Source organism: Lichenostomus cassidix, chromosome 28 (genome assembly GCF_008360975.1).
Source record: "Lichenostomus cassidix isolate B80296 chromosome 28, HeHo_3.0, whole genome shotgun sequence".
Lineage (NCBI taxonomy): Eukaryota > Metazoa > Chordata > Aves > Passeriformes > Meliphagidae > Lichenostomus > Lichenostomus cassidix.
The window spans coordinates 1,355,600-1,496,632 of NC_139508.1; the positions used below are offsets into that span (position 1 = coordinate 1,355,600).

A 141,033-nucleotide genomic window follows, 5' to 3' on the forward strand; every position below is an offset into this window, starting at 1 on the left:
ACAAGTGACAAGGGACAGGCAGGTGACAACAGCGGCAGGTGACAACAGGAAGACCCCAGGATGTGATAAAAGCCCAGGTGGTCCTTTTGAGCGTTGAAGTTTCACGATAAGGCAGGACCCTGTTCCCAACTCCCTCCTCATTATGGGGGGATTGTTAATTGTTAATTACTCCTGGCTCTCGATGGAGCAGCACCACGACCCTGGGATGCTCTGCTTCACACCCAGGTGACAGTGCAAAGTGTCCCTGCCATGGCAGGATGAGCTTTAAGCTCCTTCCATCCCAAACCATTCCACGATCCTGGGATGCTCTGCTTCACATCCAGGTGCAATTCCAGCTCCTGCCCAGCCCATCCTCAGCACAGATGTTCACCTGCCAGTCCAAAGCCCCATTTTGCTGCTGAAGGGATTAAAAAGCCATCAGTGGAGGCGAGCAGGAGAACTCAGGGTTGGCTGTTTGCAGCTCCAGGTGATTTCACACGAACTGCTGCTGGGCAGAGTGAGGCACCTCCTGAGTTTGTGTCACTTCAGTGAGGTGGGAGCAGCGCTGAGGTGGATTTCTCAGCAGGACAATGAGCAGCCACTGCAGAGGGACAGGGACAGGGATGGGGACAGAGAGGGGAATAGGGACGAGGGACAGAGATGAGGATGGGACTGGGGACAGGGACAGGGATTGGGGACAGGGACACGGGACAGGGACACAGACAGGGACAGAGACAGGGATGTAAGACCGGGATCGGGACCAGGACAGAGACAGGGATGGAGGACCGGGATGGGAACAGGGATGGGGATGAGGGACAGGGATGGGGACAGGGATGAGGGACAGGGATGAGGACAGGAACAGGGACAGTGACCAGGATCGGGACAGGGACACAGACAGGGATGAGGACAGGAACAGGAACAGGTACAAGGACCAGGATCGGGACAGGAACAGGGATAGGGATGGGACAGGGACAGGGGTGGGGACAGGGATGGGAACGGGGACAGCAATCGGAATCGGGACACAGACAGGGATGGCGGACAGGAACAGGGATGGGGATAGGGACAGGGATGGCACAGGGACAGGGATGGCACAGGGACAGGGACCGGAATCGGGACACAGACAGGTATGGGGACAAGAACAGGGACGGGGATGGGGACAGGGATCGGAATCGGGACAGGGACACAGACAGGGATGGGGACAGTGACCGGGATGGGGCTGGGGACAGGGACAATGACCAGGATCGGGACAGGCACACGGACAGTGCCCGTGCCCATCACCATCGCGCCCCATGCGCGCTCCCGCCCCGGGGCAGCCCCAGCCCAGCCCGCGCACGCGCACGCGCGCTCCCCTCCCTCCCTCCCCGCGCCTCCCGCGCGCTCCCGCCCCGCGCATGCGCACCCTCCGCCCCCTCACCGCCCCCTCCCGCCCCGCCGCCGCCGCCGCGCACGCGCCCTGCCGCCTCCCCCCCTCCCTGCGCCGGCGCATGCGCGCCGCCCCCCCTCGGCCGCGGGGAGGGGGATGCGGACGGGGGAAGATGGCGGCCTCGAACAACCCGCGGAAATTCAGCGAGAAGATCGCGCTGCACAACCAGAAGCAGGCGGAGGAGACGGCGGCCTTCGAGGAGGTCATGAAGGACCTGAGCCTGACCCGCGCGCACCGGGTGAGCCTGGGCGCCGCCGCCCCCGGCCGAGGCGGGCGGGGGGTGTGAGGGGCGGCGCCCCCCCCGCGGAGCCCCTCGGGCCGGGGGCAGCGGCGGCGCGCGGCGGGCGGGGCGGGCAGCGCCCCCTGGCGGGGGCGGGCGGCTCTCCTCAGCCCCCCTCACGGCCCCCGTTCCCCCCCACGCCCGGTTCCGCCGCGCCGGGCCCGGCCCGCGCCGCCCACCGGGGCCCACCGGGGCCCACCGGGCCCGCGGCATCCTCCGGAGACCGACACCTGCCGCGGGGGGCGGCCCCGGGGCAGCGGGCCCGGCGGGGAGGGGGCTGCGCCGGGCTGGGCTGCGGCGGGGGGGACCAGAGGAGGGTCCCGGCTCGTCACACCGGGACAGGCCCCGGGGCGGACGGGGATCCCGGATGCTGTGCCGGTGTGCGAGGGGCGATCCCGGGTGCATCACGGCGGGACAGGCCCGGCTCTGAGGGGGGATCCCGCTCCATCACCTCCGGACAGGCCCGGCTCTGGAGGATTTCATTCCTTCAGCGGGATCTGAGGAGATGCTGGCTGTATCCCCGATCCGAGCAGGGCCCTGCTCCCCATCCCGGCACGGTCCCGGCTCTGGGCAATCCCGGATCCTTCAGCCTGGCCGGGAGGATTCCCAGCTCTTTATCCCGGGACACTCCGGGCTCTGGGCAATCCCGGATCCTTCACCCTCCTGGGGAGGATTCCCAGCTCTTTATCCCGGGACAGTCCCGGCTCTGGGCAATCTCTGATTCTCCAGCCTGGCCGGGAGGATTCCCAGCTCTTTATCCCGGGACAATCCCGGCTCTGAGCAATCCCGGATCCTTTACCCTCCTGGGGAGGATTCCCAGCTCTTTATCCCGGGACAGGCCGGGGCTGAGCTTGGCTCGCAGCTCCCAGCAGGTGTGTGGTTGTTCCCTCCTCGCCGTGTTTCCCCAGCCCGGGGCAGAGCCCGCTGGGGTCCGCAGAGCCCCCCGGAGCATCCCCGATTCACCCACGGCTGGAGCTGCTCTCCTGGCCGCTGTTGTTCCCGTTCCTCTCCAGCTGCCCTCGGTGCAAATCGCTGCACTTCCAAAGCCTTCCCTTGGCTGCTGATGTCTCTGCAAAGCCCAGCAGCAGAAATTCCCGGCAGAACCAATGTGCTTTCCGGGCACGAGATGCTTTTTCTGGTCCGGATTCAGGGATGTCAGAGCTGTTCTGTTCTCGTCTCACCTGCTCGTGTCAGTGTTTTGTTTTTAACTGTTTCGAGAAAATTTACGAGCTTGTTTGCGACCGGAGCTTTGCGGGAAGGAGGGAACACTCAGTTGGGTTTGCAGTGAAACGTTTCCTTTTATTCCCCCGTGTCAGGAGAGGGTAAATATTTGTTTTGAATCGGTGGTGCTGCTGGTTGGATGTGAAGGAAAGGTGTGAGGCTGGAGCTCCTCTCATGCTCACCTGCATGTTGGATGCTCTTGGAGTTCCTGCTGGAGTTGCTTGGCACCACAGTGAGGATAATTTGGAGGTGTTTTAGTCGCTGGAATCGAGTTGTTTTTCCCACCTGTGTGGCTCAATATCCCGGGATTTTGGTGGTCAGAGCTGGGTGTTCCTGAGGGAATTCTCGGAATCTGCAATTACAGGTTGGCCTTCAATTAACTCACACATTCAAAACTCACCTTCTGCGAGAGAAGTGGGAATCCAAATTCATTTCTCCTCAGTCCCATTGCAGTTCCTCCCAAATCCGAGTGCTCCCAGCCCAGGTTTTGCACTTGGAAACCCATCACACTTTCAAGAACCTGGTTTTGAGGAAAGAACCCAAGATGAATAACTTTTCTGAGCATTCTGGGTACTGAAGTGATGGAAACACTGACCGGAGAGCTGAGTAAAATGTCTCCTTTGTGGACTTTTTCTTTCAAATTCCATGATTTCATCTGGATTTAAAATGCAGCATGAAAGCAAAAAGGGGTTAAGCACAACTTTGCTGTTTGCTCTCATTTTCATTTGGCAAGCAGCACGTTGCTGTCAGTTTGAAAACGCCTTGCTCAGTTGGTGGAAGCAGCCCAACATTTCTGTTGCCTTTTCATTATTAGTAATTGTCTTTTTTGCAATGTTTACCATCTTGTCTGCTTTATTGTTGGTTACTGGTCAGAGCAGAGGCAGAAATTCACTGCTCCTCCTCTGAGCTTCCTTTCTCTCTTGGTCATCTTCCACCTATTTATGCTGTTTGGGTTTTAAAATTCTGATGCATCTCTCTCACCAGAATGTGATACCAACCCCTCCTTCATTACCCCCACCAAAAAAAACCCCAAAAATTCCTTTGAGCACGAAACAACTTTGTTTCCCAGAGGGTTTCCCCGTTGCGTGGAGCAGCCCAGTCCTGTTTTTCAGCTGGCAGAGTGGATTTTTTGGCATTTCAGCTCTGCTGGGAGGCGCAGACCTTGCGCAGAGCGGAGGTGGGTGGTCGATGGAAGCTCTGGAGCTGCTTAATTGTCTTGTGAGTGGGACCTTGGTGTTTATAATCCAGAGCTTTCTGCCAGTCCCATAGTAACAAAGTGGGTGAGGAGAGGAGAGGGGGAGTTATTTTTTTTTTTTTTCTCGGTGACATTGACTCCTGTTTTTTGTTTGTGGCTCTGCTCCTTTTTTCTTCCCTTTTTTTTTTTTTTTCTGTGAGGCTTGGAATTGCAGGGCTGCACTGATTTCTGGGGTTGTTTACCAAGACTTCTCTCAATTCCTGGTGTAACTCAGCCCAGGGATGCTTTGATGCATCTATTTACTCATCCAAGGCTGATGCTGCCCTTTCAAATTGTAATTAACGAAAAATTAGTGTGCAGCTAACGCAGGTAGTGCTGAGCTCTTCAAGATGTGACTCTTGAAATGCTAAAAAAACATAAGATTTTTAAAGACAATTTGGGACCTGCATTTTAAGGGTGGTTCTTGTTCACTTGGAGATTTTTCTCAGGTTTCCAGGATTGCTGATTTTTAATATCCATAGTTAAAATCACTTAATTTTGAGGGCTTTCAGCCCAAGCTCTGTTTGAGCTCCCTCTGATGGGCCTTGCAGTCTCACCTGGCTAAAAAAAGGTAAAAAACCTCCAAAAACCTCCCAGTGGGTGCTGTTTCCCTGCCCCACCTGCCCTGGAGCAAACCCAGGGAATTAAACTCAGGTTCATGGTGATGTTTGAAAACATTGTGCAAAATCTCATCACCCTTTGCCTGTGTGTTTTCAGGTGTTGTCCACAGTCCTGTGTGGCTTTTGTGAGTTCCCAAAACACACGTGAAATGAAAAATCAGTGTTGATACTTTAATTTTAATACAAAATCCTGTTGTAGTTCAATTTTGTCAAGTGAAATGTGTTCTACTGGCGTAGATGACCACTTGATTGAAGCAAAATTAAATAAAAATAAAGTCAAGCCCTCTAGTTTGTAACTGTGTGTGTGTGTAAAACCCACACACGTCCCCCTGCCACGAAATTTGTACTTTAAATATGAGACACTCAGTGGTTTTCTAGTTCCTGTTGGCTGTGGAAGAGATCAAAATGTCTCTTTGCACATCCCCAGCTCAGCGCTGGATGTAGATAATATGCAAAACAGTATTTAAAAGCTTAGTTCAATCAGAAATGCTAATCTGCTTTTAAAAACGAGAAACACTAATGATGATGATGATGGTGATACAGAGCTGCAGTGGTTCCTGATGTCTTCAGCAGGTTTTTATTAAATAATGTGATACAAAAGAAATTCCTGATGACATCAGGGTGGTTTTGAATGTCTGAGAGATATTAAAGAAATGCATCAAAATCAGGACTGAGCCCTCCTAGCACGGAGATTGATATTTCAGCTGGCAGCTCGAGTTAAAAGTCAGTTTCTCTCCAAACACAAATGTGAATTTTTCAAGCTCTGGAGAGTATTTTTTTCTTCATTAACGTTCCCAGATACAAAGTTTGCACCCCTGAATTTGCACATTGCCAGACCAAGAAATAGGTGATTTAGGCTTCATCACTGATGTCTGTGATGAATTCAGGATCACTGAGGTTGGAAAAGCTCTGCAAACCCATCGAGTCCAACCTGTCACTGCCCACCTTGTCCCAAACCCAGAGCACTCAGTGCCACATCCTGGGACACCTGCAGGGTTGGGGACACCAAACCCCCCTGGGCAGCTCCTGCCCACCTTTCCATGGAGGAATTCCTGCTGATGTCCATCCTGGAAAGCCTGAGGTTGTCTCCTCTTGTCTGTGAGCTTTGCTGCCACCCTGAAATGAGACCCAAACCAGCCCAGGGGGTTTGGGAACCCCAGAGATGCTCCAGGTGCCACCAGCTCTGGCTGTGACATCTCAGCCTTCACAGGGCAGCGCCCGGAATTCTTTGAAAGAACGTTTGCAAACCAGCAGGGTGAGAGGCAGAGGTGAGCTGCCAGGGCACAAAGAATCTCTGTTCTTGTGCAACCCTTGGCTCTCCCCAGGCTGCCTGAGCTGTCCAAGGTAAACACCCAGCGAGCTCCCATGTGCCATCCTGGGAAACTGCAGGGCAAGGCTTCTTCTGGCAAACCCAGCCGGCTTTTGTCGGGTTGATTTATTTTTTTTTCAAGGAGACAATGACTTTTTTACTGATTGTCCCATCACTCCCACACAGCACAGCTGCTGCTGGACACAGTCTAGCTGTGGCCAAATTCCCTGGGTGAGGATGATGTAGCAGAGCTGGGAAGGATCTGGGAGCACGTGAGGCTGGATTGTACAACTGCTGCATTTTGGGTGCTCGCTGGTTGTAATTCGCAGGGTGAACATGTGGGACTCAGCTCCGGCTGCTGCTGCCTTTGGGTTTTATTTAGCAGCAGCGCTGGGTGGTGATTTGCATTTGTAGAAGGTGCTCGTTCAGCAGGAGGATTTGTTCTCAAGGTGAGGTGCAGTCAGTTCTCCCCATCCTTTTGGGGTTGATTTGGGGTTTTCCCCTTAAAAACAAGCTGTGAAGGTGATGGTGCAGGGGGGAGCTGGGCCTGTGGTTACACTGAACGGTGTTGATACTGATTTTCTCGGTTTTCTAGTAAAAAATGAAAATTTGTAGCGCTGTCTTTGAGTTCCAGCTGTGCCTGTGGGAGGTGCAGAGGTGACAAAACCCTCAGGGGACAGGAGGGGTTGGTGTTGTTTCATCTGAGTTCTGTGCTGGACAGAGGTGAAGGAGGATCTCTGCGTGGGTAAAACTTCACCCCACCAAACAGATCCACTCAGAGGAGTTCTCAAGAATATTTGAGAAAAATGATTTTTGATTTTTTTTTGAAAAATGATTTTTGCTGCAATGTGCCCTGAGGGCAAACTATCTTCAGGATCTGTGAGATGGAACGGAAAAAAAAAAAAATGTTCTTCCCAGCACAGAGGAAAAGGAGGGGGAAACCCCAGGGTTTGGAAAGCCCAGAAGATGGTTGTGGTTTTTTGAGGACGTGGGCTTGGAAACCATTTTTACCTTCTCGATCAGATTAGCTCTTATCGAATTTTTGAATCGCGTAAACGACATTTTTATTTTTCTAACAATCTCGGGTTACCTGCTCTGCTTTGGAAACAACGTTTGTTTGAATCTGCCATCCATCAACCCCCTGCTCCTCTCACTAACACTTTGTTCTCAATTTTATAATCAATTGATCGATGCCATTGATTTTGGTTAGGAAGCACTTGGTGCACTTTAGGAATATCAAAGGGGCTGTGCTGAGGCAGCAGCTCTGGGCAGGTTTCAGTGGGAGATTTCACTCCTGTGTTCAGTCCACGTTTAATTTTAAAAAGTCCTGATTTAATTTAATCAGGCTAAATTAAAAAATGCCCATGGCAGGGGTGGAAGTTGATGATTTTAAGGTCCCTTCCAGCCTGAACCAATCTGGGATTCTGTGAAATTATCGAGTGTTATTGAGCACTTCCATTGCAGTGATAATCACACACTAATTTGTCAAAAAAACAGGCATCCTCTCCAAAATGATCAACAGGGATCTAACCAAAACGCCTTAAATTCTAAATATTTATCCCTGTTCTCCATGATCCACCTGTAAGTGCAAAGGAACATTTCCCTGAGCAGGGGAAGGGCAGTTTGGCCTCGACAGCATCGATCTCTCCTAATGCTCTGCTCCACACCAGCATCGATATTTCTGTGCCTAATGCAGCAGCTGAAACTCAAGTAGACTTCAGGGCACTTTGCAGCAAATGTAAGGCTGTATTTAAAAAAAAAAAAGCAAAGAAAATAAGATTTTTTTGGTTTAAATCACCGTTGCTGGTGTGATGGCTGCAATTCCAGCCTGGTGTGTTTGTAGCTGTGCTGGAGGGGTTGGGATGAGGGAGTGAAAAGCAGCAAATTCCCACTCAGGTGGGTTTTTTGGGAACAAAGTTCATTCAGTGACACTGACCGGCTGTGACCTCAGTGCTGCTGCTTCTCTGTTTTCCTTTCTGTCTCAACTCCTCACATTTTGTTAAACAAATGAGTTCCCAAAGGCTTTGCTTTCCCATCCCTGGAAGTGTCCCAGGCCAGGTTGGATGGGGGAAATGTCCCTTCCACCCCCAACCACTCTGGGATTCCTCATTAACTCATTCTCTCTCAGCTCATTAGCTCAGATCAGCATCTCTGACCGAGCCTGGAGTGAATATTTAAAATGCTGCTTTGATTTGTGTGAAATGATTTCCCCTTCGTGCTGTTGGTGATATCCAGGAGTATCACCGACATGAAATCCATGAGGATTTCTCTCCCTCAGTGCTTGTGGAGCCAAGTGAACATTGCCAAAGCCCCTCCTGATCACCTTTTTGGGACTTCATAAATCACAAACTTGTAACCAAGCGCTGATAACAACCTCGTTTTGCAAATTTATTTCTCGGGAGCTGCGAATTCCTCCCCGTGCTACCAGAACAATCCTTTGCAATCAAACAACAACACCACACACCCACCAAAACCAGCTCTTAAATAATGAAGTGGAGGAGGCTGAAGTGCTGCAGCTCCAGGCTGCAGCAATAATTCCACAGCCTTGTCTGAAAGCTTTACAGGCAGATCTCCTCCAAGTGTCTTTTCCTCCCTTTGCCTGGTCTATCACTTTTCCTGATGATTTGGGAAAATCTCCTCTGTGCTCTCCCTGCTGGGCTGCACTCCGGGTTTTTACTACACTTACTTATCACTCCACACCAGTAAGATGTGTTAACTGCACACTGCAGCTCTGCTAGATGAATTTTCAATTAATTCTGATACCCAGCTATTACTATTTATGTGGATATTATTTTCCTTGGACGGCCGAGGTCTCGGAGGGGAGGGAATTGGAGTTGATATCCCGAAATATATGAATTTCCAGGCAGCTGGTGATAGCTCCCACCTCAGACAGAGGAGCAGTTGTTGGTGACAGGATGGGGCCTCTTCAGACCTCAGGCTGCAGGAGATTTTTTTCCAGCTCTGCAGCCTCCAAAGTGATATTTCAACATCTGTAAGGTGGATTAAAGGAATAAAACACCTCCGTGGGAAAAGGGAAGGCAGGGATTGTTCCGTTCGTTGAATTCTCACCTTTTTATTCCTTGCAGAGTCTCGGTGTAGATTGTATTCCCGAGGGATACAGAATATCTTATTTAATATTTATTTCACACCGTAAATATTGCACGAGTTTCCAGCGGCCAGCTCAGATTCAAACTGAGGTCTGATTGACCTTCTCCTTGTAATTAGATTTTCCTCTGGAGCAGGGAGATGCTTGTGCTGAATGAGCCTTTTGCACTCGAAGAATTTGGGCTCCCGTGGTGGTTTGGGTATTTCTGATACCTGGAGGGTTGTCTGATGCCACATTTTTCAATCTCCAAACAAATTTCTGCGGATTTTAGCCACTCTCAGGTCAGCCTGAGCTGCTCCTGAACCCCAAAGAGTGCAAACATGCCCTGCTTGGCTCCTAATTTACCAACCTTGTAGGGTTACATAACTGCATTTTCATTCTTTAGCTAAAAATAAAAAATGGAACATAAAAGCTATTTTTATCTTACTTAATGAGGGCATCTCTGCTTTTATTTCAGCTTTTCTGAGGCGTTTCAATAGGAGGAATAGGGATGGTTTAGGAACTTTTTTTTGACCTGGCCGGTTGCTTCCTGACCTTCTCCATCAAAAATATCCATCAAAAATTCTCAGAAGGAGTAGTTTCTTTAGGAGCACCTTGTCAGCTAATAATGATGAGAAAAAGAAAGGTTTTGATCAGCTAATAATGATGACAAAAATAATAACGACAAAAATTAAGTGTTGAGCTACAGTGAAGTACAGCTTAGAGAGAATTATTAACTTTCTGGCTATCAAATAATAAATTATATTAATTATTTGAGGTCTCTGCTCTGCTTTCCACTGAATTCTCCCCACCTCCCTGTCCCTGCAGACCTGGCAGGGAAGGCAGGAGGGTGGCACTGAGCTGGGCTTTGTTTTCAGAGCTGCAATCAGGTTTTTGCTGTTGTAGCTTTGCTTGGCTCCCTGCCCGGCGATAGAGCACAACTCGGAAGAATAGTCACTATTTTAAGGCTCCAGTTTGCTGTATCCTGTTTTTGCTGCTCAGTTGTGACTGTGAAGTTTGGAACAGTAAACCTTTGTTCACCAGAAATAGCAGAGTGGTTTTCAACACGGACTCACAGCTCTGTGTGTTGAGTTTTATTTTTTATTATTGTGGATTTGTTTATTTATTCGCCTTCTGCAAGGTGTGTTCTTAGTGGTTCTTTACCCTCAACCCTCACATGGTTCATATTAATTCATTTCGGGGAGAAAAGGGAAGTTTGGGTGTGAAGAGGTGGCACTGTTCAGAGCTTAGAAAATCAATCATATCGAAATAAAATCAATAATATAGAAATAAAAAATAACAGCAGCATTAAATGCTGTTCAGAGCTTAGAAAATAAATAATATAGAATTAAAGAATAAAAAACAATGGCAGCATTAAACACTGTTCAGAGTCTAAAAAATAAATAATATAGAATTAAAGAATAAAAAAACAATGGCAGCATTAAATGCTGTTCAGAGTTTAAAAATAAATAATATAGAAATAAGGAATAAAAAACAACGGCAGCATTAAACGCTGTTCAGAGCTTAGAAAATAAAGAATACAGAAATAAAGAATAAAAAAACAATGGCAGCATTAAATGCTGTTCAGAGTTTAAAAAATAAATAATATAGAAATAAATAATAAAAAACAGTGGCAACATTAAATGATGTTCAGAGTTTAAAAAGTAAATAATATAGGATTAAAGAATAAAAAAACAACAGCAGCATTAAATGCTGTTCAGAGTTTAAAAAACAAATAATACAGAATTAAAGACTAAAAAACTGGCAGATTAAATGCTGTAACCTCCTCTCTCCAGTTTGTTTCCTTTAGATTCACAAGAAAAAAAGGATCTGAGTTGATCTTTTCACGAGCAAAAAGGATCTGAGTTGATCTTTTCACTAGACACAAAAAAAACCACAAAAAAACAACCAAAAAAACACCAAAAAAAACAAGAAAAAATGATCTGAGTTGATCTTTTCACGAGCAAAAAGGATCTGAGTTGATCTTTTCACAAGAAAAAAGGATCTGAGTTGATCTTTTCACAAGCAAAAAGGATCTGAGTTGATCTTTTCACTAGAAAAAAGGATCTGAGTTGATCTTTTCACTAGAAAAAAGGATCTGAGTTGATCTTTTCACTAGAAAAAAGGATCTGAGTTGATCTTTTCACTAGAAAAAAGGATCTGAGTTGATCTTTTCACTAGAAAAAAGGATCGGTGGGTTTGGGCAGGGCTGTAAATAGGTTTGGGGTGGGAGATCTTCCCCCTTTTCCCACTTTTTCCCACTTTTCCCACTTCCCCAGGAGCTGCAGAGGCAGCTGGGGGGAGAGAGGTCCTGGCTGGGGTAATTGTGAATTTTTACAGCTCCGTTTCCTCCCAGTTTTACGGCTCAGGAGAGCTGGGGAGTTAGCTGCAGCTCCTGCAGGAGAACCTAACGGGGCCTTGGAATTTGGAGATGACTCACAACAGGACAAAACAATCCAGTTAAGCGATTTGAGGCCTTAAATAATCTCTTCAACAGGAAGGCGAAGAAAACATGAACTCATGAGTAATAATTGGCTCTCCTGGAGTGCTAAAAGTGCAGCTCTGGGCTTGGCTGAGGCTCAGATGGTTCCTGCTCAGCTCTGCTGATCAATACGAGCTCAGCTCGGGTGAAGGAGGTTGATTTGACTGGACTGGAATGCTTTTTAGCAAAGGATTAGTTGGATTGCAGCGGGGAGTTGGGATTTTTGGGGTGTCCTGTGCAGGGCCAGGAGCTGGGCTGGAGGATGCTGATGAGCCCTTTAAACTCTGCCTAGTCTGGGATAAATCAGTTTGGGTTAAGCCTTCTAACTCAGCTGTTCTGGGATAAATTCATTTTTGGTTAACCCTTCTAACTCAGCTGTTCTGGGATAAATTCATTTTTGGTTAACCCTTCTAACTCAGCTATCCTGGGATAAATTCATTTTAGGTTAACCCCTTTAACTCAGCTGTGATAAATTCATTTTAGGTTCGTCCTGATGGATCTCTTCTAACTCAGCTGTTCTGGGATAAATTCATTTTTGGCTGATCCTGATAGGATCTTTTAAACTCAGCTATTCTGGGATAAATTCATTTTAGGTTCATCTTGGTGGATCACTTCTAACTCAGCTGTTCTGGGATAAATTCATTTTAGGTTAACCCCTTTAACTTAGCTGTGATAAATTCATTTTAGGTTCATCCTGATGGATCTCTTCTAACTCAGCTGTTCTGTGATAAATTCATTTTTGGCTGATCCTGATGGGATCTGTTTAACTCAGCTGTTCTGTGATAAATTCATTTTAGGTTAACACTTTTAACTCAGCTATTCTGGGATAAATTCATTTTGGGTTTGTCCTGATGGATCTCTTCTAACTCAGCTGTTCTGGGATAAATTCATTTTTGGCTGATCCTGACGGGATCTGTTTAACTCAGCCTGTTCTGGGATAAATTCATTTTAGATTCATCTTGGTGGATCCCTTCTAACTCAGCCTGTTCTGTGATAAATTCATTTTAGGTTGATCCTGATGGGATCCTTTTAACTCAGTATAATCTGTGATAAATTCATTTTAGGTTCATCCTTATGGGATCCCTTCTAACTCAGCTAATCTGTGATAAATTGATTTTCGGTTGTTTTATAGTGAGTGCTGTGTTGCACCTCAGATGCTGGGGTAGAGCTGTGTCTCTCCTTTTTGGGGTTTGTTCTTAGGGTTGTTTTTAGGGTTGTTTCTGGGTTTGTTTTTAGGGTCGTTTTTGGGGGTTGTTTTTGGAGTTGTTTTTAGGTTTGTTTTTGGGGTTGTTTTTGGGATTTGTTTTTAGGTTTGTTCTTAGGTTTGTTTTTGGGGTTGTTCTTAGGTTTGTTTTTGGGGTTTGTTTTTGGGGTTTGTTTTTGGGATTTGTTTTTAGGGTTGTTCTTAGGGTTGTTTTTAGGGTTGCTTTTCCCCCTGTTCCCTGCTCCACGACTCACCCAAGTGACCAAAGTTTGATGCCAACAAACCAAAAGTGCTCCTCTCCTCCCAATTCTCACAGACATCCAGCCTTCCCAAATTTCATGATTTCACCCCAAATCCCAAGGGTGGAAATTACCCTCTAATCCTCTGCTTATCCCAGACTGGAGACAAGATCTCCATCACCTCCTTCCTCTTTGCCAGAGCGCAGAATTTGCAGTTCTGCCTTAATTTTGGGGAAGTTTTCCAGCAGCTGCTGAGCTTCCTGCAGGTGTTGCAGGATTTTGGAATTCAGGATTTTCCTGGTCAACCACTGGAAGTGCAGGATGGGAGCAAAGCTATCAGATAACCTCAAAAATAATCAGATTTATAAGGTCTGAAGTCAGCTGCCTCCCTGGGACTGGCGGTTTTCATTGTTCTGATGATGAAAAAACCAGATTTTTTTGAATCCCAGTTTGGTTTTTCATGGCATTTGGAGAGCTCCTGTTTCATCCCCTGAGGTGGAAAAGGAGAATTTTGCTTCCCCAGTGCTGAACTGGTGTGAGGTGGGAAACTCTGCTCTGCTCCCTAAATGTGTCACCTCCAGATTTGTAGGTAATTCCTGACATTTTGGAGAAAATCCGAGTGTTTTAGCACATTGGAAAATGACAAAACCAAAAAAAAATTGTGATTTTGAGAATCCAAATCCCCGAAAATCAAGGCTGATTTGTGTTCTGAGCGAGGAGCTGCTTGGGAAATATCTCAGTGTGGCAGAAACAATTCCAACAGCTTCCTTCCCTTTAAAAAAAAAACCAAAAATGCCAAAAATTTGTGATTTTGAGAATCCAAACCCCCGAAAATCAAGGCTGATTTGTGTTCTGAGCGAGGAGTTAATTGGGAAATATCTCAGTGTGGCAGAAACAATCCCAACATCTTACAACAGCTTCCTTCCCTTAAAAAAAACCAACAAAAATGCCAAAAATTTGTGATTTTGAGAATCCAAACCCCCGAAAATCAAGGCTGATTTGTGTTCTGAGCAAGGAGTTAATTGGGAAATATCTCAGTGTGGCAGAAACAATTCCAACAGCTTCCTTCCCTTTAAAAAAAACCCAAAAACCACAACAAAAATGCCAAAAATCTGTGATTTTGAGAATCCAAACCCCCGAAAATCAAGGCTGATTTGTGTTCTGAGCGAGGAGTTAATTGGGAAATATCTCAGTGTGGCAGAAACAATTCCAACACCTTCCTTCCCTTTAAAAAAAAACCCAAAAACCACACCAAAAATGCCAAAAATTTGGGATTTTGAGAATCCAAACCCCTGAAAATCAAGGCTGATTTGTGTTCTGAGTGAGGAGTAATTTGGGAAATATCTCAGTGTGGCAGAAACAATCCAACACTCAACAAAAATGCCAAAAATTTGTGATTTTGAGAATCCAAACGCCCAAAAATCAAAGTTGATTTGTGTTCTGAGCGAGGAGCTGCTTGGGAAATATCTCAGTGTGGCAGAAACAATCCCAACAGCATCCTTCCCTTTAAAAAAACCCCCAAAAACCACACCAAAAATGCCTTTTTTTTGGCTTTTTCCTGATTTTTTGTCCTTGCTGGCCGTGCTGGGCTGGCCTGAGAGCTGCCAGGGCGATGGGCTAATGGAACAAAAGGGAACAAATCCTCAGCAGTGCCAGTTGTGGTGATGAGGAGTAAATAATGATAAACAATTCTGCCAGCCTGGGGTCACATCCAGGTCACTCCACACCTCTGCAGCTTCTTGGGGTCATCTGCACCTCGTTCCCCAAAAAAAAAGTCTGTGAAAAGTTGGTTATTCCCAAAAAAGTGGTTGTGAAAAGTTGGTTATTCCCCAAAAAAGTGGCTGTGAAAAGTTGATTATTCTCCCATGAAAAGTTGATTATGCCCCCAAAAATGGCAGTGAAAAGTTGATTATTCCCCAAAAAGTGGCAGTGAAAAGTTGGTTATTCCCCAAAAAGTGGCAGTGAAAAGTTGATTATTCCCCAAAAAGTGGCTGTGAAAAGTTGATTATTCCCAAAAAGTGGCAGTGAAAAGTTGATTATTCCCCAAAAAGTGGCTGTGAAAAGTTGATTATTCCCCAAAAAGTGGCTGTGAAAAGTTGATTATTCCCCAAAAATGGCAGTGAAAAGTTGATTATTCCCCAAAAAGTGGCTGTGAAAAGTTGATTATTCCCCAAAAAAGTGGCAGTGAAAAGTTGATTATTTCCCCAAAAAGTGGGTGTGAAAAGTTGATTATTCCCCAAAAAGTGGCTGTGAAAAGTTGGTTATTCCCCCATGAAAAGTTGATTATGCCCCCAAAAATGGCTGTGAAAAGTTGATTATTCCCCAAAAAGTGGCTGTGAAAAGTCGATTATTCCCCAAAAAATGGCTGTGAAAAGTTCCTAGCAGACTTTTGCCTCCCTGATTTGGCAAAATCCATCACTCCACCACACCAACATCCTTGGCATGTTGAATGAGACAAACCTCCTGGCTTTATCCTCCCTCCATCCACAGCCAGCCTTCAAACCTCCCCGCCGAAAACACACCGAAAATCCCAAAATCCTTGCAAAAAAACCCCATTTTGTTCCAAGCTGCTGCTGGAAGCTCAGCGATCCCCAGCGGGGCAGGCAGAGCAGCTGCTCTCGCTGCGGATTTATCCTTTTCCTCCCAACTTCAGCCTTCATTTCCTTTCCTGCTCTTGCTGGGAGGAACAGCTGTGCCTTCGGAGCTTTGGCTGCTCTCGGAGCGCAGGAAAGAGGTGGCTTTGGGGAAGTTTGTCTTCTTCCTGAGCGGGACAGCCGAGAAATGGAAAGGTTTCTGTCCTCTTTGGCTCTGATAAATGAGGCTGGGAGGGTGAAGGAGCTGCCTGTGCTCTCTGCATTGCGTTCCTTGAAAAGGTGATTATTCCCAAAAATAGTGGCAGGGAAAAGTTGATTATTCCCAAAAAAAGTGGCAGGGAAAAGTTGGTTATTCACAAAAAAAGTGGCTGTGAAAAGTTGATTATTCCCAAAAAGTGGCTGTGAAAAGTTGATTATTCCCAAAAAGTGGCTGTGAAAAGTTGGTTATTCCCCCATGAAAAGTTGATTATTCCCCAAAAAAAGTGGCAGTGAAAAGTTAAATATTCCCAAAAAAAACTGGCAGTGAAAAGTTGGTTATTCACAAAAAAAGTGGCTGGGAAAAGTTGACTGTTCCCAAAAATGTGGCCATGAAAAGTTGATTATTCCCCAAAAAAAGTTTCTCTCCTCTTTAGCTCTGGTAAATGAGGCTGGGAGGGTGAAGGAGCTGCCTGTGCTCTCTGCATTGCCGTTCCTTGAAAAGGTGATTATTCCTTAAAAAAGTGGCTGTGAAAAGTTGGTTATTCCCCCATGAGAAGTTGATTATTCCCCAAAAAAGTGGCTGGGAAAAGTTAAATGTTCCTGAAAAAACTGGCAGTGAAAAGTTGATTATTCCCCAAAAAAACTGGCAGTGAAAAGTTGATTACTCAAAAAAAGTGGCTGTGAAAAGTTGATTATTCTCCCAAAAAAGTGTCTGTGAGAAGTTGATTATTCCCCCAAAAAACTGGCAGTGAAAAGTTGATTACTCAAAAAACAGTGGCAATGAAAAGTTGATTATTTCCCAAAAAAAGTGGCTGTGAAAAGTTGATTATTCCCCCCAAAAAGTGGCAATGAAAAGTTGATTGTTCCCAAAAAAATTTCGTCTTCTCTTTGGCTCTGATAAATGAGGCTGGGAGGGTGAAGGAGCTGCCTGTGCTTTCTGCTTTCCCATTCTGTGAAAAGGAGATTTTTCCCCAAAAAAAGTGGCTGTGAAAAGTTGATTATTCCCAAAAATAGTGGCAGTGAAAAGTTAAATATTCCCAAAAAAACTGGCAGTGAAAAGTTGATTATTCCCCCCAAAAAAGTGGCCATGAGAAGTTGGTTATTCCCCAAAAAAGTGGCAGTGAAAAGTTAAATATTCCCAAAAAAACCTGGCAGTGAATAGTTGGTTATTCCCCCAAAAATTGTCAGTGAAAAGTTGATTATTCTCCCAAAAAAGTGGCAGTGAAAAGTTGGTTATTCCCCAAAAAAGTGGCAATGAAAAGTCGATTATTCCCCCCCAAAAAATGGCAGTGAAAAGTTGATCATTTCGAAAAAAAGTGGCCATGAAAAGTTGGTTATTCCCCCAAAAAACTGGCAGTGAAAAGTTAAATATTCCCAAAAAAACTGGCAGTGAAAAGTTGATTATTCCCCAAAAAAAGTGGCAGTGAAAAGTTGATTATCCCCAAAAAGTGGCAATGAAAAGTTTATTATTCTTCCCCAAAAAAAGTGGCAGTGAAAAGTTGATCATTTCCAAAAAAAGTGGCCATGAAAAGTTGGTTATTCCCCCGTGAAAAGTTGATTATTCTCCCAAAAAAACAGCTGTGAAAAGTTGATTATTCCCTCCCAAAAAAGTGGCAGTGAGAAGTTGATTATTCCCAAAAATAGTGGCAATGAAAAGTTAAATATTCCCAAAAAACTGGCAGTGAAAAGTTGAGTTTTCCCCAAACAAACTGGCAGTGAAAAGTCAATTATTCCCCAAAAACTGGCAGTGAAAAGTTGATCATCCCCTAAAAAGTGGCCATGAAAAGTTTATTATTCTTCCCAAAAAAAGTGGCAGTGAAAAGTGGATTATTCTGATTTATCACAGAACTGGAGCTGCGGTTTGCTGTTATCACACCTTTTTTTCTTTCTAGGATTTACTCTGAAAAACAATTTCAACCACGTGGGTTTGCCCCAGAAAGTTTATTTCTCTCATTTATTGAAGATAAATCTGATTATTTCCATATTGCAGGTGCCTGCTGGGGTGAAAGGATTGGTGGTGTTAGGTTTCAAAACGTTTATTTTTAATTAAAATAAAAAATTAAAATTAAAATTAAAATTAAAATAAAAGCTAAACTTGCAAATCCACCTCTTCAGCCACCTATATTATATATTTATATATTTATGTATTTATACATTTATATATTTATATATTTATATATTTATGTATTTATATATTTATATATAAATATATTTATATATTTATATATTTATATATTTATATATTTATATATAAATATATTTATATATTTATATGTAAATATATTTATATATTTATATATTTATATGTTTATATGTTTATATGTTTATATATATTTATATATTCATATATATTGATATATTGATATATATTTATGTATTTATATGTTTATATATTTATATATTTACATTTTATATTTTTATATTTTTATATTTTTATTTTTTATATGTTTATATTTTTATATTTTATATTTTTATATTTTATATTTTTATTTATTTATATTTTTATTTATTTATATATTTATAATGAGCTATAAATGAATGAAATCGTAGCCAACACAGAAATTTCCTTTTCCTTGGCTTAGCAGGATTTTCTCTTACAGCGAAAATTTCCATTAAAGAAATAATTTCATTCATTACAGAAATCCCAGACACCTTTCAGGCAGGATGGTTTAATAAATCAGTGATTATTATTAATTTTAGCAATTATTTAAGCAGCGCTGAGTTTGAAAATCCAAATTTTAATGCGAATTTCAGATTATTAACAGGAAAGGAGCCAAACTGGGTGATCAGAGCTGATTGCTGGAGAGTTTTTATCACTAAAAAAAAGAATTTTTCACCATCTGAAGGGTTAAAGAGGTGATTTGTAACTCCTGGCAGCAAAATCCAAACTCAGATTATTAAATCACTTTTCAAATCTCTCTTTTTATTTGCTTTCCTTACCCTCAGCAGGATTGTGAATGGAGAGAATTATTTTCTCCTTTTGAAGAAAACAATTCCCTTGGGATCTCTGAGTTTGTTTGATTTGCAGAAAAAATCCAGAGCAGCATTTCTGAGCTTCTCCTGCTTCCTCTCTGCCTGGCCTGGCAAACTTCTCCCAAAAAAAAATTCAATTTTTGGCACAATTCTGAATCCTGGCTGCTCCAGGTGGAAATTCCTGGCCTGGGAAATCTCTCCCCAAAAAAAAATAAAATTTAAATTTTTGACACAATTCTGAATCCCTCCAGGTGAAAATTCCTGGCCTGGGAAATCTCTCCCAAAAAAAAAAAAAAATTTAAATTTTTGACACAATTCTGAATCCTGGCTGCTCCAGGTGAAAATTCCTGGCCTGGGAAACTTCTCCTAAAAAAAAAATTCAATTTTGGACACAATTCTGAATCCTGGCTGCTCCAGGTGAAAATTCCTGGCCTGGGAAATCTCTCCCAAAAAATAAAATTCAATTTTTGACACAATTCTGAATCCCTCCAGGTGAAAATTCCTGGGAAATTCTGGTTGTTTTCTGAGCAAACTTGGAGCTGCTCGGTTGGGATTTACCAATTAAAATTCCCCCTTAATCCTGCTAGAAGAATTTAATTCCCAATTAAGCTTTAATTACGCTTTTCTAATTCTAATCTGCGCCGGTTTTGGCGATTATTAGGCGCTGAAGAGAAATGGGATTTTTTCAAAGGGAAGAAATAAATGAAATTATGAGGAGGTTTGGTGTGGAAACTGCGAGGTGGGGGAGAAATGTTATCAGAAAATCTTTATTTCCTGCAGTCGTCAGATATCTCAGGATTTTATCAAACGGACACTCCACCCTTTGATTGTGGTTGTAATCCAAATTTCATGTGGCAGACGTGAAGATTTTGCCTTAAATGCCTTAAAAATGAAGATTTTAAGTTAAAATTACTTAAAAAATGAAGATTTTAAGTTAAAATGCCTTCAAAAAATGAAGATTTTAAGTTAAAATGCCTTAAAAAATGAAGATTTTAAGTTAAAATACCTTAAAAAATGAAGATTTTAAGTTAAAATGCCTTTAAAAATGAAGATTTTGTTAAAATACCTTTAAAAATGAAGATTTTAAGTTAAAATGCCTTAAAAATATGAAGATTTTGCCTTAAAATGCCTTTAAAAAAAGAAGATTTTAAGTTAAAATACCTTCAAAAAATGAAGATTTTAAGTTAAAATGCCTTAAAAATGAAGATTTTAAGTTAAAATGCCTTTAAAAAGTGAAGATTTTAAGTTAAAATGCCTTTAAAAAATGAAGATTTTAAGTTAAAGTGCCTTAAAAAATGAAGATTTTAAGTTAAAATGCCTTAAAAAGTGAAGATTTTACGTTAAAATACCTTCAAAAAATGAAGATTTTAAGTTAAAATTACTTAAAAAATGAAGATTTTGCCTTAAAATGCCTTAAAAAATGAAGATTTTAAGTTAAAATGCCTTAAAAAATGAAGATTTTAAGTTAAAATACCTTCAAAAAATGAAGATTTTAAGTTAAAATGCCTTCAAAAAATGAAGATTTTAAGTTAAAATTACTTAAAAAATGGACATTTTAAGTTAAAATGCCTTCAAAAAATGAAGATTTTAAGTTAAAATGCCTTTAAAAATGAAGATTTTAAGTTAAAATGCCTTAAAAAGTGAAGATTTTACATTAAAATACCTTCAAAAAATGAAGATTTTAAGTTAAAATGCCTTTAAAAAGTGAAGATTTTACGTTAAAATACCTTCAAAAAATGAAGATTTTAAGTTAAAATGCCTTCAAAAATGAAGATTTTGTTAAAATGCCTTAAAAAATGAAGATTTTGCCTTAAATGCCTTAAAAAATGAAGATTTTAAGTTAAAATGCCTTAAAAAGTGAAGATTTTAAGTTAAAATGCCTTAAAAAATGAAGATTTTAAGTTAAAATGCCTTCAAAAAATGAAGATTTTAAGTTAAAAATACCTTCAAAAAATGAAGATTTTAAGTTAAAAATACCTTCAAAAAATGAAGATTTTAAGTTAAAATGCCTTAAAAAGTGAAGATTTTACGTTGAAATACCTTCAAAAAATGACGATTTTAAGTTAAAATGCCTTAAAAATGAAGATTTTAAGTTAAAATGCCTTCAAAAAATGAAGATTTTAAGTTAAAATGCCTTAAAAAATGAAGATTTAAAATAATATTTAAGAATTCCTTTTAAACAATAACATTGGAGCCACCTGGGCTAGTGGGAGGTGTGGGGTGAATTAAATAATTGTTATTTAAAATAGTATTTAAAATTATATTTAAAATAGTAATTAAGGTCCAAGGCCAGGCAGGAGCAACCTGGGCTAGTGGGAGGTGTGGGGTGAATGAAATAATATTCAAAATATTTAAAATAGTATTTAAAATTATATTTAAAATAAGATTTTAAATAAGATTTAAGGTCCAAAGCCAAGTTGGAGCAACCTGGGATAGTGTGAGGTGTGGAGTGAATGAAATAATTAATATTTAAAATAGTATTTATAATGGTATTTAAAATAATATTTAAGGTCCAAGTCCAGGTTGGAGCAAACTGGAATAGTGTGAGGTGAATTAAATAATTAATATTTAAAATAGGATTTAAAATAAGATTTTAAATAAGATTTTAAATAAGATTTTAAATAATATTTAAGGTCCAAGGCCAGGTTGGAGCAACCTGGGATAGTGGGAGGTGTGGGATGAATTAAGTAATTAATGTGTAAAATAGTATTTAAAATAAGATCTAAAATAAGATTTAAAATTATATTTAAAATAAGATTTAAAGTAATATTTAAATAATATTTTAAATAATATTTTAAATAATATTTTAAATAATATTTAAGCTCCTTTCCCACCCAGATTCTTATTCTAGATTTCAGTGCTGCTCTCCTTTACCCACTCCTGAGCCACCTCACATCACAACAGAAAAATCCAATTTTTCCCCCTTTTTTTCTAAAAACCAGATCCCATTAAACTCCTGATTTCCTGTTAAATTTTCCCTGGTTTTTCCCACCCTGAATTCTCCCCCTTGATCTTTTCAGATCACAAATGACAACTGAGAGCAGCAAACTGCAACACCCTTTTTATTTCCTGAAATTATCACTTTTTAACCACAGAAATTCATCATTCAGCCAGGAAATCTCACAGGCTGAGCTCCCCCAGCTCATGGCTTTTCTCATTTTTATGTCCACTGAGATAAATCACCCCGAGGTGGGTAAATCCTACAAAAAAAAAACCCCCAAATATCCCAAAAAAATTTATTTTTGGGATAACCCCGAGCCACCCCTCCTCCCCATGCCTTTGGAGAGGAAACCAACACCTGTTGGAATAATTATTTCAACGTTTGGCTGAAATCCCAAACCAGGAGGGTTTTTTTTTTTAACAACAAAAACATGTGCAGGGTTTGGGGGAAAAGCACAGCGAGTTCTGGTGGTGTGATTTTTGTGTTCTGCAGCTCCACACGGGAGGGTTTTGGGTTCATTGAGTGATGCCAACATGGGAAATTTGCTTTAATTTTAGATATTTTGGGGTTGGAATTGTGTGGCAAAAGTGAATTTCTACCAAGGTGATGCTTTGGCTCATTCAGTGATACCAACACGTGAAATTTTCTTTAATTTCGGGTTTTTTTGGGTTGGAATTGTGTGGCAAAAGGGAATTTCTACCGAAGTGATGCTTTGGCTCATTAAGTGATGCCAGCACAGGTTTGCTCTAATTTGAAATATTTTTGGGTTGGAATGTTGTGGCAAAAGGGAATTATGTACCAAAGTGATGCTTTGGCTCAATAAGTGATACCAACACATGAAATTTTCTCTAATTTGATGTCTTTTTGGGTTGAAATTGTGTGGAAAAAAGGAATTGTGTACCAAAGTGATGCTTTGGCTCAATAAGTGATACCAACACATGAAATTTTCTTTAATTTCTTGTCTTTTTGGGTAGGAATTGTGTGGCAAAAGGGAATTTCTACCAAAGTGATGCTTTGGCTCATTCAGTGATACCAACACGGGAAATTTTCTCTAATTTCATGTCTTTTTGGGTTGAAATTGTGTGGAAAAAAGGAATTGTGTACCAAAGTGATGCTTTGGCTCATTCAGTGATACCAACATGTGAAATTTTCTCTAATTTTACATATTTTTGGGTTGGAATTGTGTGGCAAAAGGGAATTTCTACCAAGGTGTTGCTTTGGCTCAATAAGTGATACCAACACGTGAAATTTTCTTTAATTTCTTGTCTTTTTGGGTTGGAATTGTGTGGAAAAAAGGAATTGTGTACCAAGGTGATGCTTTGGCTCATTCAGTGATGCCAACACGTGAAATTTGCTCTAATTTTTTATATTTTTTGGGTTGGAATTGTGTGGCAAAAGGGAATTTCTACCAAGGTGATGCTTTGGCTCAATAAGTGATGCCAACATGTGAAATTTTCTGTAATTTTATATATTTTTGGGTTGGAATTGTGTGGAAAAAAGGAATTTCTACCAAGGTGATGCTTTGGCTCATTTAGTGATACCAACAAATATGAAATTTTCTCTAATTTTATGTCTTTTTGGGGTTGGAATTGTGTGGAAAAAATGCACAAGAAAATCAGGAGAACCTTTCCTGTTCCTCAGATGGAACCTTTCTGATCTATTTGCTAGAAAACACTGAGAATATTTTATAAATCCTCTGTTTTAGGGGATTATCTCCCCTTTTGGTGAGAATAAAAACCCTTCAGCCACTTTGTGAGTGATGTTGTCCCAATATTTGATGTTTTGGGAATGATACCAACACGTGAAATTTGCTCTAATTTTATATATTTTTGGGTTGGAATTGTGTGACAAAAGGGAATTTCTACCAAAGTGATGCTTTGGCTCAATAAGTGATGCCAACATGTGAAATTTGCTCTAATTTTATATATTTTTGGGTTGGAATTGTGTGGCAAAAGAGAATTGTGTACCAAAGTGATGCTTTGGCTCAATAAGTGACACCAACACGTGAAATTTTCTCTAATTTCATGTATTTTTGGGTTGGAATTGTGTGGCAAAAATGCACAAGAAAATCAGCAGAACCTTTCCTGCTCCTCAGATGGAATCTTTCTAAGCCATTTGCTAGAAAACACTGAGAATATTTTATAAATCCTCTGTTTTAGGGGATTATCTCCCCTTTTGGTGAGAAAATAAAACCCTTCAGCCACTTTGTGAGTGATGTCTTGTCCCAATATTTGATATTTTGGGAGCATTCTGTCCAAAGCTGGACATGATAATTTTGGAAGTGTTTTTCCCTAAATAATCCTGAGGTTCTGTGCTCCATGGAGAGGTTTTACATCCACAAAAATCAGGGATTAATTTGGTCCCTCAGCTCCAGCACAGAGATTTTTTAAACTGTGCAGCTGGAAATTGGTTCCTTCCAGGGAAAATTCCCTGAATAAAAGGTGTTTGAGTTTTCTAGGAATTGTTTGAACAGCAGGAAAATGCTGTTGTGCTCAGGGTGAGCTTGAATTCAGGGGCTGTTTGAGTATAAAATTCAATGGAATATAAAATTCAAATTAATATAAAATTCAAATTAATATAAAATTCAAATTAATATAAAATTCAAGTGAATATAAAATTCAAATGAATATAAAATTCAAATTAATATAAAATTCAATGGAATATAAAATTCAAATTAATACAAAATTCAATTGAATATAAAATTCAAATTAATATAAAATTCAAATTAATATAAAATTCAATTGAATACAAAATTCAAATTAATATAAAATTCAAATTAATATAAAATTCAATTGAATATAAAATTCAAATTAATACAAAATTCAATGGAATATAAAATTCAAATTAATACAAAATTCAAGTGAATATAAAATTCAAATTAATATAAAATTCAATTGAATATAAAATTCAATTGAATCTAAAATCCAAATTTTATTTAAACTGGGAGGATTTCCTCCCTGGAGTGGAATTCCCAGAGAAGCTCTTTGCCCCAGAGTCCCATTCAGGTGATTTGTAAATCAGGACTTTGGTGTTAAATGAAATCACTGAGGAATCATTGAAATATCAATGCTGCTGACCTAAAAGATGCAGAAAGATCACTCAAAAGAATAATCAAAAATCACACTTTTACTAATTAAACCACTACAGATTTCTGGAAGAAGTGACAGTGGAAGTGAGTTGGTGTTTGGGTAGAAAAAACCCAATTTTCTCTCTTGTACATCTCTTTTTGCACCAGAAATGTCTCCAATTATGGGCAAACAATGGGATATTTTAGGATATTTTACTGGAAATTCCAGGGATGTGCTGGAATATTTTATTGGGGAGTTGTCATTTGGAACTGGAGTAATAAAATAAAAATTCCATCCAGCTCTGCAGACCTTCACCTTCATTTCCACCTTCACCTGTCCAGCTGGGAATTCTTGGTTCTGTTGGAATTCTTAGTGATTTGTTTATTCTTTGGCTGAAGGGATTTTCTGTGAAAAAACCAGAAAAAAACCTCTGTCCTTTCTTTGCAAACCTGACTCTTCCTTTTCCTTGGAAATCTCTCCCTTCCCTTCTCTCCAGTGCTTTTCCTGCTGCAAGAAACTCGCGGAGAAATAAAAAATCCCGAAAATTTCCATTCCTAAAAATCCCCATTCATCCCTTTTTAACGCTTTCCATCCTCAGCCATCGCGGCATCAAATTATATTGCTCAAAACACTGAAAATTACATTTTTCTCCTAATTTTTTTTCAGCTACAGCTGCAGAAAACCCAATATTTGCAGCTGGGGCAGAGCCGTGGGCAGTACTACGGGGGATCACTGCCAAATGTGAACCAGATTGGGAACAGTGCCATGGATCTCCCCTTCCAGGTGAGCTTTCCCCTTGGATTTATGGATTAATTAGTGATTGATTTGTTAATTTGGATGGTGCTTTGTCCTCCCAGGAGCTCCTGAGGCGCAAAACTCAGCCGGTTTAAAAAGCTTTAGAATGGGGTTGGGATTTAAAATGGGATTTTTTTATTGGGGTTGGGTTGGATTTTAGCTCTCCTGCCCCTGGTTTTGGTGATTTGGGGTCAGGAATAATCTGAGAGGTGAAATTCCTGATAAAATCTGGGAAGATTTTGTAAATTCAAGGCGAAATGGGAGGAAATAAGGAGATTTTGGGAGCTGGGGGATGGAAAAAGTGATGGGAATGTTCTGTGGGAGTAATTTTGGGAGAGGAGAAAGGGATTGGGGCACAGAATATTATCAGAATAATCACTTTTTTTTGGGATGACTGAAAAGGAAACATAGGGATGTCCTGGTTGGGTTTTGTGCCTCCAGAGGTGATGCAGCATGAGCAGAAAATCAGAATTTCAGGGGAATATTTTGCAGTTTGAAGCATGTTTGGACACAAGATTTTCCCCATGGACAGAATTAATTTGTAGATCCTTTCTGAACTCCTAATTTCCACATTCAGCTGATCTAAAGTGCTCAAAATAATGAACATTTCTGCACCAGTTTTCCTTTTTTTTTTGAGCAGCAGCAGTTACAGTTTAGCTCACAAGGATGTGGTAAGGAGGAAATGTTGCCGTTTGTGGTTTTCTGCTGAAGAAAATTTATTCTGCTGAATAAATGTGGAGAAACTCTTGCTGACCTCCTCTGGCTGCCTCTCCAAATAGGTGCAGAGAGCTGGAATTTGGGCAGGTGAAAAACCTGAATTTTCTGCAAAAAGTCTGTTTAAATCTTGAATTCTTTGGGGAAAACAGAGCAGAGGTTTGTGGTGGATTGAAGTGTTACTCCACAATCTGATCTGCTCAAGTTTTTGGGTTTTTTTTTGTTAAGGAGGTTCAGAATTCCTTTTAAATAATAACATTTATTCCTTTTAAATAATAATATTTCAGTATTTCTCTGCCTGATGGTGATTTTTACCTGAACTGTTCAAATCCTGGAACTAGCACAGTGCTGGAAAATGCAAATATTCAAAAATTTATGAACGACAGGAGGAGAAAACACAAACAAACTCCTTAAACTCCACAATTTCCTTTATTTTTCACACACACACACAAAAAAAAAACCTCAAATCCATATTATTACCCATAAAAAATTAGGTTTTTTGTTAAGGAGTTTCAGAATTCCTTTTAAATAATAACATTTATTCCTTTTAAATAGTAATATTTCAATATTTCTGTGCCTGATGGTGATTTTTACCTGAACTGTTCAAATCCTGGAACAAACACAATGCTGGAAAAAGCAAATATTCCAAAATTTATGAATGACAGGAGGAGAAAACACAAACAAACTCCTTAAACTCCACGATTTTCTTTATTTTTTCACACACACACACTAAAAAAAAACCCCAAATCCATATTATTACCCATAAAAAAATCAGTTTTTTTGTTAAGGAGGTTCAGAATTCCTTTTAAATAATAACATTTATTCCTTTTAAATAATAACATTTATTCCTTTTAAATAGTAATATTTCAATATTTCTGTGCTTGATGGCGATTTTTACCTGAACTGTTCAAATCCTGGATCAAACACAATGCTGGAAAAAGCAAATATTCCAAAATTCATGGAAGACCAGAGGAGAAAACACAAACAAACTCTCCTTAAACTCCACAATTTCCTTCATTTTTTCACACACACACACTAAAAAAACCCCCAAATCCACATTATTACCCACAATTTTTTATTAATAAATTTTAACACAATTAATAAATTTTTTTATCAATAACCAGAGGAGAAGACACAAACAAACTCCTTAAACTCCACGATTTCCTTCATTTTTCCCACACACACACCCTAAAAAAAACCCCCAAATCCATATTATTACCCATAAAAAATTAGTTTTTTTGTTGAGGAGGTTCAGAATTCCTTTTAAATAACAACATTTATTCCTTTTAAATAATAATATTTATTCTTTTTAAGTAGTAATATTTCAGTATTTCTGTGCCTGATGGCGATTTTTACCCGAACTATTTTAATCCTGGATCAAACACAATGCTGGAAAAAGCAAATATTCCAAAATTCATGGAAGACCAGAGGAGAAAACACAAGCAAACTCCTCAAACTCCACGATTTCCTTCATTTTTTCACACACACACACCAAAAAAAACCCCCAAATCCACATTATTACCCACAATTTTTTATTAATAAATTTTAACACAATTAATAAATTTTTTTATCAATAACCAGAGGAGAAGACACAAACAAACTCCTCAAACTCCACGATTTCCTTCATTTTTTCACACACACACCCTAAAAAAAACCCCCAAATCCATATTATTACCCATAAAAAATTAGTTTTTTTGTTGAGGAGGTTCAGAATTCCTTTTAAATAACAACATTTATTCCTTTTAAATAATAATATTTATTTTTTTTAAGTAGTAATATTTCAGTATTTCTGTGCCTGATGGCGATTTTTACCCAAACTATTTTAATCCTGGATCTAACACAATGCTGGAAAAAGCAAATACTCAAAAATTCATGGAAGACCAGAGGAGAAGACACAAACAAAGTCCTTAAACTCCATGATTTCCTTCATTTTTTCACACACACACCCTAAAAAAACCCCCCAAATCCACATTATTACCCACAATAAAACTCTCACAACCACCAAACCCTCCCATCTTCCCCCAATTTTCACCCCAAACCACCTCTGGGGCGCCGAGGCAGAGGCTGGGTCGGTGTCTGAGCATCTCTGCTTCTTTGATTTGCAGCACAACGGAGCTCTGGCTGAAGCCTTTGGAGCAGTTCCTGTCTCTTTGGTAAACAAGCATTTAGGTTTGTGCAAATACGTATTTAGGACTGGTCCTGTTTGCCCAGGTTGGATACGTATTTCGGCACAGGATTTATTTGGTTTCACCTCCCCAAGCTCCCCCCTGCAGGATTGCCACACACATCCAGGTTGTTGCCATGCATCCCAGTCGGGAAAATTGCAAATAATTCCTGTGCAGACCTCCCTGGACTTGCTGTGCTGTGATGAGCGATGGTTTGGGGTTTTTTTGGGGTTGATTCTTCGGGGTTTTTGGGTGCAGAAAGGGTGTTTTTGGGTCTTGGCCTGTGGTTTTCAGCCGTTTCTGAGCATGTGCACTGCATGTTTGAATTCGTGGGGAAGAATGAATTCCCAAATCAGAATGAAATCTCAAATCAGAATGAATTCCCAAATCAGAGTGAAATCCCAAATGAGAATGAATTCCCAAATGAGAATGAAGTCCCAAATCAGAATGAATTCCCAAATCAGAAAGAAATCTCAAATCAGAATGAATTCCCAAATCAGAGTGAAATCCCAAATCAGAATGAATTCCCAAATCAGAGTGAAATCCCAAATCAGAATGAAATCCCAAATCAGAATGAATTCCCAAATCAGAGTGAAATCCCAAATCAGAATGAATTCCCAAATCAGAATGAATTCCCAAATCAGAATGAAATCCCAAATCAGAATGAAATCCCAAATCAGAATGAATTCCCAAATCAGAATGAATTCCCAAATCAGAATGAAATCCCAAATCAGAATGAATTCCCAAATCAGAATAAATTCCCAAATCAGAGTGAATTCCCAAATCAGAATGAATGAAATCCCAAATCAGAATGAATGAATTCCCAAATCAGAATGAAATCCCAAATCAGAATGAATTCCCAAATCAGAATGAAATCCCAAATCAGAATGAATGAATTCCCAAATCAGAATGAAATCCCAAATCAGAATGAATGAATTCCCAAATCAGAATGAAATCCCAAATCAGAATGAATTCCCAAATCAGAATGAATTCCCAAATCAGAATGAAATCCCAAATCAGAATGAAATCCCAAATCAGAATGAATTCCCAAATCAATCAGAATGAAATCCCAAATCAGAATGAAATCCCAAATCAGAATGAATTCCCAAATCAGAATGAATGAATTCCCAAATCAGAATGAAATCCCAAATCAGAATGAATGAATTCCCAAATCAGAATGAATGAATTCCCAAATCAGAATGAAATCCCAAATCAGAATGAAATCCCAAATCAGAATGAAATCCCAAATCAGAATGAATGAAATCCCAAATCAGAATGAAATCCCAAATCAGAATGAATTCCCAAATCAGAATGAAATCCCAAATCAGAATGAATGAATTCCCAAATCAGAATGAATTCCCAAATCAGAATGAATTCCCAAATCAGAATGAATGAATTCCCAAATCAGAATGAATTCCCAAATCAGAATGAATGAAATCCCAAATCAGAATGAAATCCCAAATCAGAATGAATTCCCAAATCAGAATGAAATCCCAAATCAGAATGAATTCCCAAATCAGAATGAAATCTCAAATCAGAATGAATTCCCAAATCAGAGTGAATTCCCAAATCAGAATGAAATCCCAAATCAGAATGAATTCCCAAATCAGAATGAAATGCCAAATCAGAATGAATGAAATCCCAAATCAGAATGAATTCCCAAATCAGAATGAATGAATTCCCAAATCAGAGTGAAATCCCAAATCAGAATGAAATCCCAAATCAGAATGAAATCCCAAATCGGAATGAATTCCCAAATCAGAATGAAATCCCAAATCAGAATGAATGAAATCCCAAATCAGAATGAAATCCCAAATCAGAGTGAATTCCCAAATCAGAATGAAATCTCAAATCAGAATGAATGAATTCCCAAATCAGAATGAATGAATTCCCAAATCAGAATAAATTCCCAAATCAGAATGAAATCCCAAACCCTGCTTGGCACCAGGAGGCACCAAAATCCCAACTGGCAGTAGGAATCACTGCTCCTTCCTTCCCCCTCATCCACCTCACTGGGTTTGTTCCTTGAGAAATCCTAAAAGGACACTTGGAGAGCACTGAGCTTTTTCCTTCCTGTCTGTATTGAGCTGCTTTTTGAGTGTTTTCATGGGAGGTTTGGGTTTGGTGTGAAATCCTTGAATTTGCCAAGAATTCTGTCTCAAATCCTTAATTTGACCAAGAATTCTGGTCTAAATCCTTAATTTGACCAAAATTCTGTCTCAAATCCTTAACCAAAACCCAAACCAACAAAACCCAAACCTTAATTTACCAAGAATTCTGTCTCAAATCCTTCAATTTGACCAAGAATTCTGTCTCAAATCCTTGAATTTGACCAAGAATTCTGCTCTCAAATCCTTCAATTTGACCAAGAATTCTGCTCTCAAATCCTTGAATTTTGCCAAGAATTCTGATCTCAAATCCTTGAATTTGACCAAGAATTCTGATCTCAAATCCTTGAATTTGGCCAAGAATTCTGGTCTCAAATCCTTGAATTTTGCGAAGAATTCTGATCTCAAATCCTTGAATTTGGCCAAGAATTCTGATCTCAAATCCTTTAATTTGGCCAAGAATTCTGATCTCAAATCCTTGAATTTGACCAAGAATTCTGGTCTCAAATCCTTGAATTTGACCAAGAATTCTGGTCTCAAATCCTTCAATTTGACCAAAAATTCTGATCTCAGAATCCTTGAATCTGATTTTTCAGGGAGTAAAAACCCTCTTAGTTCCTCATTTTCCCAAATAAAATCGATGCTCGGGTGTATTAATCCTTTTAATCCATTTTTTCCCCTATATTTAAGATTTCCTGCAGTTAAAAATACACCATGCAGGGATGGGGAGTTTTAATCCAGGCCACGTTATCCTGCTGTTTGGCCTTAAATAAATTTTACAGGAGGATTCCTGAGGGAAGCCAGACCTGTAGGAGGTAATATCCTTTTCCTCAGGTGTTTTTTTTTTCCCAAAATTCAGGATTCTTCTGGGATCTTCCTTCCTGGAAAGCCAGGGAACAGCATTGCCCCAAAATCCCTTTTTTTATGTTAACTGTGCCACTGCTGCACTCAAAGGACATTTTTTGTTGAGTTTTTAACAAGGAAGTCATGCCAAAAAAAAAGGGAAAACCTGAGAAAAAGCTGTTTTTACATCCAATTTTTAGTCTTTATAGTTTTTTTTAGCCTTGAGATTCCAGGTGAGCTCTGCACTCCCAGTGCTCCAGGCTGGCTGCTCCTTTTTTTAGCACCACTGACATAGGAAATTGCTTTTCCTGTTGACCTTCCAAGCACATCTTTGCAAATGGTGCTGCATTTTGGGCTTGAACAGCATTTTGGGTTTTTTGCTAACTTTGGAATGATGAATATTCCCAGTTCTCTGTGAGGATTTTCACTCAGTGTTTGCAGCAGAGATTAAAGCACCACCTTGGAATTTCCAACCCTCAAAATTGGGATTTCTATCTGAGATTTCTCAGCCTTCAAACCAAAACACAAACCCCACGATGTGAAGGGCTGAGAGTGCAGTCAGCAGTCAGCTCTGCTCCTTTCTGCTCGCCTGCTGCCCGAAATATTCTGCTGCACCTAAAAATGTTGGCCCTGAAATGAGAAAATAAACACCACAAGCCCCTCTGGGTGTGCAGAGAGGGTGAGGAGCCCAATATTTGCCGAAGGGAAGAGAGTTTAAAATAGTCGAAAGGCTCTTTAAAAAGTTATTACAAACAAAGCTTTTCAAAATAAATGCGAAGCTCGAAGAGAAATAATCTTTTCGACAGCCAAAGCTGACACTTGGAAGAAAAGAAAAACAAACAACCCACAAAAAAAAAAAAAAAAAAAAAAGGAAAAAAGGGATGAATGTGGAAGCCAGATGGTTTCATGGCTTGGCAGACAGGACAGTGCATTTGCCACGTGCAGCACCTGAATGGAGGAGGAAATTTTGGATTTCCAAACAGATGGTGTTGAGGGACTCAGCAAAGCTGTTCGCCTTGGCAGGGAGAGCAGGGCTGGGGAGGTTTGTTCTCCCTGGAGAGCCATCAATTGCTGGTGGAGCAGGAGCAGAGATTGACCCCTCAGCACTTCCTCTGTCCCCCCCGGGTTTGGGACAGGGAAGGGCTTTGGAAAAACGGGGAAGTTTTCCAGTTCAGCCTGGGAATTCATCTTGCCTGTCCTTTCCCTGCCACGCTGGTGCTCTGAGATCATCTGCTGACAGGAACCCTGCAGGATGTCAGTGCTGATAAGAGCCCAGGTGGGCTCATCCCGCCGAAAACCCCTCCAAAAACCATCACTTTTTCTAGACAGAGGAGGAAGGAAACTGCTTTTCCTTTTCATTTCGTTCTCTCAGTGTCCCCTTAAGCTGATCCTGCCGAGAGGAGGGGTGAGAGGAAACCCTGAGAGAAGGGAATGCTGAGCTCAGCGTGCATCTCCTGCCCTCGGCATGTTCCTCCTGGATGCATCCTGCATGCTGCACCAAGGGCATGTGGGCAGCAGCTCAGGGGGCTCAGGGATGCCAGGCTGGGACCAGGGCAGCGCCGAACCTTCCCAAAAATTCGGTGGAGTTAAAAAAAACCAGCAAACACACCATCCACATCGTTTCTTGGAGCGATTCCTTAGAGCGAAACGGCCTGGCTCAGCTGTGAGGAGCTGTGGGCAGCTTGTGGGGTGTTCTCCCCGTGGGTAATCCCTGTGGATAACTCGTGTGTCTCTCCCAGACTCCCTTCCAGTCGTCGGCACTGGACACCAGCAGGACCACGCGGCACCACGGCCTGGTGGACAGAGTGTACCGCGACAGGAACCGCCTGGGCTCGCCGCACCGCCGGCCGCTCTCCGTGGACAAACACGGCCGGCAGATATCCTTTGGGGCAGGGCTGGGGGTGTGGGCTCTGCTCCCTGCTCCTCAGCTGCTCACTCCTCAGCTCCTCACTCCTCAGCTCCTCAGCTCCTCACTCCTCAGCTCCTCACCTCCTCAGCTCCTCACTCCTCAGCTGCTCAGCTCCTCAGCTCCTCAGCTCCTCACTCCTCAGCTCCTCACTCCTCAGCTCCTCACTCCTCAGCTCCTCACTCCTCAGCTCCTCACTCCTCAGCTCCTCACTCCTCAGCTCCTCAGCTCCTCACTCCTCAGCTCCTCACTCCTCAGCTCCTCAGCTCCTCACTCCTCAGCTCCTCACCTCCTCACCTCCTCAGCTCCTCACTCCTCAGCTCCTCAGCTCCTCACTCCTCAGCTCCTCACTCCTCAGCTCCTCACTCCTCAGCTCCTCAGCTCCTCACTCCTCAGCTCCTCAGCTCCTCACTCCTCAGCTCCTCAGCTCCTCAGCTGCTCACTCCTCAGCTCCTCACTCCTCAGCTCCTCACTCCTCAGCTCCTCACCTCACCCAGCTCCGTGTCACTGCTGGTGCTGAGCGCTGAGCTCATCCATAAATGTGTGTGGAGTCAGAGTTCACATTTCCCTAGCTTTTTGTGGGATTATGATCCTTACAGGGTGAGAGGGATGATGGTTTTTGTGGGATATGATCCTCGTGGAGTGAGAGGGATAGTGATTTTTGTGGGATATGATCCTTACAGAGTGAAAGGGATGATGATTTTTGTGGGATCCACATGGAGTGAGAGGGACAATGACTTTTGTGGGATATGATCCTTACAGGGTGAGAGGGATAATGATTTTTGTGGGATATGATCCTTACAGGGTGAGAGGGACAATGATTTTTGTGGGATATGATCCACCTGCAGTGGGAGGGACAATGATTTTTGTGGGATGATGATCCTTACAGGGTGAGAGGGATAATGATTTTTGTGGGATATGATCCACATGGAGTGAGAGGGATGCTGATTTTTGTGGGATAATCCTCGTGGAGTGACAGGGATAGTGATTTTTGTGGGATATGATCCTTACAGAGTGAAAGGGATGATGATTTTTGTGGGATCCACATGGAGTGAGAGGGATAGTGACTTTTGTGGGATATGATCCACGTGGAGTGGGAGGGACAATGATTTTTGTGGGATGATGATCCTTACAGAGTGAGAGGGATGATGGTTTTTGTGGGATAATGATCCTTACAGGCTCTGGGACCCTGGGGTGGATGGGTGACAGCAGCAGGGCTTCACTCAGGGCTAAGGTCCCCATCGGTCTGGGGACTTCCCTGAGGGGTTCCTGCCATCCTCAGCTGGGCATTTGGGATTGTCCTGTGGGATATCTGTGTGTCCAAAATGGATTTGATTGATGAGAATTGGCTGGATGGACGTTCCCAAAGAGTTGTGGTCAAGAGCTCAATGTCCCAGATGTCCTCAGGGCTGTTTTGGGGACATTTCCTGGTGCCATGGACAGTAGGATTGGGTTCACCCTCACCTCTGGATCCTCTAATTCCACCCCAAACCATTCCCTGGCTCTCTGAAAGCTCATTGCTGTCTTGGGGAAATGGAGTTTCCCTTCAGAGCTGAGCAAACCCAACCTGGTTGATCCTTTGCAGCTCCTGGTTTTTAATGCTTTTTAGTGCAGATTGATCATCCCTTTGGGATTTGGGAACAGGAATTGGCTGATTATTCCTGGCAGGTTTGAAATCAGAGGGGATTGATGGGGAATGAGGAGTTAAAACCATGGAAAAGCAGGAAAGTTTCTCATTGTTCAAATATTCCAACAATCCAAGTAATATTTTGTATTTAGCATCCTTTTAAAGTTCCCCACAGAGAATCTGTGAGTTCAGTGGTTCTGAGAGGATAACTGGAATTATTCCTAGGAAATTATTCCTAGGAAAAGATTTCCTGGGTGGTTCTGAGAGAATAACTGGAATTTTTCTTAGGAAAAGATTTCTTAGGTGGTTCTGAGAGAATAACTGGAATTATTCTTAGGAAAAGATTTCTTAGGTGGTTCTGAGGGAATAACTGGAATTATTCCTGGGAAAAGATTTCCTGGGTGGTTCTGAGAGGATAACTGGAATTATTCCTAGGAAAATATTTTCTAGGTGGTTCAGAGAGGATGACTGGAATTATTCCTAGGAAATTATTCCTAGGAAAAGATTTCCTAGGTGGTTCTGAGAAGGTAACTGGAATTATTGCTGGGAAATTATTCCTAGGAAATTATTCTTAGGAAAAGATTTCCTGGGTGGTTCTGAGAGGATAACTGGAATTTTTCCTGGGAAAAGATTTCCAGCTTGAGTGGGAAGTTGTCCTTAACCCTGAATTCACGTGGACAGCTGTCCCTATGGCACGGTGTACCTGTCCCCTCCCTCAGACACCAGCTGGAGAAGGTGAGTGCCACATCCTGGGGGGAAATTTGGGATTTTTTGGGATGTTTGGGATATTCTCTGACTCTGCAGCAGCTTGGAGTTGTGCCTTTCCAAACTCTTTTAAGTTTTTAATTTGATGGTACTCATTTTAGATGAGCTTTAAAATTCAAAGTGTCAGAAGTGACACCTTTATTTCTTCACCTTTATTTATTTTTTAAAGGTAAATCTTGGCAGAAATCCTCAGGCACAGCCCAGAATTATTGAGGTGTTGGATATTTCTCTGGGAATATTCCAGTGGGAAATAAACCCTGAGTTAAAATTTCTGAGTGGCCACAGCCAAAAAATTCCTCAGGAGGTGAAAATCCCCATTCCCTTTCCCTCCTCCCCACCAGGGATGTTTATTTTTCACCCACAATAACCAAAGTATGGCTAAACAGCTTAAAAATGGGATTATTTGATGGTGTTTAGTGGGAACAAAGCAGATAAAATCCTCTCCTAACAGGGGCAACCCATTTCTCCAGTCCCATTATTGAAATTATTTCAGTCCCATTATTTCTCAATCCCATTATTGAAACAATTGCTCCTCAAACTGGAACTAATTTTTTCTGCAAATCGATTGCTGCACGAGGAAATTCTGCCTGGTTTGTGCCACAGATAGATTTTGGGTTTTAATGGAGAATATTTGCTTTGTGCCACAGATAGATTTTTGGGGGGTTTTAATGCAGAATATCTGGTTTGTGCCACAGATAGATTTTGGGGTTTTGATGCAGAATATTTGGTTTGTGCCACAGATAGATTTTGGGGTTTGAATGCAGAATATTTGGTTTGTGCCACAGATAGATTTTGGGTTTTAATGCAGAATATTTGGTTTGTGCCACAGATAGATTTTGGGGTTTTAATGCAGAATATCTGGTTTGTGCCACAGATAGATTTTGGGGTTTTGATGCAGAATATTTGGTTTGTGCCACAGATAGATTTTGGGGTTTGAATGCAGAATATTTGGTTTGTGCCACAGATAGATTTTGGGGTTTTAATGCAGAATATTTGGTTTGTGCCACAGATAGATTTTGGGGTTTTAATGCAGAATATTTGGTTTGTGCCACAGATATATTTTGGGTTTTAATGCAGAATATTTGGTTTGGTTTAACTAAGTCATTGCATTTATCTGAGAGGGAAAATTCTTTTATTTAGCGAAGCTGATGATAAAAATATTGTTTTTTTCTTTCTTTTTTTCAGGACAAATTCAGATTCTGCCTTGCACCAGAGCACCATGACTCCAGCCCAGCAGGAATCCTTCTCAGGAGGGTCGCAGGACATGCAGCAGAAAAGAGGTGAGCAGAGAAAAATGGATAAAAACATTAATAACAAATGAATTTATAGCAGCAAGACCATGGATTTGGCTCCATCTGTTTGTAAAATTCAGGGGTTTTTTGACACTTCCTGGTTCCACAGTTGGAGAAAAGGATCACATTCACCTTTCTGGGTGGAAAAATGATATAAAACTGAAGAGAAAATGTTTTCCTGAGCCCCAAATTTGGTTTTTTCTGGGTTTTCTGGGCTGGTGGAGCTCTGGTGTTGAGAATTCCTAAAGCTCTGCAGGAGCAGTGTGGAGTTCAGCTTTTCCATCAGGAAATCAGGAATTTCCATCAGATATTGTGATGATTTTTTCCTTAAAAGCTGGAAAAGATGAAGCAGTAAAGGGGAAAAAAGGGAATTATTTTGGTTTTTAATAGGATTTTAGGGAATTATTTTGGTTTTTAATAGGATTTTAGGGAATTATTTTGGTTTTTAATAGGATTTTAGGTGCTCAGAGGTGGAAACACCCCGAGAAGCTCACAGTGAAAAATATTTATACAAATTTATGGAGCTCACAAATTAGCCTAAATCTACCTGAAATCTCCTAATAAGAAATTTAATTAATGAAGTAATTGTCCCCTTGTTCTAATTAACCCCTAAATGAGATTACAGCTTAATTTACAGAATATATTGCAGAGAGGAGGTTCTGTCCAAGGTTGGAACTTCTAGTTTTGGGATAATTATAAATATTTCATCATCCCACCCTGGAAAATCCCAAACTAAGCTAAATATCAGAATACAGAGTTATAAACATTTGGGGCTAAAGTACAAGGAGTGTTTGTGAAGGGTGTGAGGAGAGGGAAAGGGGATAAAATGTATAAAAAGGGTATAAAAATGTATAAAAATGGTATAAAAGTGTACAAAAATGGTATAAAACTGTATAAAAATGGTATAAAAGTATATAAGAAGGGTATAAAAATGTATAAAAAGGGTATAAAACTGTATAAAAAGGGTATAAAAGTGTATAAAAAGGGTATAAAAGTGTATAGAAAGGGTATTCAAGTGTATAAAATGGTATAAAAATGGTAGTGTATAAAAAGGATATAAAAGTGTATAAAATCGTATAAAACTGTATAAAAAGGGTATAAAAGTGTATAGAAAGGGTATAAAATGGTATAAAAATGTATAAAAATGGTATAAAAAGGGTATAAAAATGTATAAAAGTGTATAAAAATGGTATAAAAGTGTATAAAAAGGGTATAAAAGTGTATAAAAAGGGTATAAAAATGGTATAAAAGTGTATAGAAAGGGTATTCAAATGTATAAAAATGGTATAAAAATGGTATAAAAATGATATAAAAGTGTATAAAAATGGTATAAAAGTGTATAAAAATGGTATAAAAATGGTATAAAAATGTATAAAAATGGTATAAAAATGTATAAAAAGGGTATAAGGGTGTACAAAAATGGTATAAAAATGTATAAAAATGGTATAAAAATAGTATAAAAGTGTACAAAAAGTGTATAAAAATGTACAAAAAGAACATAAAAAGAAAGGACAAAAATCAGAGGCATCAGGGAAGGAGCAAAGGCTTCCCCCTGGGTTGATTTGCAGCCTGAGGATCCCAGGGAGCATCCCGAGCCCAATTCCAGGCTGGAGCAGCTGCAGCTCCCTCTGCTGGGGCAGGAAAAACGGGAAAAGGGGAAAAATCCTGGGATTTGTCATCCCAAAGGTCTTTTCCAGCCTTGGTGTTCTCCCTGAGCCTCGGAAAAACTCCTGAATTTAATTCCTGAGTGAGCAGCAAGAGGTGGTGAACACACAGCACAGCCTGGGGCAGCTCGGGGCTGGAAAACTTGGGAAAAGCTTGGAAAAACTTGGGAAAAGCTTGGGAAAAGCTTGAGAAAAGCTTGGAAAAGCTTGGGAAAAACTTGGGAAAGTTTGGGAAAAACTTGGGAAAAGTTTGGGAAAAGCTTGGAAAAACTTGAGAAAAGCTTGGAAAACCTTGGGAAAAACCTGGGGAAAAGCTTGGGAAAAGTTTGGGAAAAACTGGGGAAAAACTTGGAAAAGCTTGGGAAAAGTTTGGGAAAAACTTTGGAAAACCTTGGGGAAAACTTGGGAAAACCTTGGGAAACTTTGGAAAAAAGTTGGAAAAAACTTGTGAAAAGTTTGGGAAAAGTTTGGGAAAAACTTGGGAAAAACTTGGGAAAAACTTGGGAAAAACTTGGGAAAAGTTTGGGAAAAACTTGGGAAAAACTTGGGAAAAACTTGGGAAAAACTTGGCAAAAACTTGGGAAAGCTTGGGAAAAACTTGGGAAAAACTTGGGAAAAGTTTGGGGAAAACTTGGGAAAAGTTTGGGGAAAACTTGGGAAAAACTTGGGAAAAACTTGGAAAAGCTTGGGAAACCTTGCTTGGAATCTTGGGAAAAGATTACTCTTTTGTAATCTTCCCTCCCTGGGCTTTGGGAGGTTTGTTTGTGTTGTGTTTTATTTATTTTATTTTATTTTATTTTATTATTTTATTTTATTATTTTATTTTATTTTATTTTATTCTATTCTATCCTATCCTATCCTATCCTATTTTATTTTATTTTATTATTTTATTTTATTTTTTATTCTATTCTATTCTATTCTATCCTATCCTATCTTATTTAATTTTAATTAATTTAATTTAATTTTATTTTATTAGCACATTACTAAATTTCATTCCATAAATAAGGATTTACAGCCATCAGTGGGAAATGTTTCTGTGGATTTATCTCTGTCTGGGGTTTTTTTTTTTATGTTTATTTGTCACCTTGCAGTGGTTTTGGAACAAGGAAATGTCCTTGGGATGTGGAGAAATCACAGCTTTGAGGTGTTTCTCCATTTAAATATAATTTAATTCTCATCTGGTTTCTGGAATATTTGGTTTTTAAACAGCAGAATTTCAATTTCATCCTCCTTGATAATCGAAATTTAACAATATTTTCCCAGTGTTTAAACTGAACATTATTGATTATTAATGATGTGATTTCTTTTATTTTTATTTTTTATTTCAGTTTTGTTGCTGACTGTCCCTGGAATGGAAGAAACCACCTCTGATGCAGACAAAACCCTCTCCAAGCAAGGCTGGGACACTAAAAAGGTGAGAATTGCACCTTCCAAAGTGGGGAAAGTTGATTTTCTGAACATATTAGCTAAATGAATGCCTTAATTACAATCAATAATTAAATTAACTCCTCGAAGAGATCAGAGATTAAAAAGCATTTTATGTGTTTTTGAAAGCACAGGCTTGATTAGAAGAGGAAAAACTCTAAAATTTGAGATTTGTTGCCTCAATAACGCAAAAAAAAAAAATCACAAATATCTTCCAAGAACTCCCAGCTTTTGGACTTGAATTTAATCATTTGACACAGAAAGGATGAAATGAAATAATTGAAATATCTCCTAGGCAATAACTCTGCAGCAGCAGCTTTATCTCTAAATTTCTCTTGCTTTTTTCCAGACTGGGTCATCGAGACCTAAATCCTGTGAAGTTCCAGGAATCAAGTGAGTTCTCAGTGATTTTTATTTTAACAGCTTTGAGATGCTGAAGGGAAAAAAAACTCATTGTGTGTGGAATATCTGTGAATATCCTGCTGGTTTGGAGTTTTTTGGAAAGACTTTGGAGGCTCTGGATACAAATCAAGGCTCAAAATCACAATATACATGAAAAATAACTTCTGGGTGGAATTTTGGTGTTGAATAGATTTTAAAAAGCTCTGAAATTCCAATTAAATATCAAATTTTCCCTCCCAAACGTGTCTCAAAAACGTAATATTCATAAAAAATAACTTCTGCGTGGAATTTTGTCGTTAAATACATTTACAAAAATCTCTGAAATTCCAATTAATTTGTAATTTTCCCCTCCCAAACACAGCATTTTCCCACAATATCCATCCAAAACACCTTCTGCACAGAATTTTGTCATTAAATACATTTAAAAAGCTCTGAAATTCCAATTAATTTGTGATTTTTCCCTCCCAAACGCATCTCAAAAATGTAATATCCATAAAAAATAACTTCTGTATGGAATTTTGTTGTTAAACACATTTACAAAAACCTCTGAAATTCCAATTAATTTGTCATTTTTCCCTCCCAAACACAGCTCAAAATCACAATATCCATCAAAAATAACTTGTGTGTGGAATTTTGGTGTTGAATAGATTTTAAAAAGCTCTGAAATTCCAATAAATTTGTGATTTTTAACTCCCAAACGTATCTCAAAACCCCAATATCCACCCAAAACACCTTCTGAGTGGAATTTTAACAATATATTTATATTTTGTATTTTTATAAAATTTATTTGTCATTATATGTATATAATTATATGTGTTTTTAATAATATTTTTATATTTATATTTTATATTTTTGTTGTGAAGCACGTTACAAAAAGCTCTGAAATTCCAATTAGAGCTCTGAAATTCCAATTAAATATCGATTTTTCCCTCCCAACCACAGCTCAAAACCCCAATAACTATCAGAAACAACTTCTGCATGGAATTTTGTTGTTAAATGCATTTTTAAAACAGCTCTTAAATTCCAATTAAAGCTCTGAAATTCCAATTAAATGTCAATTTTTCCCTCCCAAATGCATCTCAAAACCCCAATATCCACCCAAAACACCTTCTGCATGGAATTTTGTCCTTCAATACATTACAAAGAGCTCTGAAATTCCAATTAAATTGTGATTTTTCCCTTCCCAACCACAGCATTTTCCCACAATATCCACCCAAAACACCTTCTGCATGGAATTTTGTCCTTCAATACATTACAAAGAGCTCTGAAATTCCACTTAAATGTTGATTTTTCCCTCCCAACCACAGCTCAAAATCACAGTATCCATAAAAGATAACTTCTGCATGTAACTTGGTCATGAAATACATTAAAAAAGAGCTCTGAAATTCCAATTAATTTGTGATTTTTCCCTCCCAAAAGCATCTCATAACCACAATATCCATAAAAAATAACTTCTGTATGGAATTTTGTCGTTAAACACATTTACAAAAAGCTCTGAAATTCCAATTAATTTGTGAGTTTTCCCTCCCAAACGCAGCTCAAAACCCCAATATCCACGCAAAACAGCTTCTGCACGGAATTTTGTTGTTAAATACATCACAGAAAGCTCTGAAATTCGAATTAAATGTCAATTTTCCCCTCCCAACCACAGCATTTCCCCACAATATCCAATAAAAAGCACCTTCTGCATGGAATTTTGTTGTTAAATACGTTACAAAAATCTCTGAAATTCCAATTAAATTGTGATTTTCCCCTCCCACCACAGCATATCCCCACAATATCCAATAAAAAACACCTTCTGCATTCAACTTTGTCATTAAATACATTAAAAAAGATCTCTGAAATTCCAATTAAAGCTCTGAAATTCCAATTAATTTGCTATTTTCCCCTCCCAACCGCAGCATTTTCCCACAATATCCAATAAAAACCACCTTCTGCATGGAATTTTGTCGTTAAATAAACTCTAAAGAGCTCTGAAATTCCAATTAAAGCTCTGAAATTCCAATTAATTTGCTATTTCCCCCTCCCCCTGCAGCATTTTCCCGTCGGCCGACCAGGAGAACACTACGGCTCTGATCCCCGCCGCGCACAACACGGGCGGCTCTCTGCCCGACCTGACCAACATCCACTTCCCCTCTCCCCTCCCCACGCCGCTGGACCCCGAGGAGTCCACCTTCCCTGCCCTCAGCAGCTCCAGCAGCACGGGCAACCTGGCAGCCAACCTGACCCACCTGGGCATCAGCACTGCCAGCCAGGGTGAGCAAAAATGGGGATTTTGGGGGGTTTTGGTGGGTTTTGGGGGATTTTGGGGGGTTTTGGTGCCAACCTGACCCACCTGGGCATCAGCACTGCCAGCCAGGGTGAGGGAAAAATGGGGAATTTTGGGGTTTTTGGTGGTTTTTACTGGTGATGGATTTGGGATTCTGAATGGGTTTTGACCTCGCTGCCAACCTGACCCACCTGGGCATCAGCACTGCCAGCCAGGGTGAGAAAAAAATGGGGATTTTGGGGGATTTTGGGGATTTTGGGGGTTTTGGTGGCAACCTGACCCACCTGGGCATCAGCACTGCCAGCCAGGGTGAGAGAAATATGGGGATTTTGGGGGTTTTGGGGGTTTTGGGGGGTTTTTTGGGGGTTTTGTTGGTTTTTGGTGCTAACCTGACCCACCTGGGCATCAGCACTGCCAGCCAGGGTGAGGGAAAATGGGGGTTTTGGAGGATTTTGGGGGGTTTGTTGGTGGTGGATTTGGGGTTCTGAATGGGTTTAACCTGGCAGCCAACCTGACCCACCTGGGCATCAGCACTGCCAGCCAGGGTGAGAGAAAATATGGGGATTTTGGTGGGTTTTTGGGAGTTTTGGGGGTTTTGGTGGCAACCTGATCTACCTGGGCATCAGCACTGCCAGCCAGGGTGAGCAAAATGGGAATTTGGGGGGTTTTGTTGGGTTTTGGTGGTGGATTTGGGGTTCTGAATGGGTTTTAACTTCACTGCCAAACCTGACCCACCTGGGCATCAGCACTGCCAGCCAGGGTGAGAGAAAAATGGGGATTTTGGGGGTTTTGGTGGGTTTTGGTGGCAACCTGATCTACCTGGGCATCAGCACTGCCAGCCAGGGTGAGAGAAAATATGGGGATTTTGGGGTTTTTGGTGGGTTTTGGTGGCAACCTGATCTACCTGGGCATCAGCACTGCCAGCCAGGGTGAGAGAAAATATGGGGATTTTGGGGTTTTTGGTGGGTTTTTGTTGTTTTTTGTTGGTGGTGGATTTGGATTTCTGAATGGGTTTAACCTGGCAGCCAACCTGATCCACCTGGGCATCAGCACAGGAGACAACAGCTCCTTAAAAATGGGGGATTTTGGGGGTTTTGGTGCCAAACCTGATCCACCTGGGCATCAGCACTGCCAGCCAGGGTGAGAGAAAAATGGGAATTTTGGGGGTTTTGGTGGTTTTTGGTAGTGGTGGATTTGGATTTCTGCAGTGGTTTTATACATGCAAAATAATGGGAAAGCTGTGTTTAGTTAGAGGGTATTTATCTCATGTTCTTGGTGCACAAATCTGCTTTTTTGGGATTTGTTTGGGGGTTTTTTTGTGTTTATTTAGTTGTTTATTTTTTAATGTCCAAGACTGGAGTTCCTCTCTGGGAATTCCTTGCACTGAACCCCATCCTCCCTTGTGTTATGTGATTGTCTCCAGCAGCCCTTTTATTCCCATTTCTTTAGAACAGTTTTTTGTTTTTTTTTTTTTAATTTGAGGATCTTTTTGGAGTCTATTATTGATTAATATTGTAATTACTGATTGCCATTTTTAAGTAATTTCACTGCTTTACACTCAAATCATTATGAAGATAGTTGATTTTTGAATTTATTTTTTTTTAATTACCAGTGACAGTTGCTAGTCTGTTGATTCCTAGAATAGCACTGAGGAGTTGCATCCAAAAATACAAATATATTTCCTGTGCTGGGCAGGATTCCCTTTCCCACTTCTCCTGGATTGGGAAAAGGAAATTACTGTCATCAGGGTGATGTGGCTGAGCAGGTGAGTTTGGGAAGCAAGAAAAAGATTTCACCTTTTGAAGGTGAAGATTTAAACTTGGAAGAGTTTTTTTTTTGTTTTCAAGGTTTCAGGGATGAGCTTAGAAATTAGGATTTAGAGCACAGTGAGTCTCCACATTTTTTCCCCATAATTAGCAAATTAAATGATAAAAACCCAAACTGGTGAATCTTTGAAAGCATTCCCTGATCTGCCAAGGAGAGAACAAATTAAAGATTCACTCATGGGTGGAGATTTTCCCATCAAGGGGAGATTATCCCACACTTCAGCCATTGCCACACTCAGTGTTTAGTGCTTTTTAAACCAATTTTTCCAACCTTTCCTTGTTATTTTTTAGTGGAAAACCTTGATGAAGGTTTCTCCTCTCATGCCCTGCTCAGGAATGTCCCCAAATTGTCCCTCAGCAGCCCTGAGAGGAGCTGGATAAGTGTTTGGGGGTGGTGAGTCCCTCTGGCCATCCCAGAGCCATTTTTGGGATTGCAAACCTCAACACCTTCCAACCCACATCATTCCAGGATTCCATGAACTTCACCTCTTCTTCTGTAATTGTAATTTCCTCCTTTCAAGGTGTTCCTTAATTCAGAGCCTTCAAAAGGGAGAGGTTTGTAGAGGTTACAGATTTTATTTCCTCTTTCCTAGACCTGTGCTAAAAACCATCTCTGTTTTTTTGTTGTCCCAAAGCGAGCTGTGAAATTCGAAAAACATTTCTCTAGTCCACGAGAGAAGCTCGATTAACTTTATAAATTGATTTTTTAAAGTGTGATTTCACAGGACCTGCCTGGCCTGAGCCCTGAGCCTGCTGCCTCCCTGGCATCCTGGCCTTCCTGGCTCGCTGGCAGCTTGCCTGGCAGCCCTGGGCGCTTGCCAAGCGCCTGGCAGCTCGCAGCTCCTGTCAATTCCTGTTTCTGGGAGAAAACTCTCTCCTCTTTGGCCTCAAATCACATCCCAGGGTTGACTCAGTTCCTCTGGGGTGAGGCAGAACTGAGGGGAGGTTGTAAACCCCCAGATTTTGGGTTAGATCAGAACAAAATGACAATATTTGTGTTGTTTCTCCCCGGTGGGTATTTCCTGCGCCGCGAGAAATGGAGCTCTTCCTGCGTAACCAGTTTGCCTCCTGCTTTTTCCATTCAAGAGGTGTTTGCTTTTTACCACCCTCTGATAAGCCTGGTTCCAGGGTTTGTTATCTCATTCCCAGGGCTGGAGCCCAAAAACAAAGGGAGCAGAAGCTGCTTTTCCTGGGCCAGGTGTGCGAGGAAGGTGCCTGCAGTGTCTGGAACTGCTGAGGCTGCTCTGCCTCTTCCAACTCCAGCTCATCCTGGCCACCAACAGCCACCAACCTGCCCACCAGCGCCTGGCTCTGAGCCAGGACAAGCCACAGGCACCTTCCTCTCACCCTGATGCTCTTCACCCTGGCAAAATTAATTACAAATCACCCAACAAGCTCCCACCCCATTCACCGCGGCGTTTTCCGCTCGTTTTTCCCCGAGAAAACGGTTTTTTTGGGGGATTATTTTGGGTGCAAACATCCCCAAATATTTGCTGTGTCCCTGCTGAAGGTGGTGTGTTGTCCCCAGCAGGGATGACGACGACGCCAGCGCCGTCCCAGCACCGCCAACCCAGTGTCAGCCCCCTGTCCCTGGCTGCAGACTCGCGGCGAGCGCAGCCCCAGCAGATGTCCCCAACGCTGTCCCCTCTGTCTCCCATCACTCAGGTAGGACTTGTGGGAAATTCTGATCACAATTTGTTGTTTTAATCTGTTTAGGGTGGAAGTTTGGGCTCAACAGGGCAGGTTGTATGGGTTTTGGGAAGGAATTCCTGGCTCAGGGTGCCCAGAGAAGCTGTGGCTGCTCCTGGATCCCTGAAGTGTCCAAAGCCAGGCTGGACAGAGCTTGGAGCAACCTGGGACAGTGAAAAGTGTCTCTCAAGATGAGGTTTAAGGTCCCTTCCAACCCAAATCATTCCAGGATTCCATGAACTTCAGCTCTTGTTGTGTAATTTCCTCCTTTCAAGGTGTTCCTTCATTCAGAGCCTTCAAAAGGGAGAGGTTTGTTGAGGTTAGAGATTTTCCTTCCTCTTTTCTAGAACTTTAATAAAAACCCCCTCTGTCCCAAAGCGAGGTGTAAAGTTTGAAAAACATTTCTCTAATCCACGAGAGAAGCTCAATTAACTTCATAAATTGACTTTATAAGCATGACTCTGTGACTGCACAGGTGATTCCTGACCCCGAGATTCAACTGAATTTTTAAAATACTGGTTCATACACCAGAGGTGATCCTGAGGCTTTTGAAATACACAACCCAGGATGGTTTGGGGGCTTAAACCTCATCAAATTCCACCTTCCCTTAATGAAATTCTTGATTCTCTGAACCTTTACATTCCATTTTTCACACACAAATCCCCCTTGAGCATCAGGTGGAATTCCCTGCTGACATGGCTAACTGTTCCCCTCTCTTGCAGGCCGTGGCCATGGATGCATTGTCCCTGGAGCAGCAGCTCCCTCCATACCCCTTCTTCACCCAGACCAGCTCCCAGCAGCAGCAGCAGGCTCCAGTGGCCAGCTCCCTGCCCCAGCCTCCCCCTCTGCTGCAGAGCTCGGGGCTGCAGAGAGGTCCCCAGCTGCCACCCCTGTCTGTCACGGTACCTTCCAGCATCCCCCAGTCGCCCCCAGGCAGCCAGAGCCAGCCCTCCATGGGGATTGACATCAACTCGGTGAGTTGGGGAGTGCTTTTCCTTGGGAGATCTGCCTGGGAGGAGGAGAAGTGCAGGGAGGTTGAAATAAACTTAGGGTGGTGTTGGTTGGATCTGCTTTTCGATGTGGTTGAATCCACTTTTCGATGTTTTCTAGAGGAAAATTAATATTAAATTTTGTCCCAGGTTTGGTTAGAGCCAGTTTAACTCTACCAGCATTTACTGGGATAAATTTCAGGATTTCAGAATATTCAGTTTCCCCCCCAACATGTTGTGTTACAGACTAGGGGAACTTCCAGAGCCTTGAGAAATAATCCAACCACAACAAGCACTTTCCTATCAAAATACCATCTGAAAAATTATTTTCTAAAAGTTGTCAAGAACCAGGTGTTTTCTACAGTTTCTCTATTTAGAACCCTTTTATTTGAAGGAATTTTAGAGCATGAATTCCAAAGTGCCCAGAAGAATGGGAGTGAATCCATGAGGATTTCTGGACAGATCCCTTTTCCTGCTTGTTTTAACATGGAAATGTCAGGAAATGTTTTGTCTCAGCAGCTGAAAATCCCAGCAGTGGAAAGGATCCCAAAAAGTGTCCCTGTTTTGGTTCTAATCCTCATGTAGCACCAGCACAGACAATTCTGATCTCATCTTTTGCTTTCTGTGTTGCTTTCCTCATCCTGTAAACCTCTTTATGACCTGAACTTTTAGGCTGCTCTGCTTATCTTCTCGAGCAACTGAAGTAATTCCTAAATAAACACATTTAAAGCCACTTTATCAAAAAGCCTCTGGAGCTGTCAGGCAACTTCTGCACAGGTTCTGTAAAGCAGAATTTAAATTGAATTTATAATTTGGGTGGCTGCTGACAGGGTGTGAGTGGCAATGCAGAGAAAAAGGGGAAATTTTCTTGGGATTTACAGGATTTGGGGTCAAAAATTGGTAGTACAGCGTTCTCCCACACTGCAAACCTGATTAAATTCACTGGTTTGCAGGTTTTCCTCAATCATCCCTTAATTTCTAAAGGAAGTGGAATGAGAAGAGCTGGGCTACTCTTTATGTTAATTAATGCAACATTATTTAAATACCATTAATATTGTTAATTTGTTCCAAAGCAAGGTTCTTTATGATGGGAAAAAGAGTTAAATCTTTGAAAAGAACTTCTCAGGACACCTGAGAACGATGTGAAAATCACAGCTGTGAACCTGCCAAACACAGTGTGAATTCCCAGAGGGTGTGAATTCCCATATCCAGGGAATTTGGGGAATCCCAGGATAGATTTCCACCCCAGGTTTACCAGACAGCTGTTACCTCCTGCACCTCAGTGCTGATAGGAGCAGTGAAAACCCAGATGTGGGTTGAACTTGAAGCATGAACGACATCCTTTTTGAATTATTCTTTGCCCTAAATCCTTGGCTGACCTGATCTTTTTATTTTTTTTTAAATATTTTGAATTGAGCCAACCGAGAAAGGCAGAACAAGCTCCCAGCTGTGCCTACCCTGCACCAGAGCTCTCCCAATTTTTAGGAACCTCATTCACCTAACCCAATCTTCCCACACAGCACCTGAAGAGGACGATTCCCCCCAGCTGCACCACTCCAGACGTTTGTATTTTCCACTTCTCCCTCAATTGCCGCGGTGTTTATTCTGTGTTGTTCTGTAGGCCTCACTCCAGCAGTACCGCAGTAATGCTGGATCCCCAGCCAACCAGTCTCCCACCTCTCCTGTCTCCAATCAAGGCTTCTCTCCTGGCAGCTCCCCTCAAGTAAGGGACTCTGTGCTTCCACAGGCCTTGCTTCTCGTGTGTGTTTCCAGCTGGGTTTCTCCATCGCTGCCCCGTGGTTGTCTCGCTGTGACTCCGTGTGTGCCTCATGCCTCACCGACCTCCCATCTGCTCCCACGGGGTTTTAGAGCTGCTGAATTGCCTGGGTTTAGTCCCAAAAAAAGCACAGGATCAGGCTGCTGGCTGAGCTCTGGGGTGGTGGTTGTTTGGTGGATAGAAGCTCCAGGTGGAACGCTCTGCATTCCCAGTATTGTGGGGAGCTGATGGATGTGAGCTGGGAGGGCAGGAAAGAGGGGAATTCCAGTTTCTCCTGCAGCAGGAAAAGCTCCTGGGGCACTCAGTATTTAAATATTTGCACTAAATATCCCAAACTTGCTTAGATCAGGATGTTTTTACGTGGGAACACACCCTGGGAGAGAAAAAAGTGAAGAAAATGCTCTTAAAACGAGCAGCTTGTGGCTGGCAGGGAATGAGCTCCCAGCACCCTCCCTTCTGTGCCAGCTGCTTTTCCTTTTTTTTTCCCTTTTCCTTGCTCTGGCTGTATCTCCTCACACAGCCACGTGTCCTGGATGGAAATCACAACTTGGGAGAGGGTGAAATCCCCTGAAAGGTGATTTTCACCTGCCAGCAGCAAGAAATTAAAAACGAGCAGACTTGCCCCAGTGTAGAAAAGTGCATTTTCAGTGCCTGGTGCTGCTAAAAGCCCCAGCTGGCTGCTCTGTAGAATCCCTCCTGGAGAAAAGAAGTGCAGGGAATTCTTCCAGAGCATCCCAAGAGTCTAAAAATCCATTTTCTGTTCCGTCACTGAGTGTTGAAGGCTGTAAGGAGGATCCTTTCCAAATAAGTGCTGCCCCTTGTTGGTTCTATTCATTAGCCAGGTCATGGTAGCTCAGCCCTGGATCCAAAATTGTCAGGAATTGTCAGGAATTGTCTGGATTTCCTTAGCCTTGGCTTTAAGGCTTCTCAACCTCTCTCTCTTCTGCCTGCTTCTGTGAGTTCTGCTGTGCTCTGTGTGCCTCCAAAAACCAGCACTGCCCCCCAGAGCAGAGCTTGCTGCAAACTCTCAGTTCTCACTGGGCAGCACATCCAAATTTGGGTTTTATGTTGATTTTTTTTTTTTTTCCCCTTTGATTTCTCAGTAACTCTGGCTTGGTTTTGTCCCCACATTTGTCCCCACTGTTCAGTCCAGAGTGCAGCACGCACTGGGCTGGGATTTTTCCTGCTGGTTTTATCCTGTAAAATCTTCCTTAGGTTTTGGTTTTTTCCAGAGGGACACCACAACTCTTGAGTGGAAGGCAGAGGGTTTATTAATTCTGCTCTCTGTAATATTAGCCTCTTAAATACCGAATATTAGCCTCTTAAATACAGAATTCCTTATTTTTGCTAAATTAAAACCGAGGTGGATTTGCTGCCTCCAGGAATGTCCCAATAGCTGGAAGTGGTGCTGGTGATAAATACTAAACATGAAGGGAAGAAAAGCCAGTTTGGAGGGAAAATTGGGGTTGGTTGTGAAGGTGGGGCAGTTCCCAGACAGCAGAATCCCTCAGTCTGCCCAGAAATCCCTTCCAGCAGCAGAATATTCCTTTGTGGAGGAGTCTGGCACTGCTGTGGGTGTGACTGGGCAGGTTACTCCACATGCTCCCCTTTCTCCCCCAAATTTGGGGTGAATCCTCCAGGTGACAAAGGACATTCCTGGGCTCAGATTTGTGTCCCACACAGTTCATTCACCACAGGTTCTCTCCATGCTCCCACCTCTCCCAATCCCAGCGATCCCACAGGGATGGGAAAGCTCTGCCTGCCTCCCCAGCTCTGTGTTTGCATGGCTTCCACCCCAGTGCCTTGGCTGTGCTTCCCTGCTCTCATCCTGTTCTGATTAGACACAAACATTCCTGCTTTAGAGGCTCTGACCTGGAGAACCTGGTAGGTATTTGGAGATGGATCATTCCAGCCAGGATTGCTGCTTCGGGGTTGGTTTTTCCTCACAGTGAACCCCAGAAGATCTCTGGTGACAAGCCAGGCTCTGGAGATGGTGTTTGTATTGTGTTGTTCCTGGAGCTGTTGATGAATTCTCCTAAGGCTCTGAAGTGTTGAAGGAGTGACATTTCCAGAGGGTTTTCTTTGGGAATTGTGGTGTTTGGAGCTGTAGGAAGCAGCACATTTCACAGAGGAGCAAACCCTTTGGTGGGAAGCACTGAGCTGGACTTGCACAACACATTCTGCTCTCCTCCTGATTATTTCTCATGTTCCCCAAAGTTTTTGGGATGGGAACAGTGCTTAGGGAACACAAAGATTTTAGGGATTGTCCTCATTTTGGGAATTGTCCTTTCATTCCTGTTCTGTGGAATGAAACAACAGGAGTTTGAGGGAAAAAACCATCTTGATCCTCATTGGAGCTCTGGGATAGAAATGGGATTTTGGTGCTGGCTTTGCTTCCCATCGAGTCTGTGCCATCCCAAAATTCAGATTTATCCCTAGAAATGGTTATAAACCATAGGTTGGACTGAGTTTAGGTTGGAATCAGTGATCTCAGATTCCCACCCCACTCTGTGTGGATCCCATGGGATCCTCTGGGCTATGTGGGATTCCCTCCTGTTCTGTGAGGGTCCTGGGGAATGGTGAGGGTCCTGAGGGACTCCTGCCTGCTCCCTGTGGATCCTGTGGGATCCTCTAGGATTCTCTGGGTCCTGTGGGATTCCTGCCTGCTCCGTGAGGGTCCCAGGGAATCATGAGGGTCCCAGGGAATCGTGAGGGTCCTGAGGGATTCCTTCCTGCTCCATGTGGATCCTCTGGGCCCTGTGGGATTCCCTACTGCTCCATGAGGGTCCTAGGGAATGGTGAGGGTCCCAAGGGATTCCTGCCTGCTCTGTGTGGATCCTAAGGGTCCTGGGGGATTCCTGCCTCCTCCATGAAGGTCTCAGGGAATCGTGAGGGTCCTGAGGGATTCCTGCCTGCTCCATGTGGTTCCTTTGGATCCCTGTGGGATTCCTGCCTGCTCTGTGAGGATCCTAAGGATTCTGGGGGATTCCTGCCTGCTCCATGAGGGTCCTGGGGAATGGTGAGGGTCCTGAGGGATTCCTGCCTGCTCCCTGTGGATCCTCTGGGATCCTCTGAGCCTTGTGGGATTCCTGCCTGCTCTGTGAGGGTCCTGGGGAATTGTGAGGGTCCCAGAGGATTCCCTCCTGCTCTGTGGGATCCTCTGAGCCCTGTGGGATTCCCTCCTGCTCCCTGTGGATCCTGTGGGATCCTCTGGGCACTGTAGGATTCCCATCCCCTCCATGAGGGCCCTGTGGGTTTCCCACTGCTCCATGAGGGTCCTGGGGAATTGGGAGGGTCCTGAGGGACTCCTGCCTGCTCCCTGTGGATCCTGTGGGATCCTGTGGACCCTGTGGGATTCCCGCCAGCTCCGTGAGGGTCCCAAGGGAATCATGAGGGTCCCAGAGGGTTCCTGTCTGCTCCAGGTGGATCCTCTGGGATCCTCTGGGCCTGGTGGGATTCCCATCTGCTCCATGAGGGCTCAGGGTGATTCCCCCCAGCTCCATGAGGGTCCCAGGGAATCGTGAGGGTCCTGAGGGATTCCCGCCTGTTCCATGAGGGTCCTGGATAATCATGAGGGTCCTGCCTGCCTCCCTGTGGATCCTGTGGGATCCTCTAGGATTCTCTGGGTCCTGTGGGATTCCCCCCAGCTCCATGAGGGTCTCAGGGAATCATGAGGGTCCCAGAGGATTCCCTCCTGCTCTGTGGGGATCCTCTAGGCCCTGTGGGTTTCCCGCCTGTTCCATGAGGGTCTTGGGGAATTGTGAGGGTCCTGAGGGACTCCTGCCTGCTCCCTGTGGATCCTGTGGGATCCTCTGGTCCCTGTGGGATTCCTGCTGCTCCATGAGGGCTCAGGGCGATTCCTGCTGGTTCCATGAGGGTCCTGGGGAATCGTGAGGGTCCCAGAGGATTTTCTCCTGCTCTGTGGGGATCCCTTGGGCCCTGTGGGATTCCCTCTTACACCATGTGGGTCCTCTAGGCTCTGTGGGATTCCCACCCATTCCATGTGGATCCTGTGGGATCCTCTGGGATCCTGTGGGATTCCCTCTTACTCCATGTGGATCCTCTGCGCCCTGTGGGATTCCTGCTGCTCCATGAGGGCTCAGGGCAATTCCTGCTGTTCCATGAGGGCTCAGGGCCATTCCCACCCTCTCAGTGCACATTTCTCTGGAATTGCCTGTACCGGGAGAGCCGGGGAAGAGCCAGAATTTGGGATTTTACACCATAAAGCCTCTGTTTTGTTTTCAGCATTCTTCCATGCTGGGCAGTGTTTTTGGGGACTCCTATTATGAGCAGCAGATGACAGCTAGGCAGGCTAATGCCCTCTCCCACCAGGTGAGCAAATTCATCTCAGGCCTGCCTCGGCCTCTCCCGCATCAAATTAATGCCAATTAATTCCCAATTAATTCTCTGTCACGTCCCCGTTTTGTCCTTGTTGAGTTTTCCTTCTTTTTGTTTGTGTTACTCAGCAGTTTCTTGTTCGGTTTGGTTTTCCCCTTCACCTTTCACTCTTCGTCACTCCCATCCCACGCAGGTGTTCTGCCAAAAATTAAAGGGAAATTAATTTTAAAAATTATAATAATGAAGGTTTTTAAAGTGAAAAGATGCCAGGCAACTATAAAAAGGAAAAGGAGTGATAGCAAAATGTTAAAGCAGTGAAAATCAGCTTGAAAAAGGGAAAATAAGGAAGTTTGGAAGAGGAAAAATAGTGAGGATGTTAAAATGGGAATCTGGTTTAAAAGGGGAAAAATAAAGGAAAGGAAATTTTTTAAATAATGGAAAATTTTAAAAGGAAAAATGCTGGAAAGAAATTTTAAATAATGAAAATTTATTTTAAAGAGGATAAAAGAATGAAAATAAATTCTCAAAGTAATGAAAGCTTTAAAAGGAAAGATAATGACATTTGAAAGAGGAAAAATGCTGAAAATCTTTAAGTAATGAAGAGTCATTTTGAAAAGTAATGAAAATATGTTTTAAATAATGAAAATCAGCTTCAAAAAACAAAAGCAATGAAGAGAAATTTTTAAAATAATGAACACTTTAAAGAGTGAAAAATTTATGAAGGAACACAATGAAAATAAATTTTAAAATGACCAAAAGCAATCTTTAAAATAATGAAAATAAATTTCATAAAATTTAAAATACCAACAAATATTAAAAACTAAACATCATGTAAAAACACATTGAAAAATTAAAATAATCCATATTTCAAGCTCCACATTTCTGGCTGTAGTTACAATTGGGAAGGATTCCCTTGTAGGTGACGACAGTATTGACTCCAGAATTTGGGAATAACCCAAATTTGGGAATAACCCAACTCTGCTTGGTGCAGAGCTTCCCTTAATTTGGCCAACCAGAGCAAGGATCCATTAAACCATAGAATCCTTAAATCTGGGAATCCTGATGGGCAGAGAGTTCAGGGACAGCCTGAATTCCCTTCCTTTTCCTTTCAGAGCTCCTTTTCTTTCATTCTCCCCCGTTTGATTTGTGCATCCCTCATCCCCCTCCTCCCAATTCGGCAGGAAAACCCCACAAAGCTCAGGGGCAAAAACCCCCTTTTTTTGAGCAAGAAAACCTCAAGATGAATTTGTTTGCCTGTCTCTCGTCCCGTCCTCGACCCGTGTCAGTCGTTCTGCTGCCCCTCACCCCCGAGGGTTGGGAATTAACAGTTTTTTGGTGTCCATCCCCAGCTGGAGCAGTTCAACATGATCGAGAACGCCATCAGCTCCAACAGCCTCTACAGCCCCTGCTCCACCCTCAACTACTCCCAGGCTGCCATGATGGGACTGACGGGCAGCCACGGCAGCCTGCAGGACTCCCAGCAGCTCAACTACTCCAGCCACGGCAACATCCCCAACATCATCCTGACAGGTAAATCCCGGCAGGGAATGCCATCCCTGTGGGGTCAGTGGGGTCAGCGTGGCCTGGGGGCACCAGGAGAAGGGAGGGATTGTCCACTTGAGTTCAGCCATGGGGTGATTTGGGCACCTGTGGGGTCACTGTGGCCAGGGGACACCAGGTTGGCAGGAGAAGGGAGGGATTGTCCACCTGAACTCAGCTCTGGGGTGATTTGGGCACCTGTGGGGTCACTGTGGCCAGGTTGGCAGGAGAAGAGAGGGATTGTCCACCTGAGCTCAGCCCTGGGGTGATTTGGGCACCTGTGGGGTCACTGTGGCCAGGCTGGCAGGAGAAGGGAGGGATTGTCCAGCTGAGATCAGCCCTGGGGTGATTTGGGCACCTGTGGGGTCACTGTGGCCAGGCTGGCAGGAGAAGGGAGGGATTGTCCACCTGAGGAAATCCTGGCAGGGAATACCATCCCTGTGGGGTCACCGTGGCTTGGGGACACCAGGCTGGCAGGAGAAGGGAGGGATTGTCCACCTGAGATCAGCCCTGGGGTGGTTTGGGCACCTGTGGGGTCACTGTGGCCAGGCTGGCAGGAGAAGAGAGGGATTGTCCAGCTGAGATCAGCCCTGGGGTGATTTGGGCACCTCTGGGGTCACTGTGGCCAGGTTGGCAGGAGAGGGGAGGGATTGTCCACCTGAGCTCAGCTCTGGGGTGATTTGGGCACCTCGGGAGATTTAGAGCTGTTGGAGTGTCCAGGGATATTGAGATGGGAAAGCTGAGGAGGCTGAGGGAGACTCCTTGGGTTCTGCAGCTCTCTGGGATCTCTGGGAGCAGGGACAGGACCCAGGGAATGGCTGGAGATGGGTCAGAGCAGGTTTAGGTTATATTTCAGGGAAAAAAGGTTCTTTCCCCAGAAAATGGCTGGAGCTGGGTCAGGGCAGGTTTAGGATTGATCTCAGGGAAAAAAGGTTCTTTCCACAGAAAATGGCTAGAGCTCTGCCAGGGCAGGTTTAGCTTGGATTTCAGGGAAAAAAGGTTCTTTCCCTGGGGAATGGCTAGAGTTGTGCCAGGGCAGGTTTGGTTGGATTTCAGGGAAAAAAGGTTCTTTCCCCAGGGAATGGCTGGAGCTGGGTCAGGGCAGGTTTAGGATGGATTTCAGGGAAAAAAGGTTCTTTCCCCAGGGAATGGCTGGAGCTGTGCCAGGGCAGGTTTGGTTGGATTTCAGGGAATGGCTGGAGCTGGGTCAGGGCAGGTTTAGGTTGCATCTCAGGAAAAGATTTTTTCCCCAGAGAGCACTGCCCAGGCTCCCCAGGGAATGATCACATTCCCAAGGCTGCCAGAGCTCCAGGAGCATTTGGACAACACTCTGGGACAGGGTGGGATTGTTGGGGTGTCTGTGCAAGGCCAGGATCCCACTGGGTGATCCTGTGATCCCACCCAGCTCAGGATATCCCATAATCCCAGCCTTGGGGTTTCCCTCTGTGGAGCCAAGAAGGGAAAAAGAGGATTGTTGCTGCTGAGGGGTTTGTTGGGGGAACATCCCACTGTCAGCTCACCTGCAATCCCAACACACCAGTTTTCCTAAGGATTTTTCCTGCCCTGAATTCCCTGGATCCTCAGCCACAGTGAGGAAAAGCTGTGAGAGCCAAACTCCTCGCTCTGCTCGGCCTGAGCTGGCCAGCAGAGGGTTGGGGTGTCACATATGGTGGCCAATCTGGTCACAGTGGGGTTTTGGAAACAATCCTTGCCCAGGGATTGCTGATTGCAATGGTGGAAATTCAGGTTATTCCTCCTAAACCTGAGGGAGAGCAAAGGAGCTCGAGTGACACCAAACATCCAAATATGAATTTTGCTCTGTGTTTGGTGGTTTGGAGATGCTGTGAGGAACCTAAACTTCTGAAATCCTAAGGAGGGTTGGATGTTCCTCATCAGAGAGCTCAGTAATTTTTCCAGGGTTTTTGGGAGCTGTTTTAGGATTTTCAGCCTGGTTTGGAGATCTATCTAAAAATCTAAAATCCTGAAGTAAATCCTAAAAATCTAAAATCCTGAAGTACATGTTTCTAGGTTTTTTTGGGAGCTGTTTTAGGACTTTCATCCCGGTGTTTGCCCAGCCCAAGCCACCCCTGTGTGTTGTGTCCCCGCAGTGACAGGAGAATCCTCCCCAGCTTATCAAAAGGGACTTGAGTGGCACCAAAGATTTTGCTTTGTTTTTGGTGATATGGAGATACTGTGAGGAACCTGAATTTATGAAATTTGAAGTAGGGTGAATGTTCCTCACCTGAGAGCTCAGTAAATATTTCCAGGGGTTTTGGGAGCTGTTTTAGGATTTTCAGCCTGGTGTTTGCCCAGCCAGTGACACCAAACATCCAGACATGAATTTTGCTTTGTGTGTGATGATTTGGAGATGCTGTGAGGAACCTAAATTTCTGAAATTCGAAGGAGGGTTGGATGTTCCTCCTTTGAGAGCTCAGCAACTGTTTCTAGGTTTTTTTGGGAGCTGTTTTAGGACTTCCATCCTGGTGTTTGCCCAGCCCAAGCCACCCCTGTGTGTTGTGTCCCTGCAGTGACAGGAGAATCCCCCCAAGCTTATCCAAAGGGACTTGAGTGACACCAAAGATTTTGCTTTGTGTTTGGTGGTTTGGAGATGCTGTGAGGAACCTAAATTTCTGAAATTCGAAGTAGGGTGAATGTTCCTCACCTGAGAGCTCAGCAACTGTTTCTAGGTTTTTTTGGGAGCTGTTTTAGGACTTCCATCCTGCTGTTGGCCCAGCCCAAGCCACCCCTGTGTGTTGTGTCCCCGCAGTGACAGGAGAATCCCCCCCCAGCTTATCAAAAGAACTGACCAGCTCCTTGGCGGGCGTGGGGGACGTCAGCTTCGACACGGATTCCCAGTTCCCCCTGGATGAACTCAAAATTGACCCCTTGACCCTGGATGGACTGCACATGCTCAACGACCCCGACATGGTCCTCACCGACCCCGCCACAGAGGACACGTTCCGGATGGACCGGCTGTGAGCCGCGGCCGGCGCGTCCCCGAGGAGTGACCCTTCCCGTGTCCCCTGTCCACTCAAAGCTTGTTGTTCTGAGCTTGCCGCGCTGCAGAGCCCCTGTCCCCGCCGTGGCGCCCAGCGATGTCACCCCGAGCCGCTCGTTGCCGTAAGGATTGTCCGGTTTCTCCATCGGCCTTGTCCTCTCCAAAACCCCTTTTTTCCCCCCAAAGCTCCAGCGGGACCTTGGCTGTGGCTGCTCTGCGCTCGGGAAGGGTTTTTGGGGGGAGGAACACCTCGTTTTGGGGTGAAGGGGGAAACCCAGGCTGTGCCCCCTCCTCCTCCTCCTCCTCCTCTGTCCCGGATTGTCACCTCTCCCTGCGTTGTCACCCCCTGGAATTGTGACTCTGCTTCGTGACACTTTGCCTCCCTCGAGGTGCCGTGGTTGTCCCCAGGTGTGTCCCCAACCTCTTGTCCCTCCCTCCCTCCCAGCCAGCCCGGCAGAGCGGAGCCACCGCGGCCACCAATCCCAAAAATCCACTTTAAACACTATTTTTTTTTTCCAAGCTTTTTATGTTTTTGGGGTTTTTTTTCTTTTGTGTTTTTTTTTTTAAATATATATGTAATATATATCTATTTCTATATATGGCTACATATATAGAGAGCATTTCTGAGCACACATGAAAGTACTATAATTCATTACTTGATTAGACAGAGGATCAGAACATCTTAAAGCAGCTAAAAATAATAGAGACTAACCTGCATAATCCTAATTTTTACTTTGTGAGAGATTCCTGGGCAACAGGAAGGGCATTTCCATAGCAATGCCAGGCTCATAGAATCATGATTTTTTTATTTTTTATTCTTATTCATTACTTATTCTGTTACTTATTTATGATTTATTTTTTTTTTGTCGTCATCGTTGTCATTTCTTCTTTTTTTTTTTTTTTTAATTTAAATATTTGGATATTAGGAAAGTAGCTCAACTACATACAGCCAATGGAAGCACTCTACATAATGCTTGTACAGTACATTTTTTTGTGGTTTTATTCCAGAAATATATTATATATATTATATATATAGGTATTTTTAAACTAACTGGAATTTTAAAACAGATGTTAAGCAGGAATAAGGAAGCCTAAGGCAAGTTTAGATGTTTTCCTTTGGAATAGGCAAAATAGGGTGGCTGGAACTTAAAAATTCCTTCATTCACCCGGGGGAAAAAATCTCTTGCTCCACACTGACCAGGATTGAATCCTCCAAAATTCTGTTTAATTAAATGGAGAATTGATTGTTGCTGGTGGTTCTTGTGAATATTCTGTGCTGCAGATTAAAAAATCCCACCTGGATTCCTTTGATAGGGAATTGGGAGTTTCACTCTGGCTGGATTGATGGTGATTCCCAGATTTCTGGGAAGGAACGGATTTAAAGATGTATCAGGAAACTTGGGGCTGAGATTCCCAGCACAGGAAAAGTCAGGAATTAGTCAGGAATTGACATGATTTGGAGTCTTATTAACTAATTAAAACCATAGGGGTTTTAACTAATTAAAACCAGGGGTGAGCTGGTCCTGGAGAGGGAATCCCTTCCACCCCAAATCCTGAGCAGCCACGTGGATTTTATCCCCAAACCTCCCCAAAATCCCATTCCAGCCCCATTTCCCACCAGTTCTGCTTTGTTCATCCACAGCTGCTCCTCCTGTCTGTTCTACACCACCTGGATTTGCTTTTTCTCTCCAAACCTTTATTCCAAGGAAACCCCAACCCCAGCTCTCCCAATTTCCCTCATTCCCATTCGGGAAGCACTGCGCTGCTCTTAACGAGTTCCGCCGCAATTAACAACACTCCTCCTGCAATTAACGACTCCCAGCTGCTCTCCACGAGTTCCCCCTGCTCCTAATGAGTTATACTAAGTTTCTGTGTGCTTCCAGAAATCCGTGGGCTGCCGTGCTGAGGTTCCTGCCCCCTCTGCTGAGCAGGAGTGAGGTTGGGATCTCCCCAACCCTGGGGCATCTGCTCGCCTTTCGTGCCATTTGTTGACCATTTGCACTAAAAACGTGGCATTTTTTTGTTTTCTCTTTGGCTTCCCTGTGTCTTTTTTATTTTATTTTGTTTTTTAATCCTTCCCTCACGCCCCTCCAGAGGTTCCCCCTCATCTCTGGGAAACGTTTTGGGATTTTTGGCAGGGTTTGAGCCCCGTTAGGACACTCCTGGTGGCTGCTTGGTTCAGATCCCTAGTGCTTTTCCAGTTCAAGGAGGAGACAACAGGCAGCTCAGACAGGAGGATACCTGGAAAAACAGGAGGAATTTGGGCCCCAGGTGACTCTGACCCCTTTGCTGCAGGCACAGCTCAGCCCGAAACGCTTGGTGCAGCTCCTTGTGGGAATTGTGTGTCGCTGTCCCGCCGGAATGACAGCCCTGCATGTGGCAATCCTTGTCTGTGATGTTCCTTTTCCACCACCAGAGTCACTTCTGAGCGAGCTGAGCTTCCTCCAGAGCCTCAGCCAGGAGCTGCAGCTCAGCCTCCTCCCCGGTTTTTTAACTCCTTGTTGTAAATAAGAGCTCTTTGTTTCTTAGCCTTGTAAGTAGACCTTGAAAATGGCCTTAATTTCAAACCAACACATCTTGGATGCAACTGGCGCAGTTAGGGACCATCCAGCCCGGAGGAATTCCAGGTTTTCCTCCCTTGGGAGAGGGAAGGAGCTGGGATGTCCCCGTGGGAATGCTGAGCTCTGAGATGCAGGGATTTTCCAGCAGCTTTCCCTTCCCATCCCCGAGGAGAACCTTTTCCCCAAAAGGTTTCCTCACACACCACAAGGGAGCTGCCCGGAGGGATTTATTTCCCCCCTTCTCTCTCCTGAAAATTCCAGTTTTTGCAGCATCAGGCTGATCTGGGAGCAAACCCAGCCAGAGAAAAGCAGGGAGCAAATCCCGAGCGTTTCCAGAGCAAATAATCCCCTTTTATCTCAAATTCAACCACCCTGTGCTCATTCCAAACAGCACGTGGGGCTCTCTCCCCACAGCTGGGAGCAGAAAGGGAAAACCATCATTAACAAAAAAAAAACCAATCGAGGAGCAAACAGTGTTAATTGCTATTCTTGCTAAGTTTGAGTCGAGTGCTGTTGACCTGTCTGGTGTCTCAAGGGTGACTGTCCCTGCTGAGCAACCTCCCTTCTCTCCGTGTTTTTCTATCTCCAGCCCAAGCAAACTCCCAAACCCCCACGCTAGACTGTTGCATTTGCCAATACAAAGGGGAAGAACAGGAATAAACCCTCGGTGCGTCCAAAACTGTGATTTATTTTATTATCTGATTTGATTTTATCCCCAGCCCTGCTGCTGCGGGGGGAGGCTCTCTGCCCTGTACATAGATTTTTTTTCCCTCGGCATGTTCGCCCCGGGTTTGGCTCCCACGGCTTCTGCATGGCAGGGAGCTCTGCCAGCCCTCCCCGTGCCCCCAGCCTGGGCTTGGATTCCATTCCCAAGGGGGGAAAACAATTCCAGAATCGCGTCGGGAATCGTTCCTTCCTCGGGTGTTTCACACCTTGGCGGAGGTGGATGAATTTCGTGGTTGGTTTGGTAATTAATTGGTTTTTAAGAGAGTTCCTGGATGAACCTTCAGCCCAGAGGGGGTTGGGTTTGATGGTCCTGGAGGTCTTTTCCTACCTTGATTTGGTGGTTCTTTGCCAACCTTAAATTAGGTTATTTTCCAGCCTTCATTGGGTCTTTCTTCTCCAACCTTGATTTGGTCATTCTTTTCCAACCTCAATTTGGTGATTCTTTTTCAACCTTAATTTGGTGATTCTTTTCCAACCTTAATTTGGTGATTCTTTTTCAACCTTAATTTGGTGATTCTTCTCCAACCTTAATTTAGTCTTTTTTCTCCAATCTTAATTTAGTCTTTTTTCTCCAACCTTAATTTGGTCTTTTTTCTCCAACCTTAATTCAATCATTCTTTTCCAACTTTAGTTTGGTAATTCTTTCCCAACCTTGATTCCATCATTCCTTTCCAACCCTAATCCCACGATTCTTTCCCAACCCTGCTCCAGTGGCTCTTTCCCAACCTCAACTCCACCATTCCAAGAGCAAAAGCTACCCTAAAAATTCACCTAAAACCAGCACCCTGTAACACCCAAACCCATTCAAACCCTAAAAACCCAGATTTCTGTCCAAACAACAACTGAGTCTCGAGCTGCACATCCCTTAAGGAAAGAGCCTGGAAATCCCCTCTGGACAGAAGGAAAGGCTCCTCTCCCCCCGCAGATCCCACCCTGGCTGATTTTTCGGGAGAAGCCCCAAAACCAGCGCGTTTATTCCTCGGAGCAAAGCCCCCCGTCACTGTGATGGCAATGTGAAAGCGCAGGTAGCCTTTGTTACGTGTGTCTGTCCTTTTTCAAAAACAACCAGGAAAACCAGAAAAAACCCCGAGAAAAACCCCCTTTCCCCCCCCTCCCCTTAGAATTAAACTTTGTAGTGTTCCTGTTCTTTGTATTTTGAGTTGCATCTTATTTATACGGCGCAGTGTAGGCATGGATTGCATGTCGGTTTTCTATGCGGGCACCACGACATTCTGACTGTGTATTATAAACCATTTTTACCTTTTTAAACAGGGAAAAAAACCAACAAAAAAAAAACAAAAAAAAAACCAGAAACAAACAAAAACCAACACAACAAGCTCATTGTGTGGAATTTCTATACTGCAAAGCCAAACACTACATGGACGTCCTCTCTTGGTTTGTGTTATTTATTTTCCGAGGCGGTTTGGGGCGGGCGGGGGGCGGGCAGAGCCGTGTGTGCGTTGCCTTATGTGGGCTTGACCAATTTTATCAAAATAAAGGCCTGAAGGGGTAAAATCCGCTGGTTGTTTTCTTCGGGGGGCTGAGGGGTGGGATGGGAAAATGGGAAAAATGGGAAAAAGGGAGAGAATCCCAAATGTGGCTGTGCCAGGTGGGAATTACTTCTGGGAGTAAAGTGGGGTCTGAGTAGGGGGCAGTGATAGAGCATTCCCAGCTTCTCAGCCCCTGGTAGGGCTTTAATTAAAAATTTAATTAAAAAAATAAATTAATGTCAAGCTAATTTGTTGTTCCAACAAGAAGCAGGCAGGGCAGAGCAGAGAGGGAAGTTCTGATGAAAAGGTGACTCCATGCAGTGGCACTTCCAAGAAAATTCCCAATTCCTCTGGAGAGTTTCTCCCTTCCCACCTGCAAGGGAAAACCTTCAGAAGAGAGAGAACAACACACCCATGACCAAGGAGAAATCCAGTATTTATTATCCAGCATTCCAAGTGTTCATTATCCAACATTCCACAACAAAGATACTCTCCTTAAAGTGCTTTTTATTTTATTTTTTTTTAATTAAAATGAGCAACTTGCACCGAGGCTGCTCCGCCGTCCTCCTCAGCCTGGCGCTGGCTTTGCTTCGCAGCAGCTCTTGAGGAGCAGAACAACATTCCCACTCAGGAGCCTTGGAGCAGGGAAGAGAGAAGATTCCTGGGAATCATCTAAACTCCCTCCAGCAATCGCAGCTGCTGCGGGGAGCTCCCAGCACGGCCGGCAGTTTGGGGTTTGCAGCAGCTCAGGCTTCTGGTCACACTCCCTGTCTCCACCTCTGCCCCTCCCGCAGGACTTGAGGAGCTGCTGGAGGAATTTGCCGTCGGGGAAGAGGCGCTGGAGGCTGCAGTGGGATGTGCTGACAGTTCTCGGGGCAGAATTCCAGAGCAGGAGCAGGTTGGGGAGCAGGTTGGGCTGCAGGATGTGCCGAGGGGAGTTAGTCCTGCTGCACTCGGAAGGTCTCGTAGTCCTCTGGGATGGTGTCTGGGGATTGAAGCAAGGAGGATCAGCAGGAGGAACAGATGGAAAATGGATTGGTTTGCTGTCCCATTCCTGAGGCTGTGCAGGTGAACAGCTGGAAAACAGCAGAACTCCAGCTCTGCCTTCCCCAACTCACCGTTGCAGCGATAACGGAGGTTGGACCAGATGATGTTCTCCTGGGAGAAGCAGAAGACCCCGAGGCGTCCTCCTCTCATGGTGGTGTCCAGGACAACCCCAGTGTCTGCCACCACCTCGGGGCCCTCATAGAAACGAGCCCTGCAGGACAGCGAGGCAGGGAGTGACCAGCAGCTCCCCAGGCCTCATGGACACCCCTGGATCCCTGGCAGTGCCCAAACCCAGCCTGGAGCAGCCTGGGATGGTGGGAGGTGATGAATTCCCTTCCAACCCAACCCATCCTGGGGTTCCCTGGCTGATTTTCCTGTGGGAACTGTCCTCACCTGATGTAGCCAACCTGAGGTCGGTGCTGCAGGAACCAGCGGTATGACGTCTTGTCCTTCCAGCCCGAGTTCCTGGGGTCCTTCCAGAGCAGCTTCACCTGGTCTGTGGTGTCTCCCGTGTGCCACAGGGAATTCCTGAGGTATTCCCCAGGGCCAGTTTTGGATTTCACTGCCTGGCACAGAGCAGAGAGCAGTCAAGGAGTGCAGAACAGATTCACCACAGCTGCTTATCCCAGGGCAAAACCCACCCAGGAGTTCCCTTCCCACATTTCCTTTACCTTCAGCTGAATCCCAGGCTCTGCCACTGCCCGGAAGGGATTTGCCTGCCAGTAGGTTTGCTCCATCTGCTTCCACATCACCACGTAGAAGCTGGAGCTGTCCTGGTAGCCGAAGATGAACCCGGCGTAGTCATCATCTGTGGCTGTGTTGACGTGGAAGGTGCCCTCGAAATCCACCCCGTTGAAGGCTGTGTACCCTGGGAGGGCAGGAGAACAGAGCTGGGATCTCAGAATTCCAGAATTCCAGAATCCCAGAGTCCCAGATTCTGCATTCTGGGATAAAACAGATCCAGGGTTCAGCTGGATTGAGCCGAGGGGAATGTGGACTCTGTGCTGCAGGAGTCAGGGGATGAAATTGTGGAGTTTGGTTGATCAAAGCTGCACCAAGTGGGGATTTTCCAATGGGAAAAGGGAAATTCCTCACCTACAGCCAGGCCAGGGTCACTGTTCATGGTCTGGACAATCTCCATGCCCTGCAAATGAGCAATTTTGAGTTTTCAGTGCAATTCCAGACACACCAAATCCCCTCTTGCTCCAGGATTTGGGCACTGCAGAACCTCAGAGCCTTTCAGGGAAAACCCTCCAGGACATTCCCCGTACCTGGTTGAGGACAATCCAGTTGGGGTCAATCTGGGCGTCCCCCTCGGGGTCCAACACCACCGTCTGGAAAGCCCTGAAGTCAGTGAGAGTCACCTCGGCGTTCTCGGGGCAAACGTCGATCCTGTCGATCACCATGTCCCTGTCGAAGTCATCCTCGCAGACGTTCCCAATGCCATCCCCTGCGGAGGAAGGAGCCTGGAGCAGCTGCTCTGCCCTGTGCTGGGCTTGGCTCAGCCCTGGGCAGGGCCAGGAGCTGCTCAGGGGAGAGCAGAGAAACCCCAAAAGCCATGGTGCTGCTGGGAGAGAGAACTGACCCCAAATGGGATCCCCAAAGTGATCCCAAGTGTGATCCCAAACCTATCCCCAAACATGATTGCAACCATGACCCCAAACAGGATCCCAAACATATGACCCCAACCATGACCCCAAATATGACCCCAACCATGATCCCAACCATGACCCCAAATATGACCCCAAAACTGACCCCAAATGTGATCCCAAACCTGACCCCGAACATGATTGCAACCATGACCCCAAAGATGATCTCAAATATGACCCCAAATGTGATTCCAAACCTGACCCCAATCATGATCCCAAAGATGATCCCAAATATGACCCCAAACATGACCCCAGCCATGATCCCAAACACAACCCCAAATATGAACCCAACCATGACCCCAAATGTGATTCCAAACCTGATCCCAACCATGATTCCAACCATGACCCCAAAGATGACCCCAGCCATGACCCCAAATGTGACCCCAAACCTGACCCCAACCCCGATGCCGAGGCTGTTCAGACCCAGAAGTGTCCCAAGCCTGGCTCAGGTCACTCCCGAGGAACCCCAAATCCCTTTGGATCCCAAAGCTCCCAGCAAACCCCACAGACTCCCCTCACCATCCGAGTCCTCCTGGCCGGGGTTGGGGACCAGCCGGCAGTTATCGGGGCCAGGGGGCCGCAGGTCGGGGATGCCATCGTCGTCATCGTCCTCGTCACACTCGTCCCCAAGGCCATCGTTGTCTGTGTCCACCTGCGAGCTGTTGGGCACTGTGGGGCAGTTGTCCCGAGAGTCCTGGTGGCCATCGCCGTCACTGCAGGGACAGGGACAGGGACAGGGTGGGGACAGGGTGGGGACAGGGACAGGGATAGGGACAGGGTGGGGACAGGGACGGGACAGAGACAGGGACAGGGATAGAAATGAGATAGAGACAGGGATGGGACAGGGACAGGGACAGGGATAGAAATGGGATAGGGACAGGGATGGGACAGGGACAGGACAGGGACAGGGACAGGGACAGGGATGGGATAGGGACAGGACAGGGTGGGGACAGGGACAGGGACAGGGACAGGGATGGGACAGGGATGGGACAGGGACAGGGATGGGACAGGGACAGGGATGGGGACAGGGATATAAATGGGATAGGGACAGGGATGGGACAGGGTGGGGACAGGGACAGGGATAGGAACAGGATAGGGACAGGGTGGGGACAGAGACAGGGACAGGGATAGAAATGAGATAGAGACAGGGATGGGACAGGGACAGGGTGGGGACAGGGACAGAGATGGGACAGGGATGGGGATAGAAATGGGACAGGGACAGGGTGGGGACAGGGATGGGACAGGGACAGGCACAGGGACAGGGATGGGATAGGACAGGACAGGGACACGTCAGTCACAGAAAACCCCCTGATGCCTGCTGATTTTTGTCCTTTTTATATCCTTTTATACATTTTTATACCCTTTTTATACACTTTTATACCTTTTCCCTCTCCCCACACCCTTCACAAACACTCCTTGTACTTTAGCCCCAAATGTTTATAACTCTGTATTCTGATATTTAGCTTAGTTTGGGATTCTGCAGGAGGGAAGATGAAATATTTATAATTATCCCAAAACTAGAAGCTCCAACCTTGGACAGAATCTCCTCTCTGCAATATATTTTAGTAAATTAAGCTGTAATTTCATTTAGGGGGGTTATTAGAATAGGTGGACAATTACTTCATTAATTAAATTTCTTATTGGGGGATTTCAGGTAGAATTAGGGTAATTTGTGAGCTCCATAAATTTGTATAAACATTACTCACTGTGAGCTTCTCGGGGTGTTTCCACCTTTGAGCACCTAAAATCCTATTAAAAACCAAAATAATTCCCTAAAATCCTATTAAAAACCAAAATAATTCCCTTTTTTTCCCTTTACTGCTTCATATTTTTCCAGCTTTGAAGGAATCACCCCGAGTTGGATCCTCGGCAGGAGCAGCAGGTTGGTGATTTTAGCTCCAAAAACTGGAGCTCAGGAATGTTCCTGGGAATTCTCTGTGCTTCCCTGACCACTTCTCCTGGAGAAAATATTCCCCAAACCTCCATATTTTTATGGGATGAGGCCAAGCCAGGCTGTCACAGCATTTTTCTCCCTTCATTCCCAGGATTTCGTGCAAATAAATGGAATTTTGGATTTTCTGGTGAGGTCTCACCTGTCCTGGTTGGTGTCACAGACATCTCCCACCAGGTCGTGGTCAGTGTCTTTCTAGAAAAGGGAAGGAAAATAATTTAAATTTTCCAGAGATCGAGAGGAGAAAAGGAAAGGGAAAATAATTTAAAATATCCAGAGATTGAGAGGAGAAAAGGAAAGGGAAAATAATTTCAATTTTCCGGAGATTGAGAGGAGAAACGGAAAGGGAAAATAATTTCAATTTTCCAGAGATCAGGAGGAAGAACAGGGAAAAGAAGGAGAAGAATTCTTGGGGGATTTTTGGGGAGAATCCTGAGGAATTCCAGAGGTGAAGCAGGGCAGGAATTAAAAACCCAAAGTGCCAAATCTCCTCTCTGGCTGCCTGAGGGAATTCATTCCCTTTGTCCCCAGGGGATGGCATTGTCCCCAGGGCAGGGCTGGGGTGACAGCAGTGTGACCCAGGGCTGGGGTGACAGCAGTGTGACCCAGAGCAGGGCAGGGGTGACAGCAGTGTGACCCAGAGCTGGGTGACAGCAGTGTGACCCAGAGCAGGGGTGACAGCAGTGTGACCCAGAGCAGGGGTGACACCAGTGACCCAGAGCTGGGTGACAGCAGTGTGACCCAGAGCTGGGGTGACAGCAGTGTGACCCACAGCTGGGGTGACAGCAGTGTCCCCAGGGCAGGGCTGGGGTGACAGCAGTGTGACCCAGAGCTGGGGTGACAGCAGTGTGACCCAGAGCTGGGGTGACAGCAGTGTCCCCAGAGCTGGGGTGACAGCAGTGTGACCCACAGCAGGGGTGACAGCAGTGTGACCCAGAGCTGGGGTGACAGCAGTGTGACCCAGAGCAGGGGTGACAGCAGTGTGACCCACAGCTGGGTGACAGCAGTGTGACCCAGAGCTGGGTGACAGCAGTGCCCCAGAGCAGGGATGACAGCAGTGTGACCCACAGCTGGGGTGACAGCAGTGTGACCCAGAGCTGGGGTGACAGCAGTGTGACCCAGAGCTGAGGTGACAGCAGTGTGACCCAGAGCTGGGTGACAGCAGTGCCCAGAGCAGGGGTGACAGGAGTGACCCAGAGCTGGGGTGACAGCAGTGTGACCCAGAGCTGGGGTGACAGCAGTGTCCCCAGGGCAGAGCTGGGTGACAGCAGTGCCCAGAGCTGGGTGACAGCAGTACCTGGTCGGGGTTGCTGAGGGTGGGACAGCTGTCACAAGCGTCCCCCACGCCGTCCCCATCGCTGTCCCGCTGGTCAGGGTTGGGGACTCTGCGGCAGTTGTCCATGGGGTTCTTGATCCCTGGAAAACAAGAGCTGATCCGTAAAAATTCAGAGGAAAAACAGGATAAAGCAGAGATTTCAGGATTTGGGGTTGTTGGGTTAGCCCTGAGCAGGTGTGGGGTCACCCTGGCCTGGCACAGCCTGGGTGGCACTGCCCAGCAGGAGCAGAATGGGATGTCACCCTGCTTGTCACCCCAAAAGCCAAGCTCTGCCCCATTCCAGCAGGGAGTTTGTCACCCTGAGTTTGTCACCCCAAAAGCCAAGCTGTGCCACATCCCAGCAGGATCAGCCTGGGATGTCACCCTGTTTGTCACCCCAGGAGCAGGATCAGCCTGGAGTGTCACCCCAAGTTTGTCACCCCAAAAGCCAAGCTGTGCCCCATCCCAGCAGGGAGTTTGTCACCCCAAAAGCAGGATCAGCCTGGGATGTCACCCTGTTTTGTCACCCCAGGAGCAGGATCAGGATGGAATGTCACCCCCAGTCTGTCACCCCAGGAGCAGGATCAGCCTGGAATGTCACCCTGAGTTTGTCACCCCAAGTCTGTCACCCCAGGAGCAGGATCAGCCTGGAGTGTCACCCCGAGTTTGTCACCCCAAGAGCAGGACCAGCCTGGCACGTGTCAGGGCTCAGCCTCACCGTCCCCATCCATGTCATCGTCACACTCGTCGCCCTTGCCGTCGCCGTCGATGTCCCTCTGGTCGTTGTTCTTCACCTGCCGGCAGTTGTCACACGCGTCCCCAAAGTTGTCCTTGTCGGTGTTGCGCTGGTCTGTGTTCCTGGTGTACACACAGTTGTCCTGCGGGGACAGGGGACAGGGGTTGGGGACACCAGCAGCTCCTCGGGGTGTCCCCAGCCAGGACTGACCCAGGAGAGACTCCTGATGTCCCTCTGATGTCCCTTTGGTGGGCAGATGTCCCTCTGCCTGGGTTTGGGTCCTTGGAGCAGCCAGACTGGGGCTGTGCTGGGAGCTCTGGATCCATACTGGGAGCTCTGAATTCCCACTGGGATCCCTAAATCCACACTGGGATCCCTAAATCCTCACTGGGATCCCTAAATCCTCACTGGGATCCCTAAATCCATATTGGGATCTCTAAATCCACATTGAGACTTCTGAATCCACACTGGGATCCTTAAATCCACACTGAGACCTCTGAAGTCCCACAGGAACTTCTGAATTCCCACTGGGACCCTTAAATCCACACAGGGACCTCTAAATCCACACTGGGACTTCTGAATTTCCACTAGGACCTCTAAATCCACACTTTGAATTCCCACTGGGACCTCTAAATCCAAACTGGGATCCCTAAATCCACACTGGGATCTCTGAATACACACTGAGACCTCTGAATTCCCACTGGAGCGTCTGAATTCCCATTGGGACTCTGAATTCCTACTGAGACCCCATAGTTCACACTGTGACCTCTGAATTCCCATCAGGACCTCTAAATCCACACTGTGACTTCTAAATCCACACTGAGACCTCCGAATTCCCACTGGAACCCCTAAATCCACACTGGGACCTCTGAATTCACACTGTGACTCCTAAATCCACAATGAGACCTCTGAATTCACACTGTGACTCCTAAATCCACACTGGGACCTCTAAATCCACATTGGGACTTCTGAATCTACACTGAGACTTCTGAATTCCCACTGGGACCCCATAGTTCACACTGAGACCTCTGAATTCCCACTGGGATCCTTAAATCCCCACTGTGATCCCTAAATCCACGCTGAGACCTCTGAATCCACACTGTGACCCCTAAATCCACATTGGGACTTCTGAATTCCCACTGTGATCCCTAAATCCACACTGGGAGCTCTGAATCCACACTGGGACTTCTGAATTCCCATTAGAATCTCTGAATCCCCATTGGGACTTCTGAATTCCCACTGGGACCTCTAAATCCACACCAAGACCTCTGAATTCCCATTAGGATCTCTGAATTCACACTAGGACCCCTAAATCCACATTGGGACCTCCGAATTCCCAGTAGGATCTCTGAATCCACATTGGGACTTCTGAATTCCCACTGGGAGCTCTGAATCCACACCGTGACCTCTGAATTCCCATTAGGATCTCTGAATTCCCACTGTGACCCCTGAATTCATACTGAGACCTCTGAATTCCCATTAGGATCTCTGAATTCCCACTGGGACCCCTAAATCCACATTAGGACCTCCAAATTCCCATTTGGATCCCTAAATCCACATTGGGACTTCTGAATTCCCACTGTGATCCCTAAATCCACACCATGACCTCTGAATTCCCATTAGGACCTCTGAATTCCCACTGGGACCTCTAAATCTACACCATGACCTCTGAATTCCCACTGTGACTCCTAAATTCACACTGGGACCTCTAAATCCACATTGGGACCTCTGAATTCCCATTAGGATCTCTGAATTCCCACTGTGACCCCTAAATCCACATTAGGACCTCTGAATTCCCAGTAGGATCTCTGAATCCACATTGGGACTTCTGAATTCCCATTAGGACCTCTGAATTCCCACTGGGACCCCTAAATCCACACCATGACCTCTGAATTCCCACCGTGACCTCTGAATTGCCCCTGACTCCCCGCAGGAGCCTGGGGACTCCAGCAGAGCTCCAACCTCAGCGTTGGGGATTCCATCCCCGTCGGCGTCATCGTCACACGCGTCCCCAATGCCATCCCTGTCGGCGTCCTCCTGGCCGGAGTTGGGGACTGTCATGCAGTTATCCTGCGGGGACAGGGATGTGGCAATGGCCTGAGGGGCTCACTGCCACCCCAGGGCTGTCCCGGGGTGGCATTCCCGGATTTTTCCCAGATTTTTCCTGGATTTTTCCCCAGATTTTTCCTGGATTTTTCTTGGATTTTTCCCAGATTTTGCTCAGATTTTCCCCAGATTTTCCTGGATTTTTCCTGGATTTTTCTCGGATTTTCTCCGGATTTTCCCCAAATTTTTCCCGGATTTTTCTCGGATTTTTCCCGGATTTTTTCCCCGGATTTTTCTCGGATTTTCCCCAGATTTTCCCCGGATTTCTCCCGGATTTTCCCCAGATTTTTCTCGGATTTTTCTCAGATTTTTTCCCAGATTTTTCTCCAGATTTTTCCCGGATTTTCCCCAGATTTTCCCCGGGAGAAGGGCGGCGCCGCCCTGACCTTGCGGCACTTCTTGTCGGAGCAGCGCTGCTTCTCGTCGGGCACGCCGTCGATGTCGGTGTCCTTGCCGCACACGTAGCCGTTCCCTGCCCACCCCACGAGGCACTGCGGGGCAGCAGAACGACAAATTCAACACCCCCGATGGCCACAGCACCCCAAAATCCGCGGTTTGACACCAATCCGGGGTGAAAAGCCCTACGGGAAACACATTTCTGGGATTTGAGCAGCTCGGGTTCAGAGGTTTGGCTCGGAGGGAATGGATTGTTCCTGATCTGCTCCGGGAATGCTCCGTGCCCCAGGGATCTGCTGGGCTGCGGGAAAAGCAGAGCCCAGAGAACCGGGAGAGGGTCGGAGGGGATGGGAGAGGATCGGGAGAGGGTCGGAGGGGTCGGGAGAAGATCAGAAATACCGGGAGAGGATCAGGAGAGGGTCAGAGGGGTCGGGAGAGGATCAGGAGTGTCGGGAGAGGATCAGGAGAGGATCAGAGGGGTCGGGAGAGGATCAGGAATGTCGGGAGAGGATCAGGAATGTCGGGAGAGAATCAGGAGAGGATCAGGAGAGGATCAGAGGGGTCGGGAGAGGATCAGGAATGTCGGGAGAGGATCAGAAGGGTCGGGAGAGGATCAGGAGAGGATCAGGAATGTCGGGAGAGGATCGGAGGGATCGGGAGAGGGTCAGGAATACCGGGAGAGGATCAGGGGAGGATCAGAGAGGCTGGGAGAGGATCAGAGGTGTCCGGAGAGGATCAGGAATGTCGGGAGAGGATCAGGAGAGGATCAGCGGTGTCCGGAGAGGATCAGGAATGTCGGGAGAGGATCGAGAGAGGATCAGGAATGTCGGGAGAGGATCAGGAGAGGATCAGGGTATCGGGAGCAGCCCAGGGAGGAGCTGTGGCCGCAGGAACAGGGCCGAGCAGGAATATTTGGGAAGGGAGGAGCTCTCCAGGAGAGGGCAGTGGCAGACCCGGGAGAGGAGATCGGGATGAGTGAACGAGCAGAGCCCGAGCGCAGGGGGATCGGAGCAGACCCCAAATCCCGGGAGGGCGGGATCAGACCCCAAATCTGGGAGGGCTGGATCAGACCCCAAATCTGGGAGGGGTTGGATCAGACCCCAAATCTGGGAGGGGTTGGATCAGACCCCAAATCCCGGGAGGGCTGGATCAGACCCCAAATCCCGGGAGGGCTGGATCAGACCCCAAACCCCGGGATGGTCGGACTGGCCCCAGTCTCGATAGGGTGGAACTGGCCCCGATTCCAGGGCTGGGATCATGCCCCGTTTCCAGGGCTAGGATAATTTCTCTGATTCCAGGGCTGGGCTCAGCCCCATCTCTCCCGGGACAGGATCATTTGCCCAACCCCAGGGCTCAGCCCCATCTCTCCCGGGACAGGATCCCCCCCAACCCCATGGCTCAGCCCCACCTCTCCCGGGTTAGGATCATTCCCCAATTCCAGGGATAGGCTCATCCCCCTCTCTCCCGGGACAGGATCACCCCCCAATCCCCGGGATAGGACCATCCCCATCTCTCCCGGGATAGGATCATCCCCATCTCTCCCGGGATAGGATCATTCCCCAATTCCAGGGATAGGCTCATCCCCCTCTGTCCCGGGCGGCTCCCCGCACCTGGCAGGACAGCGAGCCGTCCCTCTCCACGATGCACTCTGCCTTCTCGTGGCACGGGCTGATCTCTCCGTTGGGGCAGCGGCGGGCGCTGGGGACAGCCTGGCTGCGGCAGCCGCTCTGCTGATCCCCCACAAAGCCCGGCTTGCAGGCGCCGCACTTGTAGGATCCCTGCGGGAAAGGGGAGGAACTGCAGCGGGAAAACCGGGAAAGCTCTGCCGGAGCCTGGGATGGGGTGTGGGGTGGGGAATGGGAGCTTGGGGGAGAGATCCGGGAATGGCGTGGGATTGTGGGGTTGTGGGATCGTGGAGTCATGGAATCGTGGAATCACGGAATTGTGGGATCATGGAGTCACAGAATCGTGGGATAATGGGATCATGGGATCATGGAATCATGGAATCACAGGATCACAGGATCATGGAATTGTGGGATCATGGGATCACTGGGACCATGGGATCTCATGGGATCGTGGAATCACGGAGTGGTTTGGGTTGGGAGGACCTTAAATACCATCCCATTTCATCCCATCCCATTCCAGGGACACTTTCCACCATCCCAGGTGCTCCAGGCTGGCCTTGGACATTCCAGGGATCCAGAGGCAACCACAGCTGCTCTGGGAATTCCAGCCCAGCCAGGAATTCCTTCCCAAAATCCCAGGAATTCCTTCCCAAAATCCCACCCAGACTCCCCTTTCCTGGTGGGAAGCCATTCCCTGTGTCCTGTCCTTCCATCCTGATCCCAAATCCCCCTTCAGGCCCTGCCAGGAGCTCCGAGCATTCCCTGGATCCTTCCCTCCCCAGGTGAGCATTCCCAGCTCTCCCAGCCTGCCTCCAGCCCTCAGATCCTCCCCAAATTCCCGGATTTACCCGAGTGTTGATGCAGATGGAGTTGGGGACACAGCTGGTGGCAGCTCCTGTCTCACACTCGTTGATGTCGGTGCACACCTGCCCAGGAGAACAGAGCACACCTGGACTCCATCCCACCCCAAATCTGGGGTTTGGAGCAGAAGCCAAGCCCTGCACACCTCACCAGCCCAGTTTTCCTGCTGAAGATCCCAGCAGTATTCCAGACCCCATTTCCACAGTCACCAGAGATCCCAAACTGGGGAATTTGGGACTCTGGGAGAATCTGCCAAGCCCTGCACACCTCACCAGCCCAGTTTTCCTGCTGAAGATCCCAGCAGTATCCCAGACCCCATTTCCACAGTCACCAGAGATCCCAAACTGGGGAATTTGGGAATCTGGGAGAATCTGCCAAGCCCTGCACACCTCACCAGCCCAGTTTTCCTGCTGAAGATCCCAGCAGTATTCCAGACCCCATTTCCACAGTCACCAGAGATCCCAAATTGGGGAATTTGGGAATCTGGGAGAATGGCTGAGCTCTGAGCTGTGAGCTGAGCTGCTGGAATATCCTCATCGTGGAAGAGGATCCATGGATTTGGAAGCTCAGGGGCTGCAGCCCATGGTGAGCCCCAAATTCCCAGAGCCACGGGTGGGACAATGCATCCCAAAAACCCACAGTCAGCCTGGGCTGGTGGGATTTGGGCTTTAATCCACCTGGAGCTGTCAGGGGAGCTGGGAAGGGGTGGCACCAGCTGTGTCCCAGCAGGAAGAATTCCCATTCTCATCATTCCTATCATTCCCATTCCCACCCCATTCCCATTCCCATTCCCATTCCCATTCCCATTCCCATTCCCATCATTTCATTCCCATTCCCATCATTCCCATTTCCATTCCCATTCCCATCCCAATCCCCATCCCCAGGATGTCTCCACAGGTTCTGGAATGTTCTGTCCAGCCCCTGGCAGAGGAGGTGGCTTTGGGGCTCAGCTGTCAGGATTTCCCCTCTCCCTGCATTCCCAGAATCCCAGAACACTTTAAGTCAGGAAAGGACCTTCAATCATCCCACTCCCACCCCAGGGACACCTCCCACCACCCCAGGGCTCCAAACCCCATCCCAGCCACCCCCAGGCATCCAGGAATTCCCAGAATCCCATCAGAAATCCACCTTCAGGCAGCACCACCTCCCATTTCTCCAAACCCCAACCACAGCAGGGACAGAATTGCCGTTTTTTGGGGACACCCTGGGGTTACCTGTTTGTTGGCCCTGGCGAAGGAGAGCCCCACGCCCTCCAGGAGCTGCCCGGTGAAGCCAGGCGGGCACGGGTCACAGCGGAACCCCGGAGAGGTGTTGGTGCACTGCACCTTGGGGAAGCAGGGGTTGGCATTGCACTGCAACGGGACACAGGGACACGGTCAGATGGGATAGGGACAGGGCTGTGCTGTGCCAGGACAGAGCCAGGACGGTGCCAGGGCCGAGCCAGGACAGTGCCAGGGCTGAGCCAGGACAGTGCCAGGGCTGAGCTGTGCCAGGCTGCGCCAGGGCTGAGCCAGGGCTGTGCTGAGCCAGGACAGTGCCAGGACAGTGCCATGGCCGAGCCAGGGCTGAGCTGTGCCAGGGCTGTGCCAGGACAGTGTTGAACCAGGACAGCAGCAGAACAGTGTCAGGGCTGAGCCAGGACAGTGCCAGGACAGAGCCAGGACAGAGCCAGGGTTGAGCTGTGCCAGGGCTGAGCCAGGACAGCGCTGAACCAGGACAGCATCAGGACAGTGCCAGCTGAGCCAGGACAGTGCCAGGGCTGTGCTGAGCCAGGATAGTGCTGAACCAGGACAGCATCAGGACAGTGCCAGGGCTGTGCTGAGCCAGGACAGAGCCAGGACAGTGCCAGGGCTGAGCCAGGGCTGTGCCAGGGCTGAGCCAGGACTGAGCCAGGTCAGTGCCAGGACAGTGCCAGGGCTGTGCTGAGCCAGGACAGTGCCAGGGCTGTGCTGAGCCAGGACAGTGCCAGGGCTGAGCCAGAACAGCGCCAGGACAGTGCCAGGGCTGAGCCAGGACAGTGCCAGGACTGTGGCACTGCTAATGCCAGATGACTTTTGCCTTTTTCTTCTCTACATTCATAGCCTTCCCAGTACTTTTCCCGACCCTTTTCCCCAGCTAGAAAGACCAAAGGGTTTGCAGTTTCCAACCTCCAAACCACACTCCCTAAAACAGCCCTCAGTGTCTGCCCAGCCAGGTTTGATTTAGGGGCAGAGCAGCCCTGCGGTTGGGATTTGCTGTTGCAGGGATTATCTGGGATGTGTTTGATCCCTTTCCACACCTCATCAATCCCATTTCAACAAATCCTCGGCAGACGAGGCTGCTCTGGCTTTCCAAACTCTCTGAGTTCCAAACTCCAAACTCCCAAACTCTCAAAGTTCCAAACTTCCAAACTCCCAAACTGCCAAACTCTAAATCCTAAAGTTCCAAACTCCAAACTGCCAAAAACTCCAAATCCCAAATTTCCAAAGTTTTAAACTTCCAAACTTCCAAATCTCAAAGCTCCGAACTTCCAAATTGTGAACTGCCAAACTCCCAAAGCTCCAAACTTCTAAACTTCCCAAATCCAAACTCCCAGACTTCCAAACTTTTAAACTCCAAACTGCCAACTCCCAAAGTTCCAAACTTCCAAACTGCCAAACACTAAATCCCAAAGCTCCAAACTCCCAAACTTCCCAACTCCCAAAGCTCCAAACCTCCAGACTTCCAATTCCCAAAGCTCCAAACCTCCAGACTCCAAACTTTTAAACTTCAAACTTTTAAACTCCCAAACTCCCTCCCTGTGTGCTACAAACCCAAGGATTTATTCTGTTGGATCCTCTTGGAGGAAATCCCAACTTGCCCAACCCCAAACCCTCCCGGGCAGGGCGAGGCACACAATTCCATCTCCTGCAGGCTTTCCCCAACATCCCCGAGGCAAACCCTGTGACATTCCCCGGAAGCAGAGCAGATTCCCAGATTCCCAGGGCTGTTCTCACCTCGTTGATGTCCGTACAGTGGGTACCATTCCCGGAAAACCCCGCAGGACAAGGCCAAACTCCAAACTTCCAAACTCCCAACTTCCAAACTCCCAACTTCCAAAATCCCAAACTCCCAAAGTTCTAAACTCCAAACTTCCAAACTTCCAAACTCCAAACTTCCTAATTCCCAAACTTCCAAACTCCAAACCTCCCTTCCAAACTTCCAAACTCCAAACTTCCTAACTCTAAAACTTCCTAACTCCAAAACTCCCGAACAACTCCCTTTCTATGTGCTACAAACCCAAGGATTTATTCTGTGGATCCATCCTCTTGGAGGAAATCCCAACCTGACCAACCCCAACCCCTCCGGACCTGCCCAACCCCAAACCCTCCCGGGCAGGGCGCGGCACACAATTCCATCTCCGGTGACATTCCCAGGAAGCAGAGCAGATTCCCGGCATCCCGGGGCTGTTCTCACCTCGTTGATGTCCGCACAGTGGGTACCGTTCCCCGAGAACCCGGCAGGACAAGCCCCGCAGCGGAAGGCCGCGCCGCTCTCGAAGCAGGGCACGCCCGGGAAGCAGGGGTTGGGGCTGCAGCGGTTGAACTGCGTCACGGTGATGACAGGACCGGTGACCTCGGTGCGCATCCCTGGGGACAGGGGGACACTGCTGGGAACGGCCTGCCGGGCTGCTCCCGGGGGAGGCGTGGGGGGAAAAGCTCTGGTTGGGAAATGGGGGAAATCTTTGTTTGGGAAATGGAGCAAAATTCCTGATTGGGAATGGAGGAAAATGCCTGTTTGGGAATGGAGGAAAATGGGGAGAAGTCCTGTTTGGGAAATGGGGGAAATTCCTATTTGGGAATGGAGGAAAATCCCTGATTGGGAATGGAGGAAAATGGGGAAAAGCTCTGTTTGGGAATGGGGGAAAAGCCATTCTTTGGAAATCGGGGGAAATCCTTGTTTTGGGAATGGGGGAAATTCCTGTTTGGGAAATGGGGGGAAAGCCTTGTTTTGAAAATAGAGGAAAATCCCTGTTTGGGAATGGGGGAAATCCCTGTTTGGGAAATGGGGAAAAGCCCTTTTGGGAATGGGGGAAAATCCTCTTTGGGAAATGGAAGAAAATCCCTGTTTTGGGAATGCAGGAAAATCCCTGTTTAGGGAATGGGGGGAAAATCCCTATTTTCAGAATGGAGGAAAAGCTCTGTTTGGGAAATGGGGAGAAAGCCTTGTTTTGAAAATAGAGGAAAATCCCTGTTTGGGAATGGAGGAAAATCCCTGTTTTGAGAATGGGAGAAAAGTCCTGTTTGGGAAATGGGGGGAAATCCTTGGTTGGGAATGCAGGAAAATCTCTGTTTTGAGAATGGGGGAAAATACTCTTTGGGAAATGGGAAAAGCCCTGTTTGGGAAATGGGGGAAATCCTTGTTTTGAAAATGGAGGAAAATCCCTGTTTGGGAATGGAGGAAAATGGGGAAAAGTCCTGTTTGGGAAATGGGGGAAATTCCTATTTGGGAATGGAGGAAAATCCCTGATTGAGAATGGAGGAAAATTCTCTTTGGGAATGGGGAAAAATCTCTGTTTGGGAAATGGGAGAAATCCCTGTTTGGGAAATGGGAGAAATCCTTGTTTTGAAAATGGGAGAAAAGCCCTGTTTGGGAAATGAAGGAAAATCCCTGTTTGGGAATGGAGGAAAATGGGGAAAAGCTCTGTTTGGGAATGCAGGAAAATCCCTGTTTGGGAATGGGGGAAAGTCCCTGTTTGGTAAATGGGGGGAAATCCTTGTTTTGGGAATGGGGGAAAAGTCCTGTTTGGGAATGGAGGAAAATCCCTGTTTGGGAATGGAGGAAAATGGGGAAAAGTCCTGTTTGGGAAATGAAGGAAAATTCCTGTTTTGGGAATGGAGGGAAATCCTCTTTGGGAAATGGAAGAAAATCCCTGTTTTGGGAATGCAGGGAAATCCTTGTTTTGGGAATGGAGGAAAAGCCTTGTTTGGGAAATGGGGGAAATCCCTGTTTGGGAATGGAGGGAAATCCTTGCTTGGGAATGGAGGGAAATCCTTGGTTTGGGAATGCAGGAAAATCTCTGTTTGGGAAAGAGGGAAAATCCTTGTTCTGGGAATGTGGGAAATCCCTGTTTGGGAAATGGGGGGAAATCCTTGTTTTGAAAATGGAGGAAAATCCCTGTTTGGAAAATGAAGGAAAATCTCTGTTTGGGAATGGGGAAAAGTCCCTGTTTTGGAACTGGGGGAAAATCCTCTTTTGCAAAGAGGTTATTCCCCCTGTTTGGGAATAGAGAAAATCCCTCTTGGGAATAACTACAGATCACTGTGATCCAAACCCCAAATATTGGGAATAATTGGGAATAACTCACCACAGGCATCACACTCCATGACTGTGTTCTTCAGGAATGTGATCTCCTTGATCTGCAAGGGAAAATGAGCTGGATTTGGCTCCAGAGATTCCCAGAGATTCTCCCAGAACCCAGAAATTCCCAGAGATTTTCTGGAGGATTCCCCAGAACCCAGGGATTCCCAGATTGGGGTGCCTGGGGCTGCTCAGCCCCTGAGGACTCATTAATTCCTGTTGACATTAATTAATTTCCTGATGAAAATATTCCCTGCATGGAGCTGTGCCAGGGGGTTGGGATGGAGAGCAGGGAAAAGAAGGGAAAATAGTAAAATAAACTGGAATGGAATGGAATAAAATAAACCTGAATGGAATAAAATAAACTGGAATAGAATAGAATAGAATAGGAATGGAATAAAAATGGAATGGAATGGAATGGAATGGAATGGAATAGAATAGAATAGAATAGAATAGAATAGAATAGGAATGGAATAAAAATGGAATGAAATGGAATAGAATAAATAGAATAGAAATGGAATGGAATGGAATAGAATAGAATGAAATGGAATAAAAATGGAATGGAATGGAATGGAATGGAATAGAATAGAATAGAATAGAATAGAATAGAAATGGAATAAAATGGAATGGAATGGGATAGAATAGGATAGAATGAAAGAGGAAAGGAAAGGAAAGGAAAGGAAAGGAAAGGAAAGGAAAGGAAAGGAAAGGAAAGGAAAGGAAAGGAAAGGAAAGGAAAGGAAAGGAAAGGAAAGGAAAAGGTGTTAAGAAGGTAAAGAACAAACAAGCAGAGCTGCTGGAAGGAAGGCTGGAATCTCTCTGGAGCTGCCAGCAGCCCTGGCTGCCCCCATTCCCAGCAAACACTGGATTTTTGTGAGGCTCTGGAATGTGAGAGCAGCTCAGATGTTTGCTCAGGGTGCTCATTGCTGCCTCTGGAATCCCTCAGCAGAGCAGCAGCAGAATGGAGCTTTCTGTGTCCTCCAAGGGCTGAGGGAAACCACCAACTGCTGGGGAAAACAGAGCCCAAAACCCTCCAAATTCCCAAAAAACTGCCAGAGACAGGGAGGGGTTTGGGATTGAAACAGGAGCAGGAAGGAGGGAATGCAGAGCTCTGTGGGATTTCCCTTTCCAGGGATGGGAAGTTCCTCCACCTCCCAAATTTGGCTTTTCCCTGATGTCCCAAACCCACAAACACATGGAAAAAAGACTTTGTTTTCCCAGTTAAATCCATCCCTGGTTTGGGGTTCACTCTCCACGTTCCACCTCTAACCAGAATTTGGAGAATTTGGGAATTCAAAGGATCTTCCAGTGATTCCAGCTTTGCTGGGCTTCAGCTCTCACCAGGAGAATTTGGGAATTCAAATGAATTTCCAGCGATTCCAACTCAAATTTTCAATTTGAGTTTCTGGAGTTTTTTCTCAACTTGAAGGTTTTTTTCCACCTTAAAGTTTTCCTCACCTTGAGGATTTTTCCCAACTTGAAGGTTTTTTCACCTTGAAGTTTTCCTCAACTTAAAAGGTTTTTTCCACCTTGCAATTTTTCCCAATTTGAGGATTTTTCCCCACTTTTTCTCCCAACACAGCAGCGATGTGAAACTTCCTGAATTCCACACTAACCTGCTGCTGATTCCACCCAATCCCCAAATCCCCAATCCCAGGGAATTCCCAGATATTCCTGGGGATATCAGGAATTATTTATTCTTTCCCCACCTACCTGCTGCTTCAACAAATCCCGAACTTCCTGCAGCACACGGTTGGTTTCCCTCATCTCCTGCAGCATTTCTGGCCCGACTTCTCCTCCTGGGGAAATTCCAGAGGGGTTGGGAGAATCCCAAAGGAAAAAGAGGTTTATAACCCGAGGGAAAATCCCAAAGGATCAAGAGGTTTATAAACCAAGGGAGAATCCCAAAGGATCACCCAAATGGTTTGGGAAAATCCCAAAGGATCAAGAGGTTTATAAACCGAGGGAAAATCCCAAAGGATCACCAGTTTGATAATCCAAGGAGTTGGGAAAATCCCAAAGGATTACCACCTTGATAAATCAAGGGAAAATCCCAAAGGATCACCCAAGTGGTTAGGAGAATCCTAAAGGATCAGCAGGTTTATAAACCAAGGGAAAATCCCAAAAAATTAGCAGCTTGATAAACCAAGGGTTTGGGAAAATCCTGAAGGATCACCAGGTTTATAAACCAAGGGAAAATCCCAAAAAATTGGCAGCTTGATAAACCAAGAGTTTGGGAAAATCCTAAAGGATCAGCAGCTTGATAAACCAAGTGGATGGGAAAATCCCAAAGGATCAGCAGCTGAGGATCACCAAAGGATCAGCAGGATGAACCAAGGGAAAATCCCAAAGGATCACCCAAGTGGTTAGGAGAATCCCAAAGGATCACCAGGTTTATAAGCCAAGGGAAAATCCCTAAAGACCACCAGGATAATCCAAGGGAAAATCCCAAAGGATCAGCAGGTTTATAAATCCCAAAGGAGTTGGGAAAATCCTAAAGGATCAGCAGCTTGATAACCCAAGGGAGTGAGAAAATCCTAAAGGATCACCAGGTTTATAAACCAAGGGAAAATCCCAAAGGATCACCCAAGTGGTTTGGGAAAATCCCAAAGGATCAGCAGGTGAGGATCACCAAAGGATCACCAGGATGAACCAAGAGAAAATCCCAAAGGATCACCCAAGGGTTTAGGAAAAATCTCCAAGGATCTCCAGCTTGATAAACCACGGGAAAATCCCAAAGGATCACCAGGATAAACTAAGAGAAAATCCCAAAGAATCACCATTTTGATAAACCAAGTGGTTTGGGAAAACCCCAAAGGATCTCCAGCTTGATAAACCACGGGAAAATCCCAAAGAATCACCAGGATAAACCAAGGGAAAATCCTAAAGGATCATCAGCTTGATAATCCAAAGGTTTGGGAAAATCCCAAAGGCTCACCATGTTTATAAACCAAGAGAAAATCCCAAAGAATTACCCAAGTGGTTGGGAAAAATCCCAAAGGATCACCACGATAAACTAAGAGAAAATCCCAAAGGATCTCCAGCTTGATAAAATTCAAGAGTGGTTGGGAAAATCCCAAAGGATCACCAGGATAACCCAAGTGTTTGGGAAAATCCCAAAGGATCCCCAAGGTTTCAAACCAACCCAATAAATCAATATTCCAGCTCCAAGCTCTGCCAGCTCCTCAGAGGAATTTTTTCCCTGGAATTCAGGCATGGAATGGGATTTCCACCGGGAAAGGAGGGAACAGGACAAGAGTTTCTCTCTCCACAACCCTACATTTCTCCACCTCCCACTTGGCAGAGGAATTGGCTGCCTGGAGCAGCAAATCCCAAATTCCCACCGGGAATTCCTGCACTGGCAGGTGTGGATCAGGCCGGGCTGCTCCTCACCTGAGCCCACGGCATTGCCGGGATTCCTGCCGAAGGCATTGCCGGGATTCCTGCCGAAGGATGGCTCTGCACGGGGCGGGAGAGGCCGGCTGGGATCTTGGGATAGAGGATAAATCCAGAAATCAGGAGGAAAGGGGAGGGATTGGGGCATCCTGGATGTGCTAATTTGGGAATTTCCTGGATTTGGGGCTTTGGGATTTGGGGGAAAAGTCTCCAGGAGGGAGGGATGGGTTTGCCAGGATTTGGTGGTTTTAAGGAAAATTTGGGAATGGGAAAGAGAATTGGACAGGAGGTTCAGTTTAGGGATTCTCCCAAAATTCCCCAATGTCCAATTCCTCATTGTTCATGGGGATGTACAACCTCATTTCTCTGGTTTGTTATAGAATTTCTCCATTTTTCCCCTATAATTTCTATATTTTTCCCCTATAATTTCTCTATTTTTTCCTATAATTTCTCTATTTTTCCCCTATAAGTTCTTGATTTTCTCCTGTAATTTCTCAATTTTTTCCTGTAATTTCTCTATTTTTTCCTTTATCCTTTGCATCTTGGGATACAAAGGATAAATCCAGAAATCAGGAGGAAAGGGCTGGGGAGGAATTGGGGAAAATCGGGATTTTCCCAACTGGAAACCTCCTGGAGGGATTTGGGGCAAAAATCTCCAGGAAGGTTTTGTAGGATTTGGTGGTTTTAAGGAAAATTTGGGAATGGGAAAGAGAATTGGACAGGAGGTTGAGTTCCCAAAATTCCCAGAGTCCAATTCCTTGTCCACGGGGATGTACAACCTCATTTCTCTGGTTTGTTCCATAATTTTTTCCTCTATTTTTTCATATAATCTCTCTATTTTTACCCATAATTTCTCTTTTTCTCCTTTATCCTTTGCATCTTGGGGATACAAAGGATAAATCTGGGAAATCAGGAGGAAAGGGCTGGGGAGGAATTGGGGGATCCTGGATTTGCTAATTTGGGAATTTCCTGGATTTGGGGCTTTGGGATTTGGGGGAGAAGTCTCGAGGGTTTGCTAGGATTTGGTGGTTTTAAGGAAAATTTGGGAATGGGAAAGAGAATTGGACAGGAGGTTGAGTTTAGGGATTCTCCCAAAATTCCAAATGTCCCATTCCCCATTGTCCATGGGGATGTACAACCTCATTTATCTGGTTTGTTCCATAATTTCTCCATTTTCCCCTATAATTTCTATATTTTTCCCCTATAATTTCTCTATTTTTTTCCTATAATTTCTCTATTTTTTCCTGTAATTTCTTGATTTTCCCCTGTAATTTCTCGATTTCTTCCTGTAATTTCTCTATTTTTTCCTTTATCCTTTGCATCTTGGGGATACAAAGGATAAATCGTGGAAATCAGGAGGAAAGGGCTGGGGAGGAATTGGGGGATCCTGGATGTGCTAATTTGGGAATTTCCTGGATTTGGGGCTTTGGGATTTGGGGGAAAATCCCGAGGTCGTGGATTCCCAGGGTTTGGTGGTTTTTATGGATAATTTGGGAATGGGAAAGAGAATTGGATGTGAGGTTGAGTTCCCAAAATTCCCAGAGTCCAGTTCCTTGTCCACGGGGATGTACAACCTCATTTCTCTGGTTTGTTCCATAATTTTTTCCTCTATTTTTTCCCCCATAATCTCTCTATTTTTCCCTGTAATTTCTCTAATTTTTCCTACAATTTCTCTATTTTTTTCTTTATCCTTTGTATCTTGGGATAAAGGATAAATCCAGAAATCAGGAGGAAAGGGGAGGGATTGGGGCATCCTGGGAACCTCCTGGAGGGATTTGGGGCAAAAATCTCCAGGAGGGTTTTGTAGGATTTGGTGGTTTTAAGGAATATTTTGGGAATGGGAAAGAGAATTGGACAGGAGGTTGAGTTTAGGGATTCTCCCAAAATTCCCAGAGTCCCATTCCCCATTGTTCATGGGGATGTACAACCTCATTTCTCCATTTTTTTCCATAATCTCTCTATTTTTTTACTGTAATCTCTCTAATTTTTCCTGTCATTTCTCTATTTCTTCCTATAATTTCTCTATTTTTTCCTGTAATTTCTCTATTTTTTCCTTTATCCTTTGCATCTTGGGGATACAAAGGATAAATCTGGGAAATCAGGAGGAAAGGGCTGGGCAGGAATTGGGGAAAATCAGGATTTTCCCAACTGGAAACCTCCTGGAGGAATTTGGGGCAAAAATCTCCAGGAGGGTTTTGTAGGATTTGGTGGTTTTAAGGAATAATTGGGAATGAGAAAGAGAATTGGATGTGAGGTTGAGTTTATCCCAAAATTCCCAAAATTCTCCCAAAATTCCCAATGTCCCATTCCCCATTGTCCATGGGGATGTACAACCTTATTTATCTGGTTTGTTCCATAATTTCTCTATTTTTCCCCTATAATTTCTCTCTTTTTCCCCTATAATTTTCTCTATTTTTCCCCTATAATTTTCTCTCTTTTCCCCCTATAATTTCTCTATTTTTTTCCTATAATTTCTCTATTTTTTTCCTATAATTTCTCTATTTTTCCCCTATAATTTCTATATTTTTCCCCTATAATTTCTCTATTTTTTTCCTATAATTTCTCTATTTTTCCCCTATAATTTCTTGATTTTCCCCTGTAATTTCTCGATTTCTTCCTGTAATTTCTCTTTTTTTTCCTTTATCCTTCGCATCTTGGGGATACAAAGGATAAATCTGGGAAATCAGGAGGAAAGGGGAGGAATTGGGGAAAATCAGGATTTCCCCAACTGGAAACCACCTGGAGGGATTTGGGGTAAAAATCTCCAGGAGGGTTTTGTAGGATTTGGTGGTTTTAAGGAATAATTGGGATTGGAAAAGAGAATTGGATGTGAGGTTGAGTTCCCAAAATTCCCAAAATTCTCCCAAAATTCCCAATGTCCAATTCCTCATTGCCCATGAGGATGTACAACCTCATTGCTCTGGTTTGTTCCAGAATTTCTCTATTTTTCCCCTATAATTTATCTCTTTTTCCCCTATAATTTCTCTCTTTTTCCCCTATAATTTCTCTCTTTTTCCCCTATAATTTCTCTCTTTTTCCCCTATAATTTCTCTCTTTTTCCCCTATAATTTCTCTCTTTTTCCCCTATAATTTCTCTCTTTTTCCCCTATAATTTCTCTATTTTTTTCCTATAATTTCTCTATTTTTCCCCTATAATTTCTCTCTTTTTCCCCTATAATTTCTCTCTTTTTCCCCATAATTTCTCATTTTTCCCCTATAATTTCTCTATTTTTTCCTTAATTTCATTTTTCCATAATTTCTCTCTATTTTTCCCCTATAATTTCTTTATTTTTCCCCTATAATTTCTCTCTTTTTCCCCTATAATTTCTCTATTTTCCCCCTATAATTTCTCCATTTTTTCCTATAATTTCTCTATTTTCCCCCTATAATTTCTCCATTTTTTCCATAATTTCTCCATTTTTTCTATAATTTCTCTGATTTTTCCCCTAATTTTTCTGGTTTTTTTCTATCATTTCTCTGCTTCTTCCAGAATTCCTCTATTTTCCTGACAATTTCTACATTTTCCATATTTTCTCTATTTTTCCCATAATTCCTCTTATTGAATTCTTCCACAATTCCTCCATTTCTCCCATAACTCCTTTCTTTTCCCTATAATTCCTCTATTTTTTCCTAAATTTTCCAATTTTTCCCCATAATTTCTCTATTTTTCCCCACAATTTCTCTATTTTCCCTATAATTTCTCTATTTTTTCCTATAATTTCCCCATTTTCCCCTATAAATTCTCTATTTTTCCCCCATAATTTCTATTTTCTCTACAATTTCTCTATTTTCCCTACAATTCCTCTATTTTTCCCTATAAATTCTCTATTTTTTCCTTTAATTTCTCTATTTTTTCCTAAAATTTCCCCATTTTCACCCATAAATTCTCTATTTTTCCCCATAAATTCTCTATTTTCCCCCATAATTTCTATTTTCTCCACAATTTCTCTATTTTTTCCCCATAATTTCTCCTTTTCCCCACATTTCCCAATCCCACCTCACCCCCAGCAACCTTTAAAAGAGAAAATCAGGAAACAAATCCTATAAAACCTCTTGGTGTTCAATATTTTGGATTTAAATCAGATTAAAATGCAGATTAACACGAAATTCTGATTTATATTAATTACAAACCCAAATATTTCCCTTCTAAAAATGAGGTAAATTGGGGAAAAAATCCCCAATTAAACACCTAAACTTCAATTTTCCCCCAAAAATCCCAAATCTCTCAATATTTTCAGGCTCCAGATGGAATATTCTCTCTTTATCTCCTTCCTGAATTTGCAGAGGAGCCTAAAAATCCCAAAAATATCAGGAGGAAATTGGAATGAAATTGGAAAAAAGTTGGAAAAAAGTTGGAAAAAAGTTGGAAAAAAGTTGGAAAAAAAATTGGAATAAAATCAGAATAAAATCAGAATAAAATCAGAATAAAATCAGAATAAAATCAGAGTGAGATTGGAATAAAATCGGAATAAAATCAGAGAAAAATCAGAATAAAATCTGAAAAATATCAGAACAAAATGGGGGGAAATCAGAAAAAAAACCCAGAAAGAAGTTGGAACTAAATCAGAATTAAATAGGGAAAAATCAGAATAAAATCAGGAAACAATCTGAATAAAATCGGAAAAAAATCTGAATAAAATCAGAAAAAGAAAAATCAGAATAAAATCGGGAAAAAATCGGGAAAAATTGGGAAAAAATCAGAAAAAAATCAGAATAAAACCAGACTTAAAAAAAAAAAAGTCAGAATAAAATCAGAAAAAAACTGGGAAAAAATCAGAATAAAACCAGAATAAAACCAGTAAAAAATCAGAAAAAAATTAGAATAAAACCAGAATAAAACCAGAATAAAACCAGAAAAAAGTCAGAATAAAACCAGATTAAAACCAGAAAAAAGTCAGAATAAAACCAGAAAAAAGTCAGAATAAAACCAGAAAAAAACCAGAAAAAAACCAGAATAAAACCAGAAAAAAAATCAGAATAAAACCAGAAAGAAACCAGAAAAAAATCAGAATAAAACCAGAAAGAAACCAGAATAAAATCAGAATAAAATCAGAAAAAAGTCAGAGTAAAACCAGTATAAAACCAGAAAAAAACCAGAATAAAACCAGAAAAAAATCAGAATAAACCCAGAAAAAAATCAGAATAAAATCAGAAAAAAATCAGAAAAAAACCAGAATAAAACCAGAAAAAAAATCAGAATAAAACCAGAAAGAAACCAGTATAAAATCAGAACAAAACCAGAACAAAACCAGAAAAAAACCAGAAAAAAACCAGAATAAACTCAGAATAAAACCAGACTAAACTCACCCAGACTAAACCCAGACTAAAGCAGCCTAACCCTTACCGATCCTCCTCTGCTGGCAGGAGGCGAGCGGCGAGCAGAGCAGCAGCGAGAGGGAGAACAGCGCGGGGAACATCTCAGCTCGCCTCGGCTCGGCTCGGCTCAGCTTCCCTTTCCTTCCCTCGGCTCGGCTCGGCTCGGCTCTGCTCGGCTCGGCTTTCCTTCCCTCGGCTCTGCTCGGCTCTGCTCGGCTTTCCTTCCCTCGGTTCGGTTCGGTTCGGCTCGGCTCGGCTCAGCTCGGCTCTGCTCTCCCATTCAGCGAGAATTCGCTATTTATGGAGCAAAGCAAATCCTTCCTTCCTGCCCGGAGCTCCTCCTGCCCTGCTGGGAGGAGCTGAGCTGAGCTGAGCTGAACTTCTGGTTTTCTGCCTTTTTTTGCTTTTTTTTCTGGCCTTTTTTGCTTTTTTTCTGTGGTTTTTCCTTATTTTTTGCCTTTTTTCTTAGCCTTTTTTTCTTTTTTTTTGCCTTTTTTTGCCTTTTTCTCTCTTTTTTTGGTTTTTTTTTCCTTTTTTTTCTGACTGTTTTTTGCCTTTTTTTCTCTTTTTTTGGTCTTTTTTTCTTTTTTTTTTCTTTTTTCCTTTTTTTGGCCTTTTTTTCTTTTTTTTTAGCCTTTTTTGCTTTCTTTTTTGGCCTATTTTCTTTTTTTTTTGCCTTTTTTTCTCTTTTTTTTTTTGGTCTTTTTTCCTTTTTTTGCCTTTTTCCTCTCTTTTTTTGGTCTTTTTCCCCTTTTTTTTGCCTTTTTTTTGCCTTTTTTTCCCTTTTTTCCCTTTTTTTTGGTCCTTTTTGCTTTTTTTTTTGTCTTTTTTGCTTTTTTTCCCTTGTTTCCTTCTCTTTTTACCTTTTTTTGCTTTTTTCCTTCTTTTTTTGCCTTCTTCCTTTTTTTTTTGCCTTTTTTTTTTGCTCTTTTTTTTGCCATTTTTCTTTCTTTCTTTTTTTTTTTTTTTTTTTTACCTTTTTTGGGTACTAAAATAGGTCAGAAATTTCCCCAATTCAAGAGATTCTTGTTTTATATCTCTATTTTCCCCGTATTTTTCCTCATAATTTCTCTATTTTCCCTATATTTTCCCATAATTTCTCTATTTTTCCTGTATTTTTCCCCAAAATTTCTCTATTTTCCCCCATAATTCCTCTATTTTTCCTATATTTTTCCTCATAATTTCTCTATTTTTCCTGTATTTTTCCTGTATTTTCCCCCCTAATTTCTCTATTTTTCCCATATTTCCTTTATTTTTCCTATATTTTTTCTATATTTTTCCTCATAATTTCTCTATTTTTCCTGTATTTTCCCATAATTTCTCTATTTTTCCTCATAATTTCTCTATTTTCCCCATAATTCCTTTATTTTTCCTATATTTTTCCTCATAATTTCTCTATTTTCCCTATATTTTCCCCTAATTTCTCTATTTTTCCTCATAATTTCTCTATTTTCCCCCATAATTCCTTCATTTTTCCTATATTTTTCCTCATAATTTCTCTATTTTCCCCCCTAATTTCTCTATTTTTCCCATAATTCCATTATTTTCCCTATATTTTTCTCATAATTTCTCTATTTTCCCTATATTTTCCCATAATTTCTCCATTTTTCCTGTATTTTTCCTCATAATTTCTCTATTTTCCCCCATAATTCCTCTATTTTTCCTATATTTTTCCTCATAATTTCTCTATTTTTCCTCATAATTTCTCTATTTTTCCTGTATTTTCCCATAATTTCTCTATTTTTCCTCATAATTTCTCTATTTTCCCCCATAATTCCTTCATTTTTCCTGTATTTTTCCTCATAATTTCTCTATTTTTCCTATATTTTTCCTCATAATTTCTCTATTTTCCCTATATTTTCCCCTAATTTCTCTATTTTTCCTCATAATTTCTCTATTTTCCCTATATTTTCCCATAATTTCTCCATTTTTCCTGTATTTTCCCCCAAAATTTCTCTATTTTCCCCATAATTCCTTTATTTTTCCTATATTTTTCCCCATAATTCCTTCATTTTCCCTATATTTTCCCATAATTTCTCCATTTTTCCTGTATTTTTCCCCAAAATTTCTCTATTTTCCCCCATAATTCCATTATTTTCCCTATATTTTTCCTCATCATTTCTCTATTTTTCCTATATTTTCCTCATAATTTCTCTATTTTTCCTCATAATTTCTCTATTTTCCCCATATTTCCTTTATTTTTCCTATATTTTTCCTCATAATTTCTCTATTTTCCCTATATTTTCCCATAATTTCTCTATTTTTCCTGTATTTTTCCCCAAAATTTCTCTATTTTCTCCATAATTCCTTCATTTTTCCTATATTTTTCCCCATAATTTCTCTATTTTTTCCCCATAATTTCTCTATTTTTTCCCTCTAATTTCCCCATTTTTTCCCCTCCAATCCTCTCCTCCTCCTCCATTCCAATCCCTCAATTCTCCCCCAAAATTCCATTTTTTCCCACCAGAGAAGAAGGAATTTGCCCTCAGTGACTCTTGGGTGTCTCTGGAGTTTTTCCCATTTTTTATTTTCATTTTTTTTCCCTTTTTTTTTCCCCATTTCTGGCCAAACTCCACATTATTATTATTATTAAAGATAAGAGATTTTTTCCCCATGATGTGCTGGAAAATCTGATTTATAAAATCTCATTTATAATCTGATTTATAATCTGATTTATAATCTGATTTATAATTTCTTCCCAGTGAGAAATTCCCAAATATTTCACCTTTTTTTTGGAGGATCCTCAAAAAAAAAAGGCAGAAAAATCAGGAATTTTCAGAGTTTTATCCCAGGAAATCCAGCAGAGCCTGGGAAGAAATCAAAGAAAAAATAATATTAATTCAGAATAATAATTAATAATTAATAATTAATAATTAATACAATAATCAATAAATAATAAGTAATAGGTAATGAGTAATGATTAATAATCATAATTAATGATTAATAATTAATATCTGATGGAACATTTATATTAATAATTAATATCTGATGGAATATTTATATTAATCTCTTTACAAACCCCAAAAATAAATATTTCCCTTAAAATATATTAAATTTTATTGATATTAATCTCTTTATAAACCCCAAAAAATTTCCCTTAAAATATATTATATTTTATTTACATTAATCTCTTTACAAACCCCCAAAAAAATAAATATTTCCCTTAAAATATATTAAATTTTATTTCTATTAATCTCTTCACAAACCCAAAAAAAAATTTCCCTTAAAATATATTACATTTTATTGATATTAATCTCTTCACAAACCCAAAAAATAAATATTTCCCTTAAAATATATTACATTTTATTAATCTCTTTACGAACTCAAAAAAAAAAAATTTCCCTCAAAATATATTACATTTTATTTACATTAATCTCTTTACAAACCCAAAAAAAATTTCCCTTAAAATATATTATATTTTATTTACATTAATCTCTTTACAAACCCAAAAAAAATTTCCCTTAAAATATATTATATTTTATTTACATTAATCTCTTTACAAACCCAAAAAATTAAATATTTCCCTTAAAATATATTCTATTTTATTGATATTAATCTCTTTACAAACCCCAAAAAAATAAAAATTTCCCTTAAAAGATATTTTATTTCTATTAATCTCTTTACAAACCCCAAAAATAACTATTTCCCTCAAAATATATTACATTTTATTCACATTAATCTCTTCACAAACCCCAAAAATAACTATTTCCCCTAAAAAAAAATAAGAAAATTGGGGAAAAAAACCCACAAAGAATTTCCACCCATAACAATTAACACCAACTCATAACAAATAACAAACATTTCAACAAAAAAAAGGGATTTTTGCCAATTTAATTCCATTTTTTCCCTGCCTGGAGCTGAGAAATAAATAATAAAAATCATCCTCCTGCTGGCTGAAAAGTGGAAATATTTTCCATTTCAGTGTTTTGAACTTTTCTCTGCCAAGTGGAGGACAAAAGTCAGAGAAGGAAAAAGTTATTTTTCAGCTCAGAAGGTCAACAGCTAAAAATAAAATGGAAAAACATCTCCAGGCTGGGAGGAGAAAAAAAAAAAAAATCTCAATTTTGGAGAGGATGGGAGGAAAGGAATTGGGAAAAAATGGGATTTTTGAGGGAATTTGGGGTTAGTTTGGGCCTTGGGAAGGTTTGTGGTTGTTTGGGAGAGGAATTGGAATGATTGAAATGAGATTTTATGAGGATTTCAATGATTGAAATGAGATTTAATGAGGATTTAAATGAGATTTAATGAGAATTTCAATGATTTAAATGAGATTTTATTGGAATTGAAATGATTTAAATGAGATTTTATTCAGATTTAAATGATTTAAATGAGATTTAATGAGAATTGGAATGATTGAAATGAGATTTAATGAGAATTGGAATGATTTAAATGAGATTTAATGAGAATTGGAATGATTTCAATGAGATTTTATTCAAATTTAAATTATTTAAATGAGGTTTAATGAGGATTTAAATGAGATTTTATGAGGATTTCAATGATTGAAATGAGATTTAATTTGGATTTAAATGAGATTTAATGAGAATTTGAATGATTTAAATGAGATTTAATGAGAATTGAAATGAGATTTAATGAGAATTGAAATGATTTAAATGAGATTTACTGAAAATTTCAATGATTTCAATGAGATTTAATGAGAATTGAAATGACTGAAATGAGATTTAATTGGAATTTGAATGATTGAAATGAGATTTAATGAGAATTTGAGTGATTTAAATGAGATTTAATGAGAATTGGAATGATTTAAATGAGATTTTATTCAGATTTAAATGAGATTTAATGAGAATTTGAATGATTTAAATGAGATTTAATTCTGATTTAAATGAGATTTAATGAGATTTAATGAGAGTTTAAATGAGATTTTATTCAGATTTAAATGATTTAAATGAGATTTAATTTGGATTTAAATGAGATTTAATGAGAATTGAAATGAGATTTAATGAGAATTTCAATGATTTCAATGAGATTTAATGAGAATTGAAATGACTGAAATGAGATTTAATTGGAATTTGAATGATTGAAATGAGATTTAATGAGAATTTGAGTGATTTAAATGAGATTTAATGAGAATTGGAATGATTTAAATGAGATTTTATTCAGATTTAAATGAGATTTAATGAGAATTTGAATGATTTAAATGAGATTTAATTCTGATTTAAATGAGATTTAATGAGATTTAATGAGAGTTTAAATGAGATTTAATTCAGATTTAAATGATTGAAATGAGATTTAATGAGAATTGGAATGATTTAAATGAGATTTAATTCAAATTTAAATGAGATTTAATGAGAATTGAAATGATTTAAATGAGATTTTAATGAGAATTTGAATGATTGAAATGAGATTTAATTCAGATTTAAATGATTGAAATGAGATTTAATGAGAATTGAAATGATTTAAATGAGATTTAATTCAAATTTAAATGAGATTTAATTCGAATTTAGATGATTGCAGTCAAGGGGATTAAAGGCAGTAAGGAGAAATTCCCATTTTAAGGAGGAAATTTCGGCTAAACTCTAATTTTCTTTTCAAATTTCTTCTTTTCTGATTCCTCTGTGGATTCCAGGAGGATGAAGGTAAAAAGTTAAGGATAAAAAATTCAGGATGAAGGTAAAAAGTGAAGGATAAAGTTCAAAAATGAGGATAAAGTTAAAGATTTCAGGATGAAAAATGAAGGATAAAATAATAAAAAAATAAGGATAAAATTCAAAAAGTTAAGGATGAAGTTAGAAAGGATAAAGTTAAAAAATTAAGGGTTAAAAATTAAGGGTAAAATTGAAATTTAAAAGCAAAAAATTAAGGCTGAAGTTCAAAAGTTGAGGATAAAGTTCAAAACAATAAAATAATTAAAATAATTTCCAAAAGGTCTTTCAAGCCTTGATTTCCTGAGGAATTCTGAGCCACAACCCCAGATAAAATAACATAAATAAAATAAAATAAAATAAAATAAATAAAATAAAATAAAATAAAATAAAAATAATAAAATAAAATAAATTTTTAAAATATAAAATAAAAAAATAGAAATAAAAATAAAATTAAGAATAAAAATAAAAATAAAGAGGAAGATAAAAGTTAAAATAAAAATAAAAATAAGAATAAAAATAAAGATAAAGATGAAGATAAAACCATAAATAAAAGCAAAAATAAAAGTAAAAATAAAAGTAAAAATGAAGATAAAAATAAAAATGAAGACAAAAAATAATAAAAATAAAAATAAAAATAAAAAAATAAAGATAAAGATGAAGATAAAAATAAAAATAAATTAAAAAATAAAATAAAATAAATACAATAAAACAAAGTAAAATAAAGTAAAATAAAAATAAAATAAAATAAAATTTAAAAAAAAAAAAAATAAAATAAAATAAAACAAAGGAGTCCCAGCAGCTGGAACTCCTCAAACCTGATTTTTCCATGGATTATTCCTGAGGATTCCTGGAATAATTTCTCATTTTTCCATCACTCAGAGTGTTTATCCCAAAAAATGAGCCTCAAATCTGCTGCTACTGAATATAATTAATTAATTAATGAATCCCTAATTGGTTTTCCCTCAGTGCTGCCAGGAGCTGCAGGTGGATCTGCTCAGGATTCTGTTTGCTTGGGTTGGGGAAAATGGGAAAAAATCAGGATTTGGGGAAAAAAATGGGGAAAAAATCAGGATTTGGGGGAAAAAATGGGGAAAAAATGGGGAAAAAATCAGGATTTGGGGAAAAAATGGGGAAAAAATCAGGATTTGGGGGAAAAATGGGAAAAAATCAAGATTTGGGGGAAAAAATGGGAAAAAATGGGAAAAAAAATCAGGATTTGGGGAAAAAAATGGGGAAAAAATCAGGATTTGGGGGAAAAATGGGGAAAAAATGGGGAAAAAATCAAGATTTGGACAAAAGCAAAATGGGAAATGTTGGTTTTGGGGGAAAAAATGGGGAAAAATCAGGGATTTGGACAAAAGCAAAGTGGGAAATGGTGGTTTTGGGGGAAAAACGGGAAAAAATCAGGATTTGGGGGAAAAAATTGGGAAAAGTCAGGATTTGGGGGAAAAAATGGGGAAAAAATCAGGATTTGGGGGGAAAAATGGGGAAAAAATCAGGATTTGGGGGAAAAAATGGGAAAAAATGGGGAAAAATGGGAAAAAATCAGGATTTGGGGGAAAAATTGGGAAAAATCAGGATTTGGAGAAAAGCAAGCTGGGAAATGGTGGTTTTGGGGAGAAAAATGGGAAAAAATCAAGATTTGGGGGAAAAATTGGGAAAAATCAGGATTTGGGGGAAAAATTGGGAAAAATCAGGATTTGGGGGAAAAATGGGAAAAAATGGGAAAAAATGGGGAAAAATGGGAAAAAATCAGGATTTGGAAAAAGCAAGCTGGGAAATGTTGGTTTTGGGGGAAAAATGGGAAAAAATGGGAAAAAAATGGGGAAAAACTCAGGATTTGGGGAAAAGCAAGCTGGGAAATGTTGGTTTTGCAGGATTTGTTTTGTCTGGGATGAGGCTGAGGATCCTCCAGCTGCAGAGTCCAGATGTTCCCAAGGATTATTTTGGGATTGGCAGGCTGGAGAGTTCCAAAAATAGAGAAAAAACTGCTGGGAAATTGGGATTTCTGTGCTGCTGGTGGAGTTGGGAAGGTTGGTTTGGTAAAAAATCACAGAATTCCTGGAAAATTTGGGCTGGAAGGACCTGAAATCCCAAATCCCAGAATTCCAGAACTACAGGATGATTTGGGCTGGAAGGATTTAAAATCCCAAATCACAGAATTCCAGGATAATTGGGGCTGGAAGGACTTGAAATCCCAAATCCCAAATCCCAGAATTCCAGGAGAATTTGGGCTGGAAGGACCTGAAATCCCAAATCCCAGAATTCCAGGATAATTTGGGCTGGAAGGACCTGAAATCCCAAATCCCAGAATTTGAGGATAATTTGGGATGGAAGGACCTGAAATCCCAAATCCCAGAATTCCAGGATAATTTGGGCTGGAAGGATTTAAAATCCCAAATCCCAGAATTCCAGAATAATTGGGGCTGGAAGGACTTGAAATCCCAAATCCCAAATCCCAGAATTCCAGGAGAATTTGGGCTGGAAGGATTTAAAATCCCAAATCCCAGAATTCCATGATGGTCTGGGCTGGAAGGATCTGAAATCCCAAATCACAGGATTCCATGATGATTTGGACTGGAAGGATCTAAAATCCCAAATCACAGAATTCCAGGATAATTTGGGCTGGAAGGACCTGAAATCCCAAATCCCAAATCCCAGAATTCCAAGACCTGAAATCCCAAATCACAGAATTCCAGAATTTCAGGATAATCTGGGCTGGAAGGACCTAAAATCCCTCAGAAATCCCCATTTTTTGCGGGAATTCCCCCATTTCTGCCTCCCCAAGGACCTCCCTGGTGTCCCCAGCTTGTGCCCCAGGCAGGTTTAAACTGGAAGGATTTAAAATCCCAAATCCCAGAAATCCAGGACCTGAAATCCCAAATCACACAACTTCAGGCTGGTTTGGGCTGGAAGGATCTGAAATCCCAAATCACAGAATTCCAGTAAAATCTGGGCTGGAAGTACTTGAAATCCCAAATCCCAGAATTCCAGGAGAATTTGGGCTGGAAGGACCTGAAATCCCAAATCCCAGATTTTCAGGATAATTTGGGTTGGAAGGATCTAAAATCCCAAATCCCAGATTTTCAGGATAATTTGGGCTGGAAGGATCTAAAATCCCAAATCCCAGATTTCCAGGATAATTTGGGTGAGAAGGACCTGAAATCCCAAATCCCAGAATTCCAGAATTCCAGGATAACTTGGGATGGAAGATTTAAAATCCCAAATCACAGAATTCCAAGACCTGAAATCCCAAATCCCAGAATTTCAGGATAATTTGGGTTGGAAGAACCTGAAATCCCAAATCCCAGAAATCCAGGATAATTTGGGCTGGAAGAACCTAAAATCCCTCAGCAATTCCCATTTTTTGCAGGAATTCCCCCATTTCTGCCTCCCCAAGGACCTCCCTGATGTCCCCAGCTTGTCCCCAAGGCCTGGTGACATCCAAAATCCATGGAAAAAACACAGTATTTGTCCCCAAACCCATCAGGACAGGGAGCACAGCCAAATTTCGGGGGAATTGGGTTTGGAATTCCCCAGAAAATGTTGTTTTTTTCCGAGGAATTGAACTTCCATCCCTCTGGAGGCACAGCTGGGATTTCCATGGAAAAATCCCAAAGGAAATGGGTTTGGAAAGCTAATTAGGGAATTTGGGATTTGGGAGTTTCCTTGCCCAGGAATTGCCTTTTCTGGGGGAATTTGGGGATTGTCTCCATGGCAGGGGAGGAGAGAAATCAGAGAAATAAATCTAATTAATTAGGGAAATCAATTAATTGGGGAAATTAATTAATTAGGGAAATGAATTAGGGAAATTAATTAGGGAAAATTAATTAGGGAAATCAAATTAATTAGGGAAATCAATGAAAATTCCCTTTCTGGGGGAATTTTGGGATTTTCTCCATGCCAGGGGAGGAGAGAAATCAGGGAAATAAATCTAATTAATTAGGGAAATCAATTAATTAGGGAAATCAAATTAATTAGGGAAATCAAATATAGAAATTCCTTTCTGGGGGAATTTTGGGATTTTCTCCACACCAGAGGAGGAGAGAAATCAGAGAAATAAATTGAATTAATTAGGGAAATCAACTAAAATTCCCTTTCTGGGGGAATTTTTCTGGGGGAATTTTGGGATTTTCTCCATGCCAGGGGAAGAGATAAATCAGGGAAATAAATCTAATGAATTAGGGAATTAATTAGGGAAATCAAATTAATTAGGGAAATTAAATATAGAAATTCCCTTTCTGGGGGAATTTTGGGATTTTCTCCATGCCAGGGGAGGAGAGAAATCAGGGAAATAAATCGAATTAATTAGGGAAATCAATGAAAATTCCCTTTCTGGGGGAATTTTGGGATTTTCTCCATGCCAGGGGAGGAGAGAAATCAGGGAAATAAATCGAATTAATTAGGGAAATCAATTAATTAGGGAAATAATTAATTAGGGAAATCAAATATAGAAATTCCTTTCTGGGGGAATTTTGGGATTTTCTCCATGCCAGGAGAGGAGAGAAATCAGGGAAATAAATCTAATTAATTAGGGAAATCAATTAATTAGGGAAATGAATTAGGGGAATTAATTAGGGAAATCAAATTAATTAGGGAAATCAACTAAAATTCACTTTCTGGGGGAATTTTGGGGATTTTCTCCATGCCAGGGGAGGAGAGAAATCAGGGAAATAAATCTAATTAATTAGGGAAATCAATTAAAATTCCCTTTCTGGGGGAATTTGGGGATTTTCTCCATGCCAGGGGAGGAGATAAATCAGGGGAATAAATCAAATTAATTAGGGAAATCAATGAAAATTCCCTTTCTGGGGGAATTTTTCTGGGGGAATTTTGGGATTTTCTCCATGCCAGGGGAGGAAATAAATCAAATTAATTAGGGAAATCAAATATAGAAATTCCTTTCTGGGGGAATTTTGGGATTTTCTCCATGCCAGGGGAAGAGGGAAATCAGGGAAATAAATCTAATTAATTAGGGAAATCAATTAATTAGGGAAATAATTAATTAGGGAAATCAAATTAATTAGGGAAATCAAATACAGAAATTCCCTTTCTGGGGGAGTTTTGGGATTTTCTCCATGCCAGGGGAGGAAATAAATCGAATTAATTAGGGAAATCAACTCAGGAAAACCTGTGCAGGTTTCCCAAACACACCCAGCAAAAATCAGCTTTTAAATAATTGTTAAAATAAAAATATAAATAATTTCTCTTACCTCTTTCCTCTCCTTTTTTTTCCATTTTTCCCCTTTTTTTTTCCATTTTTCCCTTTTTTTTCCATTTTTCCCCTTTTTTCCCCATTTTCCCCCATTTTTTTTCCATTTTTCCCCTTTTTTCCCTTTTTTTCCCCCATTTCCCCCTTTTTTCCCCCTTTTTTTCCATTTTTCCCATTTTTCCCCTTTTTCCCTTCTTTTTCCCCATTTTCCCCCTTTTTCCCATTTTCCCAATTTTTCCCATTTTTCCCATTTCCCCCTTTTTTCCCCTTTTTTCCCCTTTTCTCCATTTTCCCATTTTCCCCCTTTTTCCCATTTTCCCCTTTTTTTCCCATTTTCCCCTTTTTTCCCTTTTTTTCCATTTTCCCCATTTTTCCCATTTTCCCCATTTTTTCCCATTTTTTCCCATTTTTCCTTCCCCCTTTTTTCCATTTTCTTTTTCCCATTTTCCCCCTTTTTTCCATTTTCCCCTTTTTTATCCCTATCTTTCCCATTTTTCCCTTTTTTCCCCTTTTTTCCCCATTTTTCCCCCATTTTTTCCTTTTTTTCCCCATTTCCCCCCATTTTTCCCCTTTTTTTCCTATTTTCCCCTTTTCCTATTTTCCCCTTTTTTTCCCATTTTCCCTTTCTTTTCCATTTTCCACTTTTCCCCATTTTTCCCCTTTTTTTCCCCCCTTTTCCCCTTTTTTCCCATTTTCCCCCCTTTTTTTTTCCATTTTTCCCCATTTTTTCCCCATTTTCCCCATTTTTTCCATGACAAACCCAGCAGGAGGATTTCTGGGAGACTCAGCAGCTGGAAAAGCAGCACTCAGGTCTTTTCAGGACATCAGGGATCAAAAAGCAGAAATGATTCTGCAGATCCTCTTGGCAGGAAGGAAAAACTTCTCCCTGCTGGAAATGAGATTTGGAGTTGTAAGGAGAGGAAAAGATCAATTCCTGGGAAGGAATTCTCTTTTTTCTGAGTTAAAATACCAAAAAAAAGAGAAAAAAGGGGAAATAAATTGATTTTTTAATGTAATTTTCTGTCTTTGGAGAACATTATATTATTCTCTGTCTTCCTCTGGGAAGGAATTCTCTTTTTGTATTTTTAAAATACCAAAAAAAAGAGAAAATGGGGAAAAAATTGATTTTTTTATGTAATGTTCTCTGTCTTTGGAGAATATTATATTATTCTCTGTCTTCCTCTGGGAAGGAATTCTCTTTTTTCTGAGTTAAAATACCAAAAAAAAAGAGAAAAATGGGGAAAAAAATTGATTTTTTTAGTGTAATGTTCTCTATTTCATCTCAGGAAGAGATTAAATTCACTTAAATTGGCTGAAATTCTGATTTAATGGGAGAAATTTAAGATTTGTGTGCAGAAAAAAGGTGTTTTTTTAATACATAAAAATGGGAGGAAAGCCTTTCTGAACTCCAGTGAAAATTCTCTCCAGGATTTTTTAATTTTATGAATTTCCACAGTGGTGAAATTGGTAAAAAAATGAGAATTTTGAAGGAGAAATTGGATTTATTCTGAATTTTTTCCTCCCCTGGGGGAGCAGAGCAGAGTTTGTCCCAAATCCTATTTTCCTGTTCCTCACCTCAGCTGATCTTTCATCTCCAGCAAACCAAAAAGAAGTTTTTTTTTCCCCAAAAATTTACCTGGAATTCCTGCAGGGATTGCTCCCAAAATTTCTCTGTCCTTTTTCCAGGGATTTCCTGGGATTTCCTGAGGATTTCCAGAGGTTTTCCTGAGGATTTCCAGAGGTTTTCCAGAGGTTTTCCTGAGGATTTCCTGAGGATTTCCTGAGGATTTCCTGAGGATTTCCTGAGGATTTCCTGAGGTTTTCCTGAGGTTTTCCTGGGATTTTCCTGAGGTTTTCCAGCCAGGATTTCCTGGGATTTCCTGGGATTTTCCTGAGGTTTTCCAGCCAGGATTTCCTGGGATTTCCTGGGATTTCCTGAGGTTTTCCTGGGATTTTCCTGAAGTTTTCCTGAGGATTTCCTGAGGATTTCCTGAGGATTTCCTGAGGTTTTCCAGACGATTTCCTGAGGATTTCCTGAGGTTTTCCTGGGATTTTCCAGAGGTTTTCCAGAGGTTTTCCTGAGGTTTTCCTGAGGATTTCCTGAGGTTTTCCTGAGGATTTCCTGAGGTTTTCCAGAGGATTTCCAGAGGTTTTCCAGCCAGGATTTCCAGAGGTTTTCCAGAGGTTTTCCTGGGATTTTCCTGAAGTTTTCCAGAGGATTTCCTGAGGTTTTCCTGAGGATTTCCAGCCAGGATTTCCAGAGGATTTCCAGAGGATTTCCAGAGGATTTCCAGAGGTTTTCCAGAGGATTTCCTGAGGATTTTCCTGAGGTTTTCCTGGGATTTTCCTGATGATTTCCAGAGGATTTCCAGAGGATTTCCTGAGGATTTCCTGAGGATTTCCAGAGGTTTTCCTGAGGATTTCCTGAGGTTTTCCAGAGGTTTTCCTGAGGATTTCCAGAGGATTTCCAGAGGATTTCCTGAGGTTTTCCAGAGGTTTTCCAGAGGTTTTCCTGGGATTTTCCTGAGGATTTCCTGAGGATTTCCTGAGGTTTTCCAGAGGATTTCCTGAGGTTTTCCTGGGATTTTCCAGAGGATTTCCTGAGGTTTTCCTGAGGTTTTCCAGCCAGGATTTCCTGAGGATTTCCAGAGGTTTTCCAGAGGTTTTCCTGAGGTTTTCCAGAGGATTTCCTGAGGATTTCCTGAGGTTTTCCTGAGGTTTTCCTGAGGATTTCCTGAGGATTTCCAGAGGATTTTCCTGAGGATTTCCTGAGGATTTCCTGAGGATTTCCTGAGGTTTTCCAGAGGATTTCCTGAGGTTTTCCTGAGGTTTTCCTGAAGTTTTCCTGAGGATTTCCTGAGGTTTTCCTGAGGATTTCCTGAGGATTTCCTGAGGATTTCCAGAGGATTTCCTGAGGTTTTCCTGAGGATTTCCAGAGGATTTCCAGAGGATTTCCAGAGGTTTTCCAGAGGATTTCCTGAGGATTTCCTGAGGTTTTCCTGAGGATTTCCTGAGGTTTTCCTGAGGATTTCCTGAGGATTTCCAGAGGATTTCCAGAGGTTTTCCTGAGGTTTTCCAGAGGATTTCCAGAGGTTTTCCTGAAGTTTTCCAGAGGATTTCCTGAGGTTTTCCTGAGGATTTCCTGAGGTTTTCCTGAAGTTTTCCAGAGGATTTCCTGAGGTTTTCCTGAGGTTTTCCTGAGGTTTTCCTGAGGATTTCCTGAGGATTTCCTGAGGATTTCCTGAGGTTTTACTGAGGATTTCCTGAGGATTTCCAGAGGATTTCCAGAGGATTTCCTGAGGATTTCCTGAGGTTTTCCTGAGGTTTTCCTGAGGATTTCCTGAGGATTTCCAGAGGTTTTCCAGAGGATTTCCTGAGGTTTTCCTGGGATTTTCCTGAGGTTTTCCTGAAGTTTTCCTGAGGATTTCCAGAGGATTTCCTGAGGATTTCCTGAGGATTTCCAGAGGATTTCCTGAGGATTTCCTGAGGTTTTCCTGAGGATTTCCTGAGGATTTCCTGAGGTTTTCCTGGGATTTTCCTGAAGTTTTCCAGAGGTTTTCCTGAGGATTTCCTGAGGATTTCCAGCCAGGATTTCCAGAAGTTTTCCTGAGGATTTCCTGAGGTTTTCCAGAGGATTTCCTGAGGATTTCCAGAGGATTTCCTGAGGTTTTCCTGAGGATTTCCTGAGGATTTCCTGAGGTTTTCCTGAGGATTTCCTGAGGTTTTCCAGAGGATTTCCAGAGGATTTCCTGAGGATTTCCAGAGGATTTCCTGGGATTTTCCTGAAGTTTTCCTGAGGTTTTCCTGAGGATTTCCAGAGGATTTCCTGAGGATTTCCTGAGGATTTCCTGGGATTTTTCTGAAGTTTTCCTGAGGTTTTCCTGAGGATTTCCAGAGGTTTTCCTGAGGTTTTCCAGAGGATTTCCTGAGGTTTTCCTGAGGATTTTCCTGAAGTTTTCCAGAGGATTTCCTGAGGATTTCCTGAGGTTTTCCAGCCAGGATTTCCAGAGGTTTTCCAGAGGTTTTCCTGAGGTTTTCCTGAGGATTTCCTGAGGATTTCCTGAGGTTTTCCTGAGGATTTCCTGGGATTTCCAGAGGATTTCCTGAGGATTTCCAGAGGATTTCCTGAGGTTTTCCAGCCAGGATGGTGATGGTTGGGAGCAAAATTCATCCCTGGAGATGCTCTTGGTGGGAGGAAGGAAAGAAAAAGCATTAGAAATATCAAAGCAGCAGAAATTTGTCCAAAAAGGCATTTTTTCTGATGAAAAGGTGAATTTCCCAATGAGGAAAAGAGGAATTTTCAGGAATAAAAGTTCTCCAAAAAGGGATTTCCTCTGATAAAAAAGTGAATTTTCAATTAAAAGTTCTCCAAAAATGGATTTCCTCTGATAAAAAGGTGAATTTCTGAATGAGGAAAAGAGGAATTTCCTGAATTAAAAGTTCTCCAAAAAGGGATTTTTCTCTGATAAAAAGGTGAATTTCCAAAAGATGAATTCCCACATGAGAAAAAGAGGAATTTCAATAAATAAAAGCTCTTCAAAAATGGATTTTCTCTGATAAAAAGTCGAATTTCCAATTGAGAAAAACAGGAATTTCCTGAAATAAAAGCTCTCCAAAAATGGATTTCCTCTGATAAAAAGGTGAATTTCTGAATTAGAAAAAGAGGAATTTCTAGAAATAAAAACTCTCCAAAAATGGATTTCTTCTGATAAAAAGGTAAATTTCCAAAAGGTGAATTTCTGAAAAAGAGAATTTTCAGGAATAAAAGTTCTCCAAAAAGGGATTTTCTCTGATAAAAAGGCGAATTTCCAAGTGAGAAAACCAGGAATTTCCTGAAATAAAAACTCTCCAAAAAGGGATTTCCTCTCCAAAAAGGGATTTTCTCGGATAAAAAGGTGAATTTCTGAATGAGGAAAAGAGGAATTTCCAGAAATAATAATAAAAAAAAAAGTTCTCCAAAGAGGGATTTCCTCTCATAAAAAGGTGAATTTCAAAATGAGAAAAAGAATTTCTAGAAATAAAAGTTCTCCAAAAATAGGTTTTCTCTGATAAAAGGTGAATTTCTGGAAAAGAGGAATTTCTAAAAATAAAAACTCTCCAAAAAATGGATTTCCTCTGATAAAAAAGTGAATTTCTGAATGAGGAAAAGAGGAATTTTCAGGAATAAAAACTCTCCAAAAAGGGATTTTCTCTCATAAAAAGGTGAATTTCCTGAAATTAAAGTTCTCCAAAAATGGATTTCCTCTGATAAAAAAGTGAATTTCTGAATGAGGAAAAGAGGAATTTTCAGGAATAAAAACTCTCCAAAAAGGAATTTCCTCTCCAAAAAGGGATTTTCTTGGATAAAAAAGTGAATTTCTGAATGAGAAAAAGAGGAATTTCCAGAAACATCAATAGGAGCAGCAGAAATTTGTGCAAAAAGGGATTTTCTGTGATTAAAATGTGAATTTCCCAATGAGGAAAAGAGGAATTTGGAGAAATGAAAGATCTCCAAAGGGGATTTTCTCAGATAAAAAGGTGAATTTCTGAAGAAGAGGAATTTTCAGGAATAAAATATCTCCAAAAAGGGATTTTCTCTGATAAAAAGGTGAATTTCCAATTAAAAGTTCTCAAAAAATGGATTTTCTCTGATAAAAAGGTGAATTTCCCAATGAGGAAAAGAGGAATTTCCTGAATTAAAAGTTCTCCAAAAAGGGATTTCCTCTGATAAAAAGCTGAATTTCCAAAAGGTGAATTTCTGAAAAAGAGAATTTTCAGGAATAAAAGTTCTCCAAAAATAGATTTCCTCTGATAAAAAAGTGTATTTCTGAACAAGAGGAATTTCCTGAAATAAAAACTCTCCAAAAAGGGATTTCCTCTCCAAAAAGGGATTTTCTCGGATAAAAAGGTGAATTTCTGAATGAGGAAAAGAGGAATTTCCAGAAATAATAATAATAAAAAAAAAAGTTCTCCAAAGAGGGATTTCCTCTCATAAAAAGGTGAATTTCAAAATGAGAAAAAGAGGAATTTCTAGAAATAAAAGCTCTCCAAAAATGGATTTTCTCTGATAAAAAGGTGAATTTCTGGAAAAGAGGAATTTCTAAAAATAAAAACTCCCCAAAAAATGGATTTCCTCTGATAAAAATGTTAATTTCTGAATGAGAAAAAGAGGAATTTTCAGGAATAAAAACTCTCCAAAAAGGGATTTTCTCTGATAAAAAAGTGAATTTCTGAATGAGAAAATCAGGAATTTCCAGCAATAAAATCTCTTTTAGGGAACAGTGGGAAAGAATTCCACGTAAGATCAACTTCCCTCTCAGCCCTGCAATGTAATTAATGATGCTAATTAACAACTAAAAATCAAAATAATCAATCAAGAGGTTCAAACCAACAGCTGCACTCGTGGAAAATCCAATTTTTTCCCCCTTTTTTTCCCCATTTTTGGCTCCCAAACCCATCCTTTCCCTCCTCCCTCCTCACCCACGCGGATTTTATTTTGATTATTTTCTGAGACATGACAGATTTCCAGCTTTTGGCCAAAATTCTGGACATCCTCGATGAGCTCAGAGGAAAATCCAACCTCATTTGGGGTTGTTTTGGGGTTTTTTGGGTCACTTGCAGAGAAATGGAAAAACAGCCTGGAGGATGCAGGAGGAGCCAAAAAGCTTCTGGAGTTTTCCGGAAAATGGGATTTTTTTTGGGATGTCTGAGGGGTGAGTTGGCTCTGGAGGGAGCTGGAAGTGTCTGCTGGTCACACCCTGGGCTGGAAAAGAGCAAAAAAAATGAGGATTTTAGGGAAAATATTCAATTTTTTGGGGATGTGTTTTCAGATGTTCAAAAATATAATAAAATATATTCAAAAATGTCATTAAATATATTGAAAAATATTGTGAAAAATCTGCTGCTTTTCCATTTTTCATGAGATTTTTCATGAGATTTTTGGGGATTTTGGGATGTGGAGAGATCCAGAGTGACATTTTGCTGCATCCAAACTGATTTTTCCACCCCAAAATCACAGGGAACAGGTTGGGTGTGATGGTGATGATCCCAAAATATTTGAGTTTGAATTCCAGGTGAAAACCCAGAGCTTCAATCCTTCACATTTTTACATTATTTCTTCCCATAAAATCCCAATTTTTGGGCATAAAATCCCAATTTTTGGCCATAAAATCCCAATTTTTGGCCATAAAATCCCAAATTTTGGCCATAAAATCCCAATTTTTGGCCACAGAATTCCCCTGGAGCCAAAGCACATCAACACCCCAAAAATGCCCAAAAGGAGGGAGGAATCCCAAAAATTCCAGATTTCTTTAATTTGAATTCCAGGTGGAAAGCAGAGCTTCAATCCTCTGTGTTTTTGCAGGATTTCCTCCCATAAAATCCCAAATTTTGGCCATAAAATCCCCATTTTTGGCCATAAAATCCCCATTTTTGGCCCAAAAATCCCAATTTTTGACCACAGAATTCCCAATTTTTGGCCACAAAATTCCCCTGGAGCCAAATCACATCAACACCCCAAAAAATGCCCAACAGGAGGGAAGAATCCCTAAAATTCCAGATTCCTTGAATTTGAATTCCAGGTGGAAACCAGAGCTTCAATCCTTCACATTTTTACATTATTTCTTCCCACAAAATCCCAATTTTTGGCCATAAAATCCCAATTTTTGGCCATAAAATCCCAAATTTTGGCCATAAAATCCCCATTTTTGGCCATAAAATCCCCATTTTTGGCCATAAAATCCCAATTTTTGGCCACAAAATTCCCCTGGAGCCAAAGCACATCAACACCCCAAAAATGCCCAAAAGGAGGGAGGAATCCCAAAAATTCCAGATTTCTTTAATTTGAATTCCAGGTGGAAAGCAGAGCTTCAATCCTTCACATTTTTACATTATTTCTTCCCATAAAATCCCAAATTTTGGCCCAAAAATCCCCATTTTTGGCCATAAAATCCCCATTTTTGGCCATAAAATCCCAGTTTTTGGCCATAAAATCCCAATTTTTGGCCATAAAATCCCAATTTTTGGCCACAAAATTCCCAATTTTTGGCCACAAAATTCCCCCGGAGCCAAAGCACATCAACACCCCAAAAAATGCCCCCCAGGAAGGAGGAAATCCCCAAAAATCCCATTTTCCTGGACACTTTTCCAAACCTTGGAGTGATTTCCAATCCCTTCCAGGAACAGCACAGCCAATTCCAGGAACCTCAGGTGGGGATGACAAAAAAATGACAAAAAAATGACAAAAAAATGACAAAAAAAAGCAATTTTTTCCTGCTGGCAGATGGGGAGTGAACTGAGGGAAATGCAGAGATTTCCGAGGAAAATGAGATTTTCGTGGACTGGAGAGGAATTTCTGGAGAAATAAAGGGAATTAGCTGAACTTTGTGCTCTCAGCAGAATCTGATCTGCTCTGAGCTCATGGCTGGCAGGGCTGGAGAGGAATTGGTCCTGGGAGAGCCAAGGGGGAATCTGCTGCTAAATTGGCTTTTTTGGGGTTTTTTGGGGTTTTTTGGGCTTTTTTGGGGGTTTTTGGGGAATTTTTTGGCTTTTTTGGGGGCTTTTTTGGCTTTTTTGAGGGCTTTTTTGGGCTTTTTTTGGGGGTTTTTTGAAATTTTTTGGGCTTTTTTGGGGTTTGTTTTGCTTTTTTTTGGCTTTTTTGGGAGCTTTTTTTGCTAATTTTGGCTTTTTTGAGGTTTTTTTTGAGGTTTTTTTTGAGGTTTTTTTTGAGGGTTTTTTTGAGGTTTTTTTTGCTTTTATTGGGTTTTTTTGGGGTTTTTTGGGTTTTTTTTGCTTTTTTTGCTTTTTTGGCTTTTTTGGTTTTTTTTAGGCTTTTTTGGCTTTTTTTGGCTTTTTTGGGAGGCTTTTTTGGGGTTTTTTTGACTTTTTGGGGCTTTTTTTGGTCTTTTTTGGGGGTTTTTTGGCTTCTTTGGGTTTTCATTTTGGGCTTTTTTTGGGCTTTCTTTTGGCTTTTTTGGGGGTTTTTGGGGGCTTTTTTGGGCATTTTTTGGCTTTTTTGGCTTTTTGGGGCTTTTTTGCCTTTTTTTGGCTTTTTTTGGCTTTTTTGGGTTAAATCTCAAGAGAGAAACTGCAGATTTTTGCTGGATTTGGGTTAAAAACCAGGAGAAAAACTGCAGATTTTTGCTGGATTTGGGTTAAAATCAGGAGAGATTTTTGGGTTAAAAACCAGGAGAAAAACTGCCGATTTTTGCTGGATTTGGGTTAAAAACCAGAAAAACTGCAGATTTTTGCTGGATTTGGGTTAAAAGCCAGGAGAAAAACTGCAGATTTTTACTGGATTTGGCTTAAAAACCAGAAAAACTGCAGATTTTTGCTGGATTTGGGTTCAAAACCAGGAGAAAAACTGCAGATTTTTTTGGATTTGGGTTCAAAACCAGGAGAAAAACTAGAGATTTTTGCTGGATTTGGGTCAAAAACCAGGAGAAAAACTGCAGATTTTTGCTGGATTTGGGTTAAAAACCAGAAGAAAAACTAGATTTTTGCTGGATTTGGGTTCAAAACCAAGAGAAAAACTCAGGATCACAGTTTGGGGATCACATTTTGGGATCCCAACAACCCCTCAGGCTCTTCCTGAGCTCCAATTCACCCCAAATTTGGCTCCAGAATCCCAGACAGAAAGATCTAGAACTCTGCCCAGAGCTGCAGCACCATTTCCTTGCAATCCTCACCCTCCCAGGTTGTTCCTCCACCTCTCCTCAGGACCATCCTGAGCTGCTTTTCCACCCTGACCTTTCTTTATTCTCCTTTTTCCTGCAGTTCCTGCCAGCCCTGAGCTCCTCCAAGCTCCAGAACAACTCACTGCCCAAAACTCCACGTTCTTTTTCGGCCGAAATGACATCATTGCTGGTTCAAATTATTGCTCTGCAGACCTCTCTGCTCTCCCCCCCTGTTGCAATCCCCTCTGCTCTCATCTGCAGCCAGGAAGGTGGCCCAAAAATGGGGATTTTTGTCCAATTTTTGTCCAGTTTTTGTCCAAGTCTGGGATGACACATCCATTCCAGAGCCCCTTGGCTCTGCCCCTCACCCCACAGCCAAAAAATTCAAAGGCCACAGGGCCCAGTGGAGCCTTTCAGCTTTTTAAAATAACACTTGCTAACGACTGCCATCAAAATAATTCCGTGTTCTGGGCTCTCTCCACATGACATCAGCCCCACGGATTGCTGGGCCAGGCTGGAGGCTGCAAACTTCTGTTTGCTCGTAAATCATGACGTTTTGGAGCACAAACAGCCCCCAGTTTGCTGCTGCCTGACTCCAAAATGGGGTTTTTTTTTTTGCTCTGAATTGAAGGATTGCAGCAGGCTGCACTGCCAGGGAGCACCTGGGGAGTGAGGATCCTGACTGGCAGAGTCCCTGGAGGGAGCAGCATGGAAAATCTCCTTATTTCTGTGTTCCCATGCTCTCCAGCCCCTGCCCAGGGGGATTGCAGCTCCAGCTGGCTGCCTGGCCTGCTGGGAACTCACAGAGCTCGGGGAGGAGCTGAGAGCAGAGGTTGGGGCAGAGCCAGAGAGGGGCTGAGGTGGTTCTGGAACCAGCCTGGGGCTGGGAGGGGAACCAGGACTTCCAGTTTGGGGTGGGAGGATCAGAACTGGGACTGGGAGAGCAACCAGGACCTGCAGTTTGGGGTGGGAGGATCCCAACTGGGACTGGGACAACCCAGCACCTCCAGTTTGGGGTTAGAGGATCTCTCCTGAGATCCAGTTTGGGTTGGGAGGATCCATCTTGTGATCCAGTTTGGGGTGGGAGGATCACTCCTGAGACTGGGAAAGGACCCAGCAGCACCAGTTTGGGGTGGGAGAATTCCTCCTGAGATCCAGTTTGGGGTGGGAAGATCCCTCCTAGGACTGGGACAGGAACCAGGACCACCAGTTTGGGGTTAGAGGATCCATCTTGAGATCCAGTTTTGGGTGGGAGGGTCTCTCTTGGGACTGGGACAGGACCCAGCAGCCCCAGTTTGGGGTGAGAGAATCTCTCCTGAGACTGGGAAAGGACTCAGCAGCACCAGTTTGGGGTGGGAAGATCTCTCCTGAAACTGGGAAAGGACTCAGCAGCCCAGTTTGGGGTTAGAGGATCTCCTGAAGTTGGGACAGAACCCAGGACCACCAGTTTGGGTTGGGAGGATCCATCTTGAGATCCAGTTTGGGGTGGGAGGATCACTCCTGAGACTGGGAAAGGACCCAGCAGCACCAGTTTGGGGTTAGAGGATCTCCTGAAGTTGGGACACGACCCAGGACCACCAGTTTGGGGTGGGAGGATCCCTCCTGAGGTCCAGTTTGGGGTGGGAGAATCACTCCTGGGACTGGGACAGGACTCAGCAGCACCAGTTTGGGGTAGGAGGATCCATCTTGAGATCCAGTTTGGAGTGGGAAGATCTCTCTTGGGACTGGGATATGACCCAGCAGCACCAGTTTGGGGTTAGAGGATCTCCTGAAGTTGGGAAAGGACCCAGGACCACTAGTTTGGGGTAAAAGAATCCCTCTTGAGATCCAGTTTGGGGTTAGAAGATCTCTCCTGAGACTGGGAAAGGACCCAGGACCACCAGTTTGGGGTAGGAGAATCTCTCCTGAGATCCAGTTTGGGATGGGAGGATCTCTCTTGGGACTGGGAAAGGACCCAGCAGCACCAGTTTGGGGTGGGAAGATCCCAAACTGGTTTTCTGTGTGGAACTGCAGGGAAAAGGGAAATCCCAAACTGGTTTGCCATGGGGAACTACAGGGAGAAGGAAATCCTAAACTGGTTTCCAGCGTGGAAGTACAGGGAAAAGGGAAATCCCAAACTGGATTCCCATGTGGAACTAACTGCAGGGAAAAGGGAAATCCCAAACTGGTTTCCTGTGTGAAACTACATGGAAAAGGAAATCCCAAACTGCTTTCCTATGTGGAACTACAGGGAAAAGGAAATCCCAAACTGGTTTGCCATGTGGAACTAACTGCAGGGAGAAGGGAAATCCCAAACTGGAAATCCCAAACTGGAAATCCCGAACTGGAAATCCCAAACTGGTTTGCCATGCGGAACTGTAGGAAAAAGGAAATCCCAAACTGGAAATCCCAAACTGGTTTGCCATGCGGAACTGTAGGAAAAAGGAAATCCCAAACTGGAAATCCCAAACTGGAAATCCCAAACTGGTTTGTCATGCGGAACTACAGGGAAAAGGAAATCCCAAACTGGAAATCCCAAACTGGAAATCCCAAACTGGTTTCCCATGTGGAACTGCAGGGAAAAGCAAATCCCAAACTGGAAATCCCAAACTGGAAATCCCATGTGGAACTACAGGGAAAAGGAAATCCCAAACTGGAAATCCCAAACTGGTTTGCCATGTGGAACTACAGGGAAAAGGGAAATCCCAAACTGGAAATCCCAAACTGGAAATCCCAAACTGGTTTCCCATGTGGAACTGCAGGGAAAAGGAAATCCCAAACTGGAAATCCCAAACTGGAAATCCCAAACTGGTTTCCTATGTGGAACTGCAGGGAGAAGGAAATCCCAAACTGGTTTCCAGTGTGGAACTGCAGGAAAAAGGAAATCCCAAACTAGAAATCCCAAACTGGTTTCCTATGTGGAACTACAGGGAAAAGGAAATCCCAAACTGGTTTCCAGTGTGGAACTTACTGCAGGGAAAAGGGAAATGCCAAACTGGAAATCCCAAACTGGAAATCCCAAACTGGTTTCCTATGAGGAACTGCAGGGAGAAGGAAATCCCAAACTGGTTTGCCATGGGAAACTACAGGGAAAAGGAAATCCCAAACTGGAAATCCCAAACTGGAAATCCCCAACTGGTTTCCAGTGTGGAACTGCAGGGAAAAGGAAATCCCAAACTGGAAATCCCAAACTGGTTTGCCATGTGGAACTACAGGGAAAAGGGAAATCCCAAACTGGTTTCCCATGTGGAACTAACTGCAGGGAAAAGGAAATCCCAAACTGGAAATCCCAAACTGGTTTCCCATGGGGAACTGCAGGGAAAAGGAAATCCCAAACTGGAAATCCCAAACTGGAAATCCCAAACTGGAAATCCCAAACTGGTTTCCCATATGGAACTACAGGAAGAAGGAATTCCTCAGCACCTGGGCCACTCCTGACCATGGATGGGATGAGGATAAACCTCCCCAGCACGTAGAGGAAAATCCTACACACAGAAAAAGGTGTTTAAGGATCCTCTGGTTTTAGGGTCTCGGCGCCACCATGGAACAGGAACGCTCCCCTTGGGAATTTGGGAACATCTGGGAGCCCACAGGCCCCTTGATGTCCTCCCAGGCTGGCTGGTGACATTCCTGGGCACGTTCCCGAGGAGCTCCTGACTTCTGGGAAGGGCTGACAAAACCACACTGCAGCCATTCATGACCTGAGTGCAATGCTGGCTGAGTTCCTTCCCCAAAAAATCCCCAGGAAAACATTCCTTCCCCTCCTGGAAGCATCACCCCAGACAGGACAAACAGCCTCCTTGGAAAGGCACAACAACTGCAGCACCAGAGCTTTTTGGGTTCCCTCTGCTCTAAATTTGGGGGGTGTTAGACAAAAAAAATAAGATAAACTAGATAAATATTGGTTTTTTCCTAGAGCTGTGGAAATAGAAATGATTTTACACTCATTGTTCCCTGAAGTTGGGATATTTGGAATTAAAAGATCAAGCCAAGCTGGAGAATTAAATTCTGCATTAACATCACAAGGAACTGGAGGGCAGAGAGGAAAATTCATCAGAGCTGGAGGGTAGCAAATGAGATTTAAATTTCCCTTTTTGGATGGAGATGTTCAGCCCTGGAGCAGCCAAACACACCTTGAATAAGTTGGGAAACTCAGCCAAACCCTAATTATTGATCCTTTCCATTAGTTCATTAGCAAATACCCAATTAAGGCTTTTCCCCCAGCAGGAAAGGAGGATTTCCTGGGGAGGATTTACTTTCCATGCAGGGAATGTAAATATGTTATTTTGTTCTGCACAGAAAGCATGGAAAAAGCAGGGTGGGACTCCAAAAACTCCTGGTTTTTGAGGGATTTGTTCTTTCAGGAGACAAACTCATCCTCAGGGTTAACCCTCAATGCTCTGCTTGCCCCAAAAATTAAAAACTTCCCACAATCAGCAACGATTTGAGGACAAATCAATCTATCAGCACGCTGATAAAATTCCATATATTCTCAGATTTCCTTGATAAATTCCCATTTTTCTCTCCTTTTCCCCACTGCAGGGAGGATCAGCAGCTCCTCTCACTCCCCCCAGCCCTGTGCAAAGCCTGGATTTTCCATTACTCCAAAATCACCTCCATCTGCCCAGGAAAACTGCCAGGAAACCCAACAAACAGGACAAGCTTTGGAGCTCAGCAGCAGCTCCAAGCTTTGTTTTTAAGCTCAGCTACAGCAACATCTGGTTTGGAGAAATCCCCTTTTTTTTATTTTATTTTATTTTATTTTATTTGGGTTTTTCCCCCCCAAGAGCTGTGGATGCTCCTTTGGAAACTGAGGGGTTTTAACAAGTCTGCAGCTTTAATAGGGAACAGATATTCCCAAAAATCTCCTTGAATAGATTCAGGAATTCCAACTTTTGTTTTTTTTTTTTTTTAATTGGATTTTAGATTTCTTGTCTTTTTTCCCAGAAAGTTTTAACTCCACATCACCTCACTCTAAAATCCTCCCAAAAGCCACAAGGTCTGTCCATAAAAAGGATTTTTTCCTACATGAATTCCCCAAATCCTGTTGCTCAGGATGAACTTCAGCTCTTTTCAGGAGTTTAAATAGATTTAACTCCTGGAGAGTTAAATGTATTTGAACTCCTGAAAGGAGAGAGAGTTTAAATACATTTCTGGAGGGAAGGATTTTGTGTTTCCTACTCAAAAACAGCATTTTTAATTATTATTTTAATATTGAATTACAATTTATTGGCTTTTTAGTGTCTGTTTGGCTGCTTTGTAACACTGAATTTCATTTCCTGCCCTTCACCTCTCTTTTATTCTGTTTTATTCTCTGTTATCTTTTATTCTCTGTCATCTCTTAATGTCACTCACCATCCTGAATTTCTGAGAACTTTCTTCACTCAAAATCTCTGGAGAAATTCCCAAATCTTCTCCTCCTTTTCCTTCAGGAAGTTGCATCCCAGTGATTATTCTGGGAATATTTATATATTCCCCAGTGGAACCTGCAGGTAAATCAGAATTCAACAGATTTATCACCATTTGCTGAAAGATAAAGCAAAAAAAATTTAAAATTCAGGAGTAAAAACCCTTTTCTGTGAATTTTCCCTGCTGAAATCAAAGCTGGATTTGCATTTCCTGTTGCACCTTAAAGAAATTCCTTAGGGAAAATTGATTTAATTACACTTTTCTTGAGATGTTTTTAGCTTGTGAAAATATTCTGGGTATTATAGGGCTCAGTAAAAATATAAAAAAATAAAAATATAGAAGTATAAAAATATGAAAATGACCACTCAGTGTCCCAGCACCACACAGACATCTCACTGTGATGTTAAAATTCTGCCACAGAAATAATTTTGAGGCTGAAATCTATAAACTTATAATTTAAAAAAATAAGTTTTTTCTCCCAATCCCAGCAGGGCTGGAAGTGAAGCTTTGCTGACATTAAGGATTAATCAGCTGCAGATCCCCAAAAATCCTCACTGAGTGTTTTAGGAGTGTGTTTTTGAATTCCCCAACATTCAATATTTACTCCAGGGGGTTTTATGAGGATTTCATTCCATGGAGGAATTTGGTGGGAGTTGGGAGCTCCTGGCATTTGCATGGTTAGCCACTAATGAGGGAAAATTCACTGGGAATAAACAGAAATATCTCCAGAAAAATTCACTGGGAATAAACAAAAAATACCTTCCACACCTCCATAAAAATTCACTGGGAATAAACAGAAATATCTCCATAAAAATTCATTGGGAATAAACAGAAAATACCATCCCAACCTCCAGAAAAAATCACTGGGAATAAACAGAAAATACCATCCCAACCTCCATAAAAATTCAGTGGGAATAAATAGAAATATCTCCCCAACCTCCAGAAAAATTCAGTGGGAATAAACAGAAATACCTTCCCAACTTACATAAAAATTCAGTGGGAATAATCAGAAATATCTCCATAAAAATTCATTGGGAATAAACAAAAAATATCATCCCAACCTCCAGAAAAAATCACTGGGAATAAACAGAAAATACCTTCCACACCTCCTGAAAAATTCACTGGGAATAAACAGAAATATCTCCATAAAAATTCATTGGGAATAAACAGAAATATCTCCATAAAAAATCACTGGGAATAATCAGAAATATCTCCACAAAGTCCTGCAGGATTTGCTGCTCCTCAAATCCAACAAAATCCATCTCCCTGTCCTGACATTCCAGAGGGGAAAAGCAGAGGGAAAATGATGGAAATCTGGGAAAAAAAATCGATTTTTCGTGTTTCTCAGCCCTTTTTTTGTGAAGGTTTTTTAGGATTTTTGGGATGAAGGGAGCTCTAGGAATGCTGTGATCCCAGAAATTCCTGAAAAAAAGGGAAATAAATTAGTGTTGCCACAATCCCACCTCGAGCTGCTCCTTGGATTTACTTTCTTTCCCAAATCCTTTAGCTTTCCTTCTGTGTCCCTCTGGTGGTAACTCGGGAGAAATGTCCCACTGCACTGCAAAAACTCATTCCCATCCCTCCCCAATTTTTTTCTATGGTTTTAGTGCTTTTTAAAAAAAAAAAACAACCAATAATAAAAAATATTTTATGGGAATTTTGTATATATAGCAGTTTTTTCTTAAAAAAAAAATTAAAATCCAAAATAAATTATTTCATTTATTGGTATTCAGGTGTGGTGAAATCAGTCAGATTTTGAGGGATTTTCATTTAGGATTTGTTTTAAAGAAAAGAGGAAGCAAAAGGCAAAACCAGAGAGAGAAGAAATGAAGAAAAAGTAGAATTAGGATGAAATTCTTTATTTTAAAAGGCACTGGAGCAGATTGGTTGTGGAATTCTCATCCCTGGATGTGTTTTAAGGAAAAGAGGAAGCAAAAGGCAAAAACAGAGAGAGAGGAAACAAAGAAAAAGGAGAATTAGGATGAAATTCTTTATTTTAAAAGGCACTGGAGCAGATTGGTTGTGGAATTCTCATCCCTGGATGTGTTTTAAGGAAAAGAGGAAGCAAAAGGCAAAAACAGAGAGAGAAGAAATGAAGAAAAAGGAGAATTAGGATGAAATTCTTTATTTTAAAAGCTCCCTGAGCATCAAACAAAAGGATTTGAACAGAGCAGGGAGGGAAATAAAGTGATTAAACCTCCTTGATGATCATCCTGAGTGGGAATTCTCCTTCAGCTCCTCCCCTAACCCCAACTGCTCCATCCCAGGATAAAAATATCCCTTTTTTCCCCCTTTTTGCCGGGCTGGGCTCCATTGGCTGTGCTCCCCACGTCACAGTGCCATTCCAGCTCTGTCTCCATGGCTGGGAATTCCTGGAGACCAATCCCCTGGTCCCTCCCGGCAGAGGGAGGATGCTGGCAAACCTCGGAGCTGCTGCGATTTGGGATTCAGATCAGGTTCGAGGGAAGTCCTCTCGTTATCCGCGGCGCTGGGAATCCTCCCTGCTCGCGTTTGTCACTCGTCGTTAGCACCTCGGGAGGAGCAGCAGCACGTTTGCACCTCCTGCAAAGCAGAAATCACACTAAAAATTCAATTTAAACTCACCTTTGTTCTCTTTGTATGGCTGTGCCCTGGGAATTCCAGCTCCTAATCGGCGGGGAAATGGGGAGCTCAGCACCTTTTTTGGGGAATTTTGCCAGTTTTGCCTTTTTAAATCCCTCGTTGTCTGCATGACAGTCAAGCCCGGTGAGTCACAGAGCTTTCCCTCGGCAGCAGCACAGATTTGAGGGAGAAAACTCACCCAAAACAGGCCTGGAACACCAAAAAACACAGCCTGGGAGCTTTGTAGCCTGGCTTTGTGTTTCCATTGTATCTTTAAAAGATTCCAAGTGCCCTCAGAGCTTCCAGCGACACAACGAAACCAAATTACCACAAAATTCAAACGCCTTTTCTCTACGTTGGTACAAAGACTATTCAGCCTGCAGTTTGAGCACAGTTTGGTTTTCCAGCCGCTTTTCCTGCTGTTCCTCCAGGCCGGGGGGACCTGAGGCTTCAGCACCTCAGACAGCAGCACCGCAGTGTCCCCAAGGCCACCCTCGGGGGACAAAGCCACCTCCCGCTGGCACAGCGAGCGGCGATTCCGGGCGGGTTTGTCACACCGCCTGTCCTCAAAAGCACCGTCCTTCCCCGAGCGGTGGCAGGGACAGCGACAGGAACCCAGCGGCACAACTTTGATCCCTTTCCAAGGCTTTTGAGGATCCTGTCAAGCAGCCAAAATGTTTCGAGTGTGTTGTGTTTGTTAATAAATAAAAGTGTTCGCAGCGAGAAGCCACCTGGCTTTGCACAGTTTGTTTTTTTTTTTCTCCCTTTCCAGTTCCACTTTCATCCTCGAAATGTTCACACGTTGGCCTGAAGGGTTTATTCTTCTTTAAAATAGGATTAATTCAGTCTTTCTCCTGTCTTTCCAGTCTTTCTCTTGACTCCCTTTTTTCCCTTCCTTTTCCCAGGACAAGGATGTTTTCCAATCTCCATCTTTTCAGCCCACCAGCTGCAGATCATGTTGTTTCAATCCGGGCTTGATCCTACACCAAAATCAGGAATATAAAAGTCAAGTTATTTATAAGAAAAGACACATATTTGCATCTTAACATGGTAGGGAAGAGGGGCTGAATACCCAGCCTTTCCCAACAGGCAGAAGTTAGCTTAAAAGGGATTTATTGTGTGCTAAATTAAATGAAATGAGGGTAAATCCAAAGCTTTTGGTTTATTTATGGTAGAAATGTGGTGCTCCCTTTTCAGAAAAAGTAAAAACTAAATAAAAAATTTTAAAAAGCCCCAATTCAGCACCCTCAGGCAGCTCAGTTTTCTCTCAGGGTGTTACAGGTGGAATAGGAATTACAGCTGGAGCTGTTATTACTGTAATTCCCGATCCTTAATTCCCACTTAACCCGCTGGGCCTGTCAGAGACAGCAGGGACAGGTCAGGGGGTGAAGTGACCCCTTTGTCACCGCAGGGTCACCCACCACAGTCCCCCAGCCCCTCACAATGTCCAGAGTCACCTGTCCACCACCTCAGCCCCTCACAAGTGTCCAGAGCCACCCCATCCCCTCAGAGTCTCCTGTCCACCACCTCAGCCCCTCCATCCCCTCACAAGTGTCCAAAACCACCAAAACCCCCTCAGAGTGACCTGTCCACCACCTCAGCCCCTCACAAGTGCCCAAAATCACCATATCCCCCTCAGAGTCTCCTGTCCATGACCTCAGCCCCTCACAAGTGTCCAAAACCCCCTCAGAGTGACCTGTCCGCCACCTCAGCCCCTCACCCCCTCACCATAACCCCCTCAGAGTGACCTGTCCGCCACCTCAGCCCCTCACCCCCTCACCATATCCCCTCACAGTGACCTGTCCGCCACCTCAGCCCTCACAGCCCCCGCCGCTCACCTCGCTATCCCATTGGCTGCCGCAGCCGTCACTCAGACACAAACCCCGCCCCTCGCCCAGTGTTAAGAACCCATTGGTTGCCGCAGCCGTCACTCAGATCTGAGCCCCGCCCCTCCAACGTGTGCGCTGGGCGGGCGGGGCAGGCACCCCTCGCCCTCTCCTTCTCATTGGCTGCCACACGTGTCAATCATACCCAAACCCCGCCTCTGCCTCCCGCGTGCGTGAGGCAGCGCAGCCCAACCCGCCAGGCGGCTCCGGCCACCCCCTCAGCCCCCTCAGCCCCTCACCTCGATGGCCCATTGGCTGCCCCACCCGTCACTCACCGCCAAGCCCCGCCCCTCCCGCCGCGTGCGCTGGGCGGGTAGGGCGCGCGTCCCCGCCCTCCCCCACAACTCGCGAAGCCATTGGCCGACGCGCCCGTCACTCACACCCAAACCCCGCCCCCTCATGAGGGCTGCCGGGGGATTGGCGCGCCCCCTAGCGGCCGCCCCCGCCCCGTACGTGCTGCGTGTGCGTCACCCCCCCGCGCGCTCCCTCCCCTCCCTCCCTCCCTCCCTCCCGCGCGCGCTCCGCGTCACCTCCCGGGCCTGGGGCCGCTCGGACACCCGCAGCCCGGCCGGACACTCGCCCCCGGGCCCGCGCCGCTCGCCCTTCTCCCGCCCGTTGGCTGCGGGGCCGCCCGGCGAGCCGGCCCGAGCGCGGCGGCGGCGGCGGCGGGTTGGTTTTTGTGTGTGGGGGGGGCGCGCGGCCTGGTGCGCGCGGCGGATCCCGCCGCTCGCGTAGCGCGGCCGCCCGGGCTCGCTGAGGGGGAGGGAGGCCCGCGCTGGGCCGGGCGGCGCGGCGGAAGCTCCCGGCGGAGAGGAAGCGCCGCCGCCATGAGCGTGGAGGCGTACGGCCCCAGCTCGCAAACCCTCACCTTCCTGGACACCGAGGAGGCCGAGCTGCTCGGCGCCGACACTCAGGGCTCCGAGTTCGAGTTCACCGACTTCACCCTCCCCAGCCAGACGCAAACCCCGCCCGGGCCCGGCCAGGCTGGGCCGGCACAGGGCCAGGGGCCTCCCGGAGCGGGGCAGGGAGCTCCGGGCCCGCTGGAAGCGCAGGTGAGGGGGAGAGCCGCGGGGAGCGGAGGGGAGGGAGAGAAGGGAGGGAAGGGAAGGGAAGGGAAAGGAAGGAAGGGAAAGGAATGGAAGGAAGGGAAGGAGAGGGAAAGGAGGGGAAGGAGAGGGAAAGGAAGGGAAGGGAATAGGGAAAGGAAGGGAAGGAGAGGGAAAGGAAGGGAAGGAGAGGGAAAGGAAGGGAAGGAGAGGGAAAGGAAGGGAAGGAGAGGGAAAGGAAGGGAAGGAGAGAGAAAGGAAGGGAAGGAGAGGGAAAGGAAGGGAAGGAGAGAGAAAGGAAGGGAAGGAGAGGGAAAGGAAGGGAATAGGGAAAGGGAAGGAAAGAAAAGGAAGGGAAGGAGAGGGAGGGAAGGAAGGAAGGAAGGAAGGGAAAGGAAAGAAAAGGGAGGGAAGGGAAAAGGAAGGCGAAGGGAAAGGAAGGGAAGGGAATAGAAGGGAAGGAAAGGAAAGGAAAGGGAGGGAGGGAAGGGAAAGAAGGGGAGGGAAGGGAAAGGAAAGGGAGGGAAAGAAAGGGAAAGGAAAGGCAAGAAAGGAAGGGAATAGAAGGGAAAGAAAGGAAGGGAAAGAAAGGAAGAGAAAGGAAAGGAAGGGAAGGGAAAGTCGGGCTGGGCCCTCGCTGGGCTCTGGGCAGCCGCGTGCGGATGGAGCAGCGCCGCGAGCGGGAATTGTTCACTTTTTCCGCCCAGAAAACTTCCGTGTCGCGACAGTCGCGTCGCTGCGATAGCGAGTTCAAACCCCACCGAGGCTGGGCGGCAGTTCGGCTTCTTTGCCCTTAAAACCAACGCGGCTTTGGGTGGTTTTATTTGGGTTTTGGTTGTGGAAAGTTGGGTGCTGAGGAAATTCGGGTTTTTTTGCTTCCTGTCGCTAAAACGCGAATTTCTTTTTATCGTTTTTTATTATTTTCCTTCATTTCCGCTTCTTTTTTCGCTGCGCAGTTTGTGTGGAAGGTTTGTAGAGAAAGATAAGTTCTGAGCTCTGGTTCCTCGCGGCTTCAAAAACTGGTTTTTGGTTGGTTTTTTTGTAAATTTATTTCAGTCTGTCGATGGTTGGCGCTTAAAAAAACAACGAAATTATATTTATTTAACAGTTCCCAGCTGGCAGGTAGGGACAGAATTAGGATTGCAGCTCACCAGAAGTGCTGCAAATGAAGATAATAATCTCAGTTCGCTTGTAGTAAACAACAAAAACACTGAGGAAACTCTCCGGTATTTTTTTAAAAACCCCACTTTTCTCCAGTTTAAACATCATGGAATATTCAGTTTCCTCACAGAGGAAAAATCCCATTTTTAGCAATTTTAACTTGTGCATCACCCACGTGTTAAGGGGTTGAGTTTAAAGAGGAATTGAAAGTTTTTGGGAACTTTTTCTCCCCAAAACAAACATCCTGGTGGTTTTTTTTTTTCCTCCTTTTACTTGCCAAACCTGCCCTGCCTGGGTGTGTGAGGGAGGAAATTCTGCTCCCCAGCTGTGCAGGGAGGTTTGGGTTTCTCTCAGCACAAAATAAATCAGTTTTTTTGTGCCTGAAAGAGCTCAGGGTGACAGCAGGGAGATTCTCAGAGAGCCCTGGGCTGTTTGTTTTCTGTTTATTTATTTTCTGTTGATTTATTGCTTTTAGATTTGGTCGAATTTATCCAATTGGAGCACTGAGAGCTCAGAATTATTTTCCACCAGCAGTAAAATCTTTTCTGTTTTCACTCAGATTATACATCAAATGATTAAAAAGGGAATTTAATAAAATTTAATTGGAAAGCTTTAAGGGATTGTGATCACTCCAGAACTCCCAGGAGTGGCCAAGGAGGAGAAAAACCACCCCAGAATAAGGCAGACAAGAGGATTATTAATTGGTCATTTTTTTTGTCTAAACACGTTTGAAAAACCTTTGAAGTCAAAGCAAAAAAAAAAAAAAAGAAAAAAAAAAGCAAGAAAAAATGGATTTTCTGTTGGTTTTGTTTTCAATCAGAATGTATTTATATTTTTGCAAACTTTTGTGGTCAAACTGCTCCTCGTTTTGCTGTCAGAAATGTCATTTTTGGGCAAAAGGATGGACCTGTTGCCCCGGGAACTCTCAGAGGTGGAACTTCCCTCTTGAGAGAAGTGAAACAATTCCCAGGATCTGCTCAGACCTGTCCTTGGCTGATACAATCAGAAATTAGGTGGTTTTTAAAAAGTTCTGGGTGAAATTTTGCTTCCCTCACCGGAAAATTCGAGTTTGTTGTGCATTTTTGGCTCAAGAATAACTTAAAATAACTTAAATAATAATAACTCCTCCAATTGATCACATTTTGCTTAATGAAACATTAACCCTGTGACTATAATTAAAGCTAATTAAATAAATCACTTCATTTGAAGCTGAGGAATATTAGAGATGTAAACTTTCCACTCTGCTCTTTCTGGTGCCTTTTTGAAAAAAGTTTTTAAAAAGTTTAAAAAATGCAAGGAACCTCGTTTTTTTAGGGAAAACCTGATGGATTCAGTCCAAAAGAAACTCATTTCCCAACATACATTTAATTAATAATTCAGGAGTGTTAAAATTGATTAGTTGACAATTAGTTGACAATTGGTTTTCTTTTCCAGAAAATTTTTATTTCCATTGTTTCCTAGAATTAAATAAGCATAAATGTGGATTTTCCTAAATATTTTAGGAAGGATTTAAAGAGAAACTTTGGCTGCTCCTGGATCCCTGGAAGTGTCCAAGGCCAGGTTGGAGCAACAATTTTGGGACAATTAATTACATTTAATTAATAGTTCAAGGGTTTTGTAATTGATTAATGTCCAATTGACAAAATTAGGAATAAAGCAGAACCATTCCCTGCTGGGTTTTCTTTTCCAGAAAATTTTATTTCTATTATTTCCTAGAATTAAATCAACACAAAAATCAATTTTCCTAAATATTTTAGGAAGGATTTAAAGAGAAACTTTGGCTGCTCCTGGATCCCTGGAAGTGTCCAAGGCCAGGTTGGACCAACAATTTTTTGACAATTAATTACATTTAATTAATAGTTCAAGAGTGTTAAAATTGATTAAAACTAGGAATAAAGCAAAACCATTCCCTGCTGGTTTTTCTTTTCCAGAAAATTTTAATTTCCATTATTTCCTAGAATTAAATAAACACAAAGATGGATTTTCCTAATATTTTAGGAAGGATTTAAAGGTTACCCAGAGAAGCTTTGGCTGCTCCTGGATCCCTGGAAATATCCAAAACCAACAATTTTGGGATCTGGATGAGATTTAAATTTCCTTCCAACCCCAACCAGCCTGGGAAAGGCAAATCAGCCTCTCTGAGGGATGACAGCAAAGCTTTAGAGCTCTGAAATCAAAAATTACAAACAATAACAGCTGCATTTGCCATGCAGCCCCAAAAATGGGGTTTAAAAGTGTAAAAACTCACTTTTTTCAGGGGGAAATCCTGGGTTGGTGGTGTTGAAATCCAGCAGCAGGACTTGTGGGGTGCAGCCTTGTCCCAGAAAGGCTTTTCTAGCAAAAATCTCTCTTTCAGTGCAATTAAATTTCCTGTTTCAGCTTGAAATGCACTTTGCAGCAGAGGTGAGTGCAGGTGAGTCCAGCTGGGCTCTGGCAGCAGCAAGGAGATGAGAATATTCTGGTTTTTCAGATTTTTGGGACTCCCAGGCAGCAAAATCACACCATCCTGCCATGATTTGGGTTGAAAAAACTCAAGAAAACCTCAAAAAAAACCCAAACCCCAAAGCTTCTACCATCCCAGGCTGCTCCAACCTAACCTTGGACACTTCCAGGGCTCCAGGAGCAGCCAAAGTTTCTCTTTAAATCCATCCTAAAATATTTAGGAAAATCCATCTTTGTGTTGATTTAATTCTAGGAAATAATGGAAATAAAATTTTCAGGAAAAGAAAACCAGCAGGGAATGGTTCTGCTTTATTCCTAGTTTTGTCAATTGGACATTAATCAATTAGAAAAACCCTTGAACTATTAATTAAATGTAATTAATTGTCCCAAAATTGTTGGTCCAACCTGGCCTTGGACACTTCAGGGATCCAGGAGCAGCCAAAGTTTCTCTTTAAATCCTTCCTAAAATATTTAGGAAAATCCATCTTTGTGTTGATTGAATTCTAGGAAACAATAAAAAATGGAGATAAAATTTCCATGAATATTATTTTATTAATAGTGTTAATTATTAATATTAATTTATTAATATTTATTAGTTAATTACTAATATTAATATTATTATTTTATTTCCCTGAAATAATGGAAATAAAATTTTCTGGCAAAGAAAACCCAGCAGGGAATGAGATCCCTGATTTTATCCTTTAACTCAACCCCTGGCCCTGCTTTATCTCCATATTTTGGAATATTTTGGAGGCCAGGAGAGGTTTGGGAGCAGTTTTGTGTCACCAGAGCTGCCAAAGTGGCTGAGCCAGGAGTTTGAGCCAAACCCAGCAGTGTCCCCCTGCCACAGCACTGAATAATCAAATTATTTATGTTTATATTTAAATTATTTATATATATTTATAGGTAATATTATTTATTATAGTATTTATAATAAATAATATTATTTATTATAATTTATATGATAAATAATATTATTTATTTATATTTTATTTATATTTAAAATGTTTATGTTTATGTTTAATAATATAATTTAATAAGTGAAATAATAAGATATGGTGGCACACCACTAAATAATAAAATTTCATCAAATTAAATATTCTATTTAATAATATAATTTAATAAATTAAATAATAAAACTTGGTGGCACACCACTGAATAACAAAATTGCATCAAATTAAATATTCTATTTAATAATATCATTTAATAAATTAAATAATAAAGTTTGGTGGAACACCACTAAATAATAAAATAGTAAAAAGCTGCCAGGTTTGAACGCTGTGCACTCAGGGTGACATCACAGCAGGTTGGGGACAGTCACTTCCTCCTGGTGAGGCTGCCAGGGGCTGGATGGGCACTGGGTGACACAGGTGACATCATAGCAGGGTTGGGACAGCACTGTGACTTGCAGGGTGACACAGGTGACATCATAGCAGGGTTGGGGACAGCACTGTGACCTCTTGCAGGGTGACACAGGTGACATCACAGGGACAGCACTGTCCCCTCCTGCAGGGTGACACAGGTGACATCACTGGGACAGCACTGTCACCTGCTGCAGGGTGACACAGGTGACATCATACCAGGGTTGGGGACAGCACTGTCACCTGCAGGGTGACACAGGTGACATCACAGGGCTGGGACAGCACTTGGCTGTCCCCTCCTGCAGGGTGACACAGGTGACATCACTGGGACAGCACTGTGACCTGCAGGGTGACACAGGTGACACCACTGGGACAGCACTGTGACCTGCAGGGTGACACAGGTGACATCACTGGGACAGCACTGTGACCTGCAGGGTGACACAGGTGACATCACTGGGACAGCACTGTCACCTGCAGGGTGACACAGGTGACACCACAGGGGCAGCACTGTCCCCTCCTGCAGGGTGACATCACTGGGGCAGCACTGTGACCTGCAGGGTGACACAGGTGACATCACTGTCCCCTCCTGCACCACTTGCACTCAGCATTGCTTCCTTTTCTGCTTTAAAAAACCCAAAACCAAAACCAAACTTTGCTGCTTTTTTTTGTTTTTTAACAGGAAGACATTTTTTAATGAGCTCTGAAAAATGCGTTAAATTCATCAACTGATCTCTGAAAAATGTATTAAATTCATCAACTAATCTCCAAAAAATGCGTTAAATTCATCAACTAATCTTAAAATCTGTGGTTTTTTGGGATAGAAATGCTTCTGAGGAATTCAGATAACCAAAAGGTTTTGGAATTCCCACCTTTGTCACAATGAGTTATTTCCCCGTTTGATAAATTGGCTTTATCAACTGGAAATGTTTATGTAAAGTGAGAATTTATCTTTTTAACAGGAAGACATTTTTCAATGAGCACCCAAAAAATGCATTAAATTCTTCAGCTGATCTCAAAATCTGTGGTTTTTTGGGATAGAAACGTTTCTGAGGAATTGTGATAACCAAAAGGATTTGGAATTCCCACCTGTGCCACAATGAGTTATCTCCCTATTTTACAAAATGCCTTTATCAATTGGAAATGGATATTTATTGTGGGAATTTATCTTTTTGACAGGAAGACATTTTTCAATGAGCACCCAAAAATGCATTAAATTCATCAGCTGATCTCAAAATCTGTGTTTTTTGGGGTAGAAATGTTTCTGAGGAATTCTGATAACCTCAAGGTTTTGGAATTCCCACCTGTGCCATGATTAGTTGTTATCTCCCTGCTGTATAAAATGCCTTTATCAGCTGGAAATGGATATTTAAAATGGGAATTTATCTGGCTGATCCTCTCAAAAGGCAGAGCTCAGAGATAACATCAATAAAAAGTCATTTTATGCCCATTTAGGGTGTTTTATAAATGCTCCTCATTTCATTTGAGGGCAAATCCTGATGGCTCAGGGCAGGTGGGGAGTTTGGTTTTGGGTTTAATTCAGTTAAATTTTAACTGGGGAGTCTCTCTAAATGAGAAATTAGCTGGGTTTGCTTCTCTTCTGAGTTACAGCTGGAAAAGGGAAACTTTTTATTTAATTTTTATTTATTTTTAAATTTATTTTTTATTTTTAATTTATTTTTTAATTTATTTTTATTTATTTTTTATTTATTTTTGATTTATTTTTCAATTTCTTTCACTAAAGTTTTAGTGTTCTCAGCTTTCTGGCAGAATGAAGTTTTAATAATAATAATAATAATAATAAATCACATGAAATCTAAGCTGTTAAAATACTTCATTCAGACAAAGGCCTTGAGTGATTTTTGTCCTCCTGTTTAGCAGTTTGAAATTTTAGAAGTAAATCTTGTCTTTAAAAACATTAATAATCCCTGTGATAGGGAGATTACCCCAGCACTCCCCTCCTGTTATATTAATTATATAATTATATATATTTTAATAATAATAGTAATAAATGTTAATTTGCAGCCACTTTTCACACATTTTCCACTTGAAATGAATGTGGATTATGCTAAATTCAAACTATTCAGTTTTTGCTGGGATTTTGGCTGAGAAGGCAAAGAACAAACTGTCAGAACCAAGTTTTGGGGTTTGAAAAACCACAATTTTGAGGTGCTGAATCCCCTCGGGGCTGCAGGAACCCAACCAGAACACCTGCCCTGGCCATGCTGAAATCCCAGCCTGCCATCCCCACCTCCTGGAGGGAAAAATGCCAAAAAATGGAGTTATTTCCACCAGCAGACAGGCTGGGGGTGGCAGAGCTGCTGACACAGCACCAAATGTTGCAGAATTCCCTGAATTTTGGCAGTTTGTGGTGGATGGAGAACAACAGGAATAGGTGGGGGAAATCCTGGGAAATGAGGATTTTATTTCCAGGTGGATCTTTGGAATGAAGAGAAAACATTGCTGGAATTGCTGAAAATGGAATTTTGTTATGTAAGGCTGTGGAAAAATGCAACTGCAGAAAAGCAATCTCCTTTTTTTTTTTATTTTTTTTCCTCTTATCAATTGAAGTTTAAATAATCCTGTGAAACAGGAGCTGAACTGAGCAAGTATTGATTGCAGGATTGTGTGGAAAAAAATCTAATCTGCAGGAAAGCAATCTCCTCCTGTTAAATTGGGGAAAAATAAAAAGTTATCAGTTGGAGTTTAATCCTGGAAAACAGGAGCTGCTGAAGCAAATATTGGTTACATAATGGGTGCATTTCAGCAAATTTCAGAGCATTTCCATTGGGGATTTTTGAATTGCACCCAAAATTTTGGGTTGGAGAGGAATTTGGGGTTGATTTTGGGGTTTATTTTGGGGTTTTTTGCAGGTGAATGAGCGTTTCCATTGGGGATTTTTGAATTGCACCCAAAATTTTGGGCTGGAGAGGAATTTGGGGTTCATTTTGGGGTTGATTGCAGGTGAATGAGCGTTTCCATTGGGGATTTTTGAATTGCACCCAAAATTTGAGTTGGAGAGGAATTTGGGGTTCATTTTGGGGTTCATTTTGGGGTTGATTGCAGGTGAATGAGCGTTTCCATTGGGGATTTTTGAATTGCACCCAAAATTTTGGGTTGGAGAGGAATTTGGGGTTCATTTTGGGGTTTATTTTGGGGTTTTTTGCAGGTGAATGAGCGTTTCCATTGGGGATTTTTGAATTCCACCCAAAATTTGGGTTGGAGAGGAGTTTGGGGTTAATTTTGGGGTTGATTTTGGGGTTTTTTGCAGGTGAATGAGCGTTTCCATTGGGGATTTTTGAATTGCACCCAAATTTTGGGTTGAAGAGGAATTTGGGGTTAATTTTGGGGTTGATTTTGGGGTTTTTTGCAGGTGAATGAGCGTTTCCATTGGGGATTTTTGAATTGCACCCAAAATTTTGGGTTGGAGAGGAATTTGGGGTTGATTTTGGGGTTTATTTTGGGGTTTTTTGCAGGTGAATGGACCTGATGGGATCCTGCAGAACGGAGCTGTGGATGAAAATGTGGCCAAAACCAGCCAGCTGCTGGCTGAGCTCAACTTCGAGGAGGATGAGGAGGACACTTACTACACCAAGGATCTCCCTGTGCATGCCTGCAGGTCAGAGAGAGTTCCTGGGAATCCCAGAGAGTGGGAAATGTGGATTTGGGAGCAGAGCCACTCCCTGGGAATTCCAGAGGATGACAAAGGTGGATTTTGGGAGCAGAGGCAACCCCTGGGAATTCTAGAGGCTGGGAAATCTGGATTTTGGGAGCAGAGCCAATCCCTGGGAATTCCAGAGGCTGGAAAATCTGGATTTTGGGAGCAGAGCCAATCTCTGAGAACTCCAGAGGATGGAAAATCTGGATTTTGGGAGCAGAACCACTCCCTGGGAATCCCAGAGGATGGAAAATCTGGATTTTGGGAGCAGAACCAATCTCTCAGAATTCCAGAGGATGACAAAGATGGATTTTGGGGAGCAGAACCAATCTCTGAGAATCCCAGAGGCTGGCAAAGGTGGATTTTGGGAGCAGAGCCAATCTCTCAGAATTCCAGAGGCTGGAAAATCTGGATTTTTGGGAGCAGAGCCACTCCCTGGGAATTCCAGAGGCTGGGAAGAGTGGATTTTGGGAGCAGAACCACTCCCTGAGAATTCTAGAGGATGGAAAATCTGGATTTTGGGAGCAGAGCCACTCCCTGAGAATTCCAGAGGATGGGAAAGGTGGATTTTGGGAGCAGAGCCAATCCCTGGGAATCCCAGAGTCTGTCAAAAGTGGATTTTTTGGGTTTTTGCAGCTTCCACGTCCACTTCTGGCCACCCCTGCTCTCCCTGGGGAGTAAATCCCAGCCTCAGCCACCCCAGGAATGGCAGAGGAGGGAAGATTTCAACTATTTCTGACTCACAACCCAAGTTTGCCTCATGTTTTTTGGCTCCTCCCAGCACTGATGTTCCCCAATTTCCACTTCCCCTTACTTTACTGTGCTGCTCACTGGGTTAGAACTCCAATTTTCTATTTGAATTTTCCTGTAAGCAAATATCCAATCCTTTCCTGGTTTATTTTTTTTTCCCTTTGGAATTGCAGTTACTGTGGGATCCACGACCCTGCCTGTGTGGTTTACTGCAACACCAGCAAGAAATGGTTCTGCAACGGCCGTGGGAACACATCTGGCAGGTAAATCCTGAACTCATGGGAATCAATCAGCACTTCTGTACCCATTTCCTCTTTTTCACACTCCAAACATTCATGCACTGAGAGGAAACTCCTGAAATGTTCAGTATGAAACTCTCAGCATCTTTGCTTGGATGCTGAGAGTCCATGAATTATGATAAATTTATTATAAACTCCTGAAATGTTCCCAACATCTTTGCTTGGATACTGAGAGTCAAAGAATTATGATAAATTTATTATAAACTCCTGAAATGTTCCAAACATCTTTGCTTGGATGCTGAGAGTCCATGAATTATGATAATCTCATCCCTATTCAGTTTTTGGTGGGATTTTGGCTAAAGAAAGCAAAGAATAAAGTGTCAGAACCAAGTTTTGGTGTTTTTCCAACACAATCTTGAGGTGCTAAAGCCTCATAATAAAATAAAACTAAACCAGAATTGCTGAGAGTCAGCTCTTACCAATAGCTGCAACAATAAATAGATTTATAATTATAATTACACATCTGGCAGGTAAAGGATGAAATAATGGAGATAAATCAGCAGTTTTGTACCCATTTCCTCTTTTTCACATTCAAAATATTTATGCACTGAGAGGAAAGTCCTGAAATGTTCCCAACATCTTTATTTGGATACTGAGAGTCCATGAATTATGATAAATTTATGATAATCTCATCCCTATTCAGTTTTTGGTGGGATTTTGGCTAAAGAAGGCAATGAATAAAGTGTCAGAACCAAATTTTGGTTTGTTTCCAGCTCAGTTTTGAGGTGCTAAAACCCCTCAGGGCTGTAAGAATTAAATTAGAATTGCTGAGAGTCAGTTCTTCCCAATAGCTGCAACAATAAATAGATTTATAATTATAATTATAATTACACATCTGGCAGGTAAATCCTGAAATCATGGGAATAAATCAGCAGTTTTGTACCCATTTCCTCTTTTTTTGCATTCATGCACTGAGAGGAAAGTCCTGAAATGTTCCCAAACATCTTTACTTGGATGCTGAGAGTCCATGAATTATGATAAATTTATGATAAACTCCTGAAATGTTCCCAAACATCTTTACTTGGATGCTGAGAGTCAAAGAATTATGATAAATTCATTATAAACTCCTGAAATGTTCCCAACATCTTTGCTTGGATGCTGAGAGTCCATGAATTATGATAATCTCATCCCTATTCAGTTTTTGGTGGGATTTTGGCTAAAAAAGGCGAAGAATAAACTGTCAGAACCCAATTTAGGGTTTTTTTCCAACACAATCTTGAGGTCCTAAAGCCCCATAATAAAACAAAACTAAATAAATCAGCATAATAAAAAACAGACAATAAGTCAGGATAATAAAAAATAGACAATAAATCAGGATAATAAAAAATAGACAATAAATAGAGTTATAACTGATACTCCATCAAGCCTAAAGACGATTTTTCTGTGAAAAATTGCCCCAAACCTATGCTTTTTTCCTCCAGCCACATCGTGAACCACCTGGTGAGAGCCAAGTGCAAGGAGGTGACTCTGCACAAGGATGGACCTCTGGGGGAGACTGTGCTGGAGTGCTACAACTGCGGCTGCAGGAACGTCTTCCTGCTGGGCTTCATCCCAGCCAAGGCTGACTCCGTGGTGGTTCTGCTCTGCAGGTCAGAGGGGCTTTGCTCACAGCAATAATCTGGTTTTTAAAGGGCAGCTCTTCTTTTGTTTGGTGCCAAAATGTGGTTTTATATTCTGGTTTGCCACCCTGTTTCCTATAGAGGATCATGCAGAGTTGAGGAATGCAGGTGGAAAAGTAAAGTTGTGCTTTGCTGCCAGCTCTCCTCATCCTCTGATTCCTGAATTTCTGATCTCCTTCTTTTGGTTTTGTCCCCAAAATGTGGTTTATATTCTGGTTTCCCACCCTTTTTCCTTCAGAGGATTGTACAGAGTTGAGCAATGCAGGTGGGTAAGGCAGGAAAGGGAAATTCTGCTTTGCTGCCAGCTCTTCTCAGCATCTGATTGTGAAATTTCTGGTTTCCTTGCTTTCATTTGGTCCCAAAATGTGGTTTATACTTGTTTTTTCCCACCCTTTTCCAATAGAAGATCATGCAGAGTTGAGCAATGCAGGTGGAAAAGGCAGAAAAGGGAAGTTGTGCTTTGCTGCCAGCTCTCCTCATCACCTGATTGCAAAATTTGTGATCTCCTTGCTTTTGTTTTGTCCCAAAATGTGGTTTGATATATTCTGGTTTCCCACCCTTTTTCCTATAGAGGATTGTACAGAGTTGAGGAATGCAGGTGGAAAAGTAAAGTTCTGTTTTGCTGCCAGCTCTCCTGATTCCCAAATTTCTGATCTCCTTGCTTTTGTTTTGTCCCAAAATGTGGTTTTATATTCTGGTTTGCCACCCTTTTTCCTTCAGAGGTTTGTACAGAGTTGAGAAATGCAGGTGGGTAAGGCAGAAAAGGGAAGTTCTGCTTTACTGCCAGCTCTCCTCAGCATCTGATTCCTGAATTTCTGGTTTCCTTGCTTTCATTTGCTCCCAAAATGTGGTTTATACTTGTTTTTTCCCACTCTTTTCCTATAGAAGATCATGCAGAGTTGAGGAATGCAGGTGGGTAAAGCAGAAAAGGGAAGTTCTGCTTTGCTGCCAGCTCTCCTCAGCATCTGATTCCCAAATTTCTGATCTCCTTGCTTTTGTTTTGTCCCAAAATGTGGTTTATATTCTGGTTTTCCACCCTTTTTCCTTCAGAGGATCATGCAGAATTGAGGAATGCAGGTGGAAAAGTAAAGTTGTGCTTTGCTGCCAGCTCTCCTCAGCATCTCATTCTGAAATTTCTGGTTTCCTTGCTTTCATTTGGTCCCAAAATGTGGTTTATACTTTTTATTTCCCACCCTGTTTCCTTCAGAGGTTCATGCAGAGTTGAGCAATGCAGGTGGAAAAGGCAAAAAAGGGAAGTTGTGCTTTGCTGCCAGCTCTCCTCATCACCTGATTCCCAAATTTCTGATCTCCTTGCTTTCATTTGGTCCCAAAATGTGGTTTATACTTATTTCTCACCCTGTTTCCTTCAGAGGATCATGCAGAGTTGAGCAATGCAGGTGGAAAAGGGAGAAAAGGGAAGTTGTGCTTTGCTGCCAGCTCTCCTCAATAATCTGATTACTGAATTTCTGATCTCCTTGCTTTCGTTTTGTCCCCAAAATGTGGTTTTATATATTCTGGTTTGCCACCCTTTTTCCTATAGAGGATTGTACAGAGTTGAGGAATGCAGGTGGAAAAGTAAAGTTGTGCTTTGCTGCCAGCTCTCCTCAGCATCTGACTGCGAAATTTCTGATCTCCTTGCTTTTGTTTTGTCCCCAAAATGTGGTTTTATATATTCTGGTTTTCCACCCTTTTTCCTTCAGAGGATTGTACAGAGTTGAGGAATGCAGGTGGAAAAGTTCTGCTTTGCTGCCAGCTCTCCTCATCACCTAATTCCCAAATTTCTGATTTCCTTGCTTTCATTTGGTCCCAAAATGTGGTTTGATATATTCTGGTTTTCCACCCTTTTTCCTTGAGAGGATCATGCAGAGTTGATCAATGCAGGTGGAAAAGGCAGAAAAGGGAAGTTGTGCTTTGCTGCCAGCTCTCCTCATCACCTGATTCCCAAATTTCTGATCTCCTTGCTTTTGTTTTGTACCAAAATGTGGTTTATACTTTTTATTTCCCACCCTGTTTCCTTCAGAGGATCATGCAGAGTTGAGCAATGCAGGTGGAAAAGGCAGAAAAGGGAAGTTGTGCTATGTTGGGCAAATATCTTGTATTTCCTCTTAAATGATGCATTCCTTAGTGGAAGAAAAGTGGTTTTTCCCCCTTTTTTTGAGGTTTGGAAGAGCCACAGCTCAGCTCAGGAGGTGATTCTGGAGCCATGCAATGGTGATTCTCACACAGAGTGATTTTCTTTTCACAGCTCACAGAATCACTGAGACCACAGGAAATCAGAAATGGTTCTGTCAGGCTCAGAAATTAAAATTTATAATTGTATTTTAGTGTTGTCACAGTGTGTTTGACAGTAGAAATTGTGTTTCAGAAATTGGAATTTGTAATTTTATTTTAATGATGTCACACTGTGTTTGACAGTAGAAATGGTGTTTCAGAAATTGAAATTTGTAATTGTATTTTAATGATTGTATTTTAATGATTTCAATGATTGTAATTTTATTTTAATGATGTCACAGTGTGTTTGACAGTAGAAATTGTGTTTCAGAGATTGAAATTTGTAATTTTATTTTAATGATGTCACACTGTGTTTGACAGTAGAAATTGTGTTTCAGAAATTGGAATTTGTAATTTTATTTTAATGATGTCACAATGTGTTTGACAGTAGAAATGGTGTTTGTGGAAGGAGCTCAGTTTGGGAAATAATCCCATTTTCTGCTCATCCCTCATGGCCTGTAACCACTTCCAAAGGTGCCACAGTTAATATTTTAATTTTCCATCCTACAAACAACACTTCTCACAACCCTGACCCTTCCCAGCGCCAAAACACCAACCACAACAACTAAAAAATAAACTTTCCCAGCAGACTGGGGTTGTTTTGCTGGATTTTCCCTGTTTTTTGGGCAGTTTCAGGATCACCCCAGGTCTGTTTTTGCTGTTTTTTTAACTCTGTCCTGTGTTGGTGTTGCAGGCAGCCCTGTGCCAGCCAGAGCAGCCTGAAGGACATCAACTGGGACAGTTCCCAGTGGCAGCCCCTGATCCAGGATCGCTGCTTCCTCTCCTGGCTGGTGAAGATTCCCTCCGAGCAGGAGCAGCTCCGAGCGCGGCAGATCACAGCCCAGCAGATCAACAAGCTGGAGGAGCTCTGGAAGGTACAGCCTGAGGCAATATTTCATTTATTTTTATTTATTTTTTATTTATTTTTTGGGTTTTTTAAAATTTATTTTTAATTTTTAAATTTATTTTAATTTATTTTAATTTAATTTTTTATTTTTTTAAAATTTATTTTTATTTTTTTAAATTTATTTTTATTTATTTTTATTTATTTTTTACTTTTTAAAATTTATTTTTAATTTATTTTAAATTTATTTTAAATTTATTTTTTATTTATTTTTATTTATTGTTTATTTTTGTTTATTTATTTATTTAACATATTTTAATTTTTAAAATTTATTTTAATTTTTAAATTTATTTTTATATTTAAATTTATTTTTATATTTATTTTTATTTATTTTTATTTACTTTTACTTTTTAAAATTTATTTTAAATTTATTTTTATTTATTCTTTACTTTTAAAATTTTATTTTAAATTTATTTTTTATTTTAAATTTATTTTTTATTTATTTTTATTTTTTATTTACTTTTTATTTATTTATTTTTAACATATTTTAAAACTTATTTTGTTTTTTATTTATTTTTACTTTTTCAATGTATTTTTATATTTAAAAAATTATATTATTAAATATCAAATTTTAAAATTATTATTAAAACCAAAAATATTATTTTCTTAAAGTATTTTACCGCCATGCTCATTCTGAGTTTGTATGAAGAAAGGACAAGACTTAACTCTTGTGAAATATTAGTGAAATCTTTAAACCACCCAAGGTTTAAATCTTGCAGTGCTGCTGAGAGTTGGTCAAAGCATTCAGAAAATCATTCTCAGCAGCAAAACTTCACCTCAGTTCTTCAGCAATGTGCAAAAACCAATTTTCCTTGTTCACACCAAGACCTGCATGTCTTTCTGCCTCCAGTCACACCCAGCTGAGCAGGAACTTGTTGCTCCATTCAGCTTTTGGGTTCTGAGAGGTTTTTTGTGCATCTTTTAAATTTAAACTGCATTTTTACCATGAATGTAATCCCTCAGTGCAGCTTTAAGGGTGATTCCACCTCAATATTTACAATTATTAAAAACAAATAACATTTTCCACCCTGTAAAAAAAAACCAAAACAATAAAACACAATTTTTTATACTTCAAACTCTAAAAAAATCTCTCCTTTGCATTGCAGGAAAATCCATCTGCAACCCTGGAGGATTTGGAGAAGCCTGGTGTTGATGAGGAACCCCAGCATGTCCTGCTCAGATATGAAGATGCTTATCAATACCAAAATATATTTGGTCCTCTGGTCAAGCTTGAGGCAGATTATGATAAGAAACTCAAGGAATCTCAGGTAAAACGTGTGAAATTTGGGGTTTTTTAGGGATTTCTGAGCAGTTCTGGGGTCAAACACAGCACAGCACAGAGGGAAACTTGAGTGAAATAAATAAATTTATTTATAAGTTTATTTATAATTTTTTATAAATTTATTTATCAATTTATAATTTTTTACAAAAATTTAAAATTTATATAATAATAAAACTATGAATATAAAATTATCAATAATAACATTATAAAATTTGTATAATTTATTTTTTATAAATTTATTTATAAATTTATTTATTAATTAATGCAGCAGCACTGTGATATCAGCAGTGATATGTGGTAGGGAGAGGAGAGGAAAATCCTCAAATTGAGGCTTTTTAAGAGCTTTTTTCTCACCTTTTTTGGTAAAGTTTTCCTTTTCACATTCTGCAGCTTTTTGTTACTCTCAGAAACTTCACTTCTCTCAGTGAAATGTGAGTTTTGTGAGTTCTGCAAACATTTCATGAGTGTTTAATGCAGAATTACAGAGCTGGAGATCAACCAGCTGTGTAATTCTGGTTGATCCTAATTTATTTTATTTCCTAATTTATTTCCCATCATTTACTCTCCTGGAACAGAATTCACCAACTTCTCAAATGGCTGAATTTACCAACTCAGCCATAGCAATAAATACAGATTTTTGTGACATTGGGACAGCAAATTTTGTTATTTCTTCTGTTATTTCTCTTATTTCTCTCCAAGTTTTGAGAGAAATAACACAGGAAAGGAAAGCCAAGACTGTGCTGGTTGACAAATAAACACAATAATTCCCTTTTTTCTCCCTCAGACCCAAGATAACATCACAGTCAGGTGGGACCTGGGCTTGAACAAGAAGAGAATTGCTTATTTTACTTTGCCAAAGACTGATTCAGGTCAGGAAAACTCCTTTTGTTCTTCCAGGGGATTTTCTGGGAATTAAACCAGTGCTGGGATTGGCCTGGGGTGGCTCTGGGAGGGTTTTGGGGTTTTTCAGGGAAGGTTTTTATGGGTTTTGAGGGAAGGTTTTCTGGATTTTGAGGGAAGGTTTTATGGATTCTGAGGGAAGGTTTTTATGGATTTTGAGGGAAGGTTTTTCTGTATTTTGTGGGAAAGTTTTTCTGGTTTTTATGGTTTTTGAGGGAAGGTTTTTATGGGTTTTCTGGGAAGGTTTTTGTGGATTCTGAGGGAAGGTTTTTACGGATTTTGAGGGAAGGTTTTTCTAGGAAGGTTTTTCTGGTTTCTGAAGGAAGGTTTTTCTGGGTTTTGAGGGAAGATTTTAATGGATTTTGTGGGAAGGTTTTTATGGATTCTGAGGGAAAGGTTTTTCTGGTTGCTGAGGGAAGGTTTTTCTGGATTTTGAGAGAAGGTTTTAATGGCTTTTGAGGGAAGGTTTTATGGATTTTGAGGGAAGGTTTTCCTGGATTCTGAGGGAAGGTTTTCCTGGATTCTGAGGGAAGGTTTTCCTGGATTCTGAGGGAAGGTTTTCCTGGATTCTGAGGGAAGGTTTTCCTGGATTCTGAGGGAAGGTTTCTGTGGATTTTGAGGGAAGGTTTTTGAGGTTGCTGAGGGAAGGTTTTTCTGGATTTTGAGGGAAGGTTTTAATGGACTTTTAGGAAATTTTTTTATGGTTTCGAGGGAAGGTTTTCTGGATTCTGAGGGAAGGTTTTTATGGTTTCTGAGGGAAGGTTTTTGTGGATTTTGAGGGAAGGTTTTTACGGATTTTGTGGGAAGGTTTTTCTGGATTTCGAGGGAAAATTTTTCTGGTTTTTATGGATTTTGTGGGAAGGTTTTTCTGGATTTCGAGGGAAAATTTTTCTGGTTTTTATGAATTTTGAGGGAATGTTTTTCTGGATTCTGAGGGAAGGTTTTATGGATTTTCAGGGAAGGTTTTTGTAGTTTTTGAGGGAAGGTTTTCTGGTTTTTGAGGGAAGTTTTTATAGATTTTGAGGGAAGCTTTTTATGGATTCTGAGGGAGTGTTCTGGATTTTGAGGGAAGGTTTTTCTGGTTTTTGAGGGAAGGTTTTAATGGATTCTGAGGGAAGTTTTTTGAGGTTGCTGAGGGAAGATTTTTCTGGATTCTGAGGGAAAGTTTTTCTGGGTTTCGAGGGAAAGTTTTATGGATTTTGAGAGAAGACTTTTATGGATTTTGAGGGAAGGTTTTTCTGGTTGCTGAGGGAAGATTTTTCTGGATTTTGAGGGAAGGTTTTTCTGGTTGCTGAGGGAAGATTTTTCTGGATTTTGAGGGAAGGTTTTTCTGGTTGCTGAGGCAAGGTTTTTCTGGATTTTGAGGGAAGGTTTTTCTGGTTGCTGAGGCAAGGTTTTAATGGATTTTGTGGGAAGGTTTTTCTGGATTCTGAGGGAAGGTTTTATGGGTTTTGATGGAAGGTTTTTGTGGATTTTGAGGGAAGATTTTTCCGGATTTTGAGAAAAGGTTTTTCTGGTTGCTGAGGGAAGATTTTTACGGATTCTGAGGGAAGGTTTTTCTGCTTTTTGAGGGATTTTCCCCCTTTTTTTTGCAGACATGCGCCTCATGCAAGGAGACGAGATCTGCCTGAGGTACAAAGGAGATTTGGCTCCACTCTGGAAAGGAATTGGCCACGTTATCAAAGTTCCTGACAGTATCCTTTACTTGGAGAGCCTCAGACCACAGCTGGACTCACCAACAACTCACCAATTCCACCCCAAATAATTCTGAGCTAATTCTGAATTCACCAGGGTGGGCTGGGGGAACCACCGGAGGAAATCAGCAGAATTGGGGAGAATAAAATCCAAATGTTTGCTCGAAATTACTACTTAACGAGGTTCTGCAGATTATGGTGATGAGATTGCCATCGAGCTGAGGAGCAGCGTGGGAGCTCCTGTGGAGGTCACCCACAACTTCCAGGTGGATTTCGTGTGGAAATCCACCTCCTTCGACAGGTATGGAGGCTGCACTGCAGGTGGAATTTTGTTTTTTGCCCTCACTGGGTGTTTTTGAATTTAAAAAAAATTGTTTTGCTTTGGCATCACCCGTAGAAATCCCATTGGGTGGTGAGCAGCTGGTTCAGAGAGCCTGAGTTGGGCTAGAAATGGAGTTAATATTCCAATTAATTAATATTCCAGTTAATATTCCAATTAACATTCAAAAAATAGTCAGTTTTTCTCATTTTGAAGGTACATCAAAGGGAGAAATTTGTCTTAGGTTTAGTAACACTTGAAACGCAAGAAGAAAAAGTTTTGTAGTTTATCTTCCTGGACACAACTCCAGGAATTCCAGCTGGAATTCCACAGCTTGGAATTGCTTTAAATTCAGTTTAAATTGGAATTGCAGTTAAAATTCCAAGACATTTGGCTGTGGAGTTCTTCAGCCATGTCTGTTTTTTCAGACAGGAGTTGGTTTACTACCCTATTGTTGGAATTCTCTATTATTAATATATCCTATTATTATTGTCTCCTCTTATCCTATTATTTTATCCACCATGGCTGCAAAATTTCTTTAAATCTTGCAGCTAAATCACTGCTAGAAATTCTTTCCTCTCTTAATTACTGCCACAGTAATTAAAAATCCTTCCAACCCAAATCATGGCACAGATTATTTCACCAAAGGCTGCTGTTCCTCTACACACCTTCCTGGTGATACCTTGTAATGATCTCATGGAGAAAAAACCCAAAATCAGGCTGTAATTCTAGAATAATTTTATAATTTTAATTCTGTTGATAGACATTGGGTGTTGCTGTGTTTCCCATTCATGCCTGCTAGATTTCCCATGGGGAAACACCAAAATCTGAGTGTAATTCTATAATAATTTTACAATTTTAATTCTGTTAATAAACCTTGGGTGTTGCTGTGTTTCCCATTCATGCCTGCTGGATTTCCCTGCTTGCAGAACACCCGTGGGCGGTTAAAAATCTGATTTTTAGGATTGATTTTTAGGAATGATTTTTAGGAATGATTTTTCTCCCCTCTCCCAGGATGCAGAGTGCCCTGAAGACCTTTGCAGTGGACGAAACCTCAGTCTCTGGCTACATCTACCACAAGCTGCTGGGCCACGAGGTGGAGGATGTCATCATCAAGTGCCAGCTGCCCAAGCGCTTCACAGCCCAGGGGCTGCCTGACCTCAACCACTCTCAGGTGAGTGCTCTGAAAAAAACCTGATAAATGGGATTTAAATTAAATTCCATTTATCCAATTAAATTAAATTTATCCAATTAAATTAAATTTTAAATAAATGGGATTAATTGTCATTGTTAAATTGCAATAAATAATAAATCAGTAAATAAATTGCAATCAATAATATTTTTTGGTAATAAATAATATTTGGTAATAAATATTTGGTAATAAATATTTGGTAATAAATAATATTTGTATGTTAATATTAATATTGTATAATATTTGTGTAATGTAAATATACAAATTTGTATAATATAAATATTATATTTTACAAATATACAAAGTTTTTATATTTTGTATATATTATATACAAAAATACAATACAAATTATATTTGTATAATATAAACGAATAATATTTGTTGGTGGTGTTATATTGCAATTAATGATATTTTTTGGTAGTAAATAAATAATATTTGTGTAATATAACTAGACAAGTTTTTGTAATATAAATATTATATTAGACTTTATATTATGTAAATATATTATTTAAAAATTATTATATTTTGTATATATTATATACAAAAATACAATACACATTATATTTGTATAATATCAATAAATAATATTTGTTGGCAGTGTTAAATTACAATAAATAATATTTTTTGGTAATAATATTTGTATAATATAAATATACAAATTTGTATAATATAAATATACAAAAATACAATACAAAATATATTCGTATAATATAAATAAATACTATTTGTTGTTGGTGTTAAACAGCAATAAATGATATTTTTTGGCAGGTTTATGCTGTGAAGACCGTGCTGCAGCGTCCTCTGAGCCTTATCCAGGGTCCTCCTGGCACTGGGAAAACAGTGACTTCTGCCACCATCGTGTACCACCTGGCCAGGCAGGGCAACGGGTGAGTCTGACCAGCCAGAAATGCAGTTAATGGCACTAAATTGTCACTTTGGCACCTTCTGGAGGCACTCGAGGTTTGGTGGAGGCACAGCAGAGGAGGGAGTTTGGGTTTAGTAATAATTGAAATGTGAGGAGGAAAAGAGTTTTGTGGTTTGGTTTCCTGGGTTGCTTTAAGCTGTTAAAATGGCTTTAATTTTAAAGTTAAAATTGCTCAAACCAGTTAGAATTGCGTTAATTTTAAAGTTAAAATTACTTTAAACAGTTAAAACTGTGTTAAGTTAAAAATGCTCTAACCAGTTAAAATTGGGTTAATTTTAAACTTAAAGTTGCTCTGACCAGTTAAAATTGGGTTAATTTTAAAGTTAAAGTTGCTCTAACCAGTTAAAATTGGGTTAATTTTAAACTTAAAGTTGCTCTGACCAGTTAAAATTGGG

The 141,033-nt window shown here is 42.4% G+C and overlaps 3 protein-coding genes and 4 long non-coding RNA genes across 17 annotated transcripts in view; 3 read left to right on the forward strand and 4 right to left on the reverse strand.

The window, feature by feature from the left end:
- The first annotated feature begins 1,461 nt into the window (after positions 1-1,461).
- On the forward strand, positions 1,462-62,592 carry CRTC1 (CREB regulated transcription coactivator 1). Of its 8 annotated transcripts, none has more exons than XM_085040467.1 (15): positions 1,462-1,640; positions 25,517-25,633; positions 28,465-28,512; positions 33,215-33,352; positions 35,682-35,743; positions 36,959-37,053; positions 40,058-40,143; positions 40,504-40,547; positions 42,592-42,812; positions 46,180-46,316; positions 47,063-47,314; positions 48,951-49,052; positions 53,352-53,438; positions 54,794-54,974; positions 57,751-62,592. In XM_085040467.1, exons 1-15 carry the CDS (start codon positions 1,464-1,466, stop codon positions 57,960-57,962), a joined length of 1,959 nt encoding a protein of 652 aa, XP_084896593.1. In that variant the 5' UTR covers positions 1,462-1,463; the 3' UTR covers positions 57,963-62,592. The 8 variants fall into 8 exon arrangements, with proteins under 8 accessions (XP_084896593.1, XP_084896594.1, XP_084896602.1 ...); XM_085040468.1 differs by having other exon boundaries at positions 46,183-46,316; XM_085040476.1 differs by lacking the exon at positions 57,751-62,592 and adding an exon at positions 57,512-57,689.
- LOC146426090 (uncharacterized) lies at positions 11,940-12,966 on the forward strand. Its single transcript, XR_014846273.1, has 3 exons — positions 11,940-12,033; positions 12,117-12,821; positions 12,907-12,966. It is a non-coding gene; the product is annotated as an uncharacterized LOC146426090 (long non-coding RNA).
- Positions 62,593-63,173: 581 nt separating the features above from the next.
- COMP (cartilage oligomeric matrix protein) lies at positions 63,174-88,642 on the reverse strand. 2 transcript variants are annotated; one of them, XM_085040465.1, is made up of 20 exons: positions 88,504-88,642; positions 83,157-83,252; positions 81,477-81,562; positions 79,771-79,822; positions 77,880-78,052; positions 75,659-75,796; positions 74,432-74,509; positions 73,569-73,736; positions 71,949-72,053; positions 71,419-71,526; positions 69,439-69,598; positions 68,703-68,821; positions 67,548-67,600; positions 65,974-66,167; positions 65,077-65,255; positions 64,901-64,949; positions 64,477-64,673; positions 64,199-64,371; positions 63,877-64,016; positions 63,174-63,743 (listed from the first exon to the last, which is right to left on the reverse strand). In XM_085040465.1, exons 1-20 carry the CDS (start codon positions 88,574-88,576, stop codon positions 63,697-63,699), a joined length of 2,388 nt encoding a protein of 795 aa, XP_084896591.1. In that variant the 5' UTR covers positions 88,577-88,642; the 3' UTR covers positions 63,174-63,696. The 2 variants fall into 2 exon arrangements, with proteins under 2 accessions (XP_084896591.1, XP_084896592.1); XM_085040466.1 differs by lacking the exon at positions 83,157-83,252 and having other exon boundaries at positions 88,504-88,641.
- LOC146426092 (uncharacterized) lies at positions 84,624-85,533 on the reverse strand. The gene is made up of 2 exons (XR_014846272.1): positions 85,494-85,533; positions 84,624-84,733 (listed from the first exon to the last, which is right to left on the reverse strand). It is a non-coding gene; the product is annotated as an uncharacterized LOC146426092 (long non-coding RNA).
- Positions 88,643-91,230: 2,588 nt separating the features above from the next.
- LOC146426093 (uncharacterized) lies at positions 91,231-99,361 on the reverse strand. Its single transcript, XR_014846231.1, has 3 exons — positions 99,292-99,361; positions 94,894-95,080; positions 91,231-91,282 (listed from the first exon to the last, which is right to left on the reverse strand). It is a non-coding gene; the product is annotated as an uncharacterized LOC146426093 (long non-coding RNA).
- A 6,369-nt stretch (positions 99,362-105,730) lies between these two features.
- On the reverse strand, positions 105,731-118,597 carry LOC146426094 (uncharacterized). Its single transcript, XR_014846230.1, has 4 exons — positions 118,390-118,597; positions 116,936-117,912; positions 114,278-114,408; positions 105,731-106,032 (listed from the first exon to the last, which is right to left on the reverse strand). It is a non-coding gene; the product is annotated as an uncharacterized LOC146426094 (long non-coding RNA).
- Positions 118,598-119,309: 712 nt separating this feature from the next.
- UPF1 (UPF1 RNA helicase and ATPase) overlaps positions 119,310-141,033 on the forward strand; it is a 44,605-nt gene continuing 22,881 nt past the window's right edge. For 2 of the 3 annotated variants that reach the window (XM_085040264.1, XM_085040266.1), the window contains exons 1-11: positions 119,310-119,870; positions 128,302-128,444; positions 129,407-129,496; positions 130,954-131,121; positions 134,117-134,297; positions 135,433-135,594; positions 136,393-136,477; positions 138,104-138,202; positions 138,386-138,503; positions 139,536-139,695; positions 140,482-140,600. In XM_085040264.1, the coding sequence (XP_084896390.1) occupies positions 119,646-119,870; positions 128,302-128,444; positions 129,407-129,496; positions 130,954-131,121; positions 134,117-134,297; positions 135,433-135,594; positions 136,393-136,477; positions 138,104-138,202; positions 138,386-138,503; positions 139,536-139,695; positions 140,482-140,600 (1,550 nt within the window). In that variant the 5' untranslated portion in view covers positions 119,310-119,645. The remainder of the gene's footprint in view (positions 119,871-128,301; positions 128,445-129,406; positions 129,497-130,953; positions 131,122-134,116; positions 134,298-135,432; positions 135,595-136,392; positions 136,478-138,103; positions 138,203-138,385; positions 138,504-139,535; positions 139,696-140,481; positions 140,601-141,033) is intronic. The other variant, XM_085040265.1, reaches the window with a different exon arrangement.

Excerpts from the sequence above, each read along its gene's own strand:
- COMP (XM_085040465.1), bottom strand. The coding sequence starts at position 88,576 with ATGTTCCCCGCGCTGTTCTCCCTCTCGCTGCTGCTCTGCTCGCCGCTC. Across the intron at positions 67,601-68,702 it reads CCCTCAGCAACCCCGACCAG|AAAGACACTGACCACGACCT; the intron begins GTACTGCTGTCA and ends TCCCTTTTCTAG. Across the intron at positions 64,372-64,476 it reads AGCCTGGGATTCAGCTGAAG|GCAGTGAAATCCAAAACTGG; the intron begins GTAAAGGAAATG and ends GCTCTGTGCCAG.
- CRTC1 (XM_085040467.1), top strand. The coding sequence starts at position 1,464 with ATGCGCGCCGCCCCCCCTCGGCCGCGGGGAGGGGGATGCGGACGGGGG. Across the intron at positions 37,054-40,057 it reads GGACATGCAGCAGAAAAGAG|TTTTGTTGCTGACTGTCCCT; the intron begins GTGAGCAGAGAA and ends TTTTTATTTCAG. Across the intron at positions 53,439-54,793 it reads CTAATGCCCTCTCCCACCAG|CTGGAGCAGTTCAACATGAT; the intron begins GTGAGCAAATTC and ends GTCCATCCCCAG.